Below are 123,967 nucleotides of genomic sequence, written 5' to 3' on the forward strand. Positions count from 1 at the left end.
TAAAAAGCTATTTTGATTTTTTTGCTTTTTATTAAATAATCTTTTAGAAGATTCTTTCCTTTTTATTTATTTTTTTTATCATTCTTTCCTAAGGGAAGAGAAAGAAACAAAAAAGTATCAGATATGAGGATAACCCATAGCTGATAAATGGAAAGCTGAGAATGTTTTTCTCTCACAAAGAGAATGGTCTTTATTGTTATTGTTATTATAAAAGTAATACTGCTTATGCAAAAATTCAAAAAAACACAGACATAAAGGAAAAGTAAAAATTATTTCAAATCACTATTCAGAAGATAATAACCATTTATGTTCTAGGATAGAATTTACATGTATCTCTCCATATACATATAGTGAGACAAAAAGAGAGGGAGAGAGAGCTTGTGCAAGAGCCTTTCTAGGTCCCCTGCCCCTTGAACCAGTGTCTAAATGTTGTCACCTAGGGAAGAAAGAGATAAGCAAACCCCATGTTTCAAAATTACCCATAACACAGCAGCTCCACAGATCAAATTAACCACACAGGACAGCCCTGAAGATCGCTCAGGAAAATTGCTAGAACCACATTGTTATCTTGTTTCCAGAGCTATTCAGAACATCTATGAGGAAATGCATAAACTATAAAGCACTGTCTTTGACGTACATTGTCATCTGATAGGGGCCGCAACTCTTGAGTGGCTCAAAATACCACAGAAGTGGGTGGGGAGTGCTTCTACTCAGGGAGAGTCTTTTAACCACATTTCCCTGCATCTGATCTTTCAGAAAGTCCAAGTAATTTTAATTTACCTTTATAATTGGCCTCCCAGAAAGACTTTAACAAATGTTTGGAATCCATTAGTTGCTGGTCTGCATCCAGGATAAACTGACTTACTTTCCATCAAAGCAAGAATTTAAAAACAACATAAAGTGAAACAAAACAAGAACTTTTATTAACAGGGGAAGAGGACTGATGCTGGTATAATTCCTACCAAGGTTTTTCAGTGTAGGAGTGGTATTCTCTCTTAGTTGGAGAACAGAAAGAGTCAGACTATAGAATCACATAGTTATGAATCAAATGCCACACACTTAGGGCTATATGTTGTCTATTGCATGCCATATTTGGGACATATTTATGCTAAAGAAGTATTTGCTGTTTATCTGAACTGCAATTTTGACTGCATCCTATATTTTTATTTGCTAAATCTGGCATACCTACACTCCCTCAATTTGTGACCACATATAAGGTACTTCATTTCTCAGAAACTCCAGCTCTATATATGTAAGTTGTGTGATTGAGAAACATCTAGTATTCACTCACTAGATATTTACTGAGTGTCTACTATGGCAAGGGGTCTCATCTAGTCCAGGAAATAGAACATGTCCTCCTGAAGATTACATTAAACAGTTAACTGCACAACTAGTTACTTACCTTAAACTGATTAACACAACAGAAAAATATAAGATGTTATGAGATGGAGCTATAACTGGTCAGAGCAGCTTTTCTTGAAGAAATAACATTTGAACTTGGATGCATATATTCAAAGGTGCATGCTTGGAGTACTTGAAACTCAAAATGTCCAAAACTGAAGTGAGTACCTTTCACGTCTTCCTTGCAAATCCTAAACTCCAGTTAAAGGGATAACATTCATAGGTTGCCAATGCCAGAAACCTAGGAGTCATTCTGAACTCATTCCTGACATTCACTCTATATATTAATTCAATTATTAGCTTTTATTCCAAACATTCTTCAATTCTGTATACTGTTTTCCATCATACTACTACTGCCCTCACTGTCACTTATGTGACTATTTTAGTAGCTTCCTAACCAGTTAATATACTGCTAGTTCTGCCCTTAAAACTTATATTTTATACTTGAGCTAGAAAAAGCTATTAATTTCTCTACTTAAGTCAAGCGGAGAAAGACAACTATCATATGATCTCCCTGATATGAGGAAGTGGTGATGCAACATGGGGGCTTAAGTGGGTAGGAGAAGAATAAATGAAACAAGATGGGATTGGGAGGGAGACAAACTGTAAGTGACTCTTAATCTCACAAAACAAACTGAGGGTTGCTGGGGGGAGGGGGGTTGGGAGAAGGGGGGTGGGGTTATGGACATTGGGGAGGGTATGTGCTTTGGTGAGTGCTGTGAAGTGTGTAAACCTGGCGATTCACAGACCTGTACCCCTGGGGATAAAAATATGTGTTTATAAAAAATAAAAAATTAAAAAAAATAAAAAATAAAAATCCAAAAAAAAAAGAAAAGATATTATAGAAAATAAAAGTGTCAGATAATAATCATGTCAGAATATTAAGTACAAAATCAATTTAAAGAAACAATATATTGTTATATATTATTTGTTTTCCTATCTAATTCCCTGACTCCTTCACATAAACTGTATGATCCTTCAGGAAAAGGGCTGTGTTTTATACATTATGCCTCTGGAACCAAACAGATTACTGACAGACATTAAACACTGAAAAATGGAAAAAAAAAAAAAAGAAAGAAAGAAACATTTTAGTGGGGCACCTGGGTGGCTCAGTGGGTTAAAGCCTCTGCCTTCAGCTCAGGTCATGATCCCAAGGTCCTGGGATCGAGGCCCACATCGGGCTCTCTGCTCAGCAGGGAACCTGCTTCCCCCTCTTTCTCTGCCTACTTCTCTGCCTACTTGTGATCTATCTATCTCTCTCTCTCTCTCTCTGTCAAATAAATAAATAAAATCTTTAAAAAAATCAACATTTTAGTTACTTCCTTTTACCAGAAGCCCAGGATTTCCTTCCTTTCCCCTTTTATAGTCCTTTTAAGAATCATTCCTGAGCAAAAAAAAAAAAAAAAAGAATCATTCCTGAGCAGCCAATAACCTATTCAGGGAATCAGGGATGTGTTTTAGAGCCAAGAATACTCTGTATCACCCCAAAAACAGAGAGCACTGAGACTATTAGAAAACCAACACAGGGCTCCATCTGAGTACAGCAAACAATAATATGCCCAGAACTGAGATGAATAAAAAACAAAACCCAAAACCTTACAAAAAATTTGTCCTTCCAAACAATCAGTGCCTAAAATAAAGTTAAGCCCCTTTGTCAAAATCTGAAGTGTTTGGAAAAGAAGAGCATAGGGAGTCCTGGGTACATGTAAAATGCTGTCACCACTTAGTTTCTTTGGCTCTGAACAAGTCCTATTACCTAATCTTCATTGCCTTGTAAGCCACATCTGTTCATGAGTTGTGCTTGGATCTTTCGTGTTGATGTTCTACATGTATATCACTTCTATGTTTAAATGACCAGTTTCCATTAAAAAATGAAAATATATACCATATTCCTTCAAACACCAATTTGAAAAACCATTAGCCAGATCCCTAGACTCAGAAATCGAAAATAACTTTTTTTTTAAATTTTTATTTGCCTTAGAACAGAACCACTAGTGTGGGAGGGATGAATTCCTTGATAGGATTTAAGAAGCAGGCTCAGAAGGGAAGTCCACATAGAGGAGAGCAGTGCTGCTCTAACAGAGAAGAGAATTGGAACTGGAGGCAATAGAAGACAATTACCTCCTACTTGCTGCCTTCGTTCCAAGAGGTCTGGGATTCCATGGTTCATCAGAAGGGCTTCAATCTTCTCTCTGTTCAGATTAGGATGAACCTGAGAATGGTGGAGGTGTGGGAATTAGGTCCTCCAGTCTTGTCCTCTTCTGCATCCAGCTCCTAGATGCTGTGGGAACAAAGAAGGACTTAATGAAGGACAAAATGAAGTCCCTTTTGCTATAATACTTTCTCCCTCTACTGTGGATGCTTCACACCCATTGTCTAATGAGTTACAAGAGATAAAGAGGGGAGATAAGAGAGTTGAAACAAGGATGAGGACAACTATAGAGGCTTAGGTAATGAGGGAATGATTTCTCCATATTCGCTCAGAGCTTGTCAATCCAAAATAAAAAAGGCCTCTTTTGGGGACAGAGGAAGAAAGATAGACTTCAGGAATCCCTTATTCCTCACATGGACACTGTGAAAGAGTTTTGAGAATATATCATCAGGCTATTTGTGGGATAGTAAAAAGCAGGTCAACCACAGCTTCCTCCAACCTCAATTGTGATTCAATTCACCAAACCAGCTGGGCTCTTTTGGACAGGAACCCAGAAGTTTGGTTTGCAGCCCAAAAGGTAACAGGGGGTCATGGACAGCACGAGTCTCCCATGTCCAGGAGAGCTGCCACAAGTAGAGAGCCTAAAGCAGTTATACAGAATAGGGTAGCTAGATTGGACATATATAGATCCTTATGCCTATCATCACCTGTAACTCATTTCCATTTTCTGGAAGAAATGATAAGCACTGGATGTTATATGCAACTAATGAATCATTGAACATTACATCAAAAATGAATGATATATTATGTGTTGGCTAATTGAATTTAAATAAAATAAGAAAGCAAATTATTCTATACTGAATTACATATGCTTATATACATTATCCAGTTAGCAGTGTGCAGAAGACATTATTTTTGTTCTATGTAGACCCGTTTTTCTTAGTCACCTACCATCCAGGGGAGGCCATGGGTCATTCATTAATTCTGCTAATTATAGATAAGTAGAGCCACATTTCCCCCTTCTTCCTGCTTTAAATGAAACTTGATATCTGAAATTACAGCAGCAATTTTGTAACCACGAGGTGACAGACATATATAAAAAGGGCTGAAAATCATAGACAATAACCTTGACATTGTCAAGCTACTGAGCAAGTACAAGCAAATACAGATGTCCAGCTTTCTTATGTGACACAAAGTGATTTGCTTAAGCCATTCTTTTGGGGTTACTTTCAGCCTTAAAGATTCCCTGAATGATATAAGGAGTCCATCTGCTTTATTGAAATATTAAAGTGTTGGTTACTGACAAGAAAAAGGATAAACACCATGTGATCATTTCCATAGTTGCATAAAAAGCATCTGACAAAACATAACATCCATTCATGATAAAAGCCCTCACAGAATAGATTTGGAGGGAACATAACTCAGCAGAATAAAGTCACATATTGAAAAACCAACAGTTAACATCACCCTAAGTGGGGAACAACTGAGAGTTTTCCCTCTATAGTCAGGAAAAAGACAGGGATATCCACCTTCACCACTGTTATTCAACACAATACTAGAAGTCCTAGCCACAGCAATCAGATAACAAAAAGAAATACAAGGCAACCCAATCGGCAGGGAAGAAGTAAAACTTTCACTATTTGTAAATGACATGATACTATACTTAGGAAACCCTAAAGACTCCACCAGAAAACTGAACTGGAACTAGATAAATGAATTCAGTAAGATCGCAGAACACAAAATCAATATACAGAAATCCATGGCATTTCTACACACTAATAATGAGGTAGCAGAAAGAGAAATTAAGCACACAAAACCAGGGCCTGGGTGGCTCAGTAGTTAAGTGCCTGCCTTTAGCTCAGGTCATGATCCTGGGGTCCTAGGATCGAGCCCTGCATTGGGCTCCCTCCTCAGTAGGGAGCCTGCTTCTCCCTCTCCTGCCCCCCCTACTCATACTCTCTTTCTCTCTGTCAGATAAAGAAATAAAGTCTTTTTAAAAATCCCAGGTACAGGCGCCTGGGTGGCTCAGTTGGTTAAGCGACTGCCTTCAGCTCAGGTCATGATCCCAGCGTCCTGGGGTCGAGTCCTACATCAGGCTCCCTGCTCCTTGAAGAATCTGCCTCTCCCTCTGACTTTCTCCCTTCTCATGCTCTCTCTGACTGTCTCTCTCTCAAATAAATAAATAAATAAATAATAAAAATCCCAGGTACAATCACATCAAAAATAAGCAAGCACCTCAGAATACACTTAATGAAGAAAGTGAAAGAACTGTACTCTGAAAACTATAAAAATACTGATGAAAGAAATCAAAACAACATAAGTAAATGGAAAGATATTCTACATTCATAGATTAGAAGAATAAATGTTGTTAAAATGTCCATACTACCTGAAGTAATCTATAGATTTAATTCAATTCCTATCAAAGTACTAACAGTTTTCACAGAACTAGAATAAACACTCCTAAAATTTGTAGGGGATCCCAAAAGACCCTGAATAGCCAAAGCAATATTTTTTAAAAAGATTTTTTTATTTGAGAGAGAGAGAGAAAGTAGAAGCAGGAAGAGGGGCAGAGGGAGAGAGGAGAGAGAGAATCTTCAAGCAGACTTCTCACTGAGCACAGAGTCTGATGTGGGGATCCATCCCAGGACCCTGAGATCATGATCTATGTCAAAATGAAGAGTTTGATACTTAACTGGCTAAGCCACCCAGATGCCCCTAGACAAAGCAATCTTGAAAAAGAAAACAAACAAACAAACAAACAAACCTGGAGGTACCACAATAACAGATTTCAAGAAATACTACAAAACTATAGTAATCAAAACAGTATAGTACTGGCACAAAAACAGATGCTTAAATCAATGGAATAGATAGAGAACCCAGAAATAAACCCACAATTATACGGTCAATTAACCTTCAACAAGGGAGGCAAGAATATACAATGGGGAAAATCTCTTCAAAAATGATGTTGGGAAAACTAGATAGCTACAAGCAAAAGAATGAAACTGGGCCACTTTCTTGCACCATGAACAAAAACATACTCAAAATGGATTAAGGACCTAAATATGAGGCCTGAAACTATAAAGATCCTAGAAGAGGGCACAGGCTGTAATTTCTCTGACATCAGCTATAACAACATCTTTCTAGATATGTCTCCTGAGGCAAGGGAAACAAAAACAAAATAAGTTATTGGGACTGCATTAAAATAAAGGGCTTCTGCACAGCAAAGGAAACAACTACCAAAACTAAAACACAACCTACTGAATAGGAGAAGATATTTGTAAATGATATATCCAATAAGGGGTTAGCATCCAAAAATATATAAAGAAGTTATATATAATTTAACACCAAAAAACCTCCAAATGATCCAAATCAAAATGGGCAGAAGACATGAACAAAAAAGATATATGGATGGCCAATAGACATGAAAAGATGCTTAACATCATTCATCATCAGGGAAATGCAAATCAAAACTACAATGAGTTATCACCTCATACAAGTTTGAATGGCTAAAATCAACAACATAAGAAACAGCAGGTTTTAGTGAGTATGTGGAGAAAAAGCAATTCTCATGCACTGTTGGTGGGCATGCAAACTGGGGCAGCCATTGTGGAAAAGAGCACGGAGGTTCCTCAAAAACTAAAAATAGAATTACCAGGAGTGCCTGGGTGGCTTAGTCAGTTAAGTGTCTCCCTTTAGCTCAGGTCATGTCCTGGGGTCCTGGGATTAAGCCCCATGTCAGGCTCCCTGCTCAGTGCGGAGTTTGTTCTCCCACTCTCTTTACCTTTCTCCTTGCATGTGCTCCCTCTTTCTATCTCTGAAATAAACAAAATATTTTAAAAATTTTAAAAAATAGAATCACCATATGATCCAGTAATCCCACTACTGGGTATTTGGCCAAAGAATATGAAAACACTAATTTGTAAAGATACATACCCTATGTTTATTGTAGCATTATTTATAATAGCCAAATCATGGAAGTAACCCATGTCCACTGATAAATGATAGGTAAAAAAGATGTGATGTATATATACACAATGGAATATGACTCAGCCATAAAAAGAATGAAATCTTGTCATTTACAACATGGGTAGACTGAGAGTATAATGCTAAGTGAAATAAGTTAGTCAGAGAAAGACAGATACCACATGATTTCACTTAAATGTGGAATTTAAGAAATGGATAAAGAAAAAAAAGACAAACCAAAAAACAAACTCTTAACTATAAAGAACAAATTGAGTGTTACTAGAGGGAAGGTGGGTAAGGTGGATGGGTGAAATAGGTGAAGGGATTTAAGAGTACATTTATCATGACTGAGTCAAGTACAGAAATATATAAACTATACTGGAATCAAAATAGATCATAAAAATAAGGGGCACATGGGTGGCTCAGTGGGTTAAGCCTCTGTCTTTACCTCAAGTCCTGATCTCAGGGTCCTGGGATCAAGCCCCGCATTGGTCTCTTTGCTCAGCAGGGAGCCTACTTCCCCCTCTCTCTCTGCCTGTCTCTCTGCCTACTTGTGATCTCTCTCTCTCTAATAGATAAATAAAATATTTAAAAATAAATAATAAAAATAAATAAAGTATTGGTTGCAGACAATGACTTCAGCCAAAACTAAAATGACAGATGCATAGCTTTTTCAAATAACTTTTCTGCCAGTATCTACTCATGCACATAATAGAGTCTTTACTCTAAGACTTTCAGTATAAGAGAGCACAGGGAGAAAGTTGGCTAGAGAAAAGATATTAGAAAGTTAGGACTTTCATTTGCATATGAATACACCGGCAAAGGCCTGGCTGTAGAGGATATTGGAACTAATGTTCCAACATCCATTTTATTTCAGGATATTTGGATAAGCCAATCATGATAAGACTATGTCTCTTGGAACTGTTAATTGGGGGATGAGTAGACCTAAGCCAATATGGATCAAGGACCTACTGGAGTTCCTGGGAAAAGGTCTAGTTTCAGTCTCCTGCTAGAAATAATCAAGGAAGAATTTTATTCTAGCTGTTGTTTGCAACCATATTATGACCTTGAGAGTAATCAGTTTTTTTTTTAATTTTTTTTTTAAAGATTTTATTTATTTATTTGACAGAGAAAGATTACAAGTAGGCAGAGAGGCAGGCAGAGAGAGAGAGGAGGAAGCAGGCTCCCTGCCGAGCAGAGAGCCCGATGTGGGACTCGATCCCAGGACCCTGAGATCATGACCTGAGCCGAAGGCAGCGGCTTAACCCACTGAGCCACCCAGGCGCCCGAGAGTAACCAGTTTTGACAGAAAGCCAACTCCATGGCAGCAGAGAATTGTGGTGCTTAATGACATCTCTAAGCTGCTAAATCAATTAGCTCTGAAATTGAGCCTACTTTAAGACTTCCTAACAGGTGAAATAAATATCTTTGGTGTTCAGGCCAATTTGAAGCAGGGCTTCTGTAACTTATGACTGCAGTATTCTATCTAACATGGAATTTGGTACCTGAAACTGAAGTGCTCTAAGTTTCAGACCCTAAAATGCGATGTGCAATTTGTTGAGTGGAGAAAAAGTGGGGCCAATAACAATGGGCAATCCATTATTATTCCTGGTCGAAAAAGTTCTAGAAACTTGCTTGATGAAGAGTATAACTGTCTTATCTTGGGGGACAGATCTATGCCTATTAAGGCTATAGTATTTGAGGAAATGATAGGAAATTAAGAATATTGGAATACATCAGCTCCTTCTTGCTGCCTTAGTAAAAGCCTATAAGAGAGAAAATGAAACTAAAGGTGGATCATTTGAGAGCAGAGAAGGTACAAAATATAGTTCTTTTCCAAGGGAGGACTTCTCTGTCTATAACATATATTCTAAGTTTTTTGAGAGTCCAATAGTTTTGATCCTTGAATGCTAAAAACAGACAAACCAAAAAACAAAGACCAAGAAACAACAATAACCAAAAAATCAAACACCAAAACAAATGAAATGAAACAAAACACCAAAGACTTTTCTTCCAACAAGTAGCAAAAGGGGTGGAGTGTAAACATCTACAGACAAGGTTTAGAAAACTCCCAGAAACTAGGTAGAATGATTAATGGCAATCTTTCCTTACTGAAGCCAATCCATAAAGACTGGGAGAGGTGGCTGTTTCTTCAAATGTAAAGACACCAGTGCAAAAATACAAGGAATGTAAAGATTCAGGGAAATATGACACAACCAAAAGAACAAAATTAATCATTATTAGTCAACCCTAAAGAAATGGAGATCTATTTATTTCCTGATAAAGAATTCAAAATAATCATCTTAAATAAGGTCAGTGAGTCACAAAAGAATACAGATAACTAAACAAAACAGGAAAACAATATATTAACAATATGAAAATATCAACAGTCATAGAAACCACAAAAAAGAACTAAACAGAAATTCTGAACATCAAGAATTTAATAATTGAATAGAAAAATTCAATAGAGAGCTTCAACATCCAACTTGACCAAGCAGAAGAAAGAATCCATGAACCTGAAGCCAAGTCACTTGAAAAAAATAATGAGAAAGAACAAAGAAAGCCTGAGGGAATCATGGAACATCATCAAGTGTAACAGTATGCACATAAAGGAGAGAGAGGAAAAGGGACAGAAAGCTTAAAGATATACAAGAATTTCAACATAATAAAGATTATATATGACAAGCTATAGATAACATCATATGCAATAATGAGAAATTGAAAGTATTTCCTTTAAGATCACTAACAAGACAAGGATATCCATCGTTCCCACACCTATTCAACATAGTACTAAAAGTCCTAACCATAGCAATTAGGCAAGTAAAAGAAGTAAAAGCCATCTGACTGAGAAAAGAAGATACGCTGTCTATCTTACAGATGACATGATCTTATATGTAGAAAACCCTACAGACTACACACACACACCCCTATTAAAACTAATAAACAAATTCAGTAAAGTTAAAGGATACAAAATTAATATACAAAAAATCAGATGCATTTTATATAACTATCAGTGAACTATCTGAAAAAGAAATTAAGAAAATAATCACATTTACAATTATATCAAAAAGAATAAAATACTTAAGAATAAACTTAACCAAAGAAGTGAAAGACTTATACACTGAAAACTATAAAACAATGGTAAAAGAAGACACAAAACATTGGTAAGATAGCCCATGTTCACAAGTTGGAAGACAATATTGTTTAATAGCCATACTACTCAAAGAAATCTATAGAGTCAAGATCAAAATCCCAACGACATACAAGACAAGGATGCCCACTTTCACCACTCTTGTTCAACATAGTATTAGAAGTCCTAGCAACAGCAATCAGACAACAGAGAGAAATAAAAGGTATCCAAATTGGTAATGAAGAAGTCAAACTCTCTCTCTTCGCAGATGACATGATTCTTTATATGGAATACCCAAAAGACTCCACCACCAAACTACTAGAACTCATACAGCAATTCAGCAACGTGGCAGGATACAAAGTCAATGTGCAGAAATCAGTGGCTTTCTTATACACTAACAATGAAAATACAGAAAGGGAAATTAGAGAATCGATTCCATTTACTATAGCACCAAGAACCATAAGATACCTGGGAATAAACCTAACTAAAGAGGTAAAGGATCTGTACTTGAGGAACTACAGAACACTCATGAAAGAAATTGAAGAAGACACAAATAGATGGAAGACCATTCCATGCTCTTGGATCGGAAGAATAAACATTGATAAAATGTCTATACTGCCTAGAGCAATCTATACTTTAAAGGAATAGAAAAAAAAAATCCTAAAACACATTTAGAACCATGGAGGTCCCCAAATAGACAAGACAATCTTGAGAAAGAAAAACAAAGCTGAAGCAATTATACTTCCAGATATCAGTACAGCATTTTGTATGTGCAAGATGAACAGGTTCTAGAGATCTGCTATAAAATATAGTGCCTATTGTTAATAATATTATATTCTAAAAAAATAGTTAACAGGGTTTATCTTATGTTAAATGTTATTACTACAAAAAGCAGGGAGAGTACAAGATAGATTCGTTTATTACTTTAATTGTGGTGATGGCTTCATGGCTATGCCTATGTCAAAACTCATAAAATTATATATAGTAAATAAGTATGCACATTTCTTTGGCATATCAGTTATACTTCAATAAAGTTGTGGAACGGGGCACCTGGGTGACTCAGTTGGTTAAGAGTCCAACTCATGATTTCAGCTAGGTCATGATCTCTAGGGTTGTGGAATTGAGCCCCCTGTTTAGGTTCCACACAGAGTGGGGGTTCTGCTTGGGATTCTCTCCCTCACTCTCTTTCCCTCTGCTCCTCCTCCCACATGTGCTCTCAAATAAATAAGTACTCTTAAAAAAAAGAAACTTGTGAGGAAAAAAGTTAAAGGCTGAAAGCATTTGTATTATTAGAAATTAGGTTCACATTGGTTGAGCTATATCTTTATTGTGGTCAACCATAAAATGTGAAAAAATTTTCTAATTTTTTAAATAAACTTTGCCCATTGAAATAATATCCCTAGTTATACAAGATTTTTGAGTCACATACATATTTCCGACAGAATTAAAATATAATGGTTGTTTGGGGTGCCTGGGTGGCTCAGTGGGTTAAAACCTCTCCCTTCAGCTCAGGTCATGATCTCAGGGTCCTGGATCAAGCCCCACATCGGGCTCTCTGCTCAGTGGGGAACCTGCTTCCTCCTCTCTCTCTCTGCCTGCCTCTCTGCTTAGTTGTGATCTCTCTCTGTCAAATAAATAAATAAAATCTTTAAAAAAATAAAAAGAAATATAATGGTTGTTTCTATTGACTGCTCATTCATGAAATATCCAAGTATCTATTATATGCCATGGGTTTGTGGGTTTTATCTCTATTTTTCCATCCTAGATCTCATACTGACTTAAAATTGGAGAGAGAGTTGCTTTTTCTCAGAAAGTGGATCTCTGGGGTGCCTGGGTGGCTCAGTGGGTTAAAGCCTCTGCTTTCAGCTCAGGTCATGATCTCAGGGTCCTGAGATCAAGCCCCGCATCGGGCTCTCTGCTCAGCAGGGAGCCTGCTTCCTCCTCTCTCTCTGCCTGCCTCTCTGCCTACTTGTGATCTCTGTCAAATAAATAAATAAAATATTTAAAAAAAAAAAAAAAGAAAGAAAGTGGATCTCTCTGAGGCTGAACACCTGAATAGAAACAACTGGGAACAAGTGAGTAGAGGGAAACCCGGCTCACTGATGCCAATTCCCCAACCTACCTGTCCCCACCATGCTTTCTTATTGTATCTGGAGATGTAGACCAAATTATTTGAATTGCATAGTAAATTTGGAGACAGAGGGAGGTTAACCATTCCCATTAACTTAATATATCTTTCATGTTTTACCTATTGCTTCTAGTTATTGATTTATTTATGACTTCGATAGGAATTTTAAGCCCAGTATATATGACTAAGGAAACACTGAAATCCAATGGAATGGTTAAGGGTGGATATTTGAAAGATTGTAAAAAATTTTAGTATGGTGAATTTATTTGTAAAATTCTGCAAAAACTGCAGATATTCATGGGTAAAACTAGGTAATAAAAGATTGGTTTGCCTCTATTTGATTAAATGGAATTAATACTTCAACCAAAACATCTCATTGAGCAGAAATGGGTAAGTAAAAAATGACCTTTCTCTATGCATTTATCACTCTTATGTGTGACTAAAAGCACAAACTTTAGTCCGTGTAACTTGGGAAATTTGAAAACAGACATCTCTTGGTCATGTTAAAACAACCTTCTCTTAATAAACATTTTCTTTTATCCATGAATCTACTCCTACCATCCTGCCATTTTTGTCTTACAAAATTAGAAATATTTGCAATAATTATTTAAGTTGTAAACTACATGAATCAAAGAATGAACAGGTATGAAAAAATAAACCCAAGAAGAAATACCACAAATGGGGGAACTAAGTTTTCCTTTGATTGCTATCTGCTTAGTGGAACAGGAAAAATAGTCTCTCACTCAGCTATCTGATTTAAGACAGCTGCTCTTTCAGTTCTTTTTGGCCAAAAAATTACCAACATGTAAATTAATAGAAAGTACACTCTTAGGAAATAAACTACATGTCACACTAAATGGTTATGGTAATTGTGAAATACAAAGTTTATCTATCATAGTATAAATACATATCACAATTTTTCTCAAAATATATAGCCTAATCACAAAGAGAAAAACCTTTATAAAAGCATGTCATATAACTATGAAGAGCAGTGTTAAGATGGAAAAGTTCCTTGGAAGGACCAACTTTTCATTTCAGATTATAAATAAACATTGAAGGAAATCAGAACATACACTTGATCATACATAGTAGAAATCAGTAAAGATTTTTTTTCATTATAAGGGCACATTCTTCTGCTCTCCTAGAATTCAGGCACTTAACTATTTGAGAAGTAGTTCACTTTTTCTAACCAGAACACTACAAAATGGCCACCTACTAAGGGCTATTTTTTGGCCAATATAAGAAAAAAATGAACAATTTCCTTACTTATTCATGATGAAATAGTTTCATGTCAAAACTTCAGGTGGATTACTGCATACATCTTTCTCCCCCACACCAACTTTTTCTACCAAAACTTTGAACACTCTAACAGATTCCACATATGATAGCATTGCTTCATTTTAAATCTCTCAATACATGATAAATTTATATACAAACCTGATGTTATACCTCATGTTCACAAATTGGCAAATAAAATGCAACTTTATCTTGTATTTAATTAATCAAGGCTTTTCTCAAGGAAATGATAAGTTATGTTCCTAAACTAGGTTCAGTTCCAAATAGAGTGTTTCTGTAAAATTTGGGCATGAGAAAAGGAAGTCATTCCTGTGTTTGGCTCTTTCAATTTCTCTTCGATAATATTACTAGAGGAATCTTTGTAAAATGCAAATACAAAATCTATCAATAGCTAAAAAAAAATAAAATAAAATCTATCAGTAGCTTTCCATCGTACTCAGGAAACATCCTAATTCTTTAGAATGACATACTGTAAATATTTATTGAATGACAATTATGTGTCAGATACTGTTATAACACCTAGGGATAGCAACAGACATCCCTGCCTTCATAGAGTTTATATTAAAGTGGAAGGACACAGACATTTAAAGAATAAATAAGAAAATTATGCAATGTAATTAGAAGGAGATAATAAGAGGGGGAAAAATCAGGGAAGGGAGATATCTAGTTCCTGGGAGGTCAATATTAATAAGGTGATCAGAAAAGAAAGACATTTGAGCAAAGAACTAAAGGTGGCAAGGGAATAAGTCAAGCAGATTTTGAGGTAGATAACCTTTTAGGCAGAAGAGCAAATGCAATGGCCATGAGGATGTCACATGCCGTTTTGTCCAAGGAGCAGTAAGAAGGCCAGTGTGACTGGAGGTAAGTAAGAGAGAAGAGTAGTGAGAGAGGATATTATTGATAAGGGGGACCTTGTAAGCCAACTAATGACTTTGGCTTTTACTTTTGGTGAGATGGGATGCCACTTGAAGATTCTGATAAGCATGATATAATTTGTGATTTATATTTTAGAAGGATCATTCTGTCTCCTGTGTGAAGAGAGGTTTTTAGTGGAACAAGAACTGAAGGAAGGAGTACCATTTAGGACAATGATCGAAATTTTAAAACAAATGCTGATAATTGCTTAGACTAGAGTGGTAGAGATAGCTGTGGTTAGAAGTGCTGGATTGACAATAAATTCTGAAGATAGAACCAATAAGATTTCTTGAAAGATTGAATATGGAGCACAAAAGAAAGAAAGTAAACAAAGATGATTGCATAGATTTTTGTTTTGAGCAGTTAGTAGAATATGGAATTCCCAATAACGAGTGACAGAGAAGACTTATAGAACCATTTCAGGAACCATTACCACATTTCTATAGTATTTGTTAGTACAGTTCTTTATCTTAAATATGTTTTCTAAACATTCAAATATACTGATGTTAAAGGATATCATTTTCATTTGCTACTCAAAGAGAAAAGCATTATCACTACCTCAATGTGTGGGCCTTAATTAGGTGATGATAATTGGCAATAGGAGTAGTGATTGAATGCCCTTCAGTATCTTTCACTCTTTAATAATAATGACAATCAGAGAAAGACAATTATTATATGATATCTCTGATATGAGGAGTTTGAGAGGCAGGGTGGGAATTCGTAGGGGGAAGGGAGGGAAAACTTAAACAAGATGGGAAGGGGAGGGAGACAAACCATAGGAGATTCTTAATCTCAGGAAACAAACTGAGGGTTCCTGGAGGGGAGGAGGGGAGGGTTGGATGCTGTGGCTGGGTTATGGACATTGGGAAGGGTATGTGCTATGCTGAGTGCTGTGAATTGTGTAGGACTGATGATTTACAGACCTGTAGCCCTGAAACAAATAATACATTGTATGTTAATAAAAAAAGGAAATAAAATCTTTTAAAAAGGAAAAAATAATAAGGACAATCTTAAATTTTAATCTATTGATTTCATTCTTCTTAATTTTAAGAATACAGTTGTTTTACATATACTGGTTATATACACAATTCTCAGAGATAAATGCAGTTTCATTTGGGGACATTGTTTATTTCAGTATAGCCACAAACCAAAAGAATACTGCATATGTTTCAACCACAATTATGAAACTAGCAAAACAAAATAACAACTTTGAGATATAATCTATACACTATGAGTATACAATTCAGTGGTTTTCTAGTATATTCATGAAATTGGGCAACTATCACCACTATCTAATTTTAGAATATTTTCATCACCCCAAAAAGAAACCTCATGCCTATTAGAACTTACTGTCCATTCTCTCTTATCACAGCCCCTGGAAACCAGTAAACTACTTTCTGCCATGATGGATTTGCTTTTCCTGGATATTTTATGTAAATGGAATCATACAGTATTTGGCTTTTTATGGCCACTTTCTAGAAATTAGCATAACATTTTCAAGGCTCATCTGTGTTGTAGAATGTATCAGTTCTTCAGTATTTCCACTGCCAAATAGTATGTCATTGGATGGATATACAACACTTTATTTATCCATTCATAAGTTGATAGGCATTTGGCTTGCTTCCACTTTTTGACTATTTTAATTAATGCTGCTGTGACCATTTGTTTACAAGCTTTTGGATATGCTTTCCTTTCTTTGGCATATACCTAGGAGTGGAACTGCTGGATCATACAGTACTCTAATATATTGAGAAACTACCAAATTATTTTCCAAAGCAGCTGAGCCATTTTTTTACATTCCCACTAGCAATACATTATGGTTCTATTTCTTCACATCTTTGTCAACACTTGCTATTGTCTTTTTTCATGTTAGTTATCCTAATGGGTATGAAATGGCACCTCATTGTGCTTTTGGTTTGCTTTTCCCTATTGATTAATGATATTCAGCATCTTCTCATGTGCTTTTTGGTCATATGTACATCTTTTTTGAAGAAATGTCCATTCAAATCATGTGGCCATTTTTAAATTAGGCTATTAGCCTTTTCATTTTTGAGTTGCAAGTGTTCTTTATACATTCTGGATACAAATCACTTATAAGATTCATGATTTGCAAATATTTTCTTCCATTCTGTGAGTTATCTTTTGACTTTCTTTATGGTGTCCTTTGAAGGACAAAAGTTTCCTATTTTAATAATGTCCAATTTATTTTTTCTTTTGTTGATTTTGCTTTTAGTGACATAACTAAGGAACCACTGACTAATTCAAAGTCAAGAATATTTACTTCTATGTTTTATTCTATGAGCTTTGTTATTTTAGGTCTATAATTCAGTTTTGGTTAATGTTTGTAAATGGTATGAAGTAGGGGTCCAACTTCATTCTTTTGCATATAAATATGCAGTTTTTTAATGATTTATTTAAAAAAAAATTTTTTTTAACAAGTCCCAGTACCAGCTGTTGAAAAGATTATTCTTCCTCCCTTTGGCATCCTTGCCAAAAACTAACTGACCATAAATTTAAGGGCTTCTTTCTGGACTCTCAGTTCTATTCCATTGATCTATCTGACTGTTCTTAAGCCGGTAAAAACTAGCAAATTGTACACTTAGCAATTAACTGCCCATCCATCCCTTTACATTCACAGTTATACTAGAGCATCCCTATAAGTCTGTTTTTCCTACTAAAATGTAAAATTTTGTAGGCTAGGGATAGCTTCTTATTTTTGTCCTCCTATAGTCCATGATGTTGTTCAATAATGTACCTTAAATATTTTGTAGACAAAAAACCCTAAATATGACTGTCTAAAAAGAACATGACCTAATGTACTCAGTGTTAACTGCATACACAGTTGACCCTTAAACAACATTGGTTTAAATTGCACAGATCAGATTTTTAAAATAAACACAGGATAATGCTGTAAACGTATTTTCTCTTCCTTATGATTTCCTTAACATTTTTCTCTAGTTTACTTTATTAGAAGAATATGGTATATAACACATACCTCATATAGTATATGTTTTAATCAACTGTTTCAGTTATCAGTAAAGTTTCCAGTCAAAAACAGTCTATCAGTTAAAATTGGGGGGAGTCAAAGGTTACACATGGATTTTCAACAGTGCAGAGGCTAGTGCCCCTAACCCCCCACATTGTTCAAGAGTCAACCGTAATGAGAAGGCCAAAATACCAGTGGCTTAAGCAAATATGTTTCTCCTTCACATAGAATAATTTAGGAACTAAGCAATCAGAGTTTATTTGGCAGCTACATAAAAATATCAGTATCACACCTCTCAGTTTTAACACACCTAGATTATGGTCCCCTGTCCTTAAGGTCTAGAAGAGTTACTAGAGCTTCAGCCGTTATATCTGCATGGCCACACTTCATTGCAAAGGGAAAGTAGGGAAAATGATCTTTATTGAGAAGCAGCAATATATCCCACTAAGAAGCAGGATTCTTTTTCTAAGCTGGAGGGAAGAATGGATATTAGGATGAAATTATCATTCTCTACAACAAAAATAACAGAGTAACTTTAAAAAAATCCTTTGGGCCTGAAGAAAGCAAGGTATTTAGGAAGTTCCAAGGTGATTTAGTGTCTTGTAGCTGCCCTGATAAGACTGGTCTGAGATGAGTTTGGGATGGATGTAGAGCTTGTTCTTCTTTTAACTTAGACTCCGATGCCCTAGCTAACTGTGACCGTTATGTAGTTCTATCCTCACCAGTGGAGTGTGGCACTTGAATTTATATTCCCTAGGAAATGGTACCATACAGTCTAAATCTAAATCTTCCCTAAATGCTTGATCCATCAAATTTAATCACTTTGGGCTCCATTTTCACAAGAACCTACTATAGTGTACAGAACCACCAATTAATCTCTTAAAATCAAAGAAATACTAGGGTTTTATTACATTAATTCTAAGTAGTGGTGAGCAAGTCAACAGAACTTTCAGTGATTTTTTAACCACACAAAAATATTTCTTTTCTTTTTTTTTTTTTTAGGTATTTCTTTTTTTTTTTTTTTAAAGATTTTATTTATTTATTTGACAGAGAGAAATCACAAGTAGATGGAGAGACAGGCAGAGAGAGAGAGAGGGAAGCAGGCTCCCTGCTGAGCAGAGAGCCCGATATGGGACTCGATCCCAGGACCCTGAGATCATGACCTGAGCCGAAGGCAGCGGCTTAACCCACTGAGCCACCCAGGCGCCCCTAGGTATTTCTAATAGTTGGAATTTCGCCACTATATAGCCAACCACAGAAACTGAATGCAGGAGTAAGAGTGTGTTATCTCCAATTACATGTGTGAGACAACAAAAACTTATTTTTTGTCTTCTGTATATTCTACACTGAAAACATGTTATCTTTTGCCTGACCTATATATATGTACTTTCAATACTCAACAATAATTTTTTGCACTTTTATGTTGCCTCTTACCCTGTTCATAGGTAGTTCTAAATCAAACAACCATGATTTCTCATTTGAAGGAGTAAAATTCTTAAGCATTATTTTTCTTCCTGTTTTCAAAACATTATGTCATCATTCTGGTCTATGAAGCAACAAACCTGCAGCCGCTCTTTTAGGAACTATACCTGCATCTTAATGGAACAAGTATTTTCCTTGGAGAACTCTTATGATTGCTGCCCCAAGCCATACCCCAAACTCAGAATAACAAAACTGTAAGGATGCCCATTATACCCATAACATCTAAGTTTCCTTCTAGATGGTCCCTGGAGTGCTCCAAGGGTTTACTCCCTCACCTTAGAGAAGAAGAAATGCTAAAAAATTAGTTGTTCTTGCTATGCATCATATTTCAAAATTAACTAAATGGTTTTCTAAGAACTGCCCTATTTTGCAGAATAACAATGTTGGGAATCTATGAAAAGTGAGAGTGAGGGAGTAAAAGTGAAGGGTGGGGGATTGAGAAAAGGCTTAGTTTCTCCAGGTTGATTTTGCATAGGAAAAGTGCTATTAATATGGATATTGTCAATGACTATGTGCCTTTAAGATGGGTAAAAGCATTGTCATATTTGTATACAAGAGCTGATACAATAATTGTCAACAAGCTTACTAAAAGACTTTATTCCTAGTTTAAAATAACCTTATCCTATGGCTCACAATTTATGAATCAGATGAAAACATCCCAGAGACTTGTCAATGCTGTAAAGCCCATAATACATTTTTACTCCACAGAAAAATCTGCCTGAATCCTTAAGAAATAATTACAGATGCATACACACATACACATAAAAAGGCAGTATAGACCAACCTATACAGGTTGGTCTATAACAGTTTCATCTATAACAGGTCTATACAGGTTGGTCTATAACAGGCTAGGCATAAGAAGCAAAATGAACTCTACAAGAATCTTAGTATCATCAGGTGAGTAGTTCAGAATTATTTGCCCAATACTGTAAGACTAGCTTGATGCTTATCAAAGACAGAGGAGAGAATTAAGAAAAAGGTACTTACTTATAAACTTTAAAAAAATTACAAAAGAGGCAAGTTTGATTCTAAAATTAGCCACCTGTATAACTACTTCTGGAAGCTCTACCAGTGTAAAAAAGTCCAGTTTCCATGAGGTGGTGTGAAAGCTTTCTCTTTGGTTCCTAGTAGTAGAAGCTATAGGTGCATCTTATTTGCAGAGGCTGGCTCCTCCTCCCATCTCCATGGATTGCATGGGTGGGCCCTGACAGAGTGTTGATTTACTTTATTTCCTCTTTTTCTCTAGCATTACTGTCTTCTGTAATAATTTTTTTGCCTTGATTTGCAGATGTATTATGTGTTCTCGTCTGCTTTTGTTCCAATATCTAACCCTTTTGAAATGGAAATCTCTCCTCAAAATATTAGGCATACTGTGGCTTCCTAAACAAAGCAGATAAAAACAAAGCAAAACATAATTTAAACATTTCTTTGAGGAGGTGGAATCATTACTGTGAATGTTAGTCACTATACTCTGCTACTACACAGGACTCTCAGGACCTGTTGGTGTACATGAGATGACTGGGTCATATAATAAGTTTCCAGAAGGCTGTGCTTTTCTTTGGTTCCTATATTTATTTCACTTTTTAAACACTTTATGCATTTTCTATTTTTCTGTCTACCTCTTATGCCCTATTCTTTTAAACTGTTGGTGATCATTTGTTCTGCACACAGCCCCATTCCTACACTTCTTTCGCAGCTACCAACATCTTGAAAACAAGTAATATAGTTGACTAGAATTGGGCTAAAGAAAGCATAGGCATATCAGAAATAAAGAGCTAGCATCCAGGCTATTACTCCACATTCCAGAGCCTATTTCAGATTGAATATCCATAACATGTTTCCTCACTGAGGACAGAATTACTCTCAGTGCAGCATTCCAGGCATACACTGCTAATAATTCAGTGCATGAGAAGAAACCCATTTACCATATTCTCCATGAGATTTGTTGCACAAAGGAATTTTAAAAAATTAATTTTCTGGTCTTTGGCTGTGTTAAAAAATGAGTTTGTCTTTCAACTCAGATCAGGAAAGACCAATTTTGATGGTAAACAATAGCAGAATGTACCATCTCAAAATATGATTCATTGGCATCAGGATTATTTTGAGTTGATTCTTTTGAAAAACTTGCAGACCCAGGAGAGGTTCTGAAAATAGAGCAGAACTTAGTATTTTATAAGGGAAAACTATGTTTATAAAGAAATTTACATTAGGAAGAGGCCTGTGCTGGGAAGAAAGCTATTACCAGAGATAAGTTCTTCACCTGAGAGACTTTAGTGCATGACAAGGCAAGGTAATTTTGCTTCCCAAACATTCCCTCTATTCACCTTTTCATGAATTGCCTTCTCCCCTTTGAAGCCACAGACCCCCATCCCTTTCCTTAGCTCAGGATGGGATATAAGCTTCAGCTGTTTAGGTGCCCTTTGAGTCTCATATTTTTGTGGGGATCCCCCAGGTATGCATGTATGCAGTTAAAATTATTACATTTTTCTATTAATCTTTTTTATGGCAGGGGTCTCTGCCAAGCACCTAGGTGGGCAGAGGGCAAATGATTGTTCCTTTTCTACAATGGACAGAGTCCCCTTAGGTGGGACTGATATATTATGGAATAATAACTTTATCTCTAGTGACCTCACAGAATGATTAAAAATTATTTGGTTAGGGACGCCTGGGTGGCTCAGTTGGTTGAGCAGCTGCCTTCGGCTCAGGTCATGATCCCAGGGTCCTGGGATCGAGTCCCACATCGGACTCCTTGCTCGGCAGGGAGCCTGCTTCTCCCTCTGCCTCTGCCTGCCTCTTTGTCTGCCTGTGCTCGCTCGCTCGCTTTCTCTCCGTCTGTCTCTGACAAATAAATAAATAAAATCTTTAAAAAAAATTATTTGGTTAATTAAATTAGATTCTGAGTTTAATTTGGGTAATGTTGGGATGGTAAAGTTTTCACCTATTTCTTTTTCAACCCTCAAATTAGGCAGATTAGCAAACCTGGATGATATTAAGATATTATGCAAAGGAAATCCCATCATTTTAAACATCTTAGTAGAAAAGGACAAGGTGGTAGCATGTTAGAAACAGATCATGGAATCACTTATTCATTCCAAGTTAATAGATTAGTGTTGTGGGCTTTCATTTATGCTGTCTTGTTTGTTACACATGAGAGTCCAGGGAGGTTCATATTGCCATTTTAAAAATAAAGACATGCTTAGGGAGGATAAATAATTTGTTCAAACTCACACAGCCAATAAATGATAAATAGGACTCCTACCCCAGGTCTGACTGACTCCCAGTTCCAATGACAGACCTCAGCATATTAGTATAACCACCAATCAGCACACATTTCACTAGATCCTCTCCTTTCTCCCTCTTGTCACCTCCCGTATTTGATAATATGGAACAAATATAGGCAGCACAGAAAAATAAGCTTATACCAATGATAAGGAATATTAGTTTTTTACGAACTTTCTGAGTAAGTATCAAAAGCCTTAAAATGTTCATAGTCTTTGACCCAGTAATTCCACTTCTAGGATTTTATCCTAAGAGGATGACTAGAAATTTACACAAATATTTATATGCAAAAGTTTTCAGTGAATTACAGCACTGTTCATATGGTGAATAACTGGAATTAATGTTAACTCTGATAAAAGAATACAGTCACACAACAGAATTTTATGTAATTATTAAACATAATGTTTTAAATGAATATATAATATGTGAGATATTTATAACACATTAAAAGAAAAATAAGCAGGAAAAACTATAACACAGAAAAAAAGACTAGGTGGACTTATACCAGTACATAATATCAATAGTTACCTTTATAAGGTAAGATTACAGTTGATTTTCACTTTTTTTTAGCTTTTTTGTAGTTCCCCAATTTTCTATAATGAATATATATATTATGCATTATTTTTAAATTAGATATTATATTTTTAAACAAAAAATCAGGCTATAGCTTTAAAAATTATTATTAGTGTTAAAAACAACAGACCCAAAGTGAAGTCACTTATGCTAAGCCCCACATCACTAAACCAAGACTTAATTACAGTTTCTCTTCTCCTAGGAATGAAATCTTTTTTTTGTTTGTTTTTTTAAGATTTTATTTTATTTATTTGAGAGAGAGAGACAGTGAGAGAGAGCATGAGCGAGGAGAAGGTCAGAGGGAGAAGCAGACTCCCCATGGAGCTGGGAGCCTGATGTGGGACTCGATCCCGGGACTCCAGGATCACGCCCTGAGCCGGAGGCAGTCGTTTAACCAACTGCGCCACCCAGGCGTCCCTTCTAGGAATGAAATCTTAAACCAATCAGGAATCGCCTGCTCATCACTAGATAATCCACCTGACAGACCCATGCCATCCCCTAAAAGAAAGTAGCCCTGTAATAACCAACTTTTTTTTTTTCTTTTTTTGCTTGGTATAAGTTGCTCATCCTTGCTCCCTCTGGCTATAAAAGTCTTTCATTTTGTACAACTCCTCAGAGCTCCCTTCTATCTGCTAGATGGGATGCTACCCAATTCAAATGGATTTTTGTTCAAACTCTTAAATTTTTAAATATACCTCATTTTATCTTTTAACATGAATGATGGAACAATGGATTGTTGATGATACATCCAAAGAAGCTACTGTAGAAGAGGGAAGAACAAATGTTTAACAGAGAACTTAGAAACAAAGTTAGGGAAAGTATTTAAAGGAAGATAATTTTATCTTCAGAAGATTTTAATGAAAGCACTTATCTTAGCAGAGGAGAAAGCTAATATTTACCTGTAAGTTGCAAGCTTAATTCTTAATGTACAAAGAAAATAAAGTTGTTAGTGAAATACATATAACCAGAAAATGTTTCTTTACCTATTTTGCCATAAGAGGAGACAAATGGATGTGAAAGTGCTTTACAGACTTGAAATGTCTTGCAAATCTATTGCTGTTACTGTCAGCTTATCCCATTCTACTTCTGCTAACTGCTGTATCTTGACTTGGATCTTATATTTACACAAAAAGTAAAGTTCCTAGGGTTTGGAAGATCCTCCCATTCTCATTACATTTAGGCAGTGAAGTGTCTCTAGGTTGCCAAACACAGACAACTGCCTAGTGTGTGATACCCCATGTCAGCTTTAGAATACTGTACTCCTAAAAGTACAATGCAACTTAAATCCACAGTAGATGCAATTATTTTCTTACTTCACATACAGGAGAAGTGTTAGGAAACATCAAGTTCTCTACTGCTTTTAAAAGACCCCAGAAAGAGATGAAGAAGGAGAGAGAGAGAGAGAACCTAGCTTCTGTAGCTGTGTGAGTTAAGCTGCTCTAACTTCTTAGAAACCCTAAAACTGTTCAGGCAAGGTATTGGTTAGGTGAAGGTGGATGATGCCTTGCCTGACTCATCAGCTATCACTGATAGAGTGAAATGAGATGGAACAGCAGGCACAAACTAATTCAGCCTTCTCTGTATAGCCTAATGCACCTAGAATTTAGCATCACTATTTTATACCGGGAATACACATGATCATTAGGGGTCAGGAAGTCTTGGGGTTTTGCTCTAACTTCACCACTACCTTAAGAACGTGTTATTGGGCAAGTTATTTAACCTGTACAAATGTTAAATTTATCAGTAAAATGTGACTCAATGAGATAATGAATTTGAAAACACTTTGTAAAACTAAAAGTACTAAGGAAACAATTCTTCCATCCCAAAAGATTATGAACATTAAAATTGCCCACACGGAAGAAAAGCACACATGAATGAGATGTAACTGTGATCCACAGATAGATTTACAGTATTATCACATCATAGAGGGCCAGAGGTCTGATAAAGACTAAGACTGGGCACCAGCCTGTGCCTGAAGAAATTCAGGTTTTCACGGGAAGCACAGAGCTCTTAGCTGAATATTCTCTGGATGGTATAGAGATTATTCCTCAATATGTCCTAATTTCAAAGGGAGACAACTTGTGTCCTGAAAAGCCAAGAGGCCTGTAGACACTAATACGGGCATGAAATCAGTCTAAATTAAAGTTTTATAAAGGAATGAGAAAGGGTCAGGAAGAAAACATTCTTGCAGGAGGTGGAGTCCTTGAAAGTCAGCTTTGATGAATGGACAATGTGTGCAACTGACTGACCAATCTCTTTGGTAGGCAGCTTCAGAGACTAGGGCTTTTCTTTTAAAAGAACTTGGGCTACTCTTGAGTCTAAGAGGCTGAGTCACAAACAATGTTTAGCAATGAAAATAGCTTCTTATTGAATAGAATTTTATTTTCAAAGGGGAAGTAGGTGGTGTGACAACTGCAGTAGCCTGCAGTCTCTTACTGATTTTACCACCACTACAGCCAGAGAAGCCAGCTGATATGTCAAACATGTTAAAATGTGAAAGTATGCCACAGTGTATGCTTATCCCCAAGCATTTATAGAAAGAAATTAGTAGTCCAGCTTCATAATGGAGCCTGCTATATAATAGGGATAAGCCCGGGGCTTAAGAACTCAGTCTTCTACAGGGTCCCATCAATGTAGCCATATACTGACCCATTCTCTAATGGAAATAGCTGGAGAACTAGAAATATCAAGACTATGAGAACATCAAAGGCCTCATTGGAAAAGCCCCCACACAGAAAAATGTGTGGGCCTGAATTCTTCCATTCTGGAAGGGTCTGAGCTGATGATGCTGGGATGAAATACTGAAGTTTTCAGAGAAGCAAAACAAGTACAACAAAGTTGACCCACAGATCATTAAATAGCCTTTCCCTTAGAACTAATGCTTAGTTTGATTTGAAAGGTACAGAGAAAGATTTTTCACTTTTTAGTAATAAAAAGAAAAGATCATGGTTATTTGTTCCTAACTTGTCTCTAATCTTTTCTGAAAGATCACTGATCTCTAATCTGTCTTTTCCTTCATTTTTTTTTCCATCTAAGGAACTATTTAATGCTTGTTTTTAAATTTCACAAAGATATTTTATATTCTTCAGAATGTTACCTGATGCATAAATAGTACTAAACCAAACCATTTTTCCTTTTTTTTTGTAGTACAAATGCTCCTTTGAATGGTTAACCTTTCCTGCCTACCACTCTCCTCATCCTAAATTTACATATCTACAGTTTAACCATGTTGTCAAAATCCAGTTTGAAGTCATATTCTTCAAAATTCTTTATATCCACTTCTCCTGAAGCAGTAATTTTTATGTTTTACTGAGATTACACTTGTCTATATACACATCTTTCATAATGCACATCAGTTTCATTAAGAAAGAATATAATGGTGGACTTTGCAGTCAGAATATTCTGGTTTCGAATCCTTGTTCTGCCACTTACTGGCAGTAAAGGATTCATGACATAAAACAAATTAGTTAACGTATTAGTTAACTAATCTGCAAAATGAGAATCATTACAAGTTCATTATAAGGTTTAAACTAGACTGAGTGTGTTCACATTGTTCTTTTCTCTCCCTTTCTGTATACCCGAGGTGCTAGAGAAATGTCTTTTTAGACACAAAGTATAAGGTAGTAAAATTGGAGGAGTTACAAGCAATCTCATCGAGGGTTTCCTCAATTCTCTCCAATTTAAATTACAAGTATATACCCATGCCATTATTATACTGAAGCTGTTAGTGCATTATACTGAGGACACATTAACACATGTCCTAAGTATTATCCTACCCACTCTAAGACTTTAAGAATATTGATCTGATCTTATTTAAGAATTATTATTTTACACTCATAGTATCCCAGATGCTGTAGTGGATAAACCTAAGTCTATTAAAGAGGTAAAAACATAACAAGTTGAAACTTATGAACTGGTTTATACAGAGCACATATAAAGTCTATTATAAAACTAGCATCTGTACTATTGGATGCAAAGCCTTTTCTCAATATGTGTCATGAGTTGTAGTATTTATTCATTTTTTCATAAAAGGTGCTCTAAAAATTATAATGGATACCCTTTTTAAGTAATTCTGTCCATTCAATTCTGACCTCTGTATAATAAGAATCATCTTGGAATAAATGAGCCCAAATATGCCTGCTCTAGGCCTGCTCTTACTCCACAAGTCACATGCACACACAAACACCCCCACCACATGACCTGCCTCAGCCTCCTGGTCTATTTACTACCATGCATTTCTCAGCCGCAGCCACACTACTTAGGCCAGTATTGGTACACCTCAAGCTAGCCACATCATATTCTCTTTCTCCTAAAGTATGTACAAATAGTGTCCAGAAATTTCAGTTAGTAAGATACCTACAAACAAACTTGGTGATCCCTATTGTTTTTATTTTATGCCTTATATTTAAAGAAATATAAACAATCTGTTTAAAAGAGAGAGAGAGAGAGAGGTGAAATGGACATAAAGTGGGAAAAATATTTAATAGCTTGGCTGATCCCTGAGACCAAGAGGAAGTAAAACTACCCTGGTTGTTGTGACATTTTAACTCACCTTACATTCCCTTGATTCCCAGCAAAAATAATAAAGCAGCAAAAATACATTTGTCCAAACCCTCCTCCCCAAAACTAGCATTTGTACCCTTTCATGCAAGCCCTTTTCTGGGTATTTATTTGTTAAACATCACGCCCATTAAAAAAATGTACAACAGCTATTAAGAGATTAAAATAGATACAAGAAATATTCAAATTAAAATAGCATAAAACAGTACCTCAAGCTCAATGAGCATTCATGCATTCTAGCCTTAATTTTTCTAGCTGATTGTGTAAGAAGTAATCTATCGTGTATGCATTAGCTCAGTCATTGTGTAGATCAAAAGGTAAAACCATCCTAAACAGGAAACCAATATTCTTCCTGTTTAATCAACAAATCTAAAAATTTATTCTTTTCAACTATTTACTCTTGTCCACCACACCATAGTGCTCCACGTGTTCACCATAGTTTTATGACAAAGAGAAAATTTTCATGAGCCACTTTTGTATCCCCACCCCCTTAAAGAAAGAGGGAGGAAAAATTGTTTCATACAGAAGGCGTTAGTTGTATGAATTACAACAGCCACCTAAGTGTGGGCTCATGTAACCAACAGGGATTTTACCTACATCCATTCAGTCAGTTTATGGGGGTTTAAAGAAATTCCAAAGAGTCATCAGAAGAGGAAAAATAAAGGTAATGCTTTTTGCCACACAGGTAGAATCTTTGAAAATATGTGTAATATGTAAAACATTTTGACACCCCCATAAATATTTTTCCAGAATTAAGAGTATAAATTGCTTCTCTTGTTCAAGTGCTTCCTATCAGCCTCTGTAACCACTACTCACAGTAACCTCAACTCCTGCCACAATGTACAAAATGCAACTCTTGTCTTGCATCGTACTGACTCTCGCACTCGTCGCAAACAGTGCACCTACTACTTCAAGCTCTGCGAAGGAAGCACAGCAACAGCTGGAGCAATTGCTGCTGGACTTACAGTTGCTCTTGAATGGAGTTAATGTAAGTATATTCCCTTTCCTACCAAAATTATTATATATAATTTTTTGAACTGGAGTTCATTTTTTAATGAAAATATATTATGCTTTCTCAGAATTATGAGAGCCTCAAACTCCCCAGGATGCTCACGTTTAAATTCTACATGCCCAAGAAGGTAAGTACAACTTTCTACATTCAATTTGTCTTAATAAAATTCAAAGTTGTATGAAAATTTGTAACCGATTAGATTAATAGCACTTCATCTGAAAAGCATCAGTAACTTCAATATTTAAAAAAAATTTGGTAAGGAAGCTTCTGTAAAATAGCTTTGCATATATATTTTTCTGTATGTATTTGCGTGTGTTTTGGAAAAGGAAGTGGGAAGAGACAAGAATAATATTCCCAGTTTATTGATGGGACAATTTTAAAAGAGTATATTGACTTATTTTTATTTAAAAATTTAAAACTTGAGAGATATTTGATTGTATCATTTTACCATGCAAATTATCAAAGTTGATTTCCTATTTTTAAAAATCCTTCATCGTTTTAGGAAAAATTCCTAAGGGCCTACCTTTGAGAGGCAGCATAGTAATGACCAATAGCATGGTCCCTAGGACCAGATTATCTGAACTGGAATCCTAGCTATGTCTTAGCTTTTGTGACCTTGAGCAAGTTGCCTACTCTGACTCAGTTTCTTATCTACTTATATGAATGATAGTTATTTATAGTTCATATAGTTTTGTGAGGATTAACAGGTAAATGCAAAGTACTCAAAATCGTGTCTGATATAGGATAAATACCATATAAACATTAGGTATTAGTAAAAACAAAATTCTCCCTCAGAATATAAAGTAAAATTTTGGACTTATACATCTTTTATGCCAATAGACCTAAAGACTTATGATGCTCTATGACTTGTTTTCCAAGATTTGGTCATTTGGATATTCAGATAAACATAAATCATCTAAGCTCCTAAGGCTATACTAGAAATATAAAGTTCCTTAGTAGTTGTGCCAGTCAACAGAGAATGCATATAACTTTGTGCTGGAAAGAGTTTGTCCCAGGGTGAATCAAGCCCAGAAAAAAAAAAATGGAATTTGAAGGTCATGGATGTAATCTCATTGACTTATTAACTGAAATTATTCTTCAAACTACTCTTTCAAAAGATGAAAATAACTTGAGATGCTTCTTTAACTTAAGAGCCACATAACTCTTAACTCTAGCTTCATTAAGACACTAGACTGTTTTCTGAGGAAAACAGCTCCAAAAAGTTAAGCCCTGAATTTGTAGTAACAAGTTAAAAGGCCAGTGGATAGAAATGTCATAAAATGTGTGTGGTAAAGTCCTAAATCACACTTTAAAGATTTCTAGAAAGATTATGTGCATAATTTAGAGGGTGGTGAAATTCTTTGAAATCTAATGGTTTCTAAATCACATCTCAAAATCTATTTGAAACCCAAAGTAATGTGATAAGCTCCACTCATTTGCTCATTTTACCACCATTTTATTTTGCAAAAAAATTTCAGGAAGTTATAAAAACATTTAATTCAAAGGATGCTGTGTTAGAGCTATAAAGAAAAAGAACTAAAATTTAATCCTGACTCCACCTAATCATGTGACTTTGGGAAAACACTTAAATTCTGAGATTTATTTTCCTTCCTTGTAAAATGGAGATAACAGCACTGCATTGCTATCTCAAGAGGTGGCTGTGAGACTTAAATGGGCTTGTTTGGGAGTAGACACTTTAAAATTATAATGTGCTATGATGAGAGCTGTAAATTGCATAAAACTGATAAATCACAGACAAGTACCCCTGAAATAAGTAATATGTTATATATTTATAATAAATAAAATTACAATGTACCAGAAAAATATGAAATACTATCATTATAACAGATCACATGGATGAGGAAGTATATAGGTTTAAGTCAGGAGGGCCACCCAAAATTCCTTCAAATATTCTACTCTTTAATTTGGTTGGGACACATAATTTTTTAATGCATCTTAATATACTTATAGAAAAGTAAAAACTTAGGACACTTATATGACTTGCTATATTGAGACTCATTACTATATGGTTAAAATTCCCTAATCTATAAAATGCTGGGATTTTGACAGTATCTAAGAGCTTCTCTGTCCTTAACATTCTATAATTCTCAACTCTTAGATTAAATGTTAGAATTATAAAATGTGATCTTATATGTCCATGCTATGACTGCTCTGATTCTAATAATTTCTACACAGAGGGGAAAAGAATTCTACCTATATCTGTGATCTGCATTTGGGTACAGAAATGTTGACTTTGGGCAAAGCCAAATTAAGTTGAAATTATTGACTTAGCATTTAACATTCATTCATTCAGTCATTTAGAGAGAGGAAGCAAGCATGAGCAGGGGGAAGGGCAGAGGGAGAGGCAGCCTCCTTAGTAAGCAAGGAGCCCAACATGGGATTCGATCCCAAACCCCTGAGATCATGACCTGAGCTGAAGGCAGCCACTTAACTGACTAAGCCACCCAGGCCCCTCTCATTATGTAACATTTAATGCTAAACATGGGTAGATGAATTCCAGTTTTTCCAGTCTTATGAGCTACATTGGTCCATATTTAAAGTAATGCTGGCAATAGGAAGAATAATAAAAAACTATTCTCACTAGAGACTAATTTCTGGTTCTGACCTTTAGGGCAAACTGACCTGACAACTATTTTTATTATTATTCAAGGCCACAGAATTGACTCATCTTCAATGTCTAGCAGAAGAACTCAAACTTTTGGAGGAAGTGCTATATTTAGCTCAAAGCAAAAACTTTCACTTGACAGACATCAAGGAACTAATGAGCAATATCAATGTAACACTTCTGAAACTAAAGGTAAGGCATTACTTTATTTGTTCTCCTGAAAACAAAATAAATGGAAGATCATTTTAAAGTGGTATAACATTTTTATAATTTGTGAAGTTCTCATGCATTTTAAGACCAATGTGAACATGTATCATTTTTATGTTAGATGATACACTATGGAACAGGGGAGTATAATTTAGAGGGTTTCTGCCTACCATCCACCTAGAGAGAAACCCATAACCCAGCACTCTATCACCTCTTTGTCACATTAATACAAAACTGGGAATGGGAAAAGACAACTGAATTTCGCAGAAAGCGGATAGATTTTGTTACATATTTTCTAATTCTTTCAGATCATTTTCCAGAATAGCCAATCTAATTACCTGAAAGGATTTTAAAATTCAGTTTTCCTATTATTTGGTGGAAGGATTAAGAGATTTACCTAAAGAAAAAAAATGAAAACTAAAATTGCCAGTGGGCTAGACAATTAACTCCTTATTTAGAGATAATACTTTTAAGAACTTAAGTATTTTTAAACGCACAGGAAATACTAAATATACAAGAGACTCGGGTGATGTGAAGAGATTCATGACTCTCTTTTCTCATCCCATCCCATGAGTTAATAGGCCTCCAAAATAGCATAATTTTAATTACAGGAGAGCCAAGTTTCTAAAATTATGTAATTCCAGTTGTTTCCAAATAAGTCATTGTATTAGTAGACTGTTTCTTTTAATCTACTTAAAAAATACATTGAAATCAATGTCATCTAAACATTGGTAGATAATAACAATGTCAAAGGTTACAAAATTTTTGACCATCAGAAAACTCATTAATTCTTGATGTAAAATTAAGATAAAACTATGTGCAAGTCAGAAAATGTCAGCTATTTTAAAATTTTAATTAAAATTAAAAAAAATTTAAAGCTAATTTAAAAAATTTACACCTTCCCAAGAGGTTGTAATATTCAAATAATTATATGTAAGAGGGTATATAACACTGCAACCGTTTATTTAAAGGAAATACTTATCTTACTAGGTTTATATTTCCATGGTAGGAATTACCTCAGTTTGAAAAAGTGCTCTCTTTTATCTTGTTATATTTCATAATATTTTGTCAACTAGAGGCAGAGTTGAAATAGCTCCTACAAGCAGAGGACGTTAATTTCTAAAAAAGTCAGTCCACAGAACAAATTTTCTAATGTTTAGACTTTTAAAATTTGGGAAACTTACCTGCATTAATACTAACGTGGAGTGGGAATGGGTATGAGTATTTATGAAACTGTTCTTCACATAATTTTTTTCCAAACAAAAGCTTATCCTAACTTACTCTGGGCTGGTTCTATTTTGCTTTGGGGAACTATGAGGAGATTCACTAAAGTTAGTAGGAGGTTTAAGGTCTGAAAAAGAAGTATAATATGTAAATGACTGTATACATGTAACCTATAAATAGATATATGCCCAGGGGAAGAGAGGTTTAATAATTTTATTTTGAATGCGGCATTTAATGAAATATTTGTCTAGAACTGTTTTTACTTAAAATGTTTACCTGTATACAATCCAGGAAAAAGAATTCTTGTATTCACTGAGATGGGCAGAATTGACAAATGAGGAAAATCTTAGTGTATATGTTACTATCACTTGTTATCAACATATAACTTTTTGGCATACCATTTCAATCATTTCAAGGAAATGTGATTAATGTATTAAAAATACTTGAAAATAAGGGGCATCAGTCATAAATTACTCAACTTGGAATAAGTATATATGGGAAACTACCTTGAACTAAAAAAATTAAAAATTTTTCTTTTATAGGGATCTGAAACAAGTTTCAAATGTGAATATGATGACGAGACAGTAACCATTACAGAATTTCTGAACAAATGGATTACTTTTTGTCAAAGCATCTTCTCAACACTGACTTGATAATTAAGCACCTCCTATTTAAATGTACCAGACTTTCTATTTATTTAAATATTTAAAATCTGTATTTATTTTTTGATGTATGGTTTGCTACCTTTTGTAATTATTATTCTTATACTTCATATGGTAAATATGGATCTTTTAAGATTCTTTTTGTAAGCCCTAGGGGCTCTAAAAACTCATTTATTTAACCCAAAGTATTTATTTTTTATATTGAATTGTTAAATATGTATGTAGATCAGTTAATAAAATTATTTAATAAAGTTGATGAATAAAAATAAGCCCAGCCATTTATTGTTCTAGGAATAGCAGAGTAAAACATTTCTGAACTCATGTGAACTCATAAGATAGTTAAGATGCTTCCAAAACCCACTCTTCCCCTGGAGAGGTATGTGGAATAGGGAAATGGGCTTCTCAAAGTTCTTGCTTTCTCCTTTCATAAGCGAATTGGATCCTTAGTTCTAGTTTAAGCAAATCTCATCAAATCACACTACTTTCCTTCTTCACGTTATGCCTTAAGATGTCAAACTTGAAACACTTCATATAATTGGTGTGCCTCTCTATCCATTCTCCAGCATCTTACAACTTGCTGCCAGGAAGCTCACTTGTATAACATGTACCAAAGTTCTCCCCTGCCCTCTGGCTTTCCAATGGCTCCCACTACTGGGGAGCTCTGGTAGGATGTCTAGGGGACAGAAAAGATGACAGAAAAGTCACATGCCTCAACATGTGAAGTAGTCTCTGGATGGCTTTACCTCCCAACCAAAAAACCCAGTTTCTCTCAAGACTTTTTCCTTCTAGGTTCTGCTAAATTTTCCTTCCACTCCTCCCTTCAGCCCTAGGGACTTCAACCAATACTAGCTCCAGGGAACTGCATTATCCCTTACAGCTTCCCTGTACCATGATTATAGTTTGGTAAATTGTCTCTTTATTAGATCCTCCGTGATGTGTTCTGAGTATGCCATCTCTTTTCTGGCTCAAACATATTAATCATGCCAGAAATAGCCACAAGAAATAGACCACCAAAATCAGATTTTGCCAGTTATAGAAGGCTGAGAATTTTAAACATCTATTGACAGAGCCAACCTCATTTTCTTTAATAGCATCCTTTTTGAAGAAAAATCACTCTTCTGCTTAAAAACCTTCCAGTAACTTACAAATTAAGGGAAATTTTCCTCAGAACTCACCTCTACCACCTGTCATTACCTCTAGGCCTAAAATCAAAGTTAAGATCTCAACATCACTGAGGTTGTGAGAATAAAATGTATTTTATTATACTGAAGCTGTTAGTGCTTTATACTGAGGACAGCAAGGTGAAAACTAAGTCAGGTGTACGCTGATTTAATTTAGGGTAGTAAAACTCCCTGGGATTCAGAATTTAAAGAGAACTTGCAAATGACATTAATAGTTGGTCGAATCAATTCTTGCACTCCACAGAGGCCTTTTAAATGATATTTAAATGCCAGAGTTTCCCTGTAGAATAAAGAGTTCCAAAGTAACTTGCATTCCCACTGACGATGTTAAGAGGATTCCCCTTTCTCTACATCCTCTCCAATACTTGTTTCCTGTCCTGATAATTTTGGCCATTCTAACTGGTGTAAGGTGGTATCTCAATGAGGTTTTCATCTGAATTTCCTTGATGGCTAATGATGACGAACATTTTTTCATGTGTCTGTTAACTACTGTGTGTCTTCTTTGGAGAAGTGTCTGTTTATGTCTTCTGCTCGTTTTTGATGTGATTATCTGCTTTTTGGGTGTTGAGTTTGAGGATTTTTTTACTTCAACAGAAAAACAGTTAAAGAAGATATGGCCTATATATAAAATGGAATATCATGCCTCCATCAGAAAGGATGAATACCCAACTTTGTATCAACATGGATGGGACCAGAAGATTATGCTAAGTGAAATAAGTCAAGCAGAGAAAGTCAATTATCATATGGGTTCACTCACTTGTGGAGCATAAGAAATCACATGGAGGACATTAGAAGAAGGAAAGGAAAAGTGAACTGGGGTAAATCAGATGGGGAGATGAAGCATGAGAGACTATGGGCTCTGAGAAAAGAACTGAGGGTTTGGAAGGGAGCGGGAAGAGGATGGTAAGTCTGGGGTGGGTATCAAAGAGAGCACAAATTGCACGGAGAACTGGGTGTGGTCCATAAACAATGAATCTTGGAACACTAAAAAAAAAAAAAACCACACAAAATTAAGATATTAAAAAAAAGATATGTATTAAAAAATGGGATCTTAAAGAAAAAGATATAGAGATATATATAAATAGAGATAACATAAATAGAGATAGATTTCATGACAGGACTTCACTCCATAAGAAGATATAACAACCAAATTTGATCCATTTAATAATTCTATAGCTTCAAAATGCATATAACAAGACATCTGCTTTCCAGCTTTGAGTAACTGGTACCAGACTAGTCTCTTATAACCATAAAAGTTGAGCAGTGAAGAACAGGCAGTATAGAAATAAGACACTTAAGAAAATGGACAGAAATAAGGTGAGTCCTAGGGCAAAGCCACCTCACTGAACTAAAGCAAGAGAGAGTTTCAATGTTACTGAAACAAGTGAAATTTGTGGTGCAGCATTGTGGAGAAAAGAGAGTGGTATAGTAAGGAGCTACAGAAATATGTATAAAAGACTGTCATTTTTTCTTTTCTATTTTTGGCTGAATACTAAGCTGTGGTTATTTAGAGGTGAGATTCCATGAGGCTAATAAAAGAACAACTAATAGGGAAGGCATGTATCCTTATAAATTGTGATCTAAACAACCACAAAAGTTTGTCTAAGATTAGAAGATGCTCCAATTCTTTTTTTTTTTTATGTTCAGTTATCCAACATATAGTACATCATTAATTTTTGATGTAGATGCTTAAATTCTAACAAGGCAGAGTAGAGAAACCTTACTGAACACCCTGGAAATTTGGTAGAAATCCTAAAAAGACCAGGACTTAGATTTTGGACCAATCTAGCCTGTTTTAAGGACCACTCTAGACATGCCCTACAAAGCTGGAAAGCAAGTCTTGAAAGATTCAAGAATATCCACAAGTAAATTAATTCTATTCCAGAACAAAATTCAACATTGCCTAAAATAAGACAACAACATGGATGGAGCTAGAGTGTATTATGCTACGTGAAATAAATCAGTCACAAAAAGACAAATACCATATGATTTTACTCATATATGGAATTTAAGAAAGAAAACAAATGAACATAGGGCAGGAAAAAAAAAAAGAAGGCAAACCATGAAACAGACTCTTAACTACAAAGACAAAAAACTGAGGGTTGCTAGAGGGAGGTGGGGGATGGGATATTAAGGAGGGCGCTTATTGTGATGAGCAATGAGTGTTACATGTAAGTGATGAATTATGATATTTTACTCCTGAAACTAATATTACACTTTATGTTAACTAATATTTAAATAAAAACTTGAAACAAAAAAAAACTTGAAACAAAAATAAATAAAAATAACAAAACCCAATCCAGAAATAAAAAATGAATAGGCATGTGAAAAAAACATGAAAATGTGATCTATGATGGGCAGAAAAAAAAAACTCAACAGAAGCAGAAAAGCAAATGACAGAGATGATGGAATTCACTATTATAAATAAGTCCAAGATTTAAAGGACAAGTTGAACACAATGAGGAAACAGAGAATCTGAGAGAAATGAAAACTGTAAAAACGAAACAATTTAAAAAGCAAAAAAAAAAATGAATCAAAATGCTAGAACATAAATTTTACAATTGAAAAATACATGAAATGAAAAATTCACTAGCTGGGCTTAAAAAGACACAAAAGATTAATGAACTTAAATATACTCTAAAGTAAATTCCAGAGAAACAATGACATTAAAACACAAAACAAAAAAAGGCTGAATAAATAGTAAATGGGGGGGTGCCTGGGTGGCTCAGGCGGTTGAGTATCTGTCTGCCTTTGGCTCAGGTCATGATCCCATGGTCATTGGGATCCCTGCTCAGTGGGGAGTGGAGCCTGCCTCTCCCTCTCCTCCCTGCTCATGCTCTCTGTTGCTATCACTGCCTCTCTCTCAAATGCATAAAATTAAAAAAAAAAAGTAAACAGAAACTCAATTACTTGTTGAATATCAAATGATTTAATGTGTACATAATAGGAATACCAGAAGAGGAGGAAAGGGAGACAAGTTAAAAAAATAGTAAAAAATAATGGGAAATGATTCTGCAGTTGAAAACTTTCCCATGAAGGAAACCTCAGGACTAAAGAGCATTTCTGTCTTATTATTCCAAATATTAAAGGAATAAATACAAACAATCTGAAAGTAGAAAAAGAAAGGAGGGGCACCTGGGTGGCTCAGTGGATTAAGCCTCTGCCTTCGGCGGCTCAGATCATGATCTCAGATTCCTGGGATCGAGCCCTGCATCGGGCTCTCTGTTCAGCAGGGAGCCTGCTTCCCCCTCCCTCTCTGCCTGCCTCTCTGCCAAATAAATAAATAAAATCTTTAAAAAAAAAAAAAAGAAAAAGAAAGGAGACTTCAAAAATCATTCTATAAAGCTAGCATAACCCTGCCACCAAACTAACATTACTAGAAAGATCAAGTATAGGCCAATATCTAGGATAAACACAGATTCAAAAAAACACTTTAATAAAATATTGATAAAATCAATGTTATATATATATAAGGTAACATGTGTAACCAAACTAGGAATATAAGACTGGCTTGATGTTAAAAAACAAAATGTAACTCACTGCATACAGAAAAAATAAACTTATATAGACTACATGTATCAATTCAATTATGTATAAATATCATTTAAGAGAACTGAAATAAAAACAGTGTCCAGAAAAGATGAATTTCCTTCATCTGAGTATCTTTGTCAGAACAATCACAGCTAGTATGTTAATGATAAAATACAGAATACTAAATTTGAGATTAAGTTTGAGACTAAGACAAGGATATATACTGCCATTTCTATTCAGTAGTGTAGTGGATGTTCTAACAAATTTAACAAGAAAGAAGTAAATTATTATAAAGACATAAAATTATAACTTCACAAATATGTGTATAAATAGAATATTCAAAAGAATCTACAACTATAAAATATTAGAATGGGTGAACATAGTAAGGTAACTAGTAGTAAGATTAATATACAAAAATTAAATTGTATTTTATATGCCATCCTCAGACAGATAAGGAAAATTTAACAACAATACCATTTGTAATAGCACAAAAATATTAAAAAATTAGGAACAGATGTGCTGAAATATATATATCTCCTCCTCAAAAACATTACTAAAAGTAAGACCTAATAAAGCATATACTACATTCATGAATTATAAAACATAGTATTCAATTGATCTATAGCGTTAATGCAATCCCATTCAAACTTTCAAATTTTAAATGTGTGTATGTGGTGAAAGCAGACATAAAACCAAGAAAGTGAGACTTAATATTTATATGGAAATACAAGCAATCTAAAATAGCCAAGGCAAATATACATTCTTGTCAAGTGCACATGGAATATTCTCCAGAACAGATCACCTATTAGGCCACAAAACAGAGGTCTCAACAAATTAAAAAAGATCAAAGTCATACAATGAATCTTTTTGGACCACAATATTGTGAAATTAGAAATCGACCACACACAAAAAAAATCTGAAAACAGCACAAATACATAGAGGTTAAATAACATGCTACTAAACAGTGAGTGGGTTGACCAAACAAACAAAAAAAAATCAAATACGAAATTAAAAAAATATAGTAGACAAATGAAAATGAAAACACAATGGTTCAAAACCTTTGGAATGCAGCAAAAGAGGTTCTAAGAGGGCAGTTTATAGTAATACAGGCCTACCTAAGGAAGAAAAATCTCAAACAACTTAACTCCACACATAAAGGAGCAAGAAAAGGAGAAACAAACAAAACTCAAAACCAGAAGGAAGGAAGCAATAAAAATTAGAGCAGAAATAAGTGAAATAGAAACTAAAAATACAACAGAACAGATCCATGAAACCAGGAGCTGGTTCTTTGAAAAGATAACAAAATTGATAAACTTTTAACCAGACTCATCAAGAACAAAAAGACAGGACTCAAACGAAATCAGATATGCAAGTGGAGAAGTAAGGATCAACACTACAGAAATGCAAAGGACTAAGAGAATATTATGAAAAACTATATATGCCAACATATTGGGACAATGGAGAAGAAATGGATAAATTCCTAGAAACATATAATCTCCCAAAACTGAAACAGGAAGAAACAGAAAATTTTATCAGACCAACTACCAGCAAGGAAACTGAATCAGTAATTTAAAAACTTCCAACAAACAAAAGTCCAGGACCAGATGGTTTCACAGGCAGATTCTACCAAACATTTAAAGAAGAGTTAATACTCATTCTCCACTATTCCAAAACATGGAAGAGAAAGCTTTCAAATTCATTCTTTGAGGCAAGGATTACCCTGATAGCAAAACTAGATAAAGACACTATGAAAAAAGAGAACTATAGGCCAATATCTCGGATGAACATAGATGCAAAAATTCTCAACAAAATTTTAGCAAACTGAATCCAACAATACATTAAAAAATCTTTCACCACAATCCAGTGGGATTAATTCCTATGATGCAAGGGGTGATTTAATATTTATAAATCAATCAACATAATACATATCAATAAAAGAATAGAAAATAATCATTTCAATAGATGCAGATAAAGCATTTGACAAAGTACAACATCCATTCATGATAAAAACCCTCAGTAACCGTAGGTTTGGAGGGAACATGCTTCAACATAATAAAGACCATTATAATCAATGGTGACAAGCTAATAGTTTAGCCCCTAAGGTCAGGAATAAGACAAGGATGTCCATTCCCACTTTAATTCAACACAGTACTGGAAATCCTAGCCACAGCAATCAGATAAGAAAAAGAATTAACAGGCATTCAAATTGGTAAGAAAGAAGTAAAACTTCCACTACTTGCAGATGACATGATGCTATATATAAAAGACCCCAGAGACTGCTTGAGATTCCTTCCCCCTTTCTTCTCCCATTCCTTCTGCTCCTCCCCTCCAACTGTCTCACTCTAAAAATAAATAAAAATCTTAAAAAAAAAGAATTCAGAAAAGTCACAAGACACAAAATCAATATACAGAAACGCATTGCATTTATATACACTAATAATGAAGTAGCAGAAAGAGGAATTAATTAAACTATCCTATTTACATTCCCACCAAAAATATCCAAATGCCTAGGAATAAACTTATCCAAGGAGGTGAAAGACCTGTACTCTTGAAAATTATAAACCCTAATGAAAGAAACTAGAGATGACACAAACAAATGGAAAGATATTCCATGCTTGTGGGTTAGGACGACAAATATTAAATGTGTTACTACTCAAAGAAGTCTACAGATTTAATGCAATCCCTATCAAAATAGCAAGAGCATTTTTCATAGAATGAGGACAATTATTGTAAAATTAGTATGGAACCTCAAAAGACCATGAACCACCAAAGTAATCCGAAAAAGAACAAAACTAGAGGTATCACAATCCCAGGAGTGAAGATATACTAAAAATATGAAGCAATCAAAACAGTAGATACTGGCACAAAAATAGTGCATCAGATCAATAGAACGGAGCCCAGAAATAAACCATGATTATATGGCTCAATTAATCCTCAACAAAGGAGGCAACAATATAGAATGGGGAAAAGACAGTATCTTCAGCAATTGGTGTTGGGAAAACCAGACAACAGGCAAAAGAATGAAACTACCACATTTTTATACTATACACAAAAATAAACTCAAAATGGATTAAAGACCTAAATGTGAGACATGAAACTACAATAGTCCTAGAAGAGAGCACTATACACAAAAATAAACTCAAAATGGATTAAGGACCTAAATGTGAGACATGAAACTACAATGGTCCTAGAAGAGAGCACAAGCAGTAATTTCTCTGGTATTAGCCATAGCAATATTTTCTAGATAATTCTGAGACAATGGAGACAAAAGCAAAAATAAACAATTGGGACATCAAAATAAAAAGCTCTGCACAGCAAAGATGATAAAATTAAAAGACAACCTACTGAACAGGAGAAGATATTTTCAAATGACATATCCCATAAAGTATTAGTTTCCAAAATACAAAAAGAACTTCTACAACTCAACACTCAAAAAAGTAGTAATGCATTTAAAAATGGACAGAAGACATGAATAGATATTTGTCCAAAGACATACAGATGGTCAACAGACACATGAACAAATGCTCAACATCATTCATCATCAGGGAATTGCAAATCAAAACTGCAATGAGATATCACCTAACACCTGTCAGAATAACTAAAATCAAAACACAAGAAACAAGTGTTGGCAAGGATGTGAAGAAAAAGATGCATTGTCAGTGGGAATGCAAACCGGTGCAGCCACCATGGAGAACAGTATGGAGGATCCCCCAAAAATTAAAAACAGAATTATCACATGATCCACTAATTCCACTACTGTATATTCACTCAAAGAATACAAAAACACTAATTCAAAAGGATATATGCACCTCTATGTTTACTGTAGTATTATTCACAAAAGCCAAAGTATGGTAGCAACCCAGTATCCAGAGATAGTTGAATGGATAAGGTAATGGTGTGTGTATGTAGAGAAACACACAGACATACACACACATTCGCTAGAATATTATTCAGCCATAAAAAGGAGTAAAATCTTGCCATATGAAAGAATCTAGAGAGTAAAATGCCAAGCTATGTCAAAGAGAAAGACCATATGATTGCACTCATATGTGACATTTAAGAAAGCAAATAAACAAAGAAAAAAAGACACAAACTAAAAAACAGACACTTAACTATAGAGAACAAATTGATGGTTCCCAAAGGGGAAGTGGGAAAGAGTATGGGTGAAATAGATGAAGGGGATTAAGAGTACACTTACCCTGAAGAACACTGAGAAATGTACAGAACTGCTGAATCACTATACCATACACCTGAATCTAATGTAACACTGTATGTTAAGTATACTGGAATTAAAATTTTTAGGGGCACCCGGGTGGCTCAGTGGGTTAAAGCCTCTGCTTTTGGCTCCAGTCATGGTCCTAGGGTCCTGGGATCGAGCCCCGCATCAGGCTTTCTGCCCAGCAGGGAGTCTGCTTCCCTCTCTGCCTGCCTCTCTGCCTACTTGTGATCTCTGTCAAATAAATAAAATCTTTAAAAAAAACTTTTTAAAGAACTGAAGTTACCTAATTTTCTTTCTTACAAAACAATTACCCTGACTTTGTAGTTAAAATTTATAAAAATAAAATGTAAATGCATAAATTAGTAAAATAAAATAGCTAAGATCTTCCTAAAGAAAAACAAAGTTGGAAGGTTCATATTGCAAATTATCAAGACATTAAAAAGCTACTCAGTAAATAAGAGTGTGGAACTGCTTGACAGAGCAGTGGAGGAAAAAAGGACCAATGCATATAAAGTTATACTAGATGTGCAACTATAATTCAGTGAGGAAAAAAGTCTTTTCAGAAATACTGCCAGATCAATTGAATGTTTCTTTTTAAATTACAATAGCCCAAAGATAGAAATAAGCCGAATGCCCATCATCAGATGGATAAACAAAAAATGCCGTATATCTACACAATGAAATACTATTCAGCCTTAAAAAGGAAATTCTGATACATGTTATAGCATAAGCAAACCTTGAAAACATTATGCTAGGTGAAATAAAACAAAAACACAAAAGGACAAATACTGTATGATTCCACTTATATGAGGTACCTAGAATTGGCAAACTCAAGAGAGACAAAAAATAGACTACTGCTCACCTGAGGGTTGGGGGAAAGAAGGAGTAGTAGTTACTATTTAGTGAGTACAAAACTTCTATTTGTGATGATGAGGATTTAAAAAGTTCCAGAAATGGGTAATGGTGATGGTTGCCCAACACTGTGAATGTACTTAGTACCACTAAATTGTACAGAACTAAATTGTATTGGCTAAAACAGTAAATTTTCTTTTGTCTATTTTTGTTAACAATAAAAAAGCATGTATGTTCATTACGGCTTTATTTACAACAGGCAAAACTGGAAACAACCCAAATGTCCTTGAATGGTAAAGGGATAAAAGAAATTGTGATAATATACTAAATGGAATACTATTCATCTATAAAAAAAGAACAAACTGCTGTTATACTCAAGAACTTGGATTAATCTCAAGGTCATCATCATGAGTGAAAAAAGCCAATATCCAACCAGTATATATATGATTCCATTTATACAACATTCTCAAAGTGAAAACATTATATATAGAGATTGCTAGAGGTTGGTGAGAAGACTTGATGATAAAGCCTAAGGGAGTTCCTTGTACCGATGGAACAGATTTATTTTGTGGTGATAATTTTATCCATATATACATATGAAAATATTTCATATAACTATACACATGAAAAAGGAAGTATAAATGATAATTGATGAAATCTAAGTTCTGTGGTCTACTTAATAGTATTGTGCCTATGTCAATTTCCTGGTTTTGATAATTCTCTATAATTAACTAACTAAATGCACCATTAAGGGAAGGTGGGTAATGGGTACACATGATCTCTCTGTACTACTTATTCAATAACTTATGAGCCTATAATTATTTCAAAATAAGAGTTTTTAAAATTCTGAAAGGAAAAATAATTCCTTTATTTAAAAAAGAACACATGAAACTTTGTGTCACATACTATAATAATTAAAAAAGTTCTTGGCTTCTAAAAATGCAAGTTATGTTTATACGTACACAGATCTATAGGAGGTGTGATAATTAAAATTCTAGCAATAAATGATTAAACAAGATAATTGTTTATATAAAAGAACATATAGCTAAGGAAGCCAGAAATGCTCCAAATTTCTGTAGTAGTAAATTTTACTGTTTCTAGATATGAAGGATAGCTGTATCTTTCATTTTTGGGAAAAAAATTTTTAAAAATTGATTGCAGTTTTCAAATAAATATTAACTAATTACTATAGGAAAGTCATTGTCCAAGAAGCAATAAGTAAAAAAAAATGAATAAATTTACAATTTAGTAATAAAAATGTAAAAATAAATGGAGTAATATAGGGGCAGAATATATAGGAGTTCAGAGATAAGATATTTAAAACTGAAAGGTTCAGATAAATTTCATGGAAAAGTTATAATTTATATAACTTTATAAGCTATAGCTAAAATGGAAGAATTTTGATTAAAATGGACTGGAGAGTTTCCAGTTCAAGATGGAACATAGATCCTCAACTGACTTCCTCTTACAGGCACATTGAACCTACAGATTGTAGAATAATTTTCTCTGAAGAAAACTATCAGAACAGCTCCCTCACATAGGCAAGTAGGAGGGAAACAATATCAAAGCAAGGTAGGGAAAAGCAGAGACACAAGCTCGCCATAAATCTCATCCCCAGCACAGTTACCCAGAATTGGGAGAGAATTCAAAATGTACAGCTTCTCCCTGAGGAGAAGAGAGTCTGTACCCCCACATCAGGCACCCCAACTTTTAAAACCAGCATCTGAGGGACAAGCTCCTAAAACATCTGGCTTTGAATACCAACAGGACTCTTGCCCAGGAGACCTGTGGGGGCAGTGGCCAACTGAGGAATAGTTTTCAAAGGACTCATGCACAGACCCAGCTGCTCCAGGGCCCAGCACAGAAGCAACCTTTCACAAAGAAGACTCCTTAATTTTAAAGCACCAGTCTGAGGGTCAGGGGCTTTTTGGAATACTCTGCAGGGACAGAGGCTAGCAGGTGCCATGTTCTTGCTCTCCACCTGCCTTGCTAAAGTCAGTGAGTATCATATTTTTTTCTTTCTTTTTTGCAGCAGGTGTGTAATCTTTGGCCTTTCTGCCTCACTCCAGCCAAAACATCTTTGTGTTCTTCCTCTGCCACACTCCAGAGTGGCAGTATCTCCTGGAATGGAGCTTCCACACATCTGGTATCCTTATGTTTACATCTGGTGACAGTGTTTGTGGTTGCCACCCCATGCTCATCTGGTGCTTGTGGCTGGTTGTGGGAGGCAGGGGGAACTTGGGGAACTTGGGATCCTGGGTTCTCTGGGACTGTAACAGTCAAAGAAACAGAGAAAGAGTTCTTCGGAGATTACCACTCCAAGAGCACTGCACTGATAGCAGACTAAAATACAAATAAAATACCCCCAGGCTTTCTGTGGAAGAGGCCTACTTACTAGTCCTGGAGTTTCAACCTTAGTAACAGGCTTCAGGTTTGGTATGTCTAGAGGCTACAGAGGTCATTTCAGGGAGCATAAATTGGAGAACACTGTCATTGCACTCTATCCCTACCTTGCTACAGCTCACTAGTATCTCCCAGAAAGGAGCTTATACACTTATTTGGAACTCCAAATAAGATTTTTATGACTGCTGCCCAGAAGATACCCCCAGATTACCTGTCTCTGGGGCCAGCAGGACTTATGCTTGTAGTCACACATGACTATATATATTTATACATACATTTGAAGCTATTGTCTGAGGGGCTGGCTTACAATGAGATCTGAGATCCTCCACTTTGAGACAATGAAAGGTTTTAGTACACCCTCAACTACTGGGAGCTATTAAAAATAAAACATAATTTCAGTAATGTACTGAAATAAAGCATACTTTGTTTATATGTGTGTGTGTGTACATATGTGTATATGTGTGTGTATATATATATATATAAATAGAAAAAGTTTCCAGTAGTTGATGGTGTGCCACTAACTGGAATCTAAACAACAATTCAAAAACAAACTAAAAAAATAAAACAAACAACCTTTAAAGAAATAGACTGCTTGGGCAATCACAAAAGCTAGACAGTAAGAGCTAAGACAAGGTTGAACGATAAGTTTCATCCCTTACCCGAAACCACTTCTACAATACTGTTTTATTTAATACACAGAAACCAACCAGAGATTCAAGAAAAATGAAGAAACAAAGGAGTATATTTCAAATAAAGAACAAAATGAAACCTCAAAATGTCCTTAATGAAATGGAGATGTTATTTACCTGGCAAAGTACAAAACAATGGATATAAAAATGCTCACTGAGCTCAAGAATGAAAAAACAAAGTAAAAGTTTTAACAAAGGGACAGAAACATATAAGACAGTACCAAAAAGAAGCCAGAGAACTGAAGACTACAATAAGTGAACTAAAAGATACAATAGAGGGACTCAATAGCAAACTAGGTAAGGCAGAAGAAACAATGGGTGAATCTAAACACAGGGCAGTAGAACTCACCCAATCAGAGCAGCAAAAAGAAAAAAGAATGAAACAAATTATGTCAGTTTAAGACTTGTGGGACAATCTCAAGCGGGCCAATATCTGCACTGCAGAAGTTCCAGAAGGAGAAAGAAAGGGTAAGAAAAGTTATATGAATAATAATGGCTGTGAACTTCTCCAACCTAAGGAAAGAAACAGACATCCAGACCCAAAAAGTCCAAAGAGTTCCAGCTCAGGTGAACCAAGAGAGACCACACCAAGACACATTGTAATTAAAATGTCAAAGCTTCCAGTCCCATCCATATGAGATTATGCTGAGTGAAATAAGTCAAGCAGACAAAGTCAATTATCATATGGTTTCACTTAATTACATGTGGAACATAAGGAATCACATGGAGGACATTAGGAGAAAGAAAGGAAAAGTGAAATGGGGGAAATTGGAGGAGGAGACAACATGAGAGGCTGTGGACTCCAAGAAACGAATTGAGTGTTTTAGAGGGAAGGGAGGTAGGGGGATGGGTGAGCCTGGTGGTGGGAAGGAAGGCACATATTGCATGGAGCACTGAGTGTTATATGCAAACAATGAGTCTTGGACACTACATCAAAAATTATTGATGTATTGTATGGTGACTAACAACACAATAAAAAAATGTCAAAACGACAAACAATCTGAGGGCTTTGAAGTGGCAGGGGGGTGGGAGGTTGGGGTACCAGGTGGTGGGTATTATAGAGTGCACGGATTGCATGGAGCACTGGGTGTGGTGAAAAAATAATGAATACTGTTATGTCGAAAATAAATAAAAAATAAATTAAAAAAAAGTAGCAAGAGAAAAACAAATTGTTATGTACAAGGAAATCCCCAAAACAGTATCAGCAGATTTTTCAGCGGAAAGTTTTGCAGGCTAGAAGAGAATGGCATGATATAGTAAAAGAGTTGAGAGAAAAAAAACTTGCTAACCAAAAATACTCTTCAAATTGTTCTTCAGAATTGAAGGAGAGATAGTCTTCCAGATAAGCAAAAGCTAAAGGATAAAGAAGTTCATACCACCAAACACCCTACAAGAAAGTTTAAAGGGATTTGTTTAATGTATATTAAAGGTAGTAGATCAATTTTAAGGATAAGATGAAGATTAAAAGACAGAAGTGGGAAAAATACTAGTTACAATAATTAGTTAAAATAATTAGAATAATTAGAATAAAAAGATGTAAGCTGTGACATCAAAAACATATAATGTGGGTTGGTGGAGTAAAAATGTAGAGCTTCAGAATGCTTTCAACTTAGGTTGCTATCAATTTAAAATAGACTGTTATAAATATAAGTTGTCATATATAAGATGGATTGGAGATACTGTTCTCACAGAGTTGAGGGAAGAGCATTAGACAATACAGCAGGAAAGACAGACTATATTTTTAAAAACCAGAATTATTCTAATTGGCTAAAAAACAGGGTATTATTAAAGAAGTGGAAGTAGTAAATTAACTGAAGAATAACTGTGGTAGAATAAAAAAAAAATCAAGGATTTCCACATGGTAAAGAACACTGAAGGCAATGCCACATCATATTTTTCAATTATCAAATATAGTAAAGTTTGACAGTCTCAGAGCTATAACATTCAAAGTCTAATTTGCAAATGATATAAGACTGTACTTTTAGGTATTTTTCAATTAAAGAAATAATTTTAAAAAGTGGATAGAATAAAATTACTAAAATTTTGGAAAAGCGTCCACAGATGTAGCTTACTTATATTAAGTCTGTCCAAACAATTTACATATTAGAATGCTTCTTCTCTAACAGTGAATTTCCTCTATATTACAGTCAAAGTGCAAGGTAAAACTCTGACAAGCATACTAATAGATGTAGAACAATTAAAACTATAACTCCCAGGAAATAATTCATTTTTAAGTTTTAAATGGTAATACCAACCTTCCAGGATCAGTTTACCCTTTTTCTCCACGATTATGTGACAAATAAAAATTTTAGCTTCTATGAAAACAGAAAACAATCCAGACTTCAAATACTCATAAAGAAAGACAATTCAGGCTCAGCAGAATTTTTAACAGAAAGGTGTATGTTATTTCCAAACACAAATGTTGTTTTGGTCATCAGGATGTTCCTTCGGTACTACTAAGACAAACAAAACCAGTTATTTTTGGCATCTATTATGACATAAGAAGTGACAGCTTAAACTGTATTTTAAATCAACTTAATTTATAGGATGGTAACAGGATCAAAAGTTTTCTAAAGAGGAAATTCTGTTTCCTATTTACCTAACAATATTCTTTTTTCCTTTCTCACATCAATGAATGATTATCTTTATCTAGGACCATCAATTTCAGCTCATTCTAAAGAAAATAAACTTGCATTTGCATGTAATAGTGATTCTTTTTTTTTTTTTTAAAGATTTTATTTATTTATTTGACAGACAGAGATCACAAGCAGACAGAGAGGCAGGCAGAGAGAGAGAGAGGAGGAAGCAGGCTCCCTGCTGAGCAGAGAGCCCGATGTGGGGCTCAATCCCAGGACCCTGAGATCATGACCTGAGCCGAAGGCAGCGGCTTAACCCACTGAGCCACCCAGGCGCCCCTGTAATAGTGATTCTTAATTAACTGTCATTATAAAGCTTGACAACATTCATATCTAGTCCCCATCAATATTTTCAAAGTATTTGTACATATTTAATACATATATTTTACTCAAATTATTTTTTAAGGTTCATCTAAGGCTTCCTTAAAGTAATGTTCAGTCGTGTCACTTAACCTTATGTGCAAAATGAAACAGAATTATCTAAAAGTACCACCCAACCAAGAGCTTCCTTTTTTTCTTAAAGGATTTATCTATTTACCTGACAGAAAGAGAACACAAGTAGGCAGAGTGGTAGGCTGAGGAAGAGGGAAAAGCAGAATCCCCACTGAGCAGAGAGCCCAATGTGGGGCTCTCATCCAAGACCCTGGGATAATGACCTGAACCAAAGGCACACACTTAACTGACAGAGCCACCCAGGTACCCCCCTCACCAAGAAATTGTTTCAATTGTTTCTAACACAGATATAAACAAATATCTGTTCTATTCCCTATAGGTAGTGGCTTTTTTTTTTTAAGATTTTATTTATTTATTTGAAAGAGAAAAGAAAGCACAAGCAGGTGGAGCAGCTGGCAGAGGGAGAGAAAGAGAAACAGGCTCCCCTCTGACCAGAGAGCCTGACGTGAGTCTCAATCCCAGGACCCCGAGATAATGACCTGGGTAGAAGGCAGATGCTTAACCTACTGAGCCACCCGGGTGTTCCAGAGAGCCTTAAGACATGATCAACACCACATTTTTTATTAAGAAGTTTAGGAAGCTGTGATCATCAGGACAATATGGTACAGGCACAAAAACAGACACACAGATCAATGGAACAAAATAAAGAACCCAGAAATGGACCCTCAACTCTATGGTCAATTAATCTTTGACAAAGCAGGAAAAAATATCCAAAGGGAAGAAAAGACAATTTCTTCAACAAATGGTTTTTGAAAAACTGGAAAGGAACATGCAAAAGAATGAAACTAGACCACTTTCTTAAAATCATACACAAAATATATTCAAAATAGATGAAAGCCCTAAATGTGGGACAGGAATCCATCAAAATCCTATAGGAGAACACAGTCAGCAATCTCTTTGACCTCAGCCTCAGCAACTTTCTACTGACGGTCTCCACAGGCAAGGGAAACAAAAGTAAAAATGAACTATTGGGATTTCATCGAGATAAAAAGTTTCTGCACAGCAAAGGAAACAATCAACAAAACTAAAAGGCAACTTATGGAATGGAAGAAGATATTTGCAAATGGTATCAAATCAAGGGCTAGTATCCAAAATCTAAAGGGAACTCACCAAATTCAATACCCCAAAACAACAACAAAAAAAATCTAGTCAAGAAATGGGCAGAAGACATTCACAGACATTTCTCCAAAGAAGACATACACATGAAAAAATGCTCAAGACCACTCATCATCAGGGAATCTGAAATCAAAACCACAATGAGATACCACCTCACACTGGTCAGAATGGCTAAAATGTAAAACTCAGAAAGCAACAGATGTTAGTAAGGATACAGAGAAAGGGGAACCCTCTTGCACTGTTGGTGGAAATGCAAACTGGTGCAATCACCGTGGAAAACAGTATGGAGATTCCTCAAAAAGTTAAAAAATAGAGCTACCCTATGACCCAGCATTGCACTACTACATATTTACCCAAGGATAAAAAATAAGTGATTAGAAAGGACATATGCACCCCAAAGTTTATAGCAGCAATTTCCACAATAGCCAAAATATTGAAAAAGCTAAGCTATCCATCAAGGGATGAATGGGTAAAGAAGTGGTGTATATATATAGATACACAGATATGGGAATACTACTTAGCTATCAAAAAGAATGAAATCATGCAATTTGCAACAACGTGGATGGAACTAGAGTGTATTATGCTAAGCAAAATAAGTCAGAGAAAGACAAATACCACATGATTTCATACATATTCAGGATTTAAGAGACAGAAATAATGAACAAAGGGGAAGGGAAGGAAAAATAAAATAAGAGAGAAACAGAGAGGGAGGCAAACCATAAGAGACTCTTAGCTATAGAGAATAAACTGAGGGTTGCTGGAGGGGAGGGGAATGGGGAGATGGGGTAACTGAGTGTTGAGCATTAAGGAGGACACTTAATATAATGAGCACTGGGTGTTACACGCAACCAATGAATCACTTAATTTTATCCTTGAAACTAATAATACAGTATATGTTAACTAAATCGAATTTTTAAAAAAATCTTTAAAAAAATTTAGGATGCTGTCTTCTAAATTTTTCATACCACGGCACAGACAAGAAAATGGCATTACTGAACAGAGGGGCAACAAAGAGTCTGTCTAAGGCCAGGGTTGACTGTCCAGAGCTCTAGCTATCCCTGGCACTACAAAGATCCCTCACAGAGTGAATGAACACTAAATCTCAATTCATAAGCTATTTTTTATGCCTAGATTTCAACTAATAACTGGGTTAGATTGAAGGTGAAGCCTGACAAAATACAGGCCAGAATGTTAAATACCTACGAGTTTGAACTTTGAAAATACCCTGAATACAATCTCCTGTTCTCTTATATTCGCATTCTCAGTGAAACTGCTTTAGTTCCACTTAATTCTATGTACTCATAGTTTATTCCCCCCATTTTGGCTTGAGCCATTTCAATAATACATTCATATCACCCAAAATTCTCTAAGCAGAGTTGATCAGATTGCAACCAGGCCAATTATCTGAACTGACATCCACTATTCTCCCCCCAAAGTCATCAATATCACATTAGATGGCTCTACTGTAAATTCATGCACATTGATCAACTGTCCATCTTACAGCAAAAAGATCCAAAAAACCCAAACATAGCCATATTAGTCTCAGCACCACACTGCAAGAAAGAATTGAATTCAATCACTGACTCCAAATCCTCATCTCTTATTTATTCCTTAATTGTGGCCAATCTTTCTGCACCACCAAACTTTTATTACTGTGTAGGGTGGTGTTTTTCAGTGTGGTCAATGTACTACCCACATCAAATTATCTGCAATAACTTGTTAAAATGTAGATTTGGGGGCTTTTCCAAGATCTGCTCATCACCCTGGAGTGATGCCTCTTCTTAGCGATTAGCTTGGGAAACTGCTATGTTAGCCATTTGTGACAACTGTGGTTGCCAATTCCAGTGATATTTTTGTAGTTCTCATTCTCCTTGACCTGTAGAGCACCTGAGAATGCCTACCCTATTCTTTGAAATTTCTCTTTCTGCCAACCTCACTCTTCACCCATCTGTTGCTTCCTCTTATTTTTCCAAATGCAAAATATAAGACTTTCTTGGGAATCTAGCCCTAATATTTTCTCATGCTCAAGAAAAAGCAAACATCTTTTCTCACAATTTGAGAACTGCCTCTTTGCAAGTGATTCCTAATTTTTTATCCTTAATCTAAAATTTTCTCAAGGGTCTCTATACCTGTATTTCCAATTGCTGAGTATCTCCGCTTGAGATACAAAATGATATTAGGTTCCAACTGACACAAGAGAACAATATGAATATGAATTGTAATGAGTAAAACACAAATATGTTTAAATTCATAATGATACTGAAAAAATTCTGTGAACTTTAAAAAATGATAGGGAACCAACTATTTCAAAAACAAAGACAGAGAGCCAGTCGAGCCTTTGTGTGCTAACTACACCGCAGGTCATCAAGTCATCTATAGGCAAACATTTCTTTTAACAGAAGCATTCCATCCAATGAGAGAACTTATCAGCTGCAATCTTCAGTGAAATGGCGGCACTGGGCAATGATCAACGACTGCTAATACAAAAAGAGTAAACCCGCACATTGGGTCTTGTGATGAATGTATACAATACTACCTATATTTTTGCAAAAAAAAAAAAAAATTTGAACCTCTATTTGAAAGCATCTAGATTGAACTACTTTTTATTGGAAATACAGATCACAGAGAAACACACTAAATGACATCATGGAAATGTTAGCAGCAAAAATGAGATCGTGTAAGGCTCCACTAAGAATGCAGTTTGTTTGTTTGTTTTCCAGGAACTAATTAAAAGAAAAGAAGTGAGAGGAAATCTGTAGATTAACAGACATTTAACATACAAAGTCCAACATATGGATATTGGTTTTCATCTTGATTCCAACAATCTATACACCCCTTAAGAGATATTGGGAGAATTACTATTAATTTTTAAGGTGTGCTAACTGGATTGTGGCTATAAAGGTGTGTATGTGTGTATTAAAGAGTTCTCATGTCTCAGGGATGTGTATCAAAGCATTTTCAGATGAGAAAGAAACCAAGAAACAGACTCAACTATAGAGAACAAACTGGTGGCTACCATTTTTTCTAACATAATCCAACACATACAAAATAAGACTGCCATGTTTTAATAATTACTGAAGCTGGGTGATGGATACATAGGGATTCATTTACTATCCTATTTTTTTATGTTTGGAAATTTCCATAATAAATAAACAAAAAAATGTTGTGGAATCGTGCCTTAATGTATGTCACTTTCCTACACAATATCCTTCAAGGTTTCCCATCTGACTACCCAAATGAGAACATCTGCTAGACTCAACCCTCAACTTTCCCATCCAGTGTTCTATACTCTAGCCTCAAACACTGTGACACTTTCCATCTAATCTTTGGATTATTATTTCCAACTTTAATATATCCTCTCTCCTATTTCAGCTTTCTCAATTTTTATCTATCCTTTAATGTTTATCTCAGATAACAGAACCTGAGAGCTAAAAGAGGACTTAAATTTAGATGTAACTAGTTTAGTGGCTTTTGAACAATTTTAAAAGTTGAAGTTTAGAAGTCTGAATTTAGAAGTTTGCTTTTCTTCAAGCAAATATCTCATATGACCATAATACATAAAAGAGGCAATAAGCAATGCCGCTTTTCATGTCAGGTAGTCTAGAGTCCTTTTATCAAGCTTCTATCTCTGAACAAAGAATGCCAAAAACTAGTATCAATTTGTCTTGCAAAGATATTTTTAGAATAGGCAAAACAAAACAAAAAAACTACACAGACCTTAACAGAGATTATAAAGACCCAAGCTAAGAGGAATAAAGTCTGAGACCAATAATGCTTAAGTCATCTGTGAATGAAACTAAGGAATAGTTTTAAGAGGCTGAAGTATGGAACAAACTCACAATTTCACTGAAGATACATTAGCCTAACTCAAGTATAACCAAACTTTGTCTTTTGATCTAATCACTGTATAAACAAATATAAATGTAAAGCTAAATAATATTTTGTTGATTATCAGAAATCCCTACTTACCAAATTTATAAATATTAAATCACATTTGGATGGATCTTACACAACACTTGAAAATGGTCAATCTTATTTAAAGCATTTATGATGACTTTTAATCAGAATAACTAATTTATGAAATTGTTCTCTAACATGTTTACATTTTTCTGCATATATATATGTGCAGTTTGCATTCATAAACTTCTTGGACATGAGAAATGGTGTTCTAGTTGCTGTTTTTCACTATCACACAAGCATGGTGATTGGCAAATATTAGGCACTCATATGTTCATTGAATTAATCAACACATGAGCAAAAATTATTATTTGTATTCCTGGATTCTAATTCTTAATTTAAAAAGAAACAACCTGAGTGAGATACCCAGAAAAAATGTTGAATATATTTGCTAAATAGTTTAAAAGCAAAAACTTTAAAGAAATTTTCTTTTAAACTATAAAAAGGGCTTTATAATGCCTGTAAAAACAAATGTAAAATAGCTGCATATTGACTCAGGTAATAATTTTTCAAAAAAAAAACAGAAAAAACTCAATATTTTAATATAAATTATTATTTTCAGCAATCTCTGGACACTGCTGTTGCAAGACTCTGGTTTGAAAGCTGAAAACCACCAAAATTTTTAAAATATATTTACTAGTCAAAGACACCAAAAAACAAAAGATTTTTAATATGACAATGGATTGCCTAAATCACATACTAAATTGCTCTATACAGGGAGATTTCACAATCCAGGAGCCATAGCCATGTTGCTGCAAGTACGATTTCAGCAAAGTTTTAGCTTCTTGATAGGATCCAGACATACACTATAGAAAGAAAAAAAATTGAATTATAGAATATAGGCAGAATTTGGCTTATGAAAAGTTAAGTAACCCTAATCTTGCTTAAGTTTGACATTTTAAAAATTAAAATATTTTTGAATTCCTATTTTTCTCATTGTTTTTGAAACTAAACATTTTCCTTTCCAACACTCCTTAAAGACAACTTTTTGAACATTTTTTATTAAAATAATCATACTCATCACAGAAAACTTGAAAAGTAGAGAAAATATAAAGAAGCAAATAAAATCTGTGTGTAAGGCACAAATAATAGATAATCACCATCATTTTGGTTTCTTTTGTTTTCTATAAATCAACATATAGATGAACCTTAAAAAAAAAGCTTTACTGAAGTATAATTACATACCATAAATGCACTCACAAGTATACAATTTGATGATTTCTAGTAAACTCATAAAGGTACGCAACCATACCACAGTCAAGTTGTAAACCAATTCTATCACCTGCAAAAAAGTTCCACTGTGCCCATCTGCAGTCCAATCTGTATTCCCAGATCCAGCCAGCCATGAATTTATCTGTCTTTAGAGTTTTCCTTTTTCTAGAGATTTCCTAAAAACTGATGGAACACAATATGAACTCTTTTGTGTCAGGCTTCTTTTGATTAGCATAATGCTTTCAGATTCATTCATATTGTTTCATGTATTTATAGTTTGATCTATTTCATTGCTGATTAGTACTCCATCATATGGATTTATCATATTGTTTATAGATTCACCAACTGATGAAAAACTGAATGTTTCCAGTTCTGAACTATTATGAATAATGCTGCTGTAAACATTTATGTAAAAGTCCTCTGTGGATATAAGTTTCTGTTCCTCCCAGACAGACACCAGTGAAAATGCTGGATCACATGGTAACTATATGATTATTTTTGCAAGACAGTCAAGTTATTTTCCAAGGAGACCATACTATTTTACATTCTCATTGGCAGTGCAAGAGTTCTCCAGTTTCTCTGCAACAATACCTAGTATATAGTGTTTTGGAGTTTAGTGGATGTATAGTATGGTCAACACCTACTGACCGATGAGGATGAGCATCTTTTATATGTGTATTAGCCATTTGTATTGGTATAAACCATTCTTTGCTACTCTTAAAAACTGGGTTGTTTGCCCTCTCAATATTGATTTTTAAGAGTTTATTATGTATTATTACAGATACAAGATCTTTATCAAAGGTATGATTAGTCCATTTTTTCCTCCAGTCTATGGCTTGTATTTTCATTAATGATGACTTCTGAAAAGCAAGTTTTACATTCTGGAGTCCAAATGATCAATTTTTTCTTTTACAGATTGTGCTTTTGATATCACACCTAAGAAACTGTTTCCTACCCTAAGAATACAAATATTTTGATATTTTTTGGGAAGTTTTAAGTTTTAGCTCTCTCAGAAATATGATCTATTTTAATTTTTTGTATGTATGTATAGAAAATTTTTTATTTTGGTCCACAAATATCCAACAGTTCCAGCACCATTTATTAAAAATAAAAAGACTATTCTTTCTCCTATTAAGTCACCTTGGCACCTTTATATAAAATTAACTGACCATAAATGTGTGGATTTATTTCTACCTCTTATTCTGTTCCATTGATCTATATGTCTATCATTACGTCAATACATTGTCTTGACTACTGTGGCTTTATGATGAATTTTGAAACTAGGTAGGGTAAATCTGCTTTTAAGAAATTGATTTGGGGGGTGCCTGGATGGCTCAGTCATTAAGCGTCTGCCTTCAACTCAGGTCATGATCCCAGGGTCCTGGCATCGAGCCCCACATCAGGTTCCCTGCTCAGTGGGAAACCTGCTTCTTCCTCTCCCACTCCCCCTGCTTGTGTTCCTTCTCTCACTGTGTCTCTCGCTGTCAAATAAATAAAATCTTAAAAATGTTTTGGTTCTTCTATGTCCTTTAAATTTACATTTTAATTTTGATCAGAACAGCTCGTCAATTCCTACACAAAATCTTGCTGGGATTCTAATAAGAGTTTGCCGTGAATCCATAGATTAGTTTGGCAAGAAGTGACATCCTAAAATGTTTTATTTCCAACCCATTAAATGGTACATTTCTCCATTTATTTAGGTCTTCAATTATTCTCAGCAATGTTTCATCATTTTCAGTGTATAGATCTTATACTTGGGTTAAAATCACCTCTAAGCATTTTTTATGCTATTCTGGAGAAAACAGTTTTCCCAATTAAAAAAAAAAAAGTGTTCATTCCTAGTATGATGTATGTATGTATATATATATATATGTGTGTGTGTATATATATATATATATAACCCATTAATGTGATGTTATATCACATATATATATACACACACACACACAATTTGTTTTTCTCTATTGTCCTTATAATGTGTACTAAACTCACATATGATATAGTTATTTTTAATAGATTCCATGGGATATTTTGCATACAAGATTACATTTAGAAATAAAATGAGTTTTTCTGTTTCTTTCCAGTCTCAATGCCTTTTCTTTCTCTTAACTTGCTGAACTTGCTTGGACATACAGAGTATTGTTGAACAGAACTGAGATGAGAACAGACATTCTTGTTTTCTTCCCTAATCTTGAGAGAGGCGAGGGGAAGAGTATTCTTTCACCATTAAGCATGATGTCAATTGTAGGTTTTTCATTGGAGGAAATTTACTTATATTTCTTATTCAGTATTTTTACCATGAATAGCTGTTGGATTTTGTGAAATACATTTTGGACATCTTTTGAGGTAATTATGTGGGTTTTGAACTTGACTCTATTCATATAATGGTGGTACATCCAATAATTTTTTTTTAAGATTTTTATTTATTTATTTGACAGAGAGAGATCACAAGTAGGCAGAGAGGCAGGCAGAGAGAAAGAGAGGAGGAGGAAGCAGGCTCCCCGTGGAGCAGAGAGCCCGATGCGGGACTCGATCCCAGGACCCTGAGATCATGACCTGAGCCGAAGGCAGCGGCTTAACCCACTGAGCCACCCAGACGCCCCATCCAATAATTTTCTGATGTTTAATCAACCTTGTATTCTTGGAACAAACCTCCTTTGTCATGGTGTATAATCCTTTCTCTGGGCTGCTGGATTTACTCTGCCAATATCTTAAAAATTTCGCATTTATGTTCTGGAGAGATAAAGTTTGTAGCCTTCATTTTTTGTGATGTTTAAATCCTGTTTTGGTATCAGAGCTATAGTGACCTCATAAAAATTGGCAAGTGTTCTTCTCTATTTATTAGTTTTTTGTAGGATTTGTGATTCTTTTTTTGCATATAGTTTGATAGAATTCACCAGTAAAGCTGTATCTGCACTCTGCTTTTCTTTAGGAAAAGAATTTTATTTTTAATTCCAGTTAACATACAGTGTTTTATTAGTTTCAAGTACACAATATAGCAATTCAACAATTCCATACATTACTTGGTGCTCAAGACAAGGGCACTCCTTAATCTTCATCTATTAACCCATACCCTCCACACCCTCTGGTAACCATCAGTTTGTTATTTATAATTGAGTCTCTTTCTTGGTTTGTCTTTTTAGAAAAAGAATTTTAATTAATAATTCAACTTTATTTCAATCTGGATATTTTCTTTAGTCACATTTTATAATTTGTATCTCTCTAGGAATGTGTTCATCTAACTTGTCTAATTTTTTTGAAAAGAAAATGTTGTTTATACTGGATGCCTGGGTGGCTCAGTGAGTTAAGTGTCCACCTTTGGCTCAGGACATGATCCCAGGGTCCTAGGATCAAGTCCTGCATCTCACTCCTTGTTCAGCAGCGTGCCTGCTTCTCTCCCTCTGCCTGCCACTTCCCCTGCTTGTGTTCTCTTCTGACTAATAAATAAAATCTTAAAAAAAAAAGTTCATAATATTATCTTATAATTATTTTAGCTCTTTGGGGTCTTGTAGTAAGGACTCATCTTTCATTCCAAATTTTGATTGCTTGTATTATCTCTTACTATTTTATCAGTTAGTCTAAAGGGTTATCAATGTTGGTTTTTTTTTCAATGAACCAACTTTTGATTTCATTGATTTTTTTCTATTTTCTATTTTTATTTTTTCTGTTTTCTAGAAATTTCTATACCATTTTATATTATTCCCTCTCTACTTTTAATTTGCTCTTCTTCTAACATCTCATGGTGGAACTCAAATAACTGATTTTTACAATTCCCTTCTTTCCTAATATAAGTGAATAAAGTTATAAATTTCTAACCACTCCTTCGGTTATATTCGACAAATTTTAATATGTTGTATTTTCATTCAGTCGATTTTTGATTGATTCAGAAGATTTTTTTTAATTTGCTTATAATTTCTTCTTTGACTTACAGGTTATTCAGAAGTTAAGCCGCTAATTCTCAAATGGTTAACTTCCCAGATTTCATTCCACTGCTGATTTCTACTGAGACTTGCTTTATTGCCAATACTGGAGAATGTTCCAAGTGTACTTGAAAATAATGTATATTCGGTTATGCAGTGTTTAATACAGGTCAGTACAGGCACTGATATTTAAGCCTTTTATTTCTTATTTTCTGTCTAGTTGTTTTATCAACTGCTGAAATAAGACTATTAAAACCTCCTACATAATTGAAGGGCATTAGGAGAAGGGAAAAATGAAGGGAAGGTAGAAATAAAAGGGGGAGAAGAACCATGAGAGACTGTGGACTCCAAGAAACAAACTCTGGGTTTTAGAAGGGGAGTGTGCATGATGGGTGAACCTGATGATGAGTATTAAGGATAGCACTGATTGCATGGAGCACTGATATTATACATAAGCAATGAATCATGGAACACTACATCAAAAACTACGGAGGTACTATATGGTAACTAACATAACACAATAAAAAAATTAAAAAGTACATTTTTCAGGGAAAAAAATCCTCCTCCTGTAATTGTAGAATTATCTATTTCACCTTTCAATTCTGTCAGTTTTGGCTTATGTATTTTTGGGTTCTGTTGTTACCAACGCATGCAATTATTACATAACTATTTGTTATATGTTTCAATGCATTAGCCTTTTTACTACTATAAAACATCACTCATTGTCTTATATTTCTCAACATATATTTGATGTTAATATAAACACTTCAGCTCTCTTTATTGCTACAGTTTACATGTGTTTTTTCATTTTTTAGTTTCAACTTATTTGTGTTTTTGAATTTCATGTGTTTCCTGCAGACAGTATAGAGTTGAATCTTGCCCTTTTTTTTTATTTTTATTTTTATTTATTTGAGAGAGAGAGAGAGAGAGAGAGAGAGAGCATGAGTGAGGAGAAGGTCAGAGAGCGAAGCAGACTCCCCATGGAGCTGGGAGCCTGATGTGGGACTCGATCCCGGGACTCCAGGATCACGCCCTGAGCCGGAGGCAGTCGTCCAACCAACTGCGCCACCCAGGCGTCCCTATTATTTTTTTTTTTTTAACCCACTCTGATGACCTCTGCCTTTTCTCTGGAGCATTTAGTTTAATAGAACCTAATGTGATTATTGATAAAGTGGATTCATGTCTGCCATTTCACTCTTTTCCAAGTCCCATGTCTTTTATTTCTCTGCTTCCTCTTTATCACCTTCTAGTTTTTTCAAAAATGAATTTTAATATACAATTTTAATTCATGTGTTATATTTTGCATGTAGTTTTCAGTTATTTTCTTCGTGGTTACTTTAGGGATTACAATATGCTTCTGTATCTTTTTCTTTTTAGAGATTTATTTATTTATTTATTTGAGCGAGAGAGAGAGAGAGAGAGAGAAAGAAAGATATCACAAGTAGGGAGAGAGGCAGGCAGAGAAAGATGAGAAGCAGGCCCCCTGCTGAGCAGAGAGCCCAATGTGGGTCTGGATCCTAGGACACTGGCACTATGACCTGAGCTGAAGGCAGAGGCTTAACCCACTGAGCCACCCAGGCGCCCTATGCTTCTGTGTCTTACTGTATTCTACTTCATATTTATACTGACTTAATTTGGTAAAGTACAGTATCTTTGTTCCAATACTGACTGATTTCTTTCTCTGTCCTTTGGTATACTATCACTGTCTATATTGCATATACCTTTGTTACAAATTAATACAGTTAAAATTGTCTTAAAGAACTTCCAATTTCTAAAGAAAATAAGAGGAAACACACACACACCCTTTTATATTTATCCCATGATTAGTATTTTCAGTATTCTTTGTCCCTTTCTGTAGATTTATATGTCAGCTCGTGTTATTTCTTCCAAGGTTCAAGGGCTTCCTTTGGAATTCCTCTTAAGGAAGTTATACTAACAACAAATTTTCTTTGTTTTTGTCTGCCCGGGGATTTTTAAAATTTTGCTTTTAAGAATTATCTTGCTACCCCTGGGGATAGAAATATATTATATGTTTATAAAAAATGAAAAATTTTTAAAAAAATTAAAGAAAAATTATCTTGCTATACAATTCCTGGTTATCAGGCTTTTCTTTCAGCACTTTAAACATATTTTTCTTTTCTCAAAATTATATTTCAGTTAACATATCATGTAATATTGGTTTAGAATTTAGTGATCCACCACTTATGTATAACACCCAGTGGTCAACATAAGTGCCCTCCTTAATACCCACCACCCATTTAGCCCATCCCTCTGCTGACCTCTCATCCAGCAATCCTCAGTTTGTTCTCTGTAGTTAAGAATCTTTTATGGTTTGCTTCCCTTTTCTTCCCCTTCCCCTTGTTTCTTAAATTCCACACATAAGTGAAATCATATATTTCCTTCTTATTTTGCTTAGCATAATACAATCTAGCTCCATCCACATTGTTGCAAATGACAGGATTTCATTCTTTTTGATGACTGAATAATATTCCATTATATATGTATCTACCTATATAGATACATATATATGTATCTATATATATGTACACACACACACACAAACACACCATCTTCTTTATCCATTCATCAGTCAATGGGCATTTGGGCTCTTCCCATAATTTGACTATTGTTGATAATGCTGCTGTAAATATCAGGGTATATGTGCCCCTTGAACCAGTATTTTTGATCCTTTGGGTAAATACCTAGTAGTACAATTGTTGGATCATAGGGTAGTTCTATTTTTAACTTTCTGAGGAACCTCTATACTGTTTTTCAAAGTGGCTGCACAGTTTGCATTTCCAACAGTGTAGAGGGCTCCCCTTTCTCCACACCAACATCTCTTGTTTCCTGTATTGTTATTTTAGCCATTTTGACAGGGCTGGGGTGGTATCTCATTGTGGCTTTAATTTCCCTAATAATGAGTGATGCTGAACATCTTTTCATGTATCCATTGGCCATCTGGATGTCTTCTTTGGAAAAGTGTCTATTGCTGTCTTCTGTCCCATTTCTTGACTGGATTTTTTTGGGTTTTGGGGGATTGCTGAGTTTGATAAGTTCTTTATAGATTTTGGATATTAACATCTGATATGTCATTTGCAAATATCTTCTCCCATTCTTTAAACTGCTTTTTGGTTGGTTGTTTCCTTCACTGTGCAGTTTTTAATCTTGATGAAGTCTCAATAGTTCACTTTTGCTTTTGTTTCCCTTGCCTCTTGACAAAGGTCTAGTAGGAAGTTGCTATGGCCAATGTCAGAGAGGTTGCTGCCTGTGTTCTCCTCTAGGATTTTGATGGTTTCCTGTACCACTTTTAGGTCTTTCATCCATTTTGAATTTATTTTTGTGTATGGTTTTAAAGGTGTTCCAATATTGCCAACACCATTTGTTCAAGAGACTTCTTTCCTTTGGATACTGTTTCTTGCTTTGTCAAAGATCAGTTGACCATTTCTGGGTTTTCTATTCTGTTCCACTGATCTACCTATCTGTTTTTGTGCCAGTACCATACTGTCTTAATGACTACAGCTTTATAATATAGCTTGAAGTCTGTAATTCTGATGTCTCCAGCTGCTTCTTTTTCAAAACTGCTTTGACTATTTGGGGTCTTTTGTGGTTCCATACAAACCTTAGGTTTGTTCGTTCCAATTCTGTGAACTGGTGGTATTTTGATAGGGATTGTACTAAATGTGTAGATTGCTTTGCGTAATATAGACATTTTAACAATATTTTTTTCCTCCAATCCATAAGCACATCAATTCACTGTATTCTTTTCTAACAGATTTGTTAAGATATAATTCATATATCATAAAATTCATCCTTATACAATAAATAAATGGTTTCTAGTATATTCACAGAGTTTTATAACCACTACCAGTAATTCCAGAATTTTTCACCACTCCAAAACCAAATCCTATACCCATTAGCAGTCAATCTTCATTCTCTCCTCCCCCCAGCTCCTGGAAACCACTAATCTACTTTCTATCTTTATGAATTTGCCTATTCTAGACACTTCATATAAATGAAATCATATTATCTGTGGCCTTTTGTCTGGCTTCTTTCACTTAACATAATGTTTTCAAGGTTGACCCATGTTGTAGAATGTATCAATACTTCATTTTCTCTTTTATGGATGATTAAAGATATATGCCACATTTTGTTTATCCATTCATCACCTGATGAACATTTGGGTTGTTTCCACCTTTTGTGAATATGAATACAGCTGCTACAAACAGCCATTTACAATTTTGGTGTGAATATGTGTTTTCAATTTTCTTAATAATATACCTAGGAGGGGAATTCCTGGGTTACATGATAACTCTATATTTAATTTTTTCAAAGTTTATTTTTAGTAATCTCTGCATCCAATGTGGGGCTCAAACTCACAACCTCAAGATGAAGAGTCACATGCTCGTCCAACTGAGCCAGCCAGGCACCTCTCAATATTTAACTTTTGAGGAACTGTTGAATTGTTTCCCAAAGAGTCTGCATCATTTTACATTCCTACCAGCAATGGTGATGGTTTTGATTTCCTTACATCCTTGCCAACATTTAATATCTTTATATATCCTAGTATGTGTAAAGTAGCAAATCACTGTTTTTATTTGTATTTCCCTAATGATTAATGATGTTGAACATCTTTTTATATTCTTATTGGTCATTTATTTTACTTATAGAAATGTCTATTCAAATTCATTGGTCATTTTAAAAACTAGGTCATGTATCTATTATTGAGTTGCAAGAGTTTTTATTTATTCTGGATACAAGTCCCTTAACAGATATGTAATTTACACATATATTTTCATAGTATATAGCTTGCCTTTTCATTTTCTTAATTTTTGAAATGCAAAAGCTGTTACTGTAATAAAGTCTAAAATACTTTTTTTTTTCTCTTTTGGATTGTATTTTTGGTATCAGATCTAAGAAACCTTTCTCTAAGAATACACACATTTTCTTCTTTTTTTAATTTTTTATTTATTTTCGGCATAACAGTATTCATTATTTTTTCACCACACCCAGTGCTCCATGCAATCCATGCCCTCTATAATACCTACCACCTGGTACCCCCACCTCCCACCCCCCTTCCACTTCAGACGAGATTGGGCGCGTTCAGGGTGGTATGGCCGGAGACCCCCCTGCCACTTCAAACCCCTCAGATTGTTTTTTAGAGTCCATAGTCTCTCATGGTTCACCCTTCCCTTCCAATTTACCCCAACTCCCTTCTCCTCTCTAACTCCCCATGTCCTCCATGCTATTTGTTATGATCCACAAATAAGTGAGACCATTCTTCTGTTTTCATCTAAGATTTTTACAGTTTTAACTCTTATATAGGTCTATCATCCATTTTGAGTTAATTTTTGTACAGGGTATGAGGTAGAGGTCTAAGTTTATTCTTTTCCCTGTGGATATCAAGTTGTCCTAAGACTATTTGTTGAAAAAACTATTTCTTGCCACTGAATTAGCTTGGTATTCTTCTTAAAAATCAACTGTCCATAAGTGTTAGGGTTTATTTCTTTTTTTTTAAAAATATTTTATTTATTTATTTGACAGAGAGAGAGAGATCACAGGTAGGCAGATAAAGAGGGGGAAGCAGGCTCCCTCCTGAGCAGAGATCCTGATGTGGGGCTCAATGCCAGGACCCTGAGATCATGACCTGAGCCGAAGCAGAGGCTTAACCCACTGAGCCACCCAGGTGCCCCGTTAAGGTTTATTTCTTAACTATCAATTATATCTTATTGAGCTATATGTTTATCCTTATGCCAGTATTACAGTGTCTTGATAACTGTGGCTCTATGGTAAGATTTGAAATCAGAAGCGTGAATAATCCAATTATATTCTTCTTATTCAAGACTGTTCTGGCTATTTTAGGGTGGCCTCCATTGTTGCTGAAATCAACCTTTAGATGTACTGCCCTATTGTTAATAACCATAAATAGTACTAAAACATTGTGGTTTTTATTTGTATTCCCTAATGATTAATGATGGGATTAAACTTTGTTTAGGTCTCAAGCAGTTTGAATAGAACATATCTAGATCTTTTTAAATAATGTTCTAAAACTCCATTATGATTAATATACAGTGTTATATTACTTTCAGGTATGCAATATGATTCAATACATTACTCAGTGCTCATCACAGTAAATGTATTCTTAATGCTCTTCATTTATTTTACCTACCCCTCAGCCACGTCTCCTCTGGCAACCACAGTTTGTACTCTATACTTAAAGGTCTTTTATCTTCATTGGTTTCTTAAATTCCACATATGAGTGAAATAATAAGGTATTTGTCTTTCTCTAACAGATGGATCTAGCAGGTATGGATCTTTTCAGATTTTTTTCTTTTCTTGGGGATTTGCTGAGTTTCTTGAATCTGTTAATGTTTTTCATCCAGTTGGATGACTGATTTTTTTCAGTCATTGTTTCTTTTTTTCCCTGTTTGTCTCCCTCCTTTCCATCTGAGATTCCTAATACACACCTGTTGGTGTGCTTAATATTGTTCCACAAATCTTTGAGGCTCTGCTTATTTTTCTTCAATCTGTTTTCATTTGGTCTTTAAAAAATAACTATTGATTTATCTTCAAAGTTCACTGATTTTTATCTGCCATCTGAAATGTGCTGTTGAGCCCATCTAAAGAATGTTTCACTTATTAAATATTGTTTTGATTCTAAAATTTTCATTTGGTTTTCTTTTTTGTAGTTTGCTTCTCTACTGAGATTGCCAATTTGTTGGGGCCCCTGGATGGCTCAGTCAATAAGTGGCTGCCTTAGGCTCAGGTCATGATCCCAGGGTCCTGGGATTGATCCCCACATCTGGCTCCTTGCTTGGCGGGGAGCCTGCCTTCTGCCCCGCCCTCTGCCTGCCTGGAGTTCTCCCTGCTTGTGCGCACGCTCGCTCCGTTAAAAAAAAAAAAAATCAATAAAATCCTTTAAAAAAAAGAGATTGCCTATTTTTTGATACACTTATATTTTCTTTTAATTCTCTGAACATATTATAATAGCTACTTTGAAATCTTAGCTATATTTAACATTTGGACCCACTTAGAACCAGTTGACTATTATTTTTTCCTGAGAATAGATTTCACCCTTCTGTTTTTTACATATCCCATATTTTTTGGTTAAAACTTAAACTTTCTAGACAACATATTGTAGAAACTCTGGATGTGGTTTTATTTTTTTCTGAAGTTTTTTATTTTTAAATTAGTTTGCTTAAATTGTGAGATCTGTTTTCTCCATGGGGTGCAGCTGCTGTTGTCCCTTCCCAGTTTTCTTATTACTTATTTTTATATTTTAGCCTGGTTTACTACTAGTTATGCTATACCTGCACAGCTTAATGATAAATGATTTCAGTAGACACTGCTCAAACACCTTAAGCTTATAAGGCATCTACCTTCTCATCAATTTGTGTGTGTATTGGTGGGGGAGGTTGTGTACATAGTCCTTCCACCCTATCCATGACTTTGCTTTCCCTGGTTTCCGTCACCATAGTCAACCACAGTCTGGATCCCTCCTATGATGTATCAGGAGGTCAAATAGTTAGCCTCACACTATGTCACAATGCCCACATCACTCACTTAACTTCATCTCATCAAATAAGCATTTTATCATTTCATTTCATCACAAGAAAAAGAAAGTTGAGTATAGTATGACAAGACTTTTTGAGAAAGAGATCATGTATCTTTTATTACAACACACTGTTGAAATTGTTCTATTTAAATCATTGTTGTTAATCTCTTGTGCCTAATTTATAAATCAAACTTTATCACAGATATGCATATAAAGAAACAACAGTATATACAGGATTCAGTATTACCTGTAGTTTCAGGCAGCCGCTGGGGTTCTTGGTAGTATCCCCCAAGGATAAGGAGGGACTATTGGATTTAATGTTGCAGCCAGTTCTCTTTTACAGTTTCACTCTTTACTGGGTTCTCTAGGGTCTTCCCTGCACAAGTGTAGGTTCTCATTCAGCCAAGGATATATGGAGAATTTATCTCAGCCCTTCCATGGCTCTTCCATTTTTAAAATTACCTAAGTAAGTTACTAGTTGGTTCATCACTTGCCCCAACAAAGACTGCAACCTGGGGGCAGCAAAATTATTGATTTTCCCCATTTGTTTCCTACTAGGTTTGGCACTTTTAGCTGACAAAGCTTCCAATTTTTACCCTCTGCCCCAAATCAAGTCTACCCTCAAGCAGCCAAACTACTACATCCTCACTCTAGTAAAAACTATAGTTCTTGCCATTTAAACAAGCAGAGAAGAGGGAGAAAGAACAGGAATAGCCCTTGGATGAAGGTACCACAAACTCCAGTTGTTCTTATCCAAAGCCTGAGCTGTTTTTCAATAATACACACTTCTGTCTTCAATTTCCAGAGTTGTGAAAGGTGATTTTTTTGACAATTTTGTCCAGTTTTTATACTTGCTTTTCTAAATAGGATCTGTGACTTCATGCCACCAAAGACAGAAATTGCCTAGATAAGCTTTTGTTACTTAAAAATATATGTACATACCCACAAATCTGTAGTAAATTGTTTCACAGGTTGGGAATATACAGTCTGAGCATTAAGATATTGTTGAAATTAAGAGACTTTCATACAATACCAGATTACTGACTGAAACTAAATTTAGGTTATCAGAAACAATTTGTATTTAATAACTTAATGTCTTGTACATGTCATATTATAACATGGTTCATCTCAGACTATACCAAACAAAAAAAGCAGATTAAAAAACACATCCAGTATAATATTCTAAAATATAAGCATACATAAACATATATATACATGCAAAACACAAGAAACTGAAATAACATGATTACAGGATTAAGGGCATCATAATTTGAATAGTAGGAAGAATTACAAGTACTATTTTTCCTCTGTATTTAGAAAAATTGCCAAATTCTGTAAATATGAATTGCGTTTGTAATACTAAAAAAATAAATATTTTTAAAGACAGAAAAAGGCTATATACATCACCTACTTAATCAGGCCCAAGTCATACACTGAAATTAAAGCAGTTTCACATCTTTAAAATAGGAAAATTAATTTATATGGAAATCATATTGTATTATTTTAGAATACTTCTAAAGTTAGAAAGTTAATACATACAGAAAAAATTTTATCCTTTTGTTTCTCTGGGTATGAAAGCAGGTTTTGATAAAATATCGTCAAAGTAAGTACGCACCATACTAAAGTGGCTACTGTAGGTGGCAACATTCATTTACATATTCAATTTCTGGCATATTCATTTAAAAATTAATTCTACTAGTACATGGAAGTATCTTATATTTAGTTAACTATTTCAAGCAACTTCTCCTATAGCTCATTATCATAAAATTACATTTTTGTTATCTTAAATATTATTTCTATGATCAAATTCATTCCTTTAAGGACTTACCTTTGCTGCATGATATGTACTAGCTTCAAGTAAATCTTCTTTTTTAGCTTCTTTGGCAAGGAGGTTAAATCGACTTAACATTGCAGCTTTACAAAGCCGACTTGCCATTGACACACCACTTTTAAATGGGGAACTAAAGTAGAAAGGAATGAAACATCCACTAATTATTATTCAAGAATTTATGTTGACAATTGTAGAGATTAAAATCAACACAGAATCTACAAATACTTCTCTAAACTATATACAAGGAAGATAGTGATTTTTACACAAAACTCTTTGAATATTTACTTTCTTTTATTAACTTACAGCTTAAATTATTATAGTGTTGCATTAAAAATTAAAGATGGTGGATACTGGAACAGTTTATTGTTTGGAGCAAAATTAATCTATGTTGATCCAAATAAGGAGAGTGATTGTAGCAGAACTGACTGGAAAAAAGGCACAGAAATATTTTCTGGAATGATGAAAATGTCCTATATTTTAATGGGGTGATGGTTATACAGGTGTATACATATATCAAAAAATCATTAACTATATAGTACATTTCACTGTATGTAAATTTGAACTTACTATATATATATTTACATATATATATATATGACCTTCCTTCCACCTATGTATACATATGTGCATGAAGATATATTTTTTGTTTCTAATAAAAGTGGATCCATAGACCATGAAACTTTTTGCTATCTCTCTTCATTATATCTTATTAGTTGTTCTTGTATTCACAAAAATTGTCCAAATCCTTCACTCACCCCCATACTTTATTTTTTATTATGTTAGTTACCATACAGTACACCATTTTTGAAGTGTTCCAAGACTGTTTATGAATAACATCCAGTGCTCCATACAATATGTGTCCTCCTTAATACCCACCATGAAGCTCACCACCCGTCAAAACCCTCAGTTTGTTTCTTAGAGTCCACAGTCTCTCATGGTTCATCTCCCCCTTCCAATATCTCCTCCCTTCTCTTTGTCCTTCCTTCTCTAATGTCCTCCATGTTATTCCTAATGTTCCACAAGCAAAACCATATGATAGTTTACTTTCTCTGCTTGACTTATTTCACTCAGCATAATCTCGCCCACTCCCATCCATGTTGATGCAAAAGTTGGGTATTCATCCTTTCTGATGGATGAGTAATATTGCATTATATGTATATATGGACCACATCTTCTTTAGCCATTTATCTGTTGAAGGGCATCTTGGTTCTTTCCACAGTTTGGCTATTGCAAATATTGCTGCTGTGAAAATTGGGGTACATATGGCCCCTCTTTTCATTATATCTGTATCTTCAGGGTAAATACCCAGTAGTGCAAATGCAGGGTCATAAGGTAACTCTATTTTTAATTTTTTGAGGAATCTCCTCACTGTTCAAAGTGGCTGCACCAACCTGCATTCCCACCAACAGTGTAAGAGGATTCCCCTTTCTCCACATCCTTTCCAACATTTGTTGCTTCTTGCCTTGTTAATTTTTGACATTCTAACGGTGTAAGGTAACAATTCAATGTGGTTTTGATCTGAATTTCCCTGATGGCTAATGATGATGAACATTTTTTCACATGTCTGTTAGCCATTTTTATGTCTTCATTGGAGAAGTGTCTGCTCACTTCTGCGGGGCAAAGGAAACCGTCAACAAAACAAAGGGGTAACCCACAGAATGGGAGAAGATACTCATGAATGACACTAGAGACAACAGGTTGGATATCCAAGATCTACAAAGAACTTCTCAAACTCAACATTACTCCACACTCTTTATAATGTGACTTTTCACATTCTCTTTTCAGGAACTTGTGGTTGATTTCCATTCCCCCTGAATTTGGGCTAGCTTTGTGACTTATTTTGGTAAATGGAATAGAAGATGTGTCAGTTCTGAGCCTGGGCCTCATAGGTTTATGTGCCTTCTCTAGGGAATGTCAAATGAGCCAGCTGGGACTAGTCTACAAAATGGTGAGACAACACACGGACCACAGCCCTGTCATAAGTTGAATTTCAGTTAACCTAGAGTTAACCCCAGATGAATGAGGGAGCACAATAAAATGCAACTCAGTTGACCTAAAAACTTGTCATCAGTAATAAATGGTTATTTTTAAAAAGATTTTATTAATTTGGCAGAGAGACAAAGAGAAAACACAAGCAGGGGGAGTAGAAGATGGAGAAGCAGGCTTCCCACAGAGCAGGGAGCCTGAATGTGTGGCTTGATTCTAGGACCCTGGGATCATGACCAGATCTGAAGGCAGATGCTTAACTGACTAAGCCACCCAGGCACCCCATAAATGGTTAAGTCACTAAGTTTTGAAGTAGTTTTATATACAAAAATAGTTAACATATGAGCCTGTGTATAAAATATATTGATCTCTCTATTAATATTTTCACCATGATACCTTTTGTTGTCATTTTCCCAATGATTCTCCTGGGCTTTTCAGGTACAATATGATACCATATGCAAAGAATGGTAATTTTACCTCCTCCCTTCCAATATTTTATAATCTCTCATTTCTTTCTCTTATCCAAATGTTTTAAAAAAATATTAACAATAGTAAACAATCGTGTCTTGTTCTGGATATTATCATCAATCATGATGATCCTTTGACTAATAAACACACATTTTAAAAATATTTATTTTATTTTTTTTTACACTTTTATTTATTATTTATTAAGTAACCTCTACCCCCCAACATGGGGCTTGAACTCACAACCCTCAGATAGTCTCATGCTCCACTGACTAAGCCAGCCAGGTATTCCCCCAACTTGCTCTTCAATACCTCTTATTTTAAAACCACTTTTGCATCTTTTCTTCCTGGACTATATTTGTTGAATTTGTCTTTTTTTTTCCCTTTTGTTATCTTTTTTTTAAAATGTTTTATTTTTTATAAATGTATAATATATTTTTATCCCCAGGGGTACAGGTCTGTGAATCACCAGGTTTACAAACTTCACAGCACTCACCATAGCACATACCCTCCCCAATGTCCCACCAACCCTCTCCCTACTCCCCTCCCCCAGGCAACCCTCAGTTTGTTTTGTAAACACACATTTTTATCCTTAACAAAAGTACTGAACAATTTCCTTTTTATTATCTTTACTTAGACTAGCTGAAGTGCTATATTATATGTTTTCTTAGAATTTTGAGCCATGAATGTTTGGTATCTCTAGATCAATTAATAAGATAATTTTAATAAGAATTCCTAATCTGGTATTATTTCTATTATGTTACTATCCTCAGTCTTACAAAAAATACCAATTGGTATTGTTGTATAAATATATATATTTTTAATGTACTGCTACATTCTGCTTCCTAACATTTTATCGAGATATTTTGCTTGGATATAAAACAAAGTCTCATGTATAACTTTTGTGGAGAGATGGCAGCAATGTTCTATCAGATTTAAGTAGAAGTGACATATCTGCTCCATAAAAAGATTTTAATGTTTTAAATCTTAGATACTGGAAATTTCTGCTATTTAAAAGTTTAAAAATTCCTCTGAACCTCCTCAGAATGGTATTTGGAGAATAGTTACAGAATAGTTAGAGTGCCATCTTGACAACTTTCTTAAGAAAATAATCTGTTTAGGTTTTCCCCTCATTTGTACCATTATGGAAATAATTTTTCCTAGAAATGTATGTATTTCATAAGGTTTTTAAAGATACATGGTTGAGCAAATAAGCTTTTATGATTATCTTAATCTTCTATTTGTTAATTACTCCCTTTTTATTAAATATGAGATTAGCTAGTGACATTTTCCCACAGAATCAGATTTTTATTACTTCTAACTTTTCGTTATTTAGCTCTTTAAATTATATTTCAAGTTTTGCTGATTTCTACATTCTCCTAAGTTTATTTCCACTATCTCTTGATCTAAGCATCTGAAGAACTGGCTTTTCCATTCAGCTTTGCTTTAGCTGTATATATCTTCTAAGTTCTGACATGAAATGCTTTCAAAATTCTTGCTTTCTAAATAGCCGCAGTTTCATTTTATATTTCCTCTTTAGAGCCAAAAGTTAAAGGACTTTTATCCCCAATGATAGAAATTCCTAGTATACTGATTTTCTTCTTTGGAGACTTAACTATATCAAAATCAGAAAATACTATCTACATTGCTTCTAACCTTAACTTAAATTCAAGTTAGTTAACACACAGTGTATTATTAGTTTCAGGGTAGAGTTTGGTAATTCATCAGCTGTTTATGACACCCAGAGCTTATTACATCACGTGCCCACCTTAATGTCCATCACCTAGTTACCCCATTTCCCTACCCACTTCCCCTCCAGCAATCCTTAGTTTGTTTCCAACAGTTGAGAGTCTCTTATGGTTTGCCTGTTTTTATCTTATTTTTCCTTCTCTTTTTCTATGCTGTTGTTTCTTAAATTCCACGAGTGAAATCATATTGGTATTTGTCTTTCTCTAATTCTGCTTAGCATAATACACTCTAGTTCCATCCACGTTATTGCAAAAGGCATGGTTTCATTCTTTTTGATAGCTTAGTAATATTTCTGTGTGTGTATGCGTAATTCTCACATCTTCTTCATGGATTCATTTCCTGATAGACATCTGGGTTCTTTCCATAGTTTGGCTAGAATGGAAATTGCTGTTATAACTTTGGGGTGCATGTGCCCCTTTAAATCGCTATTTTTGTGTCCTTTGGATACTTAGTAGTGCAATGCTGGGTCACAGGGTAGCTCTATTTTTTAACTTTTTGAGGAATCTCCATACTGTTTTCCACAGTGACTGCACCAGTTTGCATTCCTACCAACAGAGTAAGAGGATTTCCCTTTCTCCATATCCTCACAACATCCACTGTTGCCTGAGTTTTTCATTTTAGCCATTATGTGGTTTTGATTTCTATTTCCCTGATGATGAGTGGTCCTGAGCATTTTTTCATTTGTCTGTTAGCCATTTGTATGTCTTCTTTGGAGAAATGTCTGTGAATGTCTTCTGCCCATTTCTTGACTGGATTTTTTGGTTTGGGGATGTTGAATTTGTTGAGTTCTTTATAGATTTTGGATACAAGTCCTTGATCTGTCATTTGCAAATATCATCTCCCATTCCAGGCTGCCTTTTAGGTTTCTTTCCTTTGCTGTCCAGGAGCTTTTTATCTCAATGAAATCCCAATAGTTCATTTTTACTTTTGTTTCCCTTGCCTATGGAGACTGTCAGTAGAAAGTTGCTGAGGCTGAGGTCAAAGAGGTGGCTATCTGTGTTCTCCTCTAGGATTTCAATGGATTCCTGTCTCATATTTAAGGCTTTCATCTATTTTGAATTTTTTTTTAAAGATTTTATTTATTTATTTGATAGAGAGAGATCACAAGCAGGCAGAGAGGCAGGCAGAGAGAAAGAGAAGGAAGCAGGCTCCCGGCCGAGCAGAGAGCCCGATGCGAGGCTCGATCCCAGGACCCTGGGATCATGACCTGAGCTGAAGGCAGTGGCTTAACCCACTGAGCCACCCAGGCGCCCTTGAATTTATTTTTTATATATGGTTTTAAGAAAGTGGTCTAGTTTAATTCTTCTGCATGTTTCTATCCAGTTCTCCCAAAGCTATTTGTTGAGGAAATGGTCTTTTTTCCCTTTAGATATTCTTTCCTGATTTGTTGAAAATTAGCTGGCTGACTATAGAGTTAAGGGTCTACCTCTGGGTTCTCACATTGCTTCTAACTTTTAGAATTTGAGATTCTCTTTGTGTCCTAAAATAGGATCAGTTTTTTTCAATATTCTATATTCAATATTCTGTAGGTTCTGTATTTTATGTTTTTACGGTGTAGAGTTTTGTGTAAGTTAATCAAATCTACCTTTTTGTTATTTAAAACCACTATATCCTTCCTTATTGTGTTGTCTATCTGATCATGAACTTAAAGGTCAATTACTGTCTCAACTAGTAGTGGATTTCTAGTTTTCCTCCTCTTCTGTAACGTATGCTTTATGAATGTTGATACTATGCTATTTGTTGAATAGATAACCATAACTATTCTTTCTTCCTTGTGAATTACACATTTTAATAATAGTTTCCTCTGCCTTATGTAATGCATTGGAGCTTAACAATGTCTTGTCTAATACTTAGATCACATCTGCTCTTTTCATTTGTACCATTTAGCTATAATAAGTTAATTAAACTCATTTTACATTAATTTCAGCTTTGTTATGCTCATATTTTATCTGCTCTCAGTAAAAGACTTTTTAATGCTTTATCAAAGAATTGTTTTGTCTGTGTATAGTTTGTTCATTAACAGCTGATTCAAGGTAAGAATAGTGTAGTTCATACTACCTGAAGTAATCAATAGTATGCCTAAGTTCATAACGAGAAACATTTGTATGTAGTCTTAGTTTAAACCCATCTTTCAGAAAGAAAGCAGTTTAGGCATTTAAAATTTTAACATTATTCATTACCTCATTATAACTATATGGTCACACTAAAAGTAGTTTTAGTTTTACTTGATAACCAATGGCAAGGATGTTATAAAGAAATGTCTAAAAGGCATAGTATATTATGGTTACTGACAAGGGCTTTGGAAATAAAATGTCCAGATATGAATCCCAGGTGTGTTACTATTTGGGAGACTTTAAAAAAGATACTAAACCTGGGTGGCTCAGTGGGCTGGGCCGCTGCCTTCGGCTCGGGTCATGATCTCAGGGTCCTGGGATCGAGTCCCGCATCAGGCTCTCTGCTCAGCGGGGAGCCTGCTTCCCTTCCTCTCTCTCTCTGCCTGCCTCTCTGCCTACTTGTGATCTCTCGCTGTCAAATAAATAAATAAAATCTTTTAAAAAAAAAAAAGATACTAAACCTGGCTTGAATCAATTTATCTGTAAAAGAGAAACACTACCACCTAATCTACAGAGTTATTGTAAGCATAAACATAGCATATTAGCTCTCACATTCAAGTAAATATAAGTAATATTTGAAAACACATGTCAAAATACAGGTACTTAGATAAATTCAGATTCAGTAAGAGAAAATGAATTTTTAAAACAAAACATTATGATTCTAGTGTTAATTAAAATCATGAAATGATACTTAGAAAAATATAGGTTCTGGAGACTGATTTTAAATACTCTCTCCATTCAACTATGTAATTTCAGTAAGTTACGGAACTTCTCCAGGTCTGTCTTCTCAACAGGAAAAAAAAAATGTTCATTTTTTTTAAAATTAGTACAATGCCTACAAAATAGTCACACTCAATGATTATTGTTCAAAATTCAAAAAACTGAACTTAGAATAATTTTAAAAGTTCCATTAAAATGAATTTTTTCTTAATATTTTTAAGGGTTCCGTTTTGTTTCTATTATAGTATAGATAGATGGAGGTAGATTTATTGTGAAGCTTAACCTTCTGGGCCCCTTACACTTGCACAGGACCCTTCCAAATACAGTTGATCCTTGAACAACACAGGTTTAAACTGCACAGGCCCATTTATATGCACGTCTTTTCCTGATAAATACAGTACTATAAATATATTTTCTCTTAAGATTTTTTTTTCAGTTTTTATTTAAATTTCAGTTAGTCAACACAGTGTAGTATTAGTTTCAGGTGTACAATGTAGTGATTCAACACTTATATCCAACAACCAGTGTTCATCACAAGTGTCCTGCTTAAATATATGATTTTAAAAGAAATTAATAATGCTAACCTTTCAGTGATCTTTCCACTTAGACCATCCACAATCTCCAAAGAAATGTCTCCCTGAGCCCAATTCAGACTCAGGGATTTATATTCCAAGTTCGTTTGAAGTGGATATGCAGCAGGTACTAAACTAACATGAGGTCTGTTGACCAAATAAAACATTGGAAGTTTTGAAGTGAGTGCATCATCAACACGTTGCTTTATAGCAATTTCTAAACCTCTAGTATCACTGCAATTCCCATCACCTAGAAAGTAAAAACAAAACACCCAGAATTTCAATATCAATAGACAAGAAAAAAAAAAGGAAACAGTCTAAAGTCTATTTATTTTTTTCTTGCAACCTATCCTTTCCTACTTCTCAGCAACTACTTCTGTATTTTTTACCAGAACCAGGACAAAGTAACAATGGTCATAATTTCCATTAAAAAAAAAATTTTACAGAAAATAACAAATCGACATTCCAGTGACTAAAAGTGAAGAGCCAGAACTGACCCAGAAAAAAATATAATGCTTTTTACAAAGTTCTGTCAGAGAGAACTGGTTCATCCTGTCTTGAATTCTCAGATTACAGCAAGAAACTAGAAAATAATACAAGAAATAAATGTGGCTGAGAAATGATGAGATTAAGTTATTTTCCCACATCTATGAGCCACAAATTACAACTATTCCAGTACCACAGTGTTCCACTTTCACAAAACAATTTAAATAATGATCATTTCTGGTTACAGTTGTGGCTAATATCAAAATCTTTGAATTTTCAGTTAAAATAATTATTGAAAGAATGCTAAAAAAGGTGTAAAATCATCAGTGTAGTATAATACAGTGGGTTGATCAAACTTAAAATAGAAGTTGGACAAGTCATTCCTATTTAAAAATTAGTACAAAAATTGGATCTCTTTTCTCCTTAGAGGGTCAGAAGTTCTCTCAAAGACACATTTTACATACCACTAGGCATTATATCACAAAGTTTTGTTTCCATATATTGGAACTGCTGAGGTGGCTAGTGGTTTTACACTCACTATGATTATTTGGAAACCAAAAAATGATGTAAAAAGAACATGAATTACTGTTGACACCCTTTTTCTAAGCACTCCTTTGTGGGTTTTTTTAATCTCAGTATAGTTAACATACAGTGTTAAATTAGTTTCAGGTATATAATATATGGATTCAACAATTCTATATATTACTTGGCACTCATCAAGATGTGTACTTTAAATCCCCATCACGTATTTCACCCATCCCCGCCACCACCTGCCACCCCTCCCCCCTCTCTCTGTTCTCTACAGTTAAGAGTCTATTTTCTGGTTTGTCTTTTTTTTTTCCTTGTTTCTGAAATTACACATGAGTTAAACCATAGGTATAAGCCTTTCTCTGATTTATTTCATTTAGCATTATACCCTCTAGATACATCCATGCTGTTGCAAATGCCAAGATTTCATTCTTTTTGATGGCTGAGTAATATTGTATGTATATGCCACATCTTCTTTACTCATGTATCAGTAAACACTAAGTATTCATTTGAACAACCCAAATTAAGAAATACTGACAAATGAAGACTAGTTAAAATATGCTTGAGCACACACACACAAAAAAGATATGCTTGGGCACAAATAGTTGAAAAGAAATAAGGTCTAAGGAATAGTCACTGTGTCTATAATGAACAGAAGACATGGATTCAAAAGAAAATGTTACATATTATTACACACTGTGTTACAGAATAAATGTGTCCCAATAAAATTAATAGGTTAAAAACTTTCCAATGAGATAGTAGACCTTTGTGAGGTACCCTTAAAAAGAGGCTCTCATCCCTGCTTACACTATCAGTGGAATTTTTATTGTAGCATCCCAAACAGATTAAGACATACTGTAATGAGATAATGGCACTGTTTGTGCCTAAAATACCAAGATACATGTGGAAAAAAACAAAAAAATGGAACTTGTAAGTCAAATTCCATTTGGAATTTCTTACGTACCAAATTGTTTCACCAAAATGTTTCAATACGGTGGTATAACAGCAGTAATGTAATAGAAAAAATATATTAGTATTAGAAATTTTACTTTTTCCCTTTATATGTGTACACTTTAACTATTAACTACATCCAAAGTATGGTTTTAGTTATAACTTGAGGCTACATCTTGTTCCTGGAAAAATACAGCTCTAAAACTGTCATATAATAGGGTAAGCTTGATTTATCTCAAGTCATCTAAAATAACATGAAACCCCAAGGTAAAGTCAAAAATTAAATCTAATTGAGGACCATAGCTGACCTGACTGGACACCTTTTTATACAGAAAAGATTCTGAGGAGATTAATCTACCATAAGTGCAATGTAAGTCAGCAAAAATGGTTGCTGAAACAGCTATAAAAAACTGAGAATGCATGAGTAAGAATATAGACGAAGGCAGAGGCTTTAACCCACTGAGCCACCCAGGTGCCCCTTTGAGTAAGAATATAGTATATAAATAAAAGAATCAAACATTAAAGAACTATGCACTGGTCTTACATCCGGAACATTATAATTAGTCTGAGGTATTACATTTTAACACCACCACCCATATATTACAGAACATCCAGAGAAGCAATTCAAATTCCTGTGAAACACAAATGTGTGGCTAGGAGAAGACATAAAGGCAAGAAGCATCTTGCCTTTGTATTCATATTGCTCACTCTGTATTTTTTTGCATGAATAGTATCCCTGAGAATAATGTGATGGTATACAACCTAGCATACAGTAGGGGGCTTAATAAGTTCCTGAAGAAAAAAGAATATAAAAGATTAGATTATCAGAGACCAATAATTATCAATCCTGGATGCACATTAGAATCTTGAGGGGTTGGGATATTAATACCAATGCCATTCTCACATTATCTTAAAAGCTTCCTGGGTTAGCATAAAATACAACAAGCATAAAAAATAAAATTTATTTCTCAGGTGTTCTGGGCAGAATTAGTTTTAAGTAGAAAAAGAGCACTTTCAAAAACAAAACATGCTGATTCAAATTGTTTATTTATGAAACATTTACTGACCCCCTAAGCACAAACCGGACCAAGATGAGTGTGTCAAAGCACCTGCTTGCAAGAATGTCAAGTTTAACAGACAAAGCAGTGAGATTCTAGTCACTCGCTATGCTCAGACAAAGCTATCAGAGCTCAATTTAATACAAAAAGCAGCAGCATGAGAAGTTATAAAACTGGTTTTGAGTCCAGGCTCTGCCAATAGGCAGACTGACTGACTTGGGGCAATTATTTTACTAACACTAACAATTACTAACATTAATTAATTACTGATCTTAAAAAGAAAAAGAAACAAATACAGAATCTCTCAGGTTATCAAATGTTTCTTTAAAGTCCATGAACTATGTTTAAAACAGATTTTTTCACTAGGGTATTAGCAACTGGTATTCTTTATAATCCAAATGTACAATTCAAATTAGTGTATTAAAAGAACTGGACAGAAATACCTCTGTACAAACACTCTTGAAATTTTTAGACAGATGATCTTACCATAATAGAATACCAAATTTTCAAAATACACCTTAAAAACCTTGAAAATTAAAAAATTAAAATCTAGCTCTTAAGTACTTAAGCAAAGTGGATTTTCTTCTTTATATGGATTTTTCAAAAGATTTTATTTATTTATTTATTTATTTTATTTAAGAGAGAGAAGGAGAGTACATGTGCATTAACAGGGGCCAGGGCAGAGGGAGAGAATCTCGAGCAGACTAGGCACTGAGCACAGAGCCCCATAATGGGGCTGGATAGCCACAACCCTGAGATCATGACCTGAGCCAAACTCAGAGTCAGACACTTATTGACTGAGCCATCCAGGAAATCCTACTCTGGATTATTTTCTTTTCAATAATTGTAAATGTCTTTTTAGCAAGCCTAAGACTTTTTTCCTAAAAAAGAATACTACCACCATTAAGTGATAAAATGAGTATCTAAGAACACTCACAGAATAAAACTGGCTTCTGTAAACTTTCTAAAAAGTTAAGTATTAAGTTGAAATATAATACTCTCCCCACTGGTAATAGATCTAATAAATAAGGTTTTTAAGAATTTTAAATAAAGACCTGTAAAAGATTTCATAAGAATTATGAGAGAACAGGATGATGTAATTATCCTCAAAGAATTAGATTTAACTTACATTGTCAGTACAGAATTATAAGGAAGCAAATTTCAATTCCAAATAAGGAGGGTTTTTTTTTTTTTTAAACAACTGGGGCTATTCAATTAATAGAACAGATTGGTTTTAAATCCTACACTTCACATTACATTTTAACACCACTGCCCATATATTACAGTTTTAAAATAGGGTTAGATGATACTCTATCAGGAATGGTTATAAAATGAGTTTAGTTACTAAGTGAGAAGCTCTACTAGACTACAAATAAAGTTCAGTGAACTCTGAAGGTTCTTTTTGCTCTCTAAATTTCTCCTAGTGTACAGAAACTTTAAATGAATATTTCTCAGAACCATTCACGTCATCTGTATCAGAATCACCCAGTGGTGCTTCTACATGTATATTCCTCTCTATCAAAACTCCCTCTCCCAGAAACAGAATAGAGATCTTTAAGAGGTCCAAAAACTGGCATTTTTTACCAACAACTTGAACACATTAAAATCACTTAGATTATACAAGGAAGAGCACCAATTAGCTTAAGGTGTGTCCCACAAAGATGCCAAGAAAGAGAACAGAAACAATTTTACAAGGTCTATAGTGCTTTTATTGCTACCTGGTATTCCCCATTGCTAGGAGCAAAAGGACACTCAAAACGACAAGAGATTTAATTTTTAAGCTCCTGTCTCAAATTACTAGCTAAATACTAAATAATTTTACAAGAACCTATATCCATTATTTTAAGAAACTAAATATAGTATGGAGTTATGTCATATAATGACAAGTTTTACAGTATTTTTTTTCACCAACTCAAAGAAAGCTGTGATTCTAGAGACAGAATAGACAATTCTTATATACTAAATAGACATTCAATAAAAAAGGCCTTTCTTAAAGGAGATTGAGAAAAGTTTAAATCCTGAAAGAGTATGAGACCTAAAAGAAAACAAGGCAAAGAAATTCAGTAAGCAAATTAAATCTAAGAAATGTGCCACCTACAATATGTATTTGAAATAAGATTTAGAAGTAACTACTTTTGAGGGTAAGAATAACTGGCATTATCATATATTACCAGTGGGAATGTGATTTGAAGAATAACTTAGTAACATTTCTCAAAATTGCAAATGCATACATTTTTGCCTGTGATTCTACTTCCAGAATTCATCTTGGAAATAGATACACTTATACATGTGCAAGTAATATAAAAAGGTCATTCACTATAGCATTTTGGTAGCTGAAGAAAATTGGAAGCAATCTAAAATCCCCTCAACCTACAAGTGGTTAAATACATGATGATACCTTTATACAAAGAAATACCATACAATGAGACACAAATAATAATGAAGAAATTCTTTACATACCTGACATGGAAATATTTACAAGGTATATTATTAAACAAAAAAAAAACACAAAATGCAGAAAAGTATGAATTATATTATCTATTCATACAAAATACAAAAAAGAAAAGAAAAAGAATACACATTTACTTCTTTAAGTATAAACTATCTTTGGAAAGAAAAACAACAAACTAGGAAAAAGGAATACCACAGAAGAAAAATGGGTGCCTGGGGCACTAGGATAGGAGAAAAACTTTTCACTAAAACCCCTTCTGAATCCTTTGAATTGTGAATCAAATAATATATTTTCTATACAAAGAAAATAAGCTTAATTAGAAAATAAGTAACCAATTTCCTTTTTACAGTTTATTAAAGCCAAACAAAAATAGCATCTTGTGACAAACCATAAGTGACTCTTAATATCACAAAAAAAACTGAGGGTTGCTGGGGGGAGGGGGGTTGGGAGAGGGGCGTGGGGTTATGGACATTGGGGAAGGTATGTATATGGTGAGTGCTTTGAAGTGCGGTGATTCACAGACCTGTACCCCTGGGAATAAAAATATATGTTTATAAAAAAAAAATTTTAAAAAATAGCATCTTATATATACATGGAACTGAAAAAAATATTACTTGTAAGAGAAACTCCCAAGAAATGGGTATAAAATATATAAACAACAACAACAAAAAAAAAAAAACAATGGAAAAAAAAAAAAACCAGAAATATCAAGTAAGAAGCAAGATGGTGGAGTAGCAGCAGACTGAAATAGCATTAGGTCCCAGGAGTTCAGCTAGATAGTTACCAAACCATTTTGTACACCTACAGACTCAACATGAAATAGAAAAGAAGAGCAGCAATTTTAGGAACAGAAAATCAACCACTTTCTGGAAGGCAGGATGTCCAGAGAAGTGAATCTGAAGCAATGTGAAGACAAACCACAGGGGGAGGGGCTGGCTCCTGCAAGCAGTGGAGCAGTGGAGCACAAAATCAGAACTTTTATAAGTCTGCTCCACTGAGGGATCACTCCAGAGGCTAAGTAGGGGTGGAGACTTCACAGGGACAGTGTGATCTCAGGACCCATGGGGTCACAGAAAGACCAGGGGTGGTGTCTGAGTGTGGCAGAGCCCCCAAGTATCAGAGCGGGGAGGCCAGCTAAAGAGATCAGAGACAAGGTGGGGACTCTCAGCTCAGGGTTACCTTAAAGGCAGGTATGATCCAAGGCAGAGTCGGGCCACTGATCTTCAAGCAGGGACACCACAAGTGGCAGATCTGGAGAGACCCCTTCCCTCCTCCTCTGGAAGGAGTGGCATGTGGGAGCACGTGGTAGGAATATGCTGGGTTTGGAGATTCCAAAAGGGGCTATGTGCCAGAGATAGAAAGGCTTGGTCACAGGCTGGGTAAACAGAGCGCCGCCAGGGACCACGGAGACAGGAGGGATTGACTGCTTTTCTCTGAGGGCACACTGAGGAGTGGGGTCCCAAGCTCTTAGCTCCTCCAGGCCAGAGACTGGAGGCTGCCATTTTCATTCCCATCTACCAAAGCTCTACAGAAAGCCTTCAGGGAACAAAAGCTACCAAGAGCAAACCCAAGCAGATTACTTAGCTTGGCCCCTGGTAAGGGTGATGTAATTCTGCCTCTGGCAAAGACATTTGAGAATCACTGCAACAGGCCCCTCCCCCAGAAGATCAGCAAGAACATCCAGCCAAGACCAAGTTCACTGATAAACAAGAACTGTGGAACTCCAGGGTTAGGGGAAAGGAACCTATAGAATTCATGGCTTTTTCCCATGATCCTTCAGTCTTGCAAAGTTAAATTTTTAAATTTTTTTTCTTATTCTGTATTTTTTTTTAACTTTTCCTCTTCCTCTTTTAACTTTTTTTTAACTATTTTATCTTATCAATACTTTATTTTTAAAAAAAAAAGCTTTTTAAATTCTCATTGTTACAGTCGTATTTTATGCCTTCATTATATTTAACTTTATTTTTTGTATATATATAGGTTTTCTTTCCTTAAAATTTTGGGATATAATTTCTTCTAACAGATCAAAATATACTCTAAATCTAGCTCCAGCCTGATCACATTCTCTCCTTTTTTTCCTTTTTCCGATAAACTTAGCTTATCAATTCCTTTTAAAAAATCTTCTTAAATTTTCATCTTTACAGTCATAGTCCATCCCTTCATCATGTTTACCCTTATTTCTATACATATAGGTTTTTCTTTCCTTAAGATTTTGGAAGGTAGTTTCTTCTAAGAGACCAAAATATACCCATAATCAAGTGGGTGGCTCTGTTCTATTCACCAGTATAATAAATATATATATATATATATTTTTTTAACTTTTTCCCCCCTTTTTTTCTCCCTCCAGTTTCAGGTCTTCTCTTATTTGGTCAGCGTATTATTTTTCTGGTGTCTCTGCCACCCTTTTAGTATTTTATTCTCTCATTCATACACTCTTATCTGGATAAAACAACAAGGCAGAAAAACTCACCACAAAAAAAGAACAAGAGGCAGTACTGATGGCTAGGGACTTAATCAATATGGACATTGGTAGTATGTCAGAACTAGAGTTCAGAATGAGGATTCTCAAGGTGCTAGCTGGGCTTGAAAAAGGCAGGGAAGATATCAGAAAACCCCTTTCTGGAGAAATAAAAGAACTAAAATATAACCAAGTTGAAATCAAAAAAGCTATTAGGGAGGTGCAGTCAAAAATGGAGGCTCTTACTGCTAGTATAAATGAGGCAAAAGAGAGAATTAGTGATATAGGAAACTAAATGATTGAGAATAAAGAAGTTGAGCAAAAAAGAGACAAACTACCAGACCACAAGGGGAGAATTCGAGAGATAAGTGATACCACAAGATGAAACAATATTAGAATAAATGGGATCCCAGAAGAAGAAGAAAGAGAGGGAGGGGCTGAAGGTATATTGGAGAAACTTATAATAGAGAATTTCCCTAGCATATCAAAGGGAACAAGAATCAAAATCCAGGAGACACAGCATTCATTATTTTTTCACCACACCCAGTCACAGAGAACCCCCCTCAAATCAATAAAAATAGATCCACACTGATCATCTAATAGTAAAACTTCCAAGTGTTAGTGACAAAGAGAAAATCCTTAAAGCAGCTAAGTACAATAGGTCTGTAACATACAGTCGTAGAAATATTGGACTGATAGCAGACTTATTGACACAGACTTGTCAGGCCAGAAAGGACTGGCATGACATACTCAGAGCACTAAATGAGAAAAATATGCAGCCAACAATACTATATCCAGCTAAGCTGTCATTGAAAACAGGAGGAGAAATAAAAGCTTCCAGGACAAACAAAAATTATAAGAATTTGCAAACACCAAACCACCCCTACAGGAAATATTTAAAGGGGTCCTCTAAGCTAAAAAAGAGCCTAAAAGTAATAGACCAGAGAAGAACAGAGACAATACACAGTAACAGTCAACTTACAGGCAATACAATGGCATGAAATTCATGTATTTCAATAGTTACCCTGAATGTAAATGGGCTAAATGCCCCAATCAAGACACAGGGAATCAGAATGGTTAAAATAAACAAACAAACAAACAAACAAAAACACAAAAAAACAAACAAACCATTGATATGCTGTCTATAAGAAACTCATTTGAGACACAAAGACACCTCCAGATTGAAAGTGAGGGGATGGAAAACAATTTACCATGCTAATTGACATCGAAAGAAAAGTGGCAATCCTTTTATCAGTTAAATTAGATTTTAAGCCAAAGACTATAATAAGAGATGAGGAAGGACACTTTATCATACTTAAAGGGACTGTCCAACAAGAAGATCTAACTATTTTAAATATCCATACCCTTAACATGGGAGCAACCAATTATATAAACCAATTAATTACAAAATCAAAGAAACACATCGACAATAATACAATAATAGTAGGGGACTCAACACTCCCCACACTGAAATGGACAGATCACCTAAGCAAAAGATTAACAAGGAAATAAAGGTCTTAAATCACACACTGGACCAGATGGACATAACAGATATATTCCAAACATTCCATCCCAAAGCAACAGAATACACATTCTTCTCTAGTGCACATCAAACATGCTCCAGAATAGATCACATCCTCGGTCACAAATCAGGTCTCAACTGGTACCAAAAGACTGGGATCATTCCCTGCATATTTTCAGACCACAATGCTCTGAAGCTAGAACTCAATCACAAGAGGAAAGTTGGAAAGAACTCAAATACATGGAGGCTAAAGAGCATCCTACTAAAGGATGAATGGGTCAACCAGGAAATTAAAGAAGAATTGAAAAAATTCATGAAAACAAATGAAAATGAAAATACAACTGTTCAAAATCTGTGGGACACAGCAACAGCTGTCCTGAGACAAAAGTATATAGCAATACATGCTTTTCTCAAGAAGCAAGAAAGGTCTCCAGTATACAACCTAAGCCTACACCTAAAGGAGCTGGAATAAGAAAGCAAAGAATGCTAAACACAGCAGGAAAAGAGCAATCCTAAAGATCAGAGCAGAAATCAATAAAATAGAAGCCAAAAGAACAGGAGAACAAATCAACGAAACTAGGAGCTGATACTTTGAAAGAATTAATAAGATTGATAAACCCCTGGCCAGACTTATCCAAAAGAAAATAGAAAGGACCCAAATTAATAAAATCATGAATGAAAAAGGAGAGATCATAACCGACACCAAAGAAATACAAACAATTCTAAGAACATATTATGAGCAACTATATGCCTGCAAATCTGAAAATCTGGAAGAAATGGATGCACTCCTAGAAACGTATGAACTACCAAAACTGAACCAGGAAGAAAGAAAAAACCTGAACAAACCCATAACCAGTAAGGAGATTGAAGCAGTCATCAAAAATCTCCAAACAAACAAGAGCCCAGGGCCAGACAGCTTCCCAGGGGAATTCTACCAAACAGTTAAAGAAGAATTAATACCCCTTCTCCAGAAACTATCCCAAAAAATAGAAATGGAAGGAAAACTTCCAAACTCATTTTATGGGCCAACATTACCTTGATCCCAAAACCAGAAAAAGACCCTCAAAAAGGATAATTACAGACCAGTCATGAACATGGATGCAAAAATTCTCACCAAAATACTAGCTAATAGGATCCAACAGTACATTAAAAGGATAGTTCACCACGACCAAGTGGGATTTATTCCAGGGCTACAAGGTTGGTTCAACATCCGCAAATCAATAAATGTGATATAATACATTAATAAAAGAACGAGAACCATATGGTACTCTCAATAGATGCTGAAAAAGCATTGACAAAGTACAGCATCCTTTCTTGATCAAAACTTGTCACAGAGTAGGGATAGAGGGTACACACCTCAATACCATCAAAGCCATCTATGAAAAACCCACAGCAAATATCATTCTCAAGGGGGAAAAACTGAGAACTTTTCCTCTCAGTTTTCCTAAGGTCAGGAACACAGCAGGGATATCCACTATCACCACTGCTACTCATCATAGTACTAGAAGTCCTAGCCTTGGCAAACAGACAACAAAAAGAAATGAAAGACATCCGAATCAGCAAAGAAGAAGTCAAACTCTCACTCTTTGCAGATATGATACTTTATGTTGAAAACCCAAAAGACTCCACTCCAAAACTGCTAGAACTCATACAGGAATTCAGTAAAGTGTCAGGATATAAAATCAATGCCCCCAAATCAGTTGTATTTCTATATACCCACAGCGAGACAGGAGAGAGAGAAATTAAGGAGTTGATCCCATTTACAATTACACCCCAAACCATAAGATACCTAGGAATAGACCTTACCAAACTGGCAAAGAACCTGTACTCAGAAAACTATAAAGTACTCATGAAAGAAATGGAGGAAGACACAAAGAAAGGGAAAAACGTTCCAGGCTCATGGACTGGAAGAACAAATATTGTGAAAATGTCTATGCTACCTAAAGCAATCTACACATTTAATGAAATCCCTCTCAAAATACCACCAATTTTTTTCAAAGAAATGGAAGAGATAATCCTAAAATTTATATGGAACCAGAGAAGACCCCAAATAGCCAGAGGAATGTCAAAAAAGAAAGCCAAAGTTGGTGGCATCACAATTCAGACCTCAAGCTCTATTACAAAGCTGTCATCATCAAGACAGTATGGTACTGGCACAAAAAGAGACACATACATCAAAGGAACAGAATAGAGAGTCCAGAAACAAACCCTCAACTCTATGGTCAACTAATCTTTGACAAAGCAGGAAAGAATGTCCAATGGAAAAAAAAGTCTCTTCAACAAATGGTGTTGGGAAAATTGGACAGCCACATGCAGAAGAATGAAACTGGACCATTTCCTTACACCACACATAAAAACAGACTCCAAATGGGATGAAAGCCCTCTATGTGAGACAGGAATCCATCAAAATCCTTGAGGAGAACACAGGCAGAAACCTCTTTGACTGCAGCCACAGCAAATTCTTCCTAGAAACACTGCCAAAGGCAAGGGAAGCAAGGGCAAAAATGAACTATTGGAACTTCATCAAGATCAAAAGCTTTTGGGAAAAAAAAACAAAAGACAATGGACAGAATGGGAGAAGATATTTGCAAATGACATATCAGATAAAGGGTTAGTATCCAAAATCTGTAAGGAACTTATCAAACTCAACACCCAAAGAACAAATAACCCAATCAAGAAAGGTCAGAAGACAAGAACAGATATTTCTGCAAAGACATCCAAATGGCCAACAAACACACGAAAAAATGCTCAACATCATTCGTCATCAAGGAAATACAAATCAAAACCACAATGAGATACCACCCTACTCCAGTAAGAATGGCTAAAATTAACAAGTCAGGAAGTGACAGATGTTGGTAAGGATGCGGAGAAAGGGGAACCCTCCTACACTGTTGGTGGGAATGCAAGCTGGTGTAGTCACTCTAGAAAACAGCATGGAGTTTCCTTAAAAGTTGAAAATAGAGCTACCCTATGACCCAGCAATCGCACTACTGGGTATTTACCCTAAAAATACAATGTACTGATCCAAAGGGGCATGTGAACTTGAAAGTTTATAGCAGCAGTGTCCACAATCGCCAAACCATAGAAAGAATCTAGATGTCCATCAACAGACGAATGGATAAAGAAGAGGTGGTACAGATATACAATGAATACTATGCAGCTATCAAAAGAAATGAAATCTTGCCTTTTGCAACAATGTGGATGGAACTAGAGGGTATTATGCTGAGAGAAATAATCAGAGAAACAAATTATCATATGGTATCTCCAATATGAGGAATTTGAGAGGCAAAGCGGGAGGTTGTGAGGATAGGGAAGGACAAAAAAATGAAACCAGATGGGATCAGGAAGGAGACAAACCATAAGAGATTCTCAATCTCACAAAACAAACTTAGGGTTGCTGGGGGATGGGGGGTATGGATAGGGTGGTTGGGTTATGGAGATTGGGAGGGTAGGAGCTATGGTGAGTGCTGTGAAATGTGTAAGCCTAATGATTCACAGACCTGTACTCCTGGGGCAAATAATACATTGTATGTTAATAAAAATAATTTTTAAGAAAAAAGGACTATTGGGTCTTCTAGGATGCTGTCCCAGATGCTACCCCAAATGGTCTTTCAAACAGTGAGCATATTGGGATATCGGGATGCTTGGGTGGGGCTCAGTCAGTTGAATGTCTACTTTTGGCTCAGGTCATGATCCCAGGGTCCTGGAATCAAGTCCCACATTGGGCTCCTTGCTCAGTGGGGATCCTACATCTGCCTGTGCCTGCTGCTCTCCCTACTTGTGCACGCTCTCTCTCTGTGGAAAATAAATAATACCTTAAAAAAAAAAAACAGAAATACCACCACCTAAAAACAAAAATATTAACTATCTGAGGATCTCAAGCTTACAGAGGCGATTGCTTTCAAAAGGGAATGGCAAGCAAAGAAGAACCAAGTAACAGCAGTATTTAAAGTGTTTCACAGGTGTAAATTAAAAAGTTTTGCAACACTCAGGGTTTTATGAAAACTATACAAATGAGTCCCCTAATTGTTTACTGACAATGGTTGAAAAACCATTCAAATGTACATAATTTGGTAACACCTCCCACCAAAGAATGAATTACTAGTTCCCATTATTTATCATGTGTTTTAGTTACTGCCTACTCATTTGACAACTTCAAAGGTCCCAGATCATAACCAAATGTGTGAAAAATGTAGCTAAAAAACCAAATGGGCATTTAAGACTTTTCTTATTTTAAAGATAATTAAATATAAGCTTTTAGACTTGAGAAGTTCAAGGAAACATCTTTCTCCCAAAGAAAGGGAAAAAATTGAAATATTGTGCAAACAAATGTGTAAGTTCAAAGTATAACACATCTAACTGGCTAATTTAAAATATTATTTGTCCTCCTGATAAGAAGATAGAAGTCGAATTACACAAAATATGATCACAAGTTACTATGAAATGAAAATCCCAATGAAACAATATGGTTTTTTTACCTTTAAAGGATCATGTATGCAAAATCTCTATTTATTCTGATTAAGTAAAATATATTTACTTAGTAAGAGAGGCCAGGAGGTAATAAAATCCCACTCACCAACAAGTATACTGCTGATATAAACTGGCTGTATAAAGTGACTCAGCAATGCTCCCTGTACACCAAGCACTTCCCATCTTGTCAGTTTGTCACTTGAGGACATACTGCTTACTCTATTAACAACATCTGCAGGACAGTAGACAGTCAGATAAATTTTGCCTTCAACAGCCACATGGAGACTCAGTTCTTCATTGGCTTCAAATGCAGATATAGAATGTGGATTAAGACGCCTAGAAAAAGGAAAAGTTTTTTCCTTTAAAAAACAAAGTATACACAATGGAATATTACTCAGCCATAAAAAGAACAAAATCCTGCCATTTGCAACGATATGCAGGGAGCTAGAGTGTATTATGTTAAGTGAAAGTCAGTCAGAGAAAGACAAATACCGTATGATTTTACTCATGTGGAATTTAAGAAACAAATGAGAAAAAGGAAAAGGGGGGGGCAAACCAAGAAACAGATTCTTTTAACTATCATCAACACACTGATGGCTTCCAGGGATGGGTGAAACAGGAGACAGGGATTAAGGGGTGCACTTGTGTTGAGCACCGGATGTTGTACAATAGTGTTAAATCACTATACTGTACACCTGAAACTAATATAACACTGTATGTAAACTAACTGGAATTTAAGTTAAAAATTTAAAAAATTAAAAATTAAAAAAATAAAATCTATATGTACTTAAGAGTTGTTTTCAAACATGCCTAACTTGCCAATGTACATTTCATTCTAGTAATAAAAACAGATGCAAAACTAAAACAAGTTTGGGATGGAGTGACTTGGTCCCACAAGATAAATAGCAAACAGAAATTAACCATATTTACAGCTTATGGCAAAGATAAATGATTTTTACTGCCTTTATGTCCCTTAAAAATGTTTGTTCCTACCAAAGGTCTTATTGTTTTTCTCTGTATGGAAATTTCTAAAAACTACAAAAAGAATGAAGAAAAAAAAACACTGACAATTTGTATTCAAGATTCTTCTCCAATAAAATGTTAAAAAAAAAATAAATGTAAAATCACTTGTCCTGAATTTTTTCTCCAGAAAGACTCCTTGCCTTTGTCTTCAAAGGTGTAACTGGAAAAATCTTTAGCAAAATATTAACCATGGTTATCTCTAGATAGTCAGACTTGCTTTTTCCTTTGTGCTTGTCTGTCCTGTTTAAATTTTATGCTGATGCTACCCATTCATCAAGATAATGAAGTTTTAGCTACAGATTGACCAGAAAAACAAATGGAATTTCTTAGCTCCTGCATTAGTATGTGATAATGCACGAATCTATGCTTTCCTAACATTTATGAAGTCTTACAACTTGACAGAAAAAAAATTTCAACAGCATGGAAAGAAAGTGGTAAAGTACATGGAATATTTAAGTAGTTGTAATAGATCAGATTGAGTGGAGGGGAGGAGTGGAGAAGTAGTAATAGATCAGATTAGATCGAGCGGCCCTCTAGGAGGCCACAAATAACACCTCAAACCAGAAAGAGAATTCAGATAGATATGAATTTCCATGTTCTATTGCTCTAGGGATTCAGAATATATGACAGCCATTCTGATTGCTTTCACTTTTTTAAAAGATTTTATTTATTTATTTGACAGAGACACATTGAGAGCAGGAACACAAATGGGGAGTGGGAGAGGGAGAAGCAGGATCCCGGCGGAGCAGGGAGCCCAATGTGGGGCTCAATGAGGGGGTTGATGTGGGGCTCAATCCCAGGACCCTGGGATCATGACCTGAGCCGAAGGCAGACACTTAATGACTGAGCCACCCAGGCACTCCTCCTGACTGCTTTTAAAAACAACTCCCATGATACTTACAATTGTGACTTAATCTGGGCTGAGCCTTTAGGCAACTGGTTCATATAGAGATAAATGTTGATAATCTGTTTCAGAGTGAGTAGATTAGAAGCTGGTTCTGTACAAAATATTGATTTTTCCATCATAGCAGGATTTTTGCTGTAGAAGAGTAGAAGTTGTCTATAAAAGTACCTAAAATAAGAAGGTTATAACTTTATCAAGTCATAAAATTTTAAAGTAATTTATCTTAAGCATCCTATTCCTAACTGTCGTGAGCAACGTCTCTCCCCATGTAGAAAGTGATAAGAACTCCTAAAATAACTTGAGCCTTATTTAATGAAGAGTTAAATCCTGTAAGAAGTCCTCAACTGGAGCCCAGTCTGAATGTGACCTGCTTTAAAGCGCCACTCCTTGACTACCACTCCACTCATTTCACATTTGGGTCCTCAACTGTCATATCCTCATTTCTCTACTGACCCCTCTATTTGTTCTCAGACAGTTCTGCTCTCAGTCTCCTACCTGAAGTGTCAAAATTCTTCCTTGCTTCTATTTTTCTTTCCCCACCAAAACAGACAAACAACAACTGTGGTTCCTGCCCCTTAGTGGTTTTAAAGACAAAAACATAGAAATACAAGAACAATACAATGAAGACCGTAAGTTATACTAAAAAGTGAAACAAGTCTCCTGAAAAATTTATACTAATCAAATCAAGGGACAAATACTATTTTGCTTATTAAATAAAAAACATGATTTTAGTCCTTTCGTTGGAAAGAAGAAGAAAATTCAGAACAAGCATATAATAGGGCCAAGCATGGGAAGAAATAAACATAAAAGAGGAAATCTTAGAGAGATCAAGTAATTCAATAAGCACCAAGGAGGATTTAAAGACAATGACTTGCATTACCTTCATGGATTTCCTCAAAACCTTCCTTTTAAGATTAGAGGATTCTTTCCTTAGAGACGTGTACTTAAAGTTTTTCAGGCACAATAATGTTTAACTTTGTTTAATATACTCTACCAAAGAAAATAGCACCATCAAAAAGTGTGTATGCATAGGTTAAATAAGAACAGCAGAATGCTGGTAACTGGATATGATCACTGGATACTGGTATCAGAATGCTGGTAACTGAATGGCAGAATTCACTATCCTTTTCTTACTTATGTTTGAAAATATCTATTAAAAAGTTTTATAAAATTTAAGCTCAATGCCTTAGCAGAATCAAAATCTGGTGGATCCTGGAGAAAACAAAAGATTTCTCACTTTTCATACAAAGAGACTTCTAAGGAGTAACATTCCTGGCTTCTCTCTCCCACCTGCTAATCACTTCTTTTGTAAGGAGCAGAGTAACTACTGAAGAATTTGGGAGAAGAAACTAGGTATGCTCACCTCAGCCCTTTTCTCCCTCTTTGAGATCTGCCAGCCTGTATAAACTTTAGTTATAAAACAAGTCAAGAGGATGAAAAATATAGCACAGGGAGTATAGTCAATAATACTGTGATAATATCATATGGTGACAGAAGATGACTACATTTATCATGGTGGTGAATGTGGTAAGTGTTGAACATAAACATGTTTAACATTGTATGTCAACTATACTTCAGTTAAAAAAAAGAATACCATATCTACATTCTGCTATAAGGTAAACTTTGCGTAGACCTTATTAAGGGAAACTTTCCAGCTTCAGGTGATATCTTTGGATAACTATGACTAACTTGACGGGGGTGATATTACCAAGTCGACTTGGTCCAGATATAAAGCTGTATATTCCAATTACTTTGATAAAAAAGATGATATGTTTTTTTAAAAAGCTGTAGAACTCTGGAAACTGAGTTCATAAGGTATTGATAATAGAAGCCACTAAAATCCACCAATTATAGACACTGTAGTTACTGTAAGATTTTTAAAAATGACATGGAAATTAGAGAGGAGAAGGGAGTTGGGGTAAATTGGATAGGGAGGTGAAACACAAGACTATGGACTCTGAAAAACAATCTGAGGGGTCTGAAGTGGCGGGGGTGGGGGTGGGAGGTTGGGGTACCAGGTGGTGGGTATTATAGAGGGCACGGATTGCATGGAGCACTGGGTGTGGTGAAAAAATAATGAATACTGTTTTTCTAAAAATAAATAAATTGGAAAAAAAAAGTTAAAAAAAATGACATGGAAAAAATAAAATGACTTGGATAAGTAAGGGACAGTCCTATCCATGGCTTAATGATCAGTAAAATTCCATTTGTAAATAAAGACACTGTTATGTGGTTACTTTGGACTGAAAGCATTAACATTTGGTTAAGCATTAAATATATGTGTTACCTTACCTAAGGAGAGACCTTCTTGCTGTAACAACAGCATGAGTGTCATGCAACACTCTTCCATTTGGCTTAATGCACTGGCTGTAATTGTATTCACCTGTGCCTACAGCTACAACTTCATGCTGTCCAGCTGAAAAGAAAAGGTTAACAGTAGCAGGTTATTTTGACCTCCCTCTTTCATATGTTCAACCTCTACCTTACCATTTTAAAGTTACTTATATTGACCAAAAAATGGAGAAATTTCACAGTTTCAAATAAGAGTTTGAGAGTCTTCTAGGAACCAGTATTTTCAATACTCCAATAATATTTCAATTAAAAAGACATTTTATAATAGCTCATCTAAAATTTTACCACAATCAATAGAATCATCAGATATCCTTAGTTTTCAAACATGCATTTATTTCTTCTACATCTAGATATGTTTGGCTTACTAGAGACTTCATTTGCTATTTTACTTTTGCAAATTATCTACAGTGGCTCTCTTTTTTTTCTTAGTCCACTCAAATTCTCTACAAATCATAGTTTCCCTGTTCTACTGACACTGCTTTTTCTTTTTAATTTTTAATTTTTTCAGCATAAAAGTATTCATTATTTTTGCACCACACCCAGTGCTCCATGACACTGCTTTTTAAAAGACTTTATTTATTTGAGACTGTGACTGTGAATGAACAGCGGGGAGGAGCAGAGGGAAAGGGAGAAACAGAATCCCCACTGACATTTTGAGGAACCTCCATGCTGTTTTCCAGAGTGGTTGCACCAGCTTGCATTCCCACCAACAGTGTAGGAGGGTTCCCCTTTCTCCGCATCCTCGCCAGCATCTGTCATTTCCTGACTTGTTGATTTTAGCCATTCTGACTGGTGTGAGGTGATATCTCATTGTGGTTTTGATTTGTATTTCCCTGATGCCGAGTGATATGGAGCACTTTTTCATGTGTCTGTTGGCCATCTGGATGTCTTCTTTGCAGAAACGTCTGTTCATGTCCTCTGCCCATTTCTTGATTGGATTATTTGTTCTTTGGGTGTTGAGTTTGTTAAGTTCTTTATAGATTTTGGACACTAGTCCTTTATCTGATATGTCGTTTGCAAGTATCTTCTCCCATTCTGTCAGTTGTCTTTTGGTTTTGTTAACTGTTTCCTTTGCTGTGCAAAAGCTTTTGATTTTGATGAAATCCCAAAAGTTCATTTTTGCCCTTGCTTCCCTTGCCTTTGGCGATGTTCCTAGGAAGATGTTGCTGCGGCTGAGGTCGAAGAGGTTGCTGCCTGTTTTCTCCTCAAGGATTTTGATGGATTCCTTTCTCACATTGAGGTCCTTAATCCATTTTGAATCTATTTTTGTGTGTGGTGTAAGGAAATGGTCCAATTTCATTTTTCTGCACGTGGCTGTCCAATTTTCCCAACACCATTTATTGAAGAGGCTGTCTTTTTTCCATTGAACATTCTTTCCTGCTTTGTCGAAGATTAGTTGACCATAGAGTTGAGGGTCTATTTCTGGGCTCTCTATTCTGTTCCATTGGTCTATGTGTCTGTTTTTGTGCCAGTACCATGCTGTCTTGATGATGACAGCTTTGTAATAAAGCTTGAAGTCCGGAATTGTGATGCCACCAACTTTGGCTTTGTTTTTCAATATCCCTTTGGCTATTCGAGGTCTTTTCTGGCTGCCCTATGACCCAGCAATTGCACTACTGGGAATTTACCCTAAAGATACAAACGTAGTGATCCAAAGGGGCACGTGCACCCGAATGTTTATAGCAGCAATGTCCACAATAGCCCAACTATGGAAAGAACCTAGATGTCCATCAACAGATGAATGGATCAAGAAGATGTGGTATATACACACAATGGAATACTATGCAGCCATCAAAAGAAATGAAATCTTGCCATTTGCGACAACATGGATGGAACTAGAGCGTATCATGCTTAGCGAAATAAGTGAAGCGGAGAAAGACAACTATCATATGATCTCCCTGATATGAGGAAGTGGTGATGCAACATGAGGGCTTAAGTGGGTAGGAGAAGAATCCATGAAACAAGATGGGATAGGGAGGGAGACAAACCATAAATGACTCTTAATCTCACGAAACAAACTGTGGGTTGCTGGGGGGAGGGGGGTTGGGAGAAGGGGGGTAGGGTTATGGACATTGGGGAGGGTATGTGCTTTGGGGTAAATTGGAAAGGGAGATGAACCATGAGAGACTATGGACTCTGAAAAACAATCTGAGGGGTTTGAAGTGGCGGGGGGGTGGGAGGTTGGGGGTACCAGGTGGTGGGTATTATAGAGGGCACATCTTGCATGGAGCACTGGGTGTGGTGAAAAAATAATGAATACTGTTTTTCTGAAAATAAATAAATTGGAAAAAAAAAAAAAAAAAGAATCCCCACTGACAGAGAGCCTGACCCAGAGCTCAATCCAAGGACCTCAAGATCATGACCTGAGCAGAAGTTAGATGCTTAACTGAGTCCTCCAAGTACCCCTGAAACTGTTTTAAAGAAAAAAGCACCTTAATCTTTTTCTAATAGTTTTGCTCCATTTGCTTTTGGCTGAATGAGTTTCCTTATATAATTCTTTTTCCCTTTCACATCCTAAGTATATGACCTTTCTAAGCATAGTCATTAAACTCATTGCTCCTTTTTCTCTGGAATATTCTCCTCTTGCTTTTTCTATTACATCTGTGTTGATGATTTCAGAAAGTCTCTTAGACTTTCAGATAAAGTTCAGTTTCAGGGGTGCATGGGTGGCTCAGTCAGTTGTGTCAGGACTCTTGATTTTGGCTCAGGACATGCTCTCAGTCAGGGTCCTGAGTTGGAGCCCCACAAGATGATTCCCTGAGTCGGGAGGTTCAGCAGGGAGTCTGCTTGAGATTCTCTCTCTCCCTCTGCCTCTCCTCCAGCTCACATGCTTGCACACTCTCTTTAAAACAAATATTTTAAAAAAGAAAAAAGTGTCACATTTGCAAATACCTAAAGGACTTTCATTAATTTGACAAAAACTGTTGAGGTCCTATGAAGTTCCAGGCGCTAAGGCAGATGGTAGGAATAAAATGTTGAGCAAGACATGCCCTCATTAAGCTTCTAATAGGAAAGACAGAAAAAGACTAAACAAACCACAAACTTTGATACATGCTTTAAAGGAAAAAAATATGGGGCCAATGTAAAGAATAATGGCGGGGGGAGAAGATTACCTATGCAAAGTAGTTGGAGAATCTCTCCTTATGAAACTAAAATTTAAGTTTCAGTACGAGGAGTGAGCAGCATGAGTGAGGTAAAGGGGATGCGGTCAAAAGAAAAAGCTTGTGCAGACCTTGGGCAGAGGGAGACCAGTATAGCTGCTGCAGTAAAGAGTGAAAGGAATGGCATAAGATGAGGTTAGAGAATAAAGCATCATAAACCATGCTAAGGAGTCTGTGGTTTTACCCAAGAGCTATGGTGAAGCTACTGAAGGTAAGAGAGTGAAAACAATATTGGGTTATATTTTAAGATCACTTCTTTATGTGGAGAATGCTCTAAGTCCAAGAAGCTGAAGACATAATGACTTAAGATTTGAGTAACGAAGGTGGTTGGAAAAGAATAATCAGATCTGAGAATTTGGAGACATAATAGAACTTAGAGATAAATTGTAGAGTACTAGGGAAAGGACTGAGCCTTTTAGTCTGTCTGAGCAAATGGGAAAATGCCATTTATTCAGATGGAGAAAGCTGGAGGAGGAGTAAAATTAGATGGGAAAAATATAAAGTTTCATTATCACAAACAAAGCTGCTCCAGTAAGGAGAGGATGGTGATGGTAAAAGGGAATTATACAGTGTCAGTGTAAGTTCTGAAATGGTGATGTAAAGCTCTGAGTTACAAATAGAAACTCAGTTCCTACTTCAACTCTGTAACTCGACCTGCCATGTTTCAGTGAGATACTAGTTGGATAATTCAAGAAAAAGAGGAGAAAACCAAAAGAAGAAATTCAAGATATGATAGGGAATAGAACCAAAATTTAAATGAAGGGATTAGCTATAAGAGGAAAGATCCTTCCTTCACTCACAGTGGAGAAGATGAGCACAAATGCAAGGAATTACATAGACTTGGTGGTAGAGAACAGAAAGAAGCTTGGATTTTATAGTTTCTTACAGACAAAATTAAAAATTATGAGACATGGCCATTAGCTGAAGCAAGATGAAAGAGAGGATGTAGGATATTTGAGGACAAAGAAAAGTATGAAATGGACGTTTCAGGGAACGTGTGAGCAACCCTACTGGAGACACAGGCTGGTTGGGCAGTGAGGAATACCCATCTGAGGTTCCTAACACATTTTAAGTATGTACTGATTATCTGAGTTACTCCAGGAACACGTACTTAACCTTACCCAGTCTTTTCCTATCCCTAAGTATATTCACAACTGTATTTCCAAAACCAGATTACTCTCATCCACGCTATTCACACTTCACATCAGCTTTCAGATTCCTGTGTATATGGAAGCACCACTGTACCATGTAAATTTGAAATGTTATGTTTTATTCATCCCACTTCATCTATCATTTGTTGTCACATTCATCTTATCACATCAATTTCTAGACTATGGACCCTGAAAAACAATCTGAGGGGTTTGAAGTGGCGGGGGGGGTGGGAGGTTGGGGTACCAGGTGGTGGGTATTATAGAGGGCATGGACTGCATGGAGCACTGGGTGTGGTGAAAAAATAATGAATACTGTTATGCTGAAAATAAATAAAAAATAAATTTAAAAAAATATTTTCTTTCCCTGTTCATTTCTATCTCAACTCTAATGTAAGCAGCTGCATCACAGTCACCTAAATTATGATTCCTTAATTCAGCCCCAATCCTTATAGTATTTTTTAAAAAAAACTGTTAGCAATTATTGCTTAAACATCAACTTATTTTAATCATTACAAATGTAATTAAAGCTTTTCCTAATTGCCAAGTACTGTGTCAAGTATTTATATTATCACATCTAATCCTAGTAACTTCATTAAGTTATTCATTAGAGATTATTTCTACTTTTAAGAAATTAGAAGAAAACTGAAGGAGAGAATTATAGATCATGCTCAAAGTCATTTAAATAGCAGAGCTAAGTCTCGTGCCATTCCCAACAATAGAATCAATCCCTGACCAAAAATCTTTCACCATTACTATCTTTCTCATTAAACCCAACTTTTGACTGGATTTTAAATGACTCCATAATTCAGTAAATCTTATCAACCTAAGTATATTCTGTATTACTTTATTTATACACACACACACATACACACACACACATGCACATATATATGGACTACATATATATATTTCTGCACTAGTAATATATTTATTGTTCTATAAACAATTGTCACTGTTCTCGTTGCTTTCTTCTTTCTCTCTCTCCTCTATTTCTCTCTCTCCTCCATTTATTCAAGTTTTATTAACTTAAAGTTAAAACTTTAGTTTCAGTATCCAAATATTTGAACTCTGTCAGCTCTCAACTGTTTATGAATTCTCATACATGTTTGGAGATATATATATACACTTTAACTCTAAAAGCCTTTGTATTTAATGATCCACACCCACTAGAAAAGGCCACTTCAAATCAATCAAAGCTACACCATTGTAAAAATGGCCAAAGATAGTCAGTTAAAACACTACTATTTACAGCTCAAATGATTAGGATATTTAATACTTTTTCCACAAGGTCAAATACTTGGGACTTACCTCTTTCAATGATAAAAGCAGCCAATGAATTGCTACATTTCAGATATTCTGAATGATTGGAAATTAGTTGATTAAATGTTTCTTTAACAATTTGTGAAATCTTTGCATACTGAATATGTCTCCCTTCTGGAAAAAAAAATCAAATGGAATATGAATTTGAAGAACACACTGCTTTCTCCCAGAGGTCTCTATTATCCTACTATAACACTGCAATTGAGTGACTTTGTTATTTATAGGTAAGGGAGTAAATTATAATTTATGTCATGATTGATATTTTAAAGCTTTCAATTCTATAAAAAAACAACTTCATTATTCAGCTTTATGGAAAACGCCTTGTGAAAAAATTCTTAATATTACATATCAAAGAATTATTGATATTTATGAAATACTCAAAAGTCCTACAAGACACAAGTCATTATTCTTTGAATAAGATGCTCCCGTATTGCCAACCTACATCTCACTGAATGCCAGTAGTCTTCCCTCAACACTGTGATAATTAAAATACACTCCTTAGTATTTGCCCCACTAAGAACTACTGCAAAGCACTAAGCACTTAGACCCTTGATATAGTCCATGTTCCTACTAAAAAAGTCCTAAACTTTTTGAAAGGGGATAAAGATAGTTTTAAGTAACTAGGATCACTAGAGGACAGTTTATAACCAAGAATATACATCAAAGTTACCCATGCATTTTAAAAAAAAATATGACAGCGCTTAAAATTAAGATTCTGGATAGGGCCCTGGCCATTTGTTGCTTTGGTATCCCTACTGAAGAACCATTGTTTTGGAGAATGAGAGGTTGCAGAATGACCTAATACAGTGTTTCTCCAAGTTTAGTTGTAAGCCACTGATAGTTCCTGGTGTTTCATGAGGTTGCTCAGTAGTGTATCAAGTGGCTTGCAGTCGATTTCATATTTTTAGAGTAAAAAAAGCAATGAAACAACTTTGCTGTCATATATTATATATGAAATGAATACAATTTTCACAGAAATTCTTTCTACCTGCTTAATAATCATTACATTAAAGAAAAGTACACAAATGATAAAAGTATATTTTGGCAATCTCAGCTAACATTCTGCTAACAGGACACAATACCTTTCAGTTAGGCCATTTACATATTTTTGTTTATATCTGTTAAACTTTTTCTCTTAATATTGTTAATACTATCTTCTTGCCAAAAACAAATTCACATTATCAAGAAGAATGTGAACAATCACAAAATTATAAAATGAAGCTCTGAGAGCAAAAAGAATGAAATAATAGTTATATTCTTTTATCTCCTCACAAAACATATAATGTGGAGGTGCCAATTATTACCGTGATTGCATGCTAGCATATATTTCACTAAAACTGATATTGACAAAACCATCATTGTGTGGTGTACAAATTAATTTTTAGTCCTTATGTAGTAAAAATATGAGAAGTACTCACAACTTTTCTCTGCATACCAAAAACTCATGATACAGAAGAAGCAGTATCCATTTAATGATATTTAACCTTTTAAAAAAATATTTTAATCTATTTTTAAAAAGATTTTATTTTACTTATTTGAGAGAGAGAGCTCGCATGCAAGTGAGAGGGAAAGAGCATGAGCATAGGGAGTGGCGGAGGAGAGAGAGATGCAGACTCCCTGCCAAAAAAAAGCCTGATGTGGGGCTCCATCCCAGAACCCTGAGATCATGACCTGAGCTAAAGGCAGATGCTTAAGCGATGAGCCATCCAGGTGCCCCAAGATTTTATTTATTTGAGAGAGACACAGAGAGAGAAAGAGGGCACAAGATGGGGGAGGGTCAGAGGGAAAAGCAGACTTCCTGTGGGGAACCTGATGCAGGTTCTCAAGATGCTCCATCTTGAGACTCCAGGATCATGACCCGAGCCAACAGCAGAAGCTTAACTCACTGAGCCACCCAGAACCCCTGATTTAGCTTTTTTAAAAAAACTGAAACAGCAATATAAAAATATACATTCGGAAGTTGCATCACCAAAGGCAGGCAATGTTACCAGTTTGTAATAGAAATTTTGAGAATCTATAAATATGTATCACTTCAAAAAACAAAAAATGGGACATGTTGAAATGCACTTTTTGCATTTACTTGCTCTTGAACATCACTCAAGGGTAGACATTAGTATTACCTTATCCTTCTTAATGGGTCCATAGAATGAATGAACTGTAATTTTTTTGATCAGATCATATAGAGTTAGCAAGTACTGGATTATGATACAGAGTAGAAAAACACACTGTGATTAGTATAGAACAAGAATTGAGTATGGGGCAAAACAAAACAAAAAAAATGCTCTGCTACACATTAAAAGGTTGTACCTAAATATCATAAAGCACATATGGGACTTAACAACATACCAGTATACCTCTTGATCTTAATTCAGTGTTGAAGGTAAATAATATTGTGAATATAACCAAGTCTCAGTTACTAGATATATCTCTTCTAAAAAACAGAGAAATGCAATACCATTTTCCTTATACATGTATATGTGTAATGTACCATTAAGGAAATAAAATGTTCTCCCAAATTACTGAAAATGAAAGATAAGATAAAAATATGACATGCATAATGCCATTTAACATTTCTTTAATTTCGAGTAGCTAATTTCAAGTGACCTACAGTATCATGAGTAACCTAAACCTATCTTCAGAGTCAAAATACCACTCTTTAAAAATTTCTATTTCTTTGTTTATTTATTTCATTTTTAGAAAGGGGAGGCAGGAAGTGCAAAGAGAAACAGAATCTTAAGCAGGCTCCACACCCAGCATAGAACCCAATGCCGATCTCCATCTCACAACCTGGAAGTCATCACCTGAGCTGAAATCGAGTTGAAGCTATGGCCTGAGCCAAGCAGGCACCCCAAAATATCATTATTTTTAATGAAATATGGTCCAGTTAGAAATAGGACAATGCAGACAGGCTGTGAAATAGTGATACACTCTATAACTGGCCCAACCAGGATCTGTTTTGGAAATTACTGTGGGTCTCAAATCTTTTTTCTCCAAAGGCAACATCATTTAACTCCTGTGTTTACCCATAAGCTGGAAGGATGAGGTTTGCTCTACATGTTCTGACAACTTGACTCCTGTCTCAGCCTACTAAACTTGGCTCTAATCATGCATTTCCTTAAACATACTGTTAGCCACATTTTCTTTCTTCCTCACAGATTTATCTGTTTTCTCAGGGTAATATTAAACTATATTGTCAGTCACTGATCAGAGTTTTTATCCCACTATTCATTAAAGTTGCCCACAGAGGCTGAAAAGACAGACTAGAGCCCTCTCCCACATTAAGGGATGATTACTTCTAGATTCACCTCACACTTCCCTTCTTTTCTTCAATTCTTAGGACTGTTAGATCAAATTACTATACTAAACTTTGATGAATTTTGCCATTTGAATAGGCCTATTTTCCCTGGTCTGGTCCATTTACTCCAAACAAGCGTAGGCTTTCTCTGTTTTAGAAAGATAACGTAAATTTAAGAAAACAATGCACAAACCAAGTCTGAATAGGCATAAAGTTTATTTTTAAATCCTAATCTCCAGGAGTGCCTGGGTGGCTCAGTGGGTTAAAGCCTCTGCCTTTGGCTTGGGTCCTGGAATTGAGACCTGCATTGGGTGCTCTGCTCAGTGGGGGGCCTGCTCCCCCCTCTCTGCCTACCTGTGATCTCTGTCTGTCCAATAAATGAGTAAAATCTTTGAAAATAAATAAATAAATAAATCCTAATCTCCAGATTTAGAAGAGAAAGAAAGGCACATTTTCATTTTAAATCTATAAGCACTCTGAACTTTGAAGTCTGAAGTGTTAACCACTATGTAAACAATGGAGAAATAATTTCCTGACTTTCAGAGGATTCATAATCTGACAGGAAATGGATACAACTACAACACATGTTGAATATGACAAAGTGATATTAAAAAAAGGTTATTATTTAGGAAGCATCTACTGGCACTGATTTAAATATTCCACATATATGAATTCATTTAATCCTCATAATTACCAATGCTGTAATTATTGTTATGGCCATTTTATAGATGGAAAAATTAATGTGCATGGAGAAATAGCTGATTGTAGATGATACAATTAGTAATTGTAGTTGTAGTTTTCTTGGGCTTGAGTGATCAATAATCGCCATTAAAAGTAAATATTTATTTATCAAATAATTTATTATTTAATAAATAAATTTATTAAATTTATTAAAGATTTTATTTATTTGACAGAAACCACAAGTAGGCAGAGAGGCATGCAGAGAGAGAGGGGGAAGAAGCTGCCCGCTGAGCACAGAGACTGATGTGGGGCTCGACCCCTGGACCCTGAGATCATGACGTGAGCCAAAAGCAAAGGCTTAACCCACTGAGCCACCCAGGCACCCAAGTAAATAGGTTATTTAAAATGAATGTCCCAACCGTTAACCACCAGAAAGCCATTGTTTTTCATTAATGACAAGCCTACCAAAGCAAAACATTCTCAGAAGAGCAGCTATACGAAACTGATGAACCACCTCCTTATAGAAAAATAGCCATTTCTTCAATTTTTCCTCTCCCCTCATTTCTCTTTTTTAGCAGAATACAGAAGGAAAATCTCCTCCTTGTAGAAGTGTGACAGTTTTGAATGATAAAATACTATTGTATATGCTAATACCTAAAGCATATTTTGATTATATGTTTTATTATATGTTTTATTTTTATGTTTTATTTTTTACTGGTTTACTCTTCTAAAAAAGAACATCATAAAGGACTTTCCTACCATAATGTACTTTTGACACATATGCTGGTTCGGGTGAAACAACAGGTTCTGCAGGAATAGGAGGAGGACCTGTAAATGGGGAAAAAAAAAAAAAAAAAGCATAAAGAAACATGAAACTTCAATGTTCTAAAGAGCAGGTACCCTAGTATTCTATAATAAACAGCAATCTTAAAATGATTATTTTTTCTGTATAGGCCACCAAATATTAGCTCAGTCTTGATAAATGTCTTACCTATAATGAAATTATACACACACAGCTCTGGATTTCCTCATCTTATGCTGCTATACAGTTTGCATTGTCACAGATGCCATATTTTCAAAGAGTTAAGAACGAAACCTTGTTTCGTTCAGATGCTCATGAACAATTTTCTATTTACACTACTATGCAAAATATTTAAAATTAATATCCCATCACAATTTGGTAAGTAAAAGTTACCATTTTTCCTAGGGAGATATTACATTCAAAATTTTCAAAGCTTTTAGTCTCTTTGCAATGGCTTTCCAATTTGGATCATGACACGGGGAATCCAGGAAAAAAAAACAAACAAAAAAGAACATGACATTAAACCAAAGAAACAACAACAACAAAAAAGATCAGAAAAGATTAAAAGAAGAGTTTCTGGGAGCAAAGTTTCACCTAAATTAATTAGTATCTCTCAAGAATCATTCATAAGAACGAAAGAAGCAAACAATATTGCGACTTGGGTCTTAATTTTGAGTAAGACAAAATACTGACTGAACATATCAAAATTAGCAAGGAAAGACTGGCAATGTCATCTTGCAGTTTACATTAGTTAAGCAAAGGCTAATATCTAGAGTTAGATATATACACTCTGGACTTTAACTAAGCAGAGTTTTAAAAACTCAGAGAAAGATGGAGTTTTTCCATTTACTCAGGAGAGTTGGGCTCAGGTAGAATGAAAACCAAATATATTAAATCCTGTTCTTCAAGAATAAATAATTTCAATAAAAAATGGGACTGTACAAGTTGGCCTGCATTTTAAAGCACCATGTTCAAACAGGCAAAATAATCTTGAAAAAGAACAATATTGGAGGACTCACACTTCCTATCTTAATACTTAAAGTGGTAATAAATCTAAACAGTATGGTAATGGCATAAAGACAGACACATAGATTGATGGCATAGAGAACCCAGAAATAAATTCTCACATATTTTCTCAAAAGATTCTTGACACGGGGGCCAGTAACTAAAGGGGAAAGGGCAGGCTTTGCAATAAATGATGCCGCAAAAACTGGATAGCCACATGCAAAAGACTGAAGATGGACCACCACCTAACCCCATATACAAAAATTAACTCAACATGCATCAAAGACACAAACATAAGGGTGAAAACCATAAAACTCTTAGAAGAAAATCTAAGAGAAAAGTTTAAGGATGACACTGAATTTGGCAATAACTATCTAGATAGGACACTGAAAGTATAGGTAACAAAAGAAAAAGTTGGGACTTCATCAAAATTAAATATTTTTATGAATCAAAAACCACTATTAACAGAGTAAAACTGCAAATCACAAAAAGAGAGAAAATACTTGCACATCACATACCTGATAAGGGATTGATATCCAGGATATATAATAGTCTTTCCCTATGGAGGGGATTGGTTCCACTACAGATAATACATAGATATGCTATGTTTCCAATACATATGTCTTTATGACAGTTTACTGTATAAGTTGGGCATAATAAGAGATGAACAATAGAACATACATACTGTAATAAAAACATGAACATAGTCTCTCTCTCTCTCTCAAAAAATCTTATATTGTACTCACCCATCTTCTAATGATGGGAAATTTTAAAATGTAATGAGAAGAAGTGAGGTGAATGGCACAGGCGTTGTGACATAGCATTAGGCTACTACTGACCTTCTAATATGTCAGGAGGATCATCTGCTTCCAGACCATAGCTGACCACAGGTAACTGAAGCCGTGGAAAGTGAAACCATGAATAAGGAAGGAACTACTGTATAGAGAACTCTTAAAACTCAATGACAACAACAACAAAACAATAAGCCTTTTCAAAAATGGGCAAAGGTATTATTACCTTTCTCTGAAGAAGATATAAAATGGCACATGAGAAAATGCTCACCATCATTAATCATTAGGAAAAGGCAAGTCAAAGCCACAATGAGATGCCACATCATACCTAGTAGAAGGGCTACTATCAAAAACAAAACAAAACAAAAAACCCATAAAATAACAACTGTTGGTGAGGATGTAGAAAAACTGGAACCCTTGTGCACTACAGGTAGAAATGTATAACAGTGTAGCCATTATGAAAAACAATATGGCAGTTCTTTAAAAAAATTAAATATAAAATTGCTGTATGATCCAGCAATTCCACTTCTGGGTATGAAACCCAAAGAACTGAGACCAGAATGTCATAGCTATTTGCACATCCACATTCATAGCAGCATTATTCACAACAGCCAAAAGTTGAAGCAACTCAAGTACCTATCGACAGGTGAATGGATAAACAAAATGTGGTATATACATACAAGAGAATATTATTCAGTCTTAGAAAGGAAGGAAATTCTTACAGATGCTACAATGGAGATAAACCTTAAGGACATTATAAGTGAAAAAAGCCAGCCATGAAAAGACAAATACTACATGATTCCACTTTGCAATACCTTGAGTAGTCATATTCATACAGACAGAAAGCAGAATGGTAATTGCTATGAACTTGGTGTTAAAGGCTAAGGGAGGGGCGGAGAGGAGGATAATTGTTTAATGGGTATAGAATTTCAGTTTTGCAAGATGCAAAGGGTTCTGGATATTGGATACACAACAAAGTGAATGTACTTCACACTAAACTGTACACTTAAAATCATTAAGATACTAAAATTTGTTTTATATATATACATTATAAAATTCTGTTTGACTACACTAAAAGCCTTTTAAATGATTTTTTTAGTAAGGAGTATTGAAATAAACTTAGAACAAGGTTCTTAACTCATTGTGTCAAAAGTGTTAGATTTTCAGGGTGCCGGGCCAGCTTAGTTGGTAGAGCATGCAACTTAGTCTCAGGGTCATTGAGTTCATGCCCCATGTTGGGCATGGAGCTTACTTCAAATAAAAATTTAAAAAAAAATTTTTTTAAGAAGTGTTAAGATTTTCAAAACTTAAAAAATTAAAGAAGTTCTGTACAACTAAAAAAAATAAGATTATACTTTAAAAACACCACATATAAAATATGAAAAGATACAGATGGAAAATAATTTTGATGAGTTCAAAACTTTAAAAAAAATTAAGCTTTCAAGTTTTATGTTATAAATGAATAGATCAGAAAAACTGATATAAAGCTCACAGCAAAGAAATACTCACCTCTTATCTTCCATATCCCTTCACAAGTAAAACAAATCTTTAAACTCAGCTGTTTAGGACATTTTAAAGAATATAAGGGAAAAGGTGACCTAATTAAATTATTAAATTAAATTATTACTAGGCTCTGTTACAAGAGAAAATACATTATTAAAAATCCTTTAGTCTTAATTAAGGTACTATTGGTACTCTTTGAGAAAACAATGTTGGATATAAACGGGGCATCAGTGGATATGGAAAAGTGCTACCTTAATTTTCAGAAAAGGCAAAAGATAAATACTTAGAAACTAAAAACTGTAGCCCACCAGGCAAAATATTTGCTAGCCCTGGATAAGCATTTTAAAGACCCTTAGGGAAAAAAGTATTTATCATTAGAAGCCAATCATAAACACCCATTTCTGACAATTAAATTCATTGCTTGGGAAATTCTGTAGACTTGTTTTAATGTAATTTCAACAAAGCACTTTAGTTTCTTGAGGGCAGAGGACAGATCTTACTTGACTCTAAATTCCCAATACCTACCACAGTCCTTGGAATACAGCATATCCTGAAAGTATAGATTTACTGATTCTACTGCATGCTATAGTTGGAAGGAAACTGGCAAAATATTGCTAAGGATATACCTAGGTGGGTTAATAGCTGATAAAATAATCACATATAAAGAATTTCCATTGATAAACTGAAGAAGTGTCTTAAGAATATTTCTTGCCACCAGTTCTGTATTTTACATTAATTTGTTGAAGACTCTGGAAAGGCAAAGGCATGTCTATGAAAGAAATAAATCACTTATCACATTAAGCGAGGATAAATCAGTGAGACGGAATAAGTGAATGATGGACAAATATGAATATTGGTAAAGAAGCAAAATTATCGGGACGCCTGGGTGGCGCAGTTGGTTGGACGACTGCCTTCGGCTCAGGGCGTGATCCTGGAGTCCCGGGATCGAGTCCCACATCAGGCTCCCAGCTCCATGGGGAGTCTGCTTCGCTCTCTGACCTTCTCCTCGCTCATGCTCTCTCTCACACTCTCTCTCTCAAATAAATAAATAAAATCTTTAAAAAAAAAAAAAAGAAGCAAAATTATCAAGAGATAAAATCAAAACTCAAAATTATCAAAATTGAATTCACATCAGAAAGAGGAATTTCCAGGTTAAAATCAGTACATACCCTCCAAATATTTAAAGGAAAAAAAAGTCAAAGAAAACCATATCTATAGGACAAAAGGAAAAACAAATAATATGACACTTACCATTCATAATAAATGCAAATGTTAAAGTTTTTTTTTAAAAGATTTTATTTATTTATTTGACAGAGCGATCACAAGTAGGCAGAGCAGCAGGAAGAGAGAAGAGGAAGCAGGTTCCCTTCTGAGCAGACAGCCCGATATGGGGCTTGATCCCAGGACTCTGGGATCATGACCTGAGCCAAAGGCAGAGGCGTTAACCCACCGAGCCACCCAGTCGCCCAAATGCTGAAGTTTTTTAATTGAAATATTCTTTATGTCAAAAAAATCTAATTTTATGTACAATAGAAAATCATTGAAAGTAAAACAGGATAAAGATATTAAACAAACACAAAAGGTAACTAAAAGTAGCACTGTGAGAATTAAAAGAATTTTAAGACAGAAAACACATAACATATAAAATATGCAAGATAAAAAAGAAATAATTTTATATTGAATTTTAAAAAGTATACTCTCTAACAAAATTAAACCACTGCATCATTGCTTTTTACAAGTCAAATAAGATGTAATAATTTAAATATTTCAATAAAATAAGGATAATATGACAATTATAGTGCCAGCACGTATAAGACAAAAATCATACCTAGCCCTGAAAATTAACCTGAAAAATAGTAAAACAGAAAATAACATGAAATTTAACACAATACACTCCTAAGTACTTAATAAATCCAAAGTATGACAAACTATTTGAAAACAATGAAAAAACTCCACATCAAAACTTACATGTAGCAAAATAAATCATTTTTAATTACTAAATAATGGTTTTAATTGAACAAAAATAAAATATGTGAAATAAGATTTAAACTTAGAACAAAAAGATATTAAGTATTAGAAAAGAAAAAAATGAATAGACTAAAAGCCAAAAAGCCCAGTATTACAATAAGTGATAATTTGAATTTAAAAAGAATAAATTTATAATCACTGCTTAAATAAAATTTGTTTTTCTTTTTTAAAGTTAACTTATTTACAGATAATATAATGTATGATTAAGGGACCACTGACAAAAACTGCTTATTATGCTAACACATATATAAAATGGCAACATCCATTTTGAGGAACATCCTCAATATGTTGCCATTTTATATATGATTAATATTTAATAAGAGCTACTATCATTTACATTACAAGTTATTCAAGCACTGGTTGAGAGCTTTGCATGCATATTTAATCCTAAGAACAGCCATAGGAGGTAGTCACTATCAGAGTCACCATTTTTTATTACTTATTTTTTTAATGTCCCCATGTTTTAAATGATGAAAACAGGTTTAGAAGGCAAATAACATGCCTATCCAGGATCAATATTTCAACCTGCATAATCTATTTCTGGAGTTTGCTTTAGGCCATTATTTTCTCAAGTAGCTTTACCATTCCTGAATTTAGATAGGCAAACTTCACAAAAATTGCGTTTAAAATCTCTATTAAATGTACTGTATTAAGAGCATAATAAGAATCCAATAAATTATAGAGAAAATCAAGTTTCTGGATGTGAAGCTACTGGGAATCTGACAAATTATGAGACAATTCACTCAACATGTTTAGAGCTTATGGTGCTGAAATATATGAGTATTTTTTTCTTTTATATAAAACCTTTATTTTTTTATTCTTGTTATTTTTATTTTTAATTCCAGTACAATTAACATAGTGTTATATTAACTTCAGGTGTACAATATAATGTTCAACAGTTCCATATGTTACTCAGTACTCATCACCATAAGTGTACTTTTAATCCCCTATATGAGAACATTTTAATTAACATTAAACATGTCAGCAACCAGCAATGGAAGGAAATAAATTCTGCAACTTCTATCTTGCTGTTGCCATGAAACTCTTCAAAAACAAATCCTTCAGGTGATTTCTTCTGGAAAAAGATACATTTTACAAATAATAATCAAGAGTATTTACCTGTTGTTTCTAAAACTCTTGGTTCAGGTTCATCCAATTGTAGAAGCTCATCAAGAGCTAATTTTGCTGCATTGGATCTAGACTCCTTTTTATTTTGTCCCAGTCCAGTCTTATATTGAACACCATCCACCACAGCACAAAAAGCAAAATATGGTCCCATAACGTTACCTTGAAAAAGAAGTCAGAATGAATGCTGCAATAATTCACAGTATGATCTTGCAAATGACATTTGATAAGAAAAATATCCCAGTACAAAAGTTGTGGAAAACGATCCTGGCCTATCAGTTTTGTGTTTTATTTTTTACAATGCAGGTTAAAAGTAAAGCTGGGTGAGCCCCTGAACTAGTTCTGAGGAACCTATCCAGCAGCCAGTTTGGCTCCAGATTCAACATGAACAGTAGAGACAGCTTTAGAGTACAGATCATGCATGGAGCAACAGTGTCTTGTATAATGAAGCCTGGCAATAGTAAGCACCCAAATAACTAATAAATGACCAATGAGGGGTAAAATGTGGAGCCTCTGGCAACATCTCTCTTCTTTTGAAATTCAATAATAATAAAGCTCAATTTCTCCCACCTTCTGAGTGCTCTGATACTCATATAAGAGTATAAGTTCCAGAAAAAAAGGGATCCTTTTGCAGAAATCTTGTGAGTCTATTAGGGAGTTATGATAAGCTACTCACACCACCATAGCCTTGAAGGCAAGTGGAGGGGAGAGAATCCACAAGGAAAACCAAAACAAACAATAGTGAAGACATGCTAAAGAATTAAACTCAATGTCCAGCCATCCAAAATTCCTAGAAGGATTACCTTTACACAATTATTTTTACCTAGTTTTCATTTTTGCATAATGAAAAATGAAATGGAATCATAAAAATTTACAGGGCAAAGGTTTTTCTAGTTCAAGTTTTACTTGTTGGTAATTTGGACTTTAGAAGACCTTTAGTCAACTTAAGGTTCTACCCTGTTTATGGATGGCTAGGTACAATGTCCCTCCACATAAGCCTCGTCATCATCACCATCATTATTACTTCCTCACATATTACACTAACTTGTTTTTTTCTTTTTTTAAGATTTAATTTATTTATATGTCAGAGAGAGAAGCGAGAGTGAGCACAGGCAGACAGAGTGGCAAGCAGAGGCAGAGGGAGAAGCAAGCTCCAAGCAAGGAGCCCGATGTGGGACTCCATCCCAGGATGCTGGGATCATGACCTGAGCTGAAGGCAACCGCTTAACCAACTGAGCCACCCACGTGTCCCTGGGTTTTTTAAAGAGGTACATCAAGGTTTTATAAGAAACTCCTCACCGCATCTGAGTAAACTGATTTTCTCTAGGGCTTCAGTTTCCCAAGTTCCTTCCTTATGATCACCTAGGTTCCAATCCAAATATATAAAACCTGAGAGTATTTTGTATATTTAACTAGCGGCCCTGATGATTTTTATGTGTGAGATAGCATCCATCAAATTTGTTAATTTAGTATTTGGTGTTAGAGTGCTGAGCCTTTAAGCTTCATCCTATCATACTTCAGATTCTCAAACTTTAGTATGTATTTAAATCACCTATAGAATTGTGAAAATATGGATACTCTGGTCTCATCATTAAACCTATTGATTCAGATTATTCAGCTAGTACTATGAACACAAAGTGAATACCATTACTAATCAGTGGAGTGTGTTTTTGAGTAGCTTTTACACAAATCAATAAAGATTTGCCCTTACACACTTCTTTTTCTTATTATGATCAAGAGTTTACATTTTCCAAGAACAGTCTTAGAAGAATGGAGGGAAAACTAGTGACACAAAAATTAAGTTCACAGTATTGATCATGAAGTAATCCAACCTACAGTAACTGTACCTAGGAAAACTCTACCTTCTATATTAAGACTCTATTTTTGTCACCTGTGTACTGTTTTTTCTTCCAAAACAACAGACTGGAGATGTGACTTTACTATGACAATCTTAGCTAAAATCTCAAAAGCTTCAAATTCTTTTACAAGGATGTCTTGAGACCCATATTGGTGAAAGTTAGCAACGGTAAGAAAAAACTTAAAAAACCAAGCTATTTGATAATGATTTTGTATATATAAACACATACACACACACACAAACACATATTTGTACACACATATATGTATTTTTAAGGACTGTGTTTGACTCTCATACTTTCTGCTTGTCCATGTATATTAAGAGCACTTAGTCTCTTATCCCTCCACTTTTCTAAAGTTCTTTCTATTCACTGTTCATGACGTTAAGAGATTAGAGGATGCTTTTTGCTTTTATTTGATCTGTACTACTGTAGCCTTCCACAGGTTGGGAGGGAAGTTTATGAGAGAATGGAGAAAATAGTTACAGACAAGTCTGCAGATAGGGTATCCATCATGGAAGTGTTATTTTCACCTCTTTACCTTGAATTTTAGAAGCTAAATTAGACCATAATTTTGTCTGGTATAATCATCACAGAATCTTTCTCATTAGAGAATCCAAATATTTAACAACTCTTCAAAAGCATGTTTAATCTACAAGTACTTACACCTGAAAATAATCCACAAGGCTGATGGGATTTTAGTTCACCTAGCCATAAACAAAAAAATTAAAATTCGATTATAAAAACTTTGTACATGTAAGTTATTTGCAGAAAAATATGAATATAAAAATTCCCGAGGTATACTTGTTAAAACATACCAGTAGTTACCTAATCCCAAGATTATGCGAATGTAGAAAATAATCAAATTTAGTAGTATGTATATGCTCTGTTTTTAACAGGAAAATATCTTACAGTATTGTAATAACCAGATACAACTTGGCACTTGCCTGTTGTTACAGTTTCCTTAAGATCAAGGTGAACCCGCTGCATTTGTGCAAACTGGTGCAAAGCTGACACAGGATTTATCTCTCCACGTCTGTATTTCATTACGAATTCTTTAGGTATTTTTTTTGGAGGAAGGACAGGATTTGAAATAGATGAAAGGCCTTTGGAAAGCAATGGTTCTGGAAAATTACCTAAAAATATATGGTTAGAGTTGTCAGTTCAGTAAAATAAAAAAATTTTTTAAAAATTTTAAAAAAAGCAAAAACACTAAACTCTCCCATAAAATGGAAGATTGTCCCTGATACATCTATTATATGTACTCTTCATTACAAGTAAGTTTCTACTAAAAAAATTTTTGCACACATGACAAGTGTAACCTGTTGATGCATATACTTTTTGGAGCACCAAAACCATTTTTGCAAAGAAGTGCTATCACTGTCATAACATGAGGTGATATCAAAGAATCACAGAATTTTAATGATGTCAAGGTCTTCAAAGGCTCTCAAATCCTTTTTTTTTTTTAAATACATGGTCTCACTAAGGTCTGGACTAAAGACACAGACCTGGGACTAAGGTCCATTTCTATTTCCTACTCACTATTTTATATTACTTTTAATATTGAATTCAATTGAATTTAAGTGTTTGTCCCTGCTTTACACTTATGCTAAGTGATATGTTGACTAAAAACCAGTATAAGTCCAGTCCCTTCCCTGAAGTGACCAACACCACCTTACCTTAAAAAGGCAAGACAGGGGACACCTGGGTGGCTCAGTGGGTTAAGCCTCCGTCTTGGGCCTAGGTCATGATCTCAGGTCCTGGGATCAAGCCCCAAATGGGGAAGGGGGGCTCTCTGCTCAGCAGGGAGCCTGCTTCCCTTCCTCTCTCTCTCTCTACCTGCCTTTGCCTTCTTGTGATCTCTATCAAACAAATAAGTAAAATCTTAAAAAAAAAAAAAAGGCAAGACAGGCTTGAAGCTGTTAGAATAACTGAGCAGCAAGGAGGATATCCACATGCCTCTAACGGTGTTCAGAGGCAAACTGGAGCTCCAGGAGGGACATAGCCCCTGGTAAATGGATATGTATCCAGGCAACATTTAAACTGGAGGCTCAACAGTACTTATTGGCCATTCTAGAATCTCAAAGAACCAAGGCATTATTGCAAATGAAAAAATCGTACCCGTCACTTGGGTAACCTTGGAAGCCATATTCGACAGGCTGTATCTTTCTGAAGAATATCCTGTGGGTGTAGTTACTGTCTGGGTTGATGGCTGAGCTGGCAAGTTCTTCTTCAGCATTTGAGCAAAGCTAGGGACCCGGGAACTCTGAAACCAGTCATTGTTGCCAGACATTTTCTCACCTGCAAATCGTTAAGAAAATTGGCAGAAAACAAAAAAAGTACTAGATAAAAATACTTACTCTGAAATTTAAAATATACCTACATGGCTTAAAGTCACTCACACGACACAGGACTAAACCTCTTAACTCATGTCGTGACTGTTTCGTGACTAGAGTTTTAACAGGTACGGGGCTCATCCCTCCTACATCCCTTCCAAAGCACTGCTACAAAAGGGCAAAGAAGGGTCAAAGCGGTCCGCAGGGACGGTCCTTACAACTACTCGGGGCTCAGGGAGAAAGAAAAAATTAAAAAATAAATAAAAACAAAAACAGGATACCCTCAACGGCCCGATTCCCAGCCCAACTCCCACCCACCAAAAGTGTCCTTCCTGCCGCGTAGGCCGGAGACCGAGCCACAGGCCCGGGGCTCGCCGGCCCCAGCCGCCGACGCCGTTGCTTCCTCCTCCCGGCCTCAATCTCTGGCTTTGGGACACTCTGCGCGAGAGCCACGCGCCCCAAGGTTGCGTCTTTCAAAAGCGGCCTCGTGGCGTCCCCGCAGTACCCGGACTAACACCCCCCACACCAAGCCTCATCCAATCACCAACCGTCTACGCGTCCGGGCTTCCGGCCCTGCGCTTGCGCTCACGCAGTTCCCTTTGGGCTGTGCCGGCTGGGCGGGCTCCGCGCTCTACGACCTGCGTCAACAAGCAGAGAGACGTCAGACGTCATGCGCGCGCATTCGAAGCCCTGTAAGGTTGGCCTTGTTTTGTGAGCCGGAGCACTCAAGCTTACTGCGGCGGTCAGTGCCGCAGAATTCGAATGAAGGTTCTTGGGTGCGGCCCGTTCGCCGTCCTGCCAAATGCCCTCCACACCCCGCTCACCACTGTACTCACAAAGCACTGTTTTGGGGCATCCTTCAGGGTGATTAGAGGCTGTCTTTGGGGTGCCGTGTGTGGGTGGTTTCAAGGAAACCTTGGGCTCTAACCCTGGTTATACTCTGAGGAGACCCCTGTGGACAAGGTTTGGCCTCAACCGTGTCTTTAATGTTTACAGAAAAAACCGCTTTGGACTCCTGCCTGAGTTTCACAGGAGGAGCCAAACAACACTCTTGACAATAGGCGGGGAGGTTGAAACCTAATGACAAAGCTATCAGGGGTGTTTTCAGTTCTTTGCACTCGTGAAAGATGTAGGAAACCCTAATGGAGTTATTAGCTGACAGATGGTTAAATGTGTATATATATTCCCCTATGAAGGCAATTGGTTTTCTTATTTATACACATTGTGTTATAGATAAGATTTCGATATGCGCTATGTCAATCTTGGCCTTAGCCCAATTCCAAGGGAGCTGATTTTATTAAAATAACCTCAATTGCCTATGGTTGTGTAAAGTAATCACTTTGTAAAGACTCGAGCCCTCCCGTCCTGCTCAAGGAGAATATTAAAACAAGACCACACTATATCTATGACTAATTATCTTCTGGCTAATGCCTGGCTCTGTTTCTCTTTAGTAAATTACCAAGTTTGGTTTATAACCCAGAAGGAATTCAAGGAATTGAGTGATAGCATTATAACAATATATAAATGCGTCCCTCCCTACTTTTTTTTTTTTCTTCTAAGATTCTATTTATTTATTTGAGAGAGAGAGAGAGGACTACCAGCAGGGAAAGGATAGGGAGAAGCGACTACCCGCTGACCAAGGAGCTTTCTGTGGGACTGGATCCCAGGACCCCGGCATCATGGCCTGAGCTGAAGGCAGAGGCTGTAACCCACTGAGCCACCCAGGCGACCCCTTGCTTTTTTATATAGATAAGATTTCTCAAGGATTATATTGCTTTAAAGGAAAAAGGGAAAGAGAAAGAAAACAATAAAATTGATAATATTCTACCTCATTACAACAAGAGGTAATAGCTACCCAAAAACATATGGGCTAACTGGAAGAAAGAAAAGCTTCATTCCTCTCATAAAGCAATGCATTTTCTTTTCTTTTTTAAAATTTTATTTATTTTAGAGAGAAAGAGAGAGAGAGCACAAGCAGGGAGAGGAAAAGGAAGAAGCAGACTCCCCAGTGACCAGGGAGCCAGATGCAGGACTCTATCTCAGAGTCCTGGAAACATGACCTGAGCCCAAAGTCCACACTTGAACAACTGAGGCAACCAAGTGCCCCTAAGCAATGCATTTTCTTTTTTTTTTTTTTTTTTTTTTTAATGATTCTTAATGTTTATTCAGAAATAATCCCATGCCAGGGACTAGTCTAATGACTTTACATATTTTTTTTTCCCAATTTATTTATTTTCAGAAAAACAGTATTCATTATTTTTTCACCACACCCAGTGCTCCATGCAAGCTGTGCCCTCTATAATACCCACCACCTGGTACCCCAACCTCCCACCCCCCCCCCGCCACTTCAAACCCCTCAGACTGTTTTTCAGAGTCCATAGTCTCTCATGGTTCACCTCCCCTTCCAATTTACCCAAATTCCCTACTACTCTCTAACGCCCCTTGTCCTCCATGCTATTGGTTATGCTCCACAAATGAGTGAAACCATATGATAATTGACTCTCTCTGCTTGACTGATTTCACTCAGCATAATCTCTTCCAGTCCCGTCCATGTTGCTACAAAAGTTGGATATTCGTCCTTTCTGATGGAGGCATAATACTCCATAGTGTATATGGACCACATCTTCCTTATCCATTCATCCGTTGAAGGGCATCTTGGTTCTTTCCATAGTTTGGCGACTGTGGCCATTGCTGCTATAAACATTGGGGTACAGATGGCCCTTCTTTTCACGACATCTGTATCTTTGGGGTAAATACCCAGGAGTGCAATTGCAGGGTCGTAGGGAAGCTCTATTTTTAATTTCTTGAGGAATCTCCACACTGTTCTCCAAAGAGGCTGCACCAACTTGCATTCCCACCAACAGTGTAAGAGGGTTCCCCTTTCTCCACATCCTCTCCAACACATGTTGTTTCCTGTTTTGTTAATTTTGGCCATTCTAACTGGTGTAAGGTGATATCTCAATGTGGTTTTAATTTGAATCTCCCTGAGGGCTAATGATGATGAGCATTTTTTCATGTGTCTGATAGCCATTTGTATTTCTTGATTGGAGAAGTGTCTGTTCATATCTTCTGCCCATTTTTTGATGTGTTTGTCTGTTTCGTGTGGGTTGAGTTTGAGGAGTTCATTATAGATCCTGGATATCAACCTTTTGTCTGTACTGTCATTTGCAAATATCTTCTCCCATTCCGTGGGTTGCCTCTTTGTTTTTTTGACTGTTTCCTTTGCTGTGCAGAAGCTTTTGATTTTGATGAAGTCCCAGAAGTTTATTTTCGCTTTTGTTTCCTTTGCCTTTGGAGACGTATCTTGAAAGAAGTTGCTGTGGCTGATATCGAAGAGATTACTGCCTATATTCTCCTCTAAGATTCTGATAGATTCCTGTCTCACGTTGAGGTCTTTTATCCATTTTGAGTTGATCTTTGTGTACGGTGTAAGAGAATGGTCGAGTTTCATTCTTCTACATATAGCTGTCCAGTTTTCCCAGCACCATTTATTGAAGAGACTGTCTTTTTTCCACTGTATATTTTTTCCTGTTTTGTCGAAGATTAATTGACCATAGAGTTGAGGGTCCATATCAGGGCTCTCTACTCTGTTCCACTGGTCTATGTGTCTGTTTTTATGCCAGTACCATGCTGTCTTGGTGATCACAGCTTTGTAATAAAGCTTGAAATCAGGTAAGGTGATGCCGCCAGCTTTATTTTTGTTTTTCAACGTTTCCTTAGCGATTCGGGGTCTCTTCTGATTCCATACAAATTTTAGGATTATTTGCTCCAGCTCTTTGAAGAATGCCAGTGGAATTTTGATCGGAATGGCATTAAAAGTATAGATTGCTCTAGGCAGTATAGACATTTTAACGATGTTTACTCTTCCGATCCAAGAGCATGGAATGGTCTTCCATCTTTTTGTGTCTTCTTCAATTTCTTTCATGAGTGTTCTATAGTTCCTCAAGTATAGATCCTTTACCTCTTTAGTTAGGTTTATTCCCAGGTATCTTATGGTTCTTGGTGCTATAGTAAATGGAATCGATTCTCTAATTTCCCTTTCTGTATTTTCATTGTTAGTGTATAAGAAAGCCACTGATTTCTGCACATTGACTTTGTATCCTGCCACGCTGCTGAATTGCTGTATGAGTTCTAGTAGTTTGGGGGTGGAGTCTTTTGGGTTTTCCATATAAAGAATCATGTCATCTGCGAAGAGAGAGAGTTTGACTTCTTCATTACCAATTTGGATACCTTTTATTTCTCTCTGTTGTCTGATTGCTGTTGCTAGGACTTCTAATACTATGTTGAACAAGAGTGGTGAAAGTGGGCATCCTTGTCTTGTTCCTGATCTCAACGGGAAGGCTGCAAGCTTTTTCCCATTGAGGATGATATTTGCTGTGGGTCTTTCATAGATAGATTTGATGAGGTTCAGGAGTGTTCCCTCTATCCCTATACTTTGAAGCGTTTTAATCAGGAACGGATGTTGGATTTTGTCAAATGCTTTTTCTGCATCAATTGAGAGGACCATGTGGTTCTTCTCTCTTCTCATATTAATTTGTTGTATCACATTGATTGATTTACGAATGTTGAACCATCCTTGTAGCCCAGGGATGAATCCCACCTGATCATGGTGGATAATCTTTTTAATGTGTTGTTGGATCCTGTTGGCTAGGATCTTGTTGAGAATCTTAGCATCCATATTCATCAGTGATATTGGTCTGAAATTCTCCTTTTTGGTATGGTCCTTGCCTGGTTTGGGGATCAGGGTAATGCTGGCTTCATAGAAAGAGTCTGGAAGTTTTCCTTCTGCTTCAATTTTTTGAAACAGCTTCAGGAGAATAGGGGTTATTTCTTCTTGGAAGGTTTGGTAGAATTCCCCAGGGAATCCGTCAGGTCCTGGGCTCTTGTTTTTTGGGAGATTTTTGATCACTGCTTCAATCTCGTTATTAGATATTGGTCTATTCAGGTTGTCGATTTCTTCCTGGTTCAATTTTGGTAGTTTATATTTTTCCAGGAATGCATCCATTTCATCTAGGTTGCTAAGCTTATTGGCATATAACTGTTCGTAGTAACTTCTGATGATTGTTTCTACTTCCTTGATGTTAGTTGTGATCTCTCCCTTTTCATTCATAATTTTATGAATTTGGGATTTCTCTCTTTTCTTTTGGATTAGTGTAGCCAGTGGCTTATCGATCTTATTGATTCTTTCAAAAAACCAGCTTCTAGTTTCATTGATACGTTCTATTGTATCTCTGGTTTCTCCCTCATTGATCTCAGCTCTAATCTTGATGATTTCCCTTCTTATGTGTGGAGTTGGTTTGATTTGTTGTTGATCCTCCAGTTCTTTAAGGTGTAGAGACAGCTGGTGTGTTCTGGATTTTTCAATTTTTTTGAGCAAGGCTTGGATGGCTATATATTTTCCCCTTAGGACCGCCTTTGCTGTATCCCATAGGTTTTGGACCGAAGTGTCTTCATTCTCATTGGTTTCCATGAATTGTTTCAGTTCTTCTTTGATCTCCTGGTTGATCCAAGCATTCTTAAGCAAGGTGGTCTTTAGCTTCCAGGTGTTTGAGTTCCTTCGGAACTTTTCCTTGTGATTGAGCTCCAGTTTCAAAGCATTGTGATCTGAGAATATGCAGGGAATAATCTCAGTCTTTTGGTATCGGCTGAGTCCTGATTTGTGACCCAGAATGTGGTCTATTCTGGAGAAGGTTCCGTGTGCACTTGAGAAGAATGAGTATTCTGCTGTTTTAGGGTGGAATGTTCTGTATATATCTATGAGGTCCATCTGGTCCAATGTGTCGTTCAATGCTCTTGTTTCTTTATTGATTTTCTGCTTCGATGATCTGTCTAATTCTGAAAGAGGCGTGTTAAGATCACCTACGATTAGTGTATTCATATCAATATGACTCTTTATCTTGATTAACAGTTTTCTTAAGTAATTGGCTGCTCCCATATTGGGAGCATAGATATTTACAATTGTTAGATCATCTTGGTGGATAGTCCCTTTAAGGATTATGTAGTGTCCTTCTGTATCTCTGACTACAGTCTTTAGTTTGAAGTCTAATTTATCTGATATGAGAATCGCTACCCCAGCCTTCTTTTGAGTCCCATTGGCATGAAAGATGCTTCTCCACCCCTTCACTTTCAGTCTGCGTGTATCTTTAGGTTCAAAATGGGTCTCTTGTAGACAGCATATGGATGGGTCCTGTCGTTTTATCCAATCTGCAACCCTGTGCCGTTTTATGGGTGCATTTAGGCCATTCACATTGAGAGTGATTATTGATAGATACGTTTTTATTGACATCGAGTTACCTTTGAAGTCTTTCTTTCTGTAGACTGTCTCTATATTTCTGTTCAATGCTATTCTTGGGATTTTTCCTCTTTTATAGCACCCCCCTTAATATTTCCTGCAGTATCGGCTTGGTGGTTGCATAGTCTTTTAAGTCTTGCCGGTCTTGGAAACTCTTTATCTCTCCATCCATTTTGAATGTCAGTCTTGCTGGATAAAGTATTCTTGGCTGCATGTTCTTCTCATTTAGTGCCCTGAATATATCTTGCCAGCCTCTTCTGGCTTGCCAGGTCTCTGTGGACAGGTCTGACGTTATTCTGATGGGCTTCCCTCTGTAAGTAAGGAGCCTCTTTGCCCTGGCAGCTTTCAAGAGATTATACCTACAATTATAATTTCTCAATTTGACTATCAGGTGTCGTGATGTTTTTTTGGAGTGTATAATCTTGGGTGGAGACCGTTCAGCCTCTAGTACATGGACGCTGGTTTCATTCGCGAGATTCGGAAAGTTTTCATGAAGGACTTGTTCCACGACATCTTCTAGACTTCTTTCTTTCTCCTCCCCTTCAGGAATTCCAATAATTCTGACGTTGGAACGCTTCATGGCATCACTTATTTCCCTAATTCTGCTTTCGTGGGATCTAAGCTGTTTGTTCCAGGCTTCCTCCTGATCCTTTCTCTCTATCTGTTTGTCTTCCAGATCACTAATTCTATCTTCTGTCTCAGTTACCCTAGCTTTGAGAGAGTTTAGATTGGATTGGAACTCATTGAGAGCATTGTGGACCTCCTCCCTGGTAGCTTTAAGCTCCTCCCTAACATTGTGAACATCCTGTCTGGTCGCTTTCAGTTCGGCTCTAATCAATTCTGTTTGGTCATCCATGGCTTTCTCCAACCTAGCTATTGCCTGGATAATTGTTAGCCTGAATTCTCTTTCCGACATATTGTCTATGTTGATAGCCGTTAGCTCTGTTGCGGAAGGTCCATCCTCTGTATTTTTCTTCTGTTGGGCATTCCTCCTCCTAGTCATTTTGGTGGGAGAAGACTGAACAGATGTAGCTGGATGTATCAACTCTGGTGCAGTCAAGGTGCACCCTGGAACACTTCCTGATCTCCGTCTCAGAAGCCTCAGTCTGGGTGCAGAAGCTGAATAAATTCCCCCTTGGACGCTGGCAGTGCAGGTTCCAAGTTAAAGACCCTGGGGGCGCAGGATCTTTTGCTCGTCCCCAAAGCCAAGGCAGTGGTGGCTGTCTGGGAGCTCCTGACCACCAGAGAGTTTCCAAGCAGCGATCGCACACTGAGATTTTGCCGCCGGCCGGGGCTGGGAGTGCCCAGCTTGCGCGCACCTCTTTTCAGAGGCGGCTGTGGGTCGGGCGCGCGTCTGGGGCACTGAGAACGGGGCGCTGGTCCGTAAGCCGCAGGCTGGGCTTTTGCGCGCCTCTGTCCGGGGAAGAGTTTCGTGCGCGCGCGGCTTAGACTTTGAAACAATGGCCCGGGTCAAGAAGCGCCCCAGGGCCTTAGAAACCCAGGAGAGCTGGAGCGACGTGCACGCGCATCTCAAGCTTTGTGGTAGGGCTAGCGCGCGTTCTGCAGACCGGCTCCCATCCCCTCACAGGAGCCGGAACCCCGCGCTCTGGGGCGCGCTGGCGGCTTAGGGACCAGGAGCCGGTTTCTCCGCCGCACTCTCTCT

The 123,967-nt window shown here is 35.6% G+C and overlaps 2 protein-coding genes across 3 annotated transcripts; one reads left to right on the forward strand and one right to left on the reverse strand.

Annotated features, from left to right (window-relative positions):
* The first annotated feature begins 28,703 nt into the window (after positions 1-28,703).
* Positions 28,704-33,587, forward strand: IL2 (interleukin 2). The gene is made up of 4 exons (XM_044225853.1): positions 28,704-28,853; positions 28,945-29,004; positions 31,549-31,695; positions 33,477-33,587. Exons 1-4 carry the CDS (start codon positions 28,704-28,706, stop codon positions 33,585-33,587), a joined length of 468 nt encoding a protein of 155 aa, XP_044081788.1.
* Positions 33,588-55,325: 21,738 nt separating this feature from the next.
* Positions 55,326-115,969, reverse strand: ADAD1 (adenosine deaminase domain containing 1). 2 transcript variants are annotated; one of them, XM_044225852.1, is made up of 11 exons: positions 115,798-115,969; positions 114,624-114,812; positions 111,815-111,982; positions 105,326-105,394; positions 100,579-100,704; positions 94,899-95,022; positions 92,604-92,741; positions 90,786-91,015; positions 76,767-77,004; positions 69,146-69,278; positions 55,326-55,439 (listed from the first exon to the last, which is right to left on the reverse strand). In XM_044225852.1, exons 1-11 carry the CDS (start codon positions 115,967-115,969, stop codon positions 55,326-55,328), a joined length of 1,701 nt encoding a protein of 566 aa, XP_044081787.1. The 2 variants fall into 2 exon arrangements, with proteins under 2 accessions (XP_044081787.1, XP_044081786.1); XM_044225851.1 differs by having other exon boundaries at positions 92,604-92,774.
* Between the last annotated feature and the right edge of the window lie 7,998 nt (positions 115,970-123,967).

This window comes from Neovison vison, chromosome 11, assembly GCF_020171115.1.
Source record: "Neovison vison isolate M4711 chromosome 11, ASM_NN_V1, whole genome shotgun sequence".
Lineage (NCBI taxonomy): Eukaryota > Metazoa > Chordata > Mammalia > Carnivora > Mustelidae > Neogale > Neogale vison.

Bases quoted from the DNA above. Each gene is read 5' to 3' on its own strand.
- IL2 (XM_044225853.1), top strand. From the start codon at position 28,704: ATGTACAAAATGCAACTCTTGTCTTGCATCGTACTGACTCTCGCACTC. The intron at 28,854-28,944 runs GTAAGTATATTC...ATGCTTTCTCAG, and splicing joins TGCTCTTGAATGGAGTTAAT to AATTATGAGAGCCTCAAACT. The intron at 29,005-31,548 runs GTAAGTACAACT...TTATTATTCAAG, and splicing joins AATTCTACATGCCCAAGAAG to GCCACAGAATTGACTCATCT.
- ADAD1 (XM_044225851.1), bottom strand. From the start codon at position 115,969: ATGTCTGGCAACAATGACTGGTTTCAGAGTTCCCGGGTCCCTAGCTTT. The intron at 77,005-90,785 runs GTGAGTGGGATT...TTTACTTTCTAG, and splicing joins TATCAGCAGTATACTTGTTG to GTGATGGGAATTGCAGTGAT. The intron at 69,279-76,766 runs GTTAGCATTATT...TTTCTACTTTAG, and splicing joins AGTGGAAAGATCACTGAAAG to TTCCCCATTTAAAAGTGGTG.